Source organism: Salvia hispanica, chromosome 2 (genome assembly GCF_023119035.1).
Source record: "Salvia hispanica cultivar TCC Black 2014 chromosome 2, UniMelb_Shisp_WGS_1.0, whole genome shotgun sequence".
Taxonomy (NCBI): domain Eukaryota; kingdom Viridiplantae; phylum Streptophyta; class Magnoliopsida; order Lamiales; family Lamiaceae; genus Salvia; species Salvia hispanica.
In genome coordinates this window covers 31,570,220-31,688,650 of record NC_062966.1, presented here as the reverse complement: position 1 = coordinate 31,688,650, position 118,431 = coordinate 31,570,220, and the positions used below count along the sequence as shown (strand labels likewise).

Sequence of the window (118,431 nt, the reverse complement as noted above, 5' to 3'; positions counted from 1 at the left end):
GCGAGATAGTGGCCTTGCTCTTCCCCTCCTTTCGTGTCCTCGCCGGTGGTGCTGCTGGCTGTGTGGCTGGAGACGTCCGCGGAGATATCCCCAAATCATCAAAAGAGAACAACTCGGAGTCCGGGAACTGAGTCTCCAGGGCAGTACGAGTCTCTAGCGAAGTACGGACGAGAGAATCACTGCACAATAAATCCATATAGGGACGATAGACATTGTCCCCAGCTGGTTGTTGAGGGACACCCTACCTGCTCCCTCCCGCAACGGCAGTGGATCCCTGTTGCAGCTGGGGCATCATCCCCTCGGTTGCATTTGGGGCATCATCCTCGGCGTTTGTTGCATTTGGGGCATCATCCCCGACATCTGTTGCATCTGGGGTGTCATCATCCCGGCCATATTGTAGTACCCGGGCATCATCCCGGGCATATTTTAGTATCCAGGCATCATCCCCCCAATTTGGGGTTGCTGCATCATCGTCGACATTCCGGGCATCATCCCGGACATCGGTGCACTTCCGCTGGCATTTCCCCCAACTCGAGCTGGAATACACGGCGAGGGAATATTCTAAGTTTGTGACTCGCTCGTGACGGGGGAATCACTATCGTAATGCGCCATATTTCGTCAGAAGAGATGAATACAGAGAGAGATAGAAATTTGTTAACACAAGTGGTGCGAATGAAATGAAGCTTAACGAGTCGTATATATTGAGTTTGGAAAAAAAAATTAAATATATATCCGACGTCCGCCGCGGACGTCTGTCCGCATGCCACAGCGACGGACGTCCCGTAGCCTTCGCGACGGACGTCGCGCCAATGCTGCGGAACTCCCGTGTCCGCACGGGACGTCCGTCCGCCTACCTTCCTCTCCCAATGGCAGACGTCCGCCGCGGACGTCGGGCACGCCGGTCCGACGCCCGGCGGACGTCCGCCGGTGCTGATGCTCTAATGGGTCAATGGTGGTATAAGGTATAGGAGTAGATGATAAAGTATATGGATAATGAGTTGGAGACAAATTTCTATAAATGAAAATGCCTATATTTTATGGGACAAAATGAAATGAAAAGTGCATATATTTTTATTGGACGAAGAGAGTATATCAATTTTTATTTTTATTTTTGGGAAAATGAGATCACTATAATAGACTTCTTCTTATTTAAATAAATTTAGGTTATTTGCAATTTTTAATTATTAGACAATATTATAATAAATGATTATATACATTAAAGATTTTTTTATTTTATAATTCAAAATTTCTGTCCTATACTTAAATTACTATATATGTACACCTATAGGATTCAATAAATTTATTACTTATCTAGTTATCTTTGTAACTATAAATAATTTGGATTTAATGGTAGTAATATTAACATAAATATACGTATATGATTTGGATTTATTGCCAAAAACACTAATATGAATGTTGTTAAAGTAAAATATAATGGTCTTTTTGTAGATATCCAAAAACATTATAATCAACATATTTGTGTGCATTTTTAGATTTCAAAACTTATTTAATCTATACTCTTTTATAGGTAATAAATTGTTATTTATACATTTGTGATTGTAGACCCCATATAATGATATTGTTTCTCATTTCATAATATTATTTCAAAGTTTGAAATTTGTGCAGAGGACATAAAACGGATTGTGCATTACACAGTGTGAGACTAGTGTATAAAAAAGAAACCATATATCTAGTCTGTTTTTACGTAACACAAGCCATAACACTGCTGCAACATTGAAATGAAAATACAAAATTGAAATAACTATATATAGGCTCGGTTTATTACAAGAAAATACGTTAAAACAGGATAAATTACACCATAGCTAGTTTCCTACTTGGAAGATGCAAAATGAAATTGTAGATAAAATCATAAAAAGAATTATATGGAAACAGAGGGGAAAAAACTCTTCTTGAAACACAAATCCTTAGCCTCTCATCCTCCGACCTTCTCGAGATTCTCCAACACGGTTTTCATCCGCGGCCGGGCATCCGGGTCGCTCTCCGTGCACGCTAGGGCTACATGGAACGCTCCGAGCACTTCCTTTTTGGCATGTACCTCTTGGAGCAACACGGGATCCACCATTTCCGACAACGGGCTCTCCTCTTCGAACCCCTTCCTCACCCACCTCACCAGGTCTAGAATCTCCGTGGAGGTCGAGCTTGTGGGGGAGGAGATCTCCGGAGACTTCCCGGTAAGCAGCTCGAGTAGCACTACTCCAAACGAGTACACATCCCATTTTTGTGTAGGCCGGCCACCGGGGATCCTCGCCTCTGGTGCCCGGTAGTTGTTGACCTTTTCCTGTTGAGGCGCTTTGATATATGGGAGGGCGCCTCCGATGAAGCCACCGGAGGAGGAGGGGTTGTTCCCGGTGATGGTGATGAGTCGGTTGAGGCCAAAATCGGATACGTAGGGCTGGTAGTCGTTGTCTAGGAGGATGTTCGATGGCTTCACATCTGCGTGCACGAATTTCCTCGGGCTGCATTCGTGGAGGTAGGCAAGGCCGCGTGCTGCCCCCTTAGCGATTTTCAGCCGGATCGTCCACGATAACGAGGACGATTGCTGCCCGGCCTTCCCTGTGGTAATAAAATCACAAGACAAATTATTTGATTGGAAACATTTTATGAGTACTAAAGCATATTATAGGATGTCTGACATCAAAACGACGTCGTTCAACCAACTAGAAAGCTTCAATATGTGATGTCATGGTTATCTAATAAATTGGATCATAGTCACTATCAGTCTACCTAAGCAATCTAGGATATGTTGGTATGCAATGATCTCCAACAATAGAGAGAGACAAATAACTTTTTACCTAAATCCTAATCAAAATTATATAAGGATACAAAACATGGTTCCACAAGAATCATTGTCAAATAGCTAACAAGGTACAACAACAACATCATTAGATAAGTTAGATCAAATAATCCCAAAAACACAAAATCATTACTTGTTTTTGTTACTTGTCATTCACATTCCTCTGTCCTAGCCACCAAGCAATTATTCACACATAAAATGAACAAAAGCATATACTATCAAGTAAGGCCACAATTTCTACCTAACAGCAAGATCATGTAAACGCAACGCAGTGTACACGAAAACGAAGAATCGTAGACATTACCACGAAGAGCAGAGGCCAAGCTACCATTAGAGATGAAATCGCTGATGAGAAGCTTCTCATCCGGCGCCCAATAGTACGCCCTCAACTTCACCACATTCGGATGCTTCACCCTCCCAATCGCCTGCACTTCCGAGACAAACTCTTTATACCGTTGCTCCCCTCCTTCCCCCAACCTCCTAACCGCCACTGGAACCCCATTCCCGAGCACAACCTTATACACTATCCCTAAACCACTCTTCCCCAACACATAAGCTGAAGCCCTCAAAAGCTCGTCTAGCTCAAAGTTAAACCCCTTGTCGATGGCTACAAGATCACCCTCTCCACCACTCACCCCACCACTACCATTACCAACGCCACTCGCCCCCTTTTCTGACCCCACCTCCGAGTCATTACTAGGGAAACCCCCAAACCCGAGGCAAGGAAAAGCACAACAACCCGCCCTCTCATTCCCCCCGAGCTTCCCCTTCCCGGTGCAACTACAACCATGAGAATCCTTCCTCTTCCAATACACATACACGATAACCAACCCTACAACCGCTACTCCCACTGCATCAGCCACGGATATTAGTATGATCATTCCCGGCCTCAGCCCCTTTCGCCCCCCAACCCCGTCATTCCCATCCGAACCATACTCAACCCCTGGTGAACTATCTGAGCTAGTGTTCTTGCAAGACCTCTGCAAAGGGAAGCCACACAAACTAGGATTATCCAAGAATGCAGTAGGCCCTTGGTTCGAAAACGACCCCGTTTGAGGAATCTCACCACTCAAATCATTCCCTCTCAGATCAAAACTCACAGTTAGTGGCAAATCACCCAAACTCTTTGGAATACTCCCTCCAAAATGATTGTAAGACAAGTTCAATGTCCCTGACAATGACTTCAACTCCCCCATATCATCCGGGATCGAGCCATTGAACTCGTTCGCAGACAAATCGAGCTGCTCGAGATTAGCCAGCTCCGGAAAAATCCCCTCCGGAATCTGGCCGGAAAACTTGTTTCTAGCCAGAATCAGCCGCTGCAGCTGCCGGCAATTCTGCAAGAACTTCGGCAGCTGCCCGGAAAGCGAATTGTTCGAGAAATCAAGATTCTGCAAGCGAGGGAGGCTGCACAGAGAGGGAGGCAACGAGCCGGAGAGATTGTTTCCGTAGAGGAAAATGCTGTGGAGAGAAGAGGCATTGAACAATTGATCAGGAATTGCGCCGTAGAAATTGTTGTCGTGCAAATTGAGGCGCCGGAGATAGATCAAGCTGCCGAGCTCCGACGGAATGTAGGCGCGGAGATTCTTTCCGGCGAAGGATAATCCGACCACGCGCGGATCGTCGGAGCCGGAGACGTTCATACACGAGATTCCCGACCAGCGGCAGGGCGTGGCGTCGTTCTCGTTCCAATCGGCGAATAAGGCGGCGGCGGCGGCGTCCGCGGCGGATTTTAGAGAGAGGAGAGATAAGCCATCGGGGTTTAAGGAGGAAATGTGAAGGCAGAGATTTAGCAGCAAGAATGCCGACAAATGCAGCTTCTTCAACAACATTCTTCAATCCAAGAGAGAGAGGGATTGAAAAAGCAACGCTTTTTCTTCACTCACAAACACGAACAAAAAGCGGCCCTTTTCAAAATCAGAAAAGAAACAATTTTTTCCTTTTATCTCTGCCGCGAACTAAATGGGAGGGTTCAAGAATCGATTTTTATGGGGGGAAAAGCAGAGCCCTTTTATCACTCGGCACTCAATTCTGAGAATTGCAACTTTCAAGAAACTATTTTGAAGCGAAAGCGCAGCTTTAGCTGCTGCGGCCCTTTGCAACGGTGTAAAAAAAACTGGAATTGAAATGGAATTGGCGACGTGGGAGTTGAGGAATTTATGAGATAAAGACATGAGTAGGAGTCGGGTGGCTGTTGCCTGGGCCCACGCAGGGAGGGCTTCTTTTTCTCTCTCATCATCAAGAGGATGGAGATGACAAAATGAAGAAGGTGAAGAAGTAGAAGAAAAGCAAGATGGGCTTTTTAGTGCAAAATAAAATGTTCTTGCATAATTGATTCTAGTTTTTTTTTTGTCTCTTTTTGGATTTTCTGTTTATTTGTACCGTTTCTGTCTCAAGTTTTTTTTATTTTTTATTTCTACAATGTAAATTCACTAATTTTCGCTTCATGCTCTTGGTGTTAATTTCATAAATATAATGAAAATAGTTTGAGGAATTATACCGAGTTGATATCAATATCATCTGCTATTTAATTTATACTTTTGAGTTTTGAAGTGCATTTAATAGGAGTGGAAAATTAAAATTTCAAAACTCAAATTAAAAATTCACAAAAAGTACATTGTTTGGATATTCAATCGCTTTCTGTCCAACAAAATATGTATGCAATCACATGGAATCAAATCATTAACACTCAAAAATAAACAAATTTTGTAGTTGCAAATTTTGTGTCCAGCTTTCTTTTTTCCTTTAAAGCAGCTGCAATATTTTTAAAAAGGTTAATAGTTACAGTTTATAACTATAAATATTCGTCGCCCCATCCATTGAGTTGGAATAATTTTATAGAAATACAGTACATTTTTAATTTCAGGGTTTGTCTTTTTTTCATGGGGCATGCCATATGTGATTGCTGATTATGTTTGGTAGCTTAGTAAATGTATTTATTGATCATTTATGAATTGTTTGGTGATATGATTTTGCTTACCTATTTCTCATGCAGATAGATAACACAACAACTAAACTCATGCTGTAGTATGCGTCAGAATAGGATGATTATTTAGGTAGTTACGTTGTCTAAAATTTAGCATCAAAATTAAATTTTCTACTTGCCAAACATTCATGCCTTTGACTTCCATTTTTACTAAATCACGCAATCACGTTACTCATTCCATTTTACAATTTGTAGAAAACAAGAATTTTGAAATTTATGAGAAATATCTGTGTTCGATTTATAAATAATTTTAGTAGATCAAATAGGATATTTTTTTATAAAAAATCATGTGCGACGCTTTTCTTCAAATATGTAATAGCAAAAAAAAAAAAGATGAATATTTTCCCCTTATCCCACTTTGATTCGAAACATATGATTGTAAAATTGTGGAATCTTGATTGGGGTAGTATACATAAACAGTCGCCCCACACCACTTATAATTCACAATCATTTTTATCAGTGACACAAATTAAAATGCCAATTAATGATTATACATTTGTTTTTCACCCCAGTTTTGACCTTTTCACTGCCCATTATAAAAACAATAATACAATGATCCACTTAGTATGTTTTAGTGGAGAATGGATCATTACATCTAAATTTTAATCATGAAAAACATGCTTAGAAGCTAACAAAAGAGTGCGTGTGTGTATTTTATTCTAGTTTTATGGAGTAGTAAGTAGGAGTATTTTATTATGTAGTTTTGTCTAGTGGGTATTTGGGTAAGGTGTAAATATTTCCTATTCCAATACAATAAATAGTCTAAAATTTGTATTTAAAATCACAGTGAAGAAATAATTTAGAGAAATCTGTAGCAATTGATGAACATGACATTATTAAAGTATTTGAATTAATTATTTACTTAATTGACCACATAAATGATCCAATACACTTTCTTCATTAAGATTTGTATATATGATGATGATCATAGTTATCATTATAACAAAAATATTATTCATAGGCAATACCATTTGTGAAAAATTAAATTTATGGAAGTATTCTTGTGTTTTAATGCTGAAAACATCAAAACACCTAAAATTATTTATTAGGTAATCTCTTTTAATAACTTCTATATATCTGCATAAATTTACATATGTTCCTTTATTTCTGAGAGGAGGGAGCAGTTGGATATTGGGAATAGTACATATGTTGTTAATTCACAATTGATTAATCGAATGTACGCAGCAATTGCATGTGCCTAGTTCATTTACATACTGTTTTAATATGAACTATTATTAAATAATACTAGTGAAAATGTCACCCTCATTTAGTTATTAATTATTATCCACTATTACTATATGATAATAAAGTACTATAAACTACTATCATTTCACACCGCTCAACTCACACCGCATTTAATGTTCTTACATCTCATTCTTAAAAATATCTCAATCTAAGTGAAAACTGATTACAATTCAACTTTTTCAATGTATTTACTTAACATGGTATTTTTAGATTTAATAATATTGAATGGTGAAAATAATAGTGTCATCATCGAATTAAGAGAGGGCTGTGTGATTAGTGATAATGATTTGCGTAGTGTAGAAGATGAGTTATAAAATGTAGAAGCAACAAACAATCTTTAGCTTGATAGCAAAGATAATCAATTCTCTTTCATATTGATATATGTAAATGAATAAAATGGAGGGCCCCATTTCTTCATATAGGGGTATTGATTTGGCTTGGGCTTGAATTAGGTGACAAGCAAAGCTCCATTTTGCATTATTCTACTCCCATTATTATTAGGGCTATCATCACATCATGTATACTCCAAAATAGGAGAGAGAACAATACACCAACACAAGTGTCCAAACGCAAAGCAGCTCGTTTCATGTTTGTCATAAAATAAAATAAAATAGTTTTCCCTAAAAAAGGCAATTGGAATATTTGTTTGGCTGTGACACATATATATGAAGTTGTCGGTACATAGAGAAGTTGGGCTGGCTTGAAAGCAGTCTTGATTGGGTTTTTAGAATAAGGCCCAATATAAAGCCTCCTTCACACGTTTGGAGGGAATCGGATCCAATCTGATCCGAATAGCCCATTCCGATTTTAACCAGGTAAATTGGGATTTTTTTGGAGTACTGCTCCATCCGTTCCTTCTTAGTTGAGTCATTTTTTCATTTCAGAAAGTTTCTTCATAATTGAGTCATTTGCATATATGGTACTCCCTCCGTTTCTTCATAGTTGAGTCATTTTACCATTTCGGGAAGTTTCTTCATAGTTGAGTCATTTTACCATTTCGGAAAGTTTCTTCATAGTTGAGTCGTTTCCTTATATGATAACTTTTTCCTCTTCCTGACTTTACTATCTCTTACTTTATTCTCACTACTTTATTCACTTTATACTTTATTCTCTCTACCTTTTTTCTCTCTCTTACTTTTTATCTATTTATTTAACACACCCAACATTCATTTCTAAAAATCCGTGCCGAAAAGTTCTGTCTCGACTATGAAGAAATGGAGGGAGTAACTTTTTTTCCTTTCTTACTTTACTCTCTATTACTTTAATATCTGTACTTTATCCACTTTATAATTTATTCTCTTACATTTTCCTTTTTCTTATTTTTTTTATCTATTTATTTAACACACTCAACATTTATTTCTAAAACTTTGTGCCAAATTTTTTTGTCTTAACTATGAAGACAACGGAGAGAGTATTTATTAGTAGTAATATCAACTGTAGTCAAATTTTACCCTTGGGTAGTAGATATTCAAATATGTGTTATCTTTTGAGTCTAAAGATTTATTTGAAGAAGCACAATGTTAGTTCTTTTTTTCAAGACTAAAAAACTCTTTTTGAGGGGGAAAAAGCCAAAATCTTGTGATCTGGCTAAATTAGAAGAGTCAAATGACGAATAAACTCTGCTAAAAAATTAAGCAAACTTTATGAAGTGGATAAAGTGGTCAAATAACGAATCTCAGTTTCCGAACTCATTATCTCGTGGGGAACCCGGTGAGTCAACTCGAGGCGACCGAGTCACATCTCCTCTGCATAACGCCTGAATCGAATTTGATACCGACTGTGGTGTAAAAGGTTGAATCATCCGCTTTACAGCAGAGACATTATGCTCACTTTTGACGACGTCCTGTAGCTTTCATCGCCATCAAATATCGGGTAAGAATTTGCAAAAATGCCGTAGAATTTTGATTCTGGAAAAAAACACGAAAGAGATAAACCAATTCTATTTTACTAGTATGCCATTTCGTTGCTTGAAATCTCAATTTTCCATGCGTAGATCTGACATTTCGCTCGGTAACGATCTCCAGTCTATTTGTATGTTATCGACTTTTTTTATAAATAATTTATTGATTGTTTCATGAGAATTGATAATGAGTGATTGGTGACGCCATAGTTAGGTTGCTTGTTTGAAGCTGAGATCATCTCGGCCACGTTTTAGCTTATTCCTTTCGTCGGATTCACACTATCTATAGCGTGTTTATGATTATTAGCAGCTCGTATTTTTGGAAGTCAGCTTCAAAAGTTTTTTTCCCCAACATTTTGGGAAATTCATTGGTTTGATTTTTGAACATGGATTTAAGTTCAGGTACGTAAACATAAATTCTAGAGAGAGGAGAACTAAGCACTCTCTTAAATAAAAAATTGTTTGATTTTTATGACTCAATTTTAGCAAAATTTTATCACTGTTTTGTGGATTTTTGTGACTGTGAAAATGGTATTGTTCCATAATTGCTGCTGTATTGGTTTCTTGAATAGCTAGCTGACAACTGATAAACTTTGATGCTCCATTTTGTTGTTTTTTGTGATCATGGTAATGGTGTTGTTCCACACTAAGATTTGGCTCAAGTTTTGATTAGTTTATTGGATAGTTAGGTTGGGTGAGACAATTGATAAAAATGTGATGCAGGGATACCGGGCGATGGTAGGTGTCTGTTCCGGTCTGTAGTTCATGGTGCTTGTCTAAGGGCCGGAAAGCCCTCTCCAAATGAAAGCCACGAGAAGGAACTTGCAGACGAGCTTCGTGCAGCTGTAGAAATCTCTTCCTTTTGATGTTTTGTCTGTCACTGAGGGAATTCATGTGCTTGTTTTGCATCTTGCTTAGAAAGATGGGATCCCTCGTGTTTTTTTGCAGGTTGCTGATGAATTTATAAAAAGACGAGCTGATTCTGAATGGTATGGCTGTTCGTTATAATAAGTTTGGATTCATTCATCAATCAGTAAATGGAGCTTTTTCGGGTATTATCAGGTTCATTGAAGGTGATTTCGACTCTTATGTTGCGAAGATGCGACAGCCACACGTGTGGGGAGGGGAACCAGAGCTGCTAATGTCGTCGTATGTTCTACAGTAGGTGTTCTTCTGTTTTGTTTCATGGATCTTATCTTTTGCACTCTTGAAAGACCCCTCTTTATCCATGGAGAAATTGTCATCACCCTGTGTTTCTTCGTCTAAGTTATTTTGATGAAGAGTTTTGTAAAAAAATATGTCGAGGAATATGTTTTCAGGTTGCCAATAACAGTTCACATGTGGGATAAGAAGAAGAATTCCCTCAAGATTATAGCTGAATACGGTCAAGAATATGGGAAGGAGAATCCGATTTGTGTATTGTACCATGGCTACGGGCACTATGATGCGTTGCAGAGCCCTTCCGATGGTCTGCAGACGAAGCTGTAAGTCTCCGTTGCTCTCTCTCGTGTCAAGGTGTGGCATTTGCCATGACCCTAAGAGATGAAAATGCTTTTTCTTTTCGACTTTGCAGGAGCAAGAGATGGTGACATATGTAACAACTGATCAGCATCACATTCAAGAATGGCAGAAACATGTATACGAAAAAGGGAAGATATAACTTCCCTTTGTTACTCCAATGAAATTATCTGCCTCATTATTTAGGAAAAGTTTATGCACTTATAACTCTATTCCAACTCTGACAAATGAAGGTAGCATGATTTGACATTTAATCATACATAAGATTATGTGTGACAGTTTGACAGATGAATTCAGACAATTTAAAACTGTCCGAGTCCTCAAAATTTATACAGATAGGTGTACAAACATATAGTGTTATGAGACCCTATTCATCTTTCCATATCTCCCTCAATAGCTGATACCTGACAACACTTCTGCCTCCTTTCTCCGTTGCCATCGAGGCGAGCTTTGCCAGAGCAGAACTCTGGAAGCTATCTGGGACGATAGATGTGAAAGATGAGTCGAGCTCGTCTAGTTCATCATCACTATTGTAGGATTTCTTGAGTGATGATAGTCTGCTGCTCTGGATCACTTGGCTACCAACTTCTCCCACACAAGTTAGTAAAGCTGCTGAAGGAGGTGTATATTTTATAGGATTTGCAGTGCAAGGAAAGCTTGTGAGTATGTCTTCTGAAGCATCTGATTCCTCCTAAAAATCAAGAAATACCAGCTAAATAACATAAACAATTGTTGTTACAATGACGAATAAACCATGTATCACCCACCAACCTCAGTTTCGAGGGCATCGATGATGCTCTGTGGAATGGGATCTGGACAGAATTCGTCTGGTACGAAGCTATTCAGCACCCGCTTAATTATTGTAGGACCAAATAATGGGCAGACCTTCAGATAAAAAGGAATGAGTATGAACAAAAAATGCTTAGTGCTAATGTAGAAAAATTGTTGTTTTGAGTAGACGATTATAAGTTGATGTTGGCGTACTTCTTTTCTGGTAGAAGGGTCAGCAAGCATTCCGAAAGGTAGCATCATTAGATCACTCAAAGAGTGGAGAAGACGAAACGCCTTGAATGATTTCCCATCCCCACAAACCCCCCCATGCTCAGTTGAGTCATCTTCTAGGCCAAAGAGATCAGTAAGCCATCTTGACCAGTTCCCAATCTGCAAAAGTTCACAAGGAATAAACAATTAGCTAGCAGCATTTCCACGACATTAGTTCTTGGTTTCATTGTCCAAATATGTCGTTAAGAAAACAAGTTTAGCAAAATAGACTACACAATGAACCATGTTACTTACAGAGTTTTTTAGTTCCACGCCAGCACCAAAGCTTGACTGCCCATGTGGTATTGGCAGCACTTTAGATTCACTGATCGGATCTGAGATGGGATCGGTAGGCATTTCTTCAGCAGATTCGCGTAGAATAGCATTGAACATTGCCATATCCAGCCTATCAATCAATTGCTCCATTACCTGAACAACACAACCAAAAACATTCCAAAACTACTTAATGATCCCTGATATTACCACACAACTAACTGGGGAGGGTCCAGTGATGAGGTTTTTTCCCAAAATCTCAGAAACTGAAATATATTAAATCTAAATCAAAAGTCTTGTATGTTCACTAAATGATGAGATGCTTGAATTTTTGAACATGCTTAGCTTGTAACATACCAGTCTAACCAGCACAGACAAGCAGCCGCACTCATGTCCTCCTGCTCGCAGTGGACAAAGCCTTTCACGGGCTTCTTTGAATGCTTTCTCCCATAACTCAATAGAGAAATTCTGCTGTTCAGGGTTACCCAAACTGTTTCTTCTTCCACATGTCTTCTTTGTCCCTGAGCGTGGGCTGATATCACTAACTTTTGCAACTGTGGGTTGCATATGCGGTGTAAAAGTCTGCAGTTCAGAGGTGACCACAAATTATCTCAAAATTGTGCAGATCAGAGAAGTTATACATAATTAACAAAGCAAGGAGAAAAGAGAGCCAAAAAATCAACCTGCCACCATAAAGATTCTATTATTCGAGAGAAAAGCCAAGATTCGACTTTTTCTAATGCAATAATAAATGTTGAGACATCTTCCTTATCATCAGATTCATTAGTTGAAGTAGATTGCTCTCGCTCCAAATGGGAGGAATCCTTCGATGTTAATCCAGACCAAGAGCCAGTACTTTTGCTTTCTGATCTACTGCAATTCGATAACTCTGCAGCGGTTTGGCTGACAATGGCCCTCAACATTATCGAGTTCGATAACCAGAACGTCAACCTGTCAAGAAAATCTTCCACTTGGTGAGATGGTAGGCATGACTAAGAAGAAAAATAATGAAATTGAATTCAAACAGTTTTCATATTATAGACACAATAAAAGGAAAAAACACCTTGGAACATCATGCCCACATGATTTAGAAACCAAAACTAATCCAGAGACCGCCGCTCTTGCTGCACTTGCCCTTTTAGCTTGAGAGCCTGCTTTGCAAGCATCAATATAAAATCTGGACAGACGTCGAGCTGGGGTGTGGACCTTATTTACTGAACTTGCATGTTCGGCTACTATGGAATACAATCCAACCTCAGTAGCTGCTGCTTCCCTTAATTCCTCCCGAAGCATCTGAATTGTCGTTTTCCATTCATCTCTGCATTCTGGGGGTCCGGTCGTTGGCTCTATTGCTACACCATGTTCACTTTTCTTTTTAGAGGCATATGGTAATTCAATTCTTGTTTTTGATTCATCTATGAAGTCTGGTAGTTCCGTCTTTGGCTCTATTACTACACCAAGTCCACCTTTCTTTTGAGAGGCATATGCTATGTCTGGGTTAAGCTCATTTTCCCCGGCATAAATGTCTTCGGTTCCTTCAACCAAACTATGTTTACGGACAGATTTCACATTCTGAGCTTTCATACTGCTTGATAGTGGAACCTCTGGTGTTTTCTCACTCATCCCTGTTGCCTGTCCTCTGACAGCATCTTCTGACATGTGCTGAACTAATATATTATCCGTAGAATGTGCCATCTCTTCTATGATATGGTCATCTGTTTTCTTTTTCTCCTCAGCACTCACCATGCTAACAAGTGGATCGTGTGTTTGATTACTATCCTCAAGTAACTCAGTTGCTTGAGTAGCATGGTAGCCCAGAGAGTTGGCAGGGTCGGACACGTGCTTTTTCCCAATACGTTTATGCTCGTACTTAGAAATCACTTCATGAGAACTAGAGGAAGCACTTTCCTGCAAAAAAGATGCAACTACAGAGTTGGCTTTTGCATTTGCATCTTGTCGACTTACGGATGAGGGAAAAGTTCTAAGGAGGGTGGTCTCAGAGTTCTTCTTGACAGATGTCATGCTTCGCTCACGAAACTTCGAAGGAAAATTATTATCACTTTCTTGCTTCTGAGTCTCTGATGATGTATCAGTGGGTGGTAGTCTCCCATTCCTCTTCTTCTCTGAGTCATTTGCAGCATGTCCATATCCATTCTGCATTTAGCTACAAATTATTAGTACTACAAAGTAAATGCACAACATGCCAGAAAAAGGAAACCTCAAACTGATGGTATATTCATAACCTTTATCTATTTTCTTTCTTTACATACATAATCAGAAGAAGCAAAGAACTTTGTTAGAATGGATTTCTAAATGAAGTAAGATAAGAAAGAAAACCAAAGGAAGAACGGCAAAATAACAAAAGCCAAAGTGAAATATCCATTAATGAGTATGTTTCTTACCTTCTCACTCTGAGATGGTGAAGATGTTCCAACCTCAAAGGCAGATGACCCCGTAGTCCTTGATGATCGGGAAGAAACATCATCATCGTCATCATCCGTAATCGAAGCAATTTCCAGGTCATCATTATCATTATCCAAAGATGTTTGCTTCGATAGGCCAACGCTAGGAGATGAGTTAGAGCTCTCCTTCTCAACCGGCTCCAAACCAATCACCAGAGCCGGTTGCACCGAGCCATTGGAGCTCCTCTTCAAGTTCAACGGAACATTAATGCTTAATAAACTCTCTATCACTCCATAATCTGCAAGGTTTAGCACAGCCGTCCCAAGAAGCTGCCCTTTAGCCCTATCCTTACGCGGCACAAACAAGCTAAACTCCAAATTGTTCTTCTGAAACTTATCTTGAGACTTCTTATCAGCAAAAAGAATCAATGGAAGCTTGAAAGACTCTGTGAAGACGACTTTCGAATTCTGAGCAGCAGAAAGAAACGACCCCGAATACTGACTGCCATTTTCCCATTGAAGCAACACTTTTTGGACAGATCTTAGGGATTCTGAAGGAGGCCAAGGCCTTATCTCCTGTACATGAACAATGTACTCCACCTTTACCGAAGCCCCTCTCCGGTGCTTCGATCTAAGCCCGAGAACCATAGCTTAAGAGAGCTATCAATAGACTGCCTCTTGATCAAGCAAACCCCAACAACTGCATCAAAATTTGATATATTCCATTAACAACAACAACACTAATGCACTATGAACAGAAATACACAGTATTTTGCAGATAAATGCAATCTAGAACATAGACAGCAAATCATTGATCACACATTCTTTCAATCTAGCTTCCTAATTCTAATCAGAAACAAGCAGAGTATCAATATCAGCATGCTATGAGATTATGATTATTCACATCACCAAAATGAGCTAAGGAATTACCGATTAGTGATTAATTCGCATCACATAAAGCAAAATTCACTCATCACAAAGCATAAAAAGATGGTTGAAACCAACAACAAATCATTCCATCCACGAAAAGCGAAAACCGAGGCGAATTAAAGTGATGTACCTAGATTCGAGTGCAATGATGGAGTAGTAAATGGTAAACAGAACTCCGCTTTCTCCAATCCTTTTATCAGTATTTCTTCATCTCATTGTCTGGCAGCGGCATTTCTTTTGATTGCAGAGAAAGTAAGAGCGAGAAAATGACTAATCAAGAGAGAGAGAGTCCACTGATTTGAGCTTTCTTCACTGTAAAATGTAAATGGTGTTTACAATTACTGATTAATCAATGAATAGTTATTGTTAGATTTGGATTTGACTGATATTCGTTTATTGTAAGCTAAGTTACTTATTAATTTGGAGTTTTGCGTCGACGCTCTGTGAATCAAAATTAAAAATTAAGATCCTATTTGTTTGGTTTTTCTATTTTACTTAATATTTATTTGGTGTTGATCCGGTTTAGTATTAGTTAAAACGTAGTCCTGCATAAAATGCAACAAATGGAACTTAAACCTAATTTGAATTTAGTTTAATAAATGAAAACGAACATAATAAGTCACTCAATTTAATCAATTCTCTTTGCTGATAAAAAAATATTATGAACATCAGCTACTCCCTCCGTCCCAATTAAGTTAAATCCGAGAAGTTGTATAAATTCTAATTTTCTAATTTTAAAAGAATATTTATAATAATAGTAAGTGAATTAATTGAGGAGTAAAAAATTAGAATTAAAATGTTAATTTTGGTTAAAATTGGGATTAAACTCGTTGACCGTTAGTTTCTAACCGAATATTGACGGAGGACCAAAATGATCAAATTTCTATATGTGCAGGACCAAAAAATTCAAAAGATAGTTTATGACTAAAAATATAAAATGACCATATGTTCAGGACCAATTTTGGCCTTTAGTCTTTATTTTATTATCATTTAACTCATTTAACACATTTTTCACTCCATCACCTATTTTACTCTTTCTTAATTTTCCTAGTCTATTTTATCATTTAATACATTCAAAAGTCAAAATAATTTCTCAATGTCTGTATCCAAAATAAATAACCATTGGAATGGAAGTGCTACTAATATAGCTATAATTATAATGAAAGCAGGTAATGATCGCCGCAATTGTCGGCTAAAAGTTCATAAATGCTGACGATAATACACGTCAGATATTTTGAATTTGTTAATAGTGGTAATTATCAAATCCTTGACTTTCAAAAATTATTGCACCATGTTTTTCTAGAAAAGTATAGAAAATTATAAATATTTCGTTGAAGAGTAGGAGTATTATACATTTGCAATTGAGATGCCGAATATTTGAAAATTATTGATTAGTTAACGCGGTTAAGATTGGAATAGATCCATCCTAAATGCACGAGTCCGCGCCAATTTATTATTCACAACCATAGGAAAACTCAACTACCATTTTCTTTATTACTATTCTTTTTTTGGAATAAGTTTGAGTTATATATTCCAAAGGGAAAAAGAATTAATATGCAAATAATCTAATTATAATTCAATTAAATAAAAGCTGAGCCAGAAACATGATAAATTTTCAATTTGGATTATGATGGGAACACTATGGTAGTGTACTAGTATTTTTTTTTTCTTTGGATAGTGCATGTCAGCATGGGTTGTTTTTTCAAAGTAATACTACTAGTATAATAAAACATCAATACATACATCATAAATTGATTATTGATCATTTCGGCCCGCATAAATTCACATCCACAAAACAACCCATCATGAGACAGATCAAGCGATTTCGAATAAGACAATCATAAACATAAAAAAGTTGGCATATTTTCTACAAATATCTAAAATAATAATCTGACATAGTCATCAACAGGAATCAAATTAAACATTATGTCCGTGAGATATGAGCAATCAATAGTTTTCGGTATAAAGACATGAACATCCTTCAAAAATTATTGCCAGAATTACACACGGACAAACTGTTTGAAAGGTTCTTCAAGCAATAAAAATCCAGATAGAATGAAACTTCAGCTCACATGCTTAGCTGAATGAAGAACTTGGAACATATAAAAGTATAATTTTAATGCAAATCAAAGTTGCACATGTGGCTGGAAGAACGGATCAAATTCTGAAATCTCTCCACTTCTAAGAGCTTATTCGATGTAATCTAACAGTAAATGTGATCCCTGCAAAACCTGAAAATATGTTATGCAGAAGCTTTGAGTTTGTTTCAATATAACAGGAAACCAATCAGAGACCAGAATCAAGTTCAGGCTTATTCCTCCCTAGGCTTCAAATCAAGAGAGTAGAGTTTCTAAGAAGGATAGATCTCAATCCAGAGTAGTGCACAATAACTTATTTGCAAAATCATGAAGATCACAAGCATCAGCCTTCAGATTCAAAATAGAGTTAAGGAATGTCATTTGACAACATATCATGGTAATACAATTGCAGCATGACATAAACTATCCTAATGTTCTTCATACGATGAATTCTTCTGTCCAGCCTAAAATGGCATCAGTTAAATTAAGCAGATTAACTTACTCAAACTAAAGTAGTAGGATCAAGCAGCAGCAGCCTGTCGTAACTCTCTGTCCGCCCTCTCCCTGATCCTCCTCTCCATTTCTGGCCTAAAGTGCCTAATAAGTCCCTGAACTGGCCAAGCAGCAGCATCTCCCAATGCACAAATGGTGTGCCCTTCAATCTGCTTGGTCACTTCCTGGAGCATGTCAATCTCCTCTAGCTTTGCGTTTCCTACTTTCATTCTCTCCATAATCATCCAGAGCCATCCAGTACCTTCTCTGCAAGGTGTACACTGGCCGCAACTCTCATGCTTATAAAAGTAAGAGAGCCTAGCAATGGCATCAACAACATCAGTGGACTTATCCATCACAATGACAGCAGCAGTTCCCAACCCTGACTGGACGGCTTTAAGAGCATCGAAATCCATGAGCACATCCTCACATAAGTGCTTGGGAATCAGTGGAACAGATGAACCGCCGGGAATAACAGCAAGTAAATTGTCCCATCCACCACGAACACCACCACAGTGTCTCTCTATAAGCTCTTTCAATGGAATACTCATCTCCTCTTCAACAGTACAAGGTTTATTTACATGCCCTGATATGCAGAAAAGTTTTGTTCCAGAATTGTTTTTCCTGCCAAAACTAGCAAACCATTCCGGGCCCCGCCTCAAAATGGTGGGTGAAACAGCCACTGTTTCAACGTTCGTAACAGTTGTGGGGCAACCATATAGCCCAGCATTGGCTGGAAAAGGAGGCTTCAACCTGGGCTTTCCTTGCTTACCCTCAAGGCTCTCTAATAGAGCTGTCTCTTCGCCACATATATAAGCACCAGCACCAAAGTGGATATGCACATCAAAATCATAACCTGATCCACATGCATTCTTTCCCAACAATCCAGCTGCATAAGCTTCTTTCCTGGCCTTCTCGAGATTCAGTCTTTCATTCACATACTCACCACGAATATAAATATATGCAGCTCTAGCCCTCATCCCAACTCCCGCTATAAGACAACCTTCTAGCAGTTTATGGGGATCATGTCGCATAATTTCTCTATCTTTACATGTTCCAGGTTCACTTTCATCAGCATTAACAACAAGATAGGAAGGGCGGCCATCAGATGCCTTTGGCATAAAGGACCATTTAAGTCCAGAGGGAAAACCAGCACCACCACGGCCTCGAAGTCCCGATTTCTTCATTTCATTGACAATCCAATCAGCTCCTTTGACAACTAGATCTTTTGTCCTGTACCAGTCTCCACGTTTCATTGCACCTTTCAGGAAAGGATCATGCAAACCATATACATTAGTGAAGATACGGTCCTCATCTTTCAGGCCGCCAAAGTGGGTCTTCTCTGGAGGTGGCGGAGGGGGCGGAGGCTGTGGGGTGGCAGAAGGTGTAGCAGCCTGTGTGCTAAGTAATCTACGCACGAGGCCAAAATTCTCACTGGAGCGCTGAAACAAAGCAGTCTTTTGTAGAGACAGGATGCCCTTCATAGGAGCCTGATGAAACATTAAAATAGTAATGGAAAAATAAAAGGTTAGTTTTCAGGTTGTAATGTTGTAAGCATATGGAAATTCCTCCTCCTACAAACAACACATGCTACTTTAAAAACATTTACAATAACACAAGCAAAACCAGATACACAATGAGAAAAGTGAACCAAACAGTATCATACACACAAGAATACAGGCACTCAAAGACTTCAAGGATATCTGCTATCATCTATACTTAATTCAAGATCTGGATAATCAAATTTTTGTTGTCTCAACAAACAAGACATGTAAGGGGATAGAAGGCTTAAGGCAAAGGCTATGTGAATATAAACTCTCGTATTGTAAATGTAATAGTTACCCAATTTTTTTTAATATTTTTAAACTCAAAGTTGATAAGACCAAGAGCTCTGTAATCAGACTCCATGGTCCCAGATGCAAGCGCAATGAGTTGCCTTTATTGCAATCGAGAAGTGCAACTAACTAAGCTCATACAGATTTTGAAATCACCTCAGAACATCTACTTCATGTACAAGTAGAGTCACTCAATCTGTTTTCCAACACCAAGAGGAACCCCTCACAAGTCACACCCTCTATCAATCAACTGAATGAAACTCCACAGCACCCTAGAAATTAAGGAGCAAGCTACAAACTGCAATGTACCTCATTTTTAAGACATGAATTCGAATACTTACAAAAACTTCATTTTGTCCTAAATAGACTATAATTCGTTTTTAATTTAAATGGCATCAACGCGCGCCCAACCTAGAACCGTGCGCAAGTACGTTGTCTCAATATAAATAAAAAAACTAGGGTTCGATCTATTTGCAGTGATAGATAAATTTTATCATCCCAAATTCACTCGTCATCTGATTCCAATTAAAAAAAGGTTAGAGCTTCGTTTCTGAGCTCCTCAACGAATAAATTGATATTTTTTCATTTTTAAACAATCCAATGAACTAGATCCAAATTTCACATAAAACCAGAGAGCAATTCCGAAATAGTTGAAATAATTTATGCAAAGAAAAAAGAAAAATATGAAGTAACAGTTGGAGTCGGAAACAACGCATACCATATGGCATCAAAATTTACGAGCTGAGCTGCTGCAATTGAACAGAGACCGCGATAGACAGATGCGGGAAGATGAAGAGAGTGGGGGAGGAGGAGGGAGAAACACAAAATAGAAAGCGAGCTGAGCAGTCCTTATGTGGTCAAGTCTACGATAGTTCTGGTGAGGCTGACCATACGACGGTCTAGATGTGATTTTCTTTTTCTATTTGACTAATATGACAATCCAACGGTTCAGAAGCGAGGATCACTCTGCGATTGTCGAAATGGACACGTGGTAATATCTATGTCAACAAAATGCATAAAAACTAATTTGGGGTAAAATTCATGTTGGGCCTTAAATATAAATTGGACTGAGCTTTATTTTTGTCAATGGGCTTCTGCTTGAATTGGGATTAAATAGGGATATTTCATTTATGGACCATACGTTATAAACTTTAGGCATGATCTAAGGGGCGGGTGGTATCCTGAAAGTTTTTAGTTTCTCTAATAATCATTCTATTTTGGTATTTTCGTTCATCTACGAATAAATATCTCATTTGTCTTTTACTCTTCCTTTTAGTAAAGGGCCCATATTGATATTTCACTATTTTTATCCCATTTGCATTTTATTATAAATTTAATATATAAAAATAGGATGCAATATTTCAAATTCCTTTTTTCATTCTACTTTTTACTACTATTATATTTCTGAAAACTTATAAGTCAAACTAAGCTTTTTATTTGTAGACACTAGTGCTTATACAGTTATACGTCAATAATCTTGATTATCAGTAGAATATTACATGGTTTAGCGCTTAGCGGCAAAAAAAAAAAAGTCGATAAACCTCGTTTCTTGTAGTTATTGGACTAGAAAATGATTGTAAACTTCGTTTCATTTTATTTTATCACTATTACTAACTCTATAATATTTAGAATTTATCCTACGTTGATGATTAATGAAGTCTTGGACTCTTGAAGATTAGAAAATCAGAGTTTGAAATTAGAGATTCATGACTCATTCTCATTTGCCGTGATTTATATCGACTTGTTGTAAATAATATAACTGCTATAAATATAAATTAAGATTGATGCTTGTACACTAGTGGCTCTCTGCTTAAAAATTTTACGTCAAGACAAAGTTAATTAACTTTTTTTTACTCGATATTATTATATGGATTCGTGGCATGTGAGGAATAATGCAGGCCAAATCCGGATAAATGTCGTTGCCGAAGGAAAAAAGAAATCCGGATAAGTGTGATTAAGAAAAAAGATTAGTTAATTTGGAAGTGACTATAGTAGTGGAGAACTCTTTCATCATCGTATCTTTGCTTAGCCGGTTAATTATCCTTAATTAATACACCAAAGATGCTAATGATTTTTATGCCCCCAAGTCCCAACACACTTGTTAGATACAAAATTTCTCATTCTTTTCCTTAACTATGCTAAATTTTCGATAATAATGTAATAGAATACGAATGAATTGATTTAGTTTCCAATTTCACAGACGTCTTTCCCGACACATAAGTATAATAAATAATATTTTTATATATTAAATTTATAATAAAATATGAATGAAATAAAATAGAATGTGAGATTTTTTATTAAAATTATTAATAATAAAATGAAATATTTAATTACGAAAATTTTAAAACAATAACATGAACTAATTTAATAATAGACAACTAGATATTTCATAATATTAAGAAATCTTATTAATATTTTATAGCATTGTCGCGGAGAGAGATCACATTTCGTTAATATTCTATAATTTAATAATTCAAAAGTACCAGACTCAAAACCTAAGGGCTACTAACGAGGACATTATTTAGGTCAATATTTCCACGTGATCAAATACGGCAATCGAAAATTAAAATAAAATAAGAATAATTCTATAGAAAACATATGAATATTAATAAATCTTCAAAATATTATTACTACTATATTTTGTTTCAATTTCTTACTACAACAAAGTAACATATGGATGATAAGTAATTTAATTGAAAAAAAAAGAAAAATCGAACTTTAAATTTACGAGTTCAATAAACCCAAATAACATTTGTGTTTTGCTAATGATATGTGAGATATAAATACAATTATACAAGATCTGTGCGTGAGTATTACGTACTGACTTTCTTATGCGAACTCAATTAGGAAGTTTGATTTTGTCAAACAACGATAAATCACAATACAATAAATAGTGTCATTATGACTAAATCATTATACAATACTGTATTTAGAATTGGAATTAGATACTGATTAACGCCTAAATATTAATAATCCAAAGGCTTGTTTCATCAACTTCTGTTCTTCTACTACAAGAGCTTCTCTCTCCACAATCAACGCATTTTTCACTCAGAATCACGAAATTTGGAACTACAAATCAAAGACGAGCGATGACGGAAGTGTTCACCACCGCCGGCGGCGGAGGCCAGCACGTGATCGGAAAAAAACGACAGGTTTTTCCGGTGACGAGGCTTCGCGACGACGAGCCTATTTCTCAGCGGCTAATCGTCGCGGCTCAAGCAGACGATCTGCGCCTAGCTTCCGAGCTCGTTTCTCACCCGTACGTCGACGTTAATTTCATCGGAACAGTCTCCCTGAAATTCAGAAAAACAGAGGTCGTTTTGAACGGAGAATCGGCGAGCCAAGTTCGCGTCGAGTTCGAAGAGTTCAGGACTGACGTCACCGCTCTCTTCCTCGCCGCTCATAACGGAAACCTTGCCCTCGTCAGAAAATTACTGGTAATTATGTGTCAATTTATGTTGTTTCCTTCTGATTAATTGATTCATTTGCAGCATTAATTATTTGCTGATTAGTTTGAATTTATCATTTAAAAAATTTACGCTAATTAAAGCTGAAAATAAGTTTAATTATTTTTAAACATATTAGTCTGAAATGAATTATTGAGTGATATCTCAAATGAAAGCGTTTATCTGACGCTCTGTGAGGATGTTTGTTGTTTTATTATCAATCATCACATCATTAAGCCTTTTTGGGATGAATCCACAGAGCTCTACTTAGATTTAATAAATAATACCTTCAATTTTACCATGTCAAACAGTAGTCATATGATATTTGTCGGCACCAAATTATATCCAAAACTCTTTAACTGCATTCTAGTGTGTTCTTATTGTGATTAGTGTAGATTTAGGACTAATTTGAAATTTACCGTTATAAATTGTCTCGAAGCCAAAATCATAATATGTCTCAATTATTGGTGAGCTTAATTAAAAAAATAATTTGTTAATTGTCTTTCTTATGCACAGTAAGTAGTAGGCCTCAAAGTGTAAGTTGCTTTGGAGCGTGGTAATGAAATTGTTTTATGCAATATTTCTCGTCACAACAGGCTCCACTTGTTTCATCCTGTCTCTTGATTTAGACTAGCTAGAAAGCAACACATGATTAATTATCAAAATCAAACAGAACGATGGAGCGAATGTGAACCAAAAGCTATTCCGAGGGTATGCAACCACTGCAGCAGTCAGGGAGGGTCACCTCGAGGTGTTGGAGATACTATTGAACGGTGGAGCGGCTCAGGCGGCATGCGAGGAGGCGTTGCTGGAGGCGTGCAGCGTGGGTAGGGCCAGAGCTGCGGAGCTGCTAATGGCTTCGGACATGATCCGCCCTCACATTGCTGTACACGCCCTTGTCGTTGCTTCGAGCAGGGGATTCGTGGATTCTGTTGCAGCACTTGTTAAGGTGCATTATGAGTAATGCATCATGTAAAATACTGTTAAATTGTAAATTTTTTGTTTGATTTATTGGTGAAGATGGTTGATGCTGCAGAATGGAGTTGATGCTAATGCAAATACAAGGATATTGCTGCAGTCCTCCAAGCCTTCTCTCCATGCCAATGTAGGCTGCAATGCTCTTGTTGCAGCTGTTGTTGGCAGACAAACATCAGTTGTTCAGCTGCTGTTAAATGTAAATCACACTCTATCTCGCTTTCTATTTCAGGATATGTCTATTTAGATTTGTTGTCTGAAAAGTATGCTTGTGGTGAAAGATGGGATGCAGAAGAGATGCTAAGGTTAGGTTGGGAGCTTGGTTGTGGGACTTAGCCACGGGTGAAGAGTTCCGAGTGGGAGCTGGTTTGGCCGAGCCATATCACATCACATGGTGCGCAGTGGAGTATTTCGAAGCAAGTGGTGCTATCCTGCGCATGCTCCTCCAGCATTCCTCTCCAAACCTCCCCCATCTTGGGAGGACGATCGTCCACCACGCGATCCTATGTGGCAACGCGAGAGCTCTCGAGGTGATCTTGAGCAGCGGCACTGCTGATACAGAATCCCCAATCCAGACATCTCAGGGTGCATACACTAGGGGCATACACTTGGCTGCACGTCTCGGGTTGGCCACAATTCTCCGCCTCCTGATCAACGCCGGCTGTGATGTCAACTCCAGAACGGGGTGTGGAGAGACCGCGCTGATGATCTGTGCACGACACAAGCAGGAGGAGTGCCTCAAGATTTTGGCCTCAGCAGGGTCTGATTTTGGCTTGTGTAGTGTTACCGGTCAGTCTGCAATGTCGATTGCTGGACTAGCACGGTGGAGCCTCGTCTTCCAGCAGGCTGTTTTGGAGGTGATTCGAGCTGGGACAATAGCGCCATCAAGCAACCCCGAGGTGTTTTCCTCATTGCTGTTTGTGGCTCGAGCAAATGATGCTGATGCCATGATGAAACTGATCCAGCGTCAAGATTTGGACATTGATGAGACAGATGATGCTGGATTCTCTGCAGTGATGGTTGCTGCTGCAGGTGGTCACGTCGAGATCTTTAGGCTGCTCGTGAACGCTGGAGCTGACGTGGAGCTGCAGAATAACTACGGTGAGACAGCGGTCACATTAGCAAAAGCCAGCCAGAAAAGAGATGCATTTGCAGAGATACTAATTTCTACAAAGGGTGATATGAGCAAGTCTGATCTGCATCGTGCGGCTCGCTTCGGAAACCAAGATATGGTTCAAGAGCTAGTGAAGAAAGGCTTTGATGTGAATCTTCTAGATTGTGATGGATACACTCCATTGATGTTTGCAGCAAAATCAGGCGATGGAACTATGTGTGAGCTTCTGATCTCGTTGGGGGCGAATTGCGGTCTAAAGAACGCAAGGCACGAGACCGCGCTATCTCTAGCACGTGGGGACGAGGCCAAGAGGGCGATACTAGACAAGCTTGCTCGCGAGCTAGTGACGAGAGGGGCTCGTGTGAAGAAGCATACCAAGGCGGGGAAGGGGACCCCGCACGCGAAGACGTTGAGGATGGTGGAGGCCAGAGGGGTGTTGAGCTGGGGGAAGTCGAGCCGGAGGAATGTGATCTGTCGAGGGGCCGAGGTGGGCATGAGCTCGACGTTCCGGTGGAACCGGCGGTGGAAGAGTGATGGGGATGATCAAGGGCTGTTTAGGGTGGTGACTACGAAGAATAAAGAATTTCATTTTTCTTGCTGTGGTGGAAGTGAAGAGGCGGAGCTGTGGGTGAGGGGAATAAGGCTTGTTACTCGTGAAGCTATTTTTGGGAGGAAACAATAGAGATACAACGTATTTAGCTAACTACTTAGGAGTTTCGGTTACTAAGATTAAGTCTCATGATTAAATATGTTTTTATGTTTGATTCATAAGATTGAACTCTACAACTTAAACCTAGATATATAGTATCATGATAATTAGTCATAGCCTTCCCCTCCAATTAAAATATTCCCACAACTTAATCTTAAATGGATAGTCTTATAAAATTAGTCATGACAACCGAACGCCGCCTTAGTTTACTTTGGGATTGTATTTTAATTCTTGTATACAGTTTATACGTTTCAAATAAAATACTAGGAGTTTTCTTGATACTGCTACTTGATATACAATTTATTCAATCGAATTAAGAGAATAATTTGACTTACATAAAGAATTTAAACACTAGTAACTGAAACTTCCCTCACAAACTGTAAAATAATCCGTTTTAACTAATTAAAAAAATAAATTAAAATTGGCGTCTTAACTAAAAAGGTGCATCAGTTCAGAGGAATCGTAGCTAAGCAGATTTCAGTTTAAGATTGGTAAACGCGGCAAAATTATACAAAACCCTAGTGTTAAACCTGTTCAATTTGAAATGTCGATAATTTCAATGGCGGAACTGCCGATTCTTCAATTTGAAGACAAAATCGTGGAAACTGTGGATAAGAATCCGGTAGTAGTTGTAATCGGTGAAACTGGATCAGGGAAAAGTACTCAGCTCTCTCAAATTCTTCACAGACGAGGTTACACCAAATCGGGTTGCATCGCTGTAACTCAGCCGCGTCGAGTTGCCGCTGTTACAGTATCAAGGTGAATTTTTCGGTTAGGTTATATGATGCTGAGATAATTTGACATTTCTGTTCTTTAGAAGAAATGCATTCCCTTGCTTAGATTTATTATTTAGCAGTTTTTTTTTATTACTGTTAGAACTAAATCCGAGAAGCTAACTCATAATAGCTGAATAATTTAACAGAATTACAGCTAATTTGTCTTCATTTTCTTTCAAATTACGTTTTGTGTCTAATAGGCGTGTCTCAGAAGAATTGAATGTGCCGCTGGGTGATGAGGTAGGTTACGCGATCCGCTTTGAAGATAGAACTTCAGAGAAGACGATTATAAAGTAAGCTCTCTTTTCGAGAAAACATTCAGAGCTATGTTTACCGAAAGAACAAAGCATTCTTATTCATTTATTCTGTACACGTGCAGATACCTAACCGACGGAGTTCTCCTGCGCGAAAGTCTTTCCAACCCAGAGCTGAGTCAATATTCAGTCATCATATTAGATGAAGCTCACGAGAGGAGCTTGAATACGTAAATCTCTATTAAGTTACATAACTTGTCATTAATGCAATGCATCAGTAATTATTTGTTTGCATTTTACTCTGAAACTTTGTAACTGGGACCTCTTTTTTTCTAAGCTGTTTTACTATTTTCTCTTGGTAAAGTATTTTTTGTTTCATGTGTGTCAATGTACTATTTGGTCAGGGATGTGCTGCTTGGATTGATGAAAAGGTTAATAAAGTTGCGCGCGTCCAATTTGAAAGTTTTGATCACTTCGGCTACACTTGATGGTGAAAAAGTATCGAGATTCTTCTCGGATTGCCCAATCCTCAATGTTCCGGGGAAGTTATTCCCTGTTGAGATCCATCATAGCTCTGAAAAACCAAAAAGCTATATTGACGCTTGTTTGAACAAAGCTCTTGGTACAGTATCTTATTATTGTTTTTGGTTATTTTACTTTGTTACATTTATCTGTCAGTGAAAAATATAGTTCCCCATCATTGCTTGCCGTATTTTCTTCTTCTCTTGATTCTTCACTTCGAGAACTCATGCTTCCTCTCATCATTGCTTGCCGTATTTTCTTCTTCTCTTGATTCTTCACTTCGAGAACTCATGCTTCCTCCCATCATTGCTTGACGTATTTTCTTCTTCTCTTGATTCTTCACTTCGAGAACTCATGCTTCCTTTGCAGATATACACACTCAAGAACCTGAAGGCGACGTCTTAATATTTATGACAGGACAGGTTAGTACCATATTGTTTTGGTTATAATGTTGTGTTGTAATTCTGTTACTGTATAATATATTTGTGAACTGGCATTGTAGGATGACATTGAGAAGTTGGTCTCAAGACTGGAAGAAAGAATCCAAAGATTGGAGGAAGGGTCTTGTATGGATGCTGTAATTTACCCACTTCATGGATCTCTGCCTCCTGAATTGCAAGTTAGTGTTTTCACTTCTTAATTAGCTACTATAATTTTTTTTTCATGTACACAAATTTTTAACATAATATAGTACAGTACATCATTTTGTTTGATATGACACCACTTGTGTTCATTGTCTGCTATAAATCTTTTGTTCATTTGATTATCTTCGAGACTTAGAGCTGCACTGCTCAGCCCGTGGACTCACTTTCCCCTCGTTTTAATTGATGTGTTCTAAAGTCTGTTTGTCTATGATTATTTAATATATTTACCTCCTTAGAAAAAAAGACTAATAATTGGTTGCTTTTCTTTCTAAGTCTTTTGTCTTGTATTTTTATTATTTGTGCAGATCCGTGTATTTAGTCCTCCACCTCCCAATTGCCGTCGATTCATTATTTCTACCAACATAGCAGAGACGTCTTTGACTGTTGATGGTGTTGTGTAAGATACGCTATTGTAAATTTGAATCATTTTCTATATTGTACGGACGCTTCATGACGAACCCATTACTACTTAAATTGCTGAGACTTCGAATATACATCCAAGTTATCAAACATCTAATCCATTGAACTAGAGGATAGAGTGAAGTGTTAGTATCTGTACTCTTAGTAATTCAGTAATTGATACTCCCTCCATCCCGGAGTATTAGACTCACTTCTTTTGGGCACATGATTTAAGGAATTAATATTTAAATAGTTAAAGTGGAGAGAGTAAAGTATGAGAGAGGGAAAAAGTAGAGGAGAGAAGAGAGAAAAAAGTAGGTGGAGAATAAAATAAGATAGATGCTTTTTGCTAAAAAAGGAAACGAGTCTAATATGTTGGGACATCCCAAAAAGGAAAGTTGGTCTAATACCTTGGGACGGAGGGAGTACTACTTTGGTCATTGGTTAGAGGGAAAAACTTTCCAAATGGTTCACTTGGGCAACACATAGGAGTTTTAGATTATGAACCATACCAGTTTATGTCTTGTTGTCGTATTAGAAACCTTTTCTGTATATAAGTTTTTAAAAAACCGACTCTGACTGCAGGTATGTAATTGATCCTGGCTTCGTGAAACAACGGCAGTACAATCCATCAACTGGCATGTATTCTCTTGATGTTGTCCAAATCAGCAAGTATGGTTTTCGGATTAGTATTTTAGATGCTAGCTTGAGCTGGTCTTCATGGTCTATTTCCCCTGCTACTTGTTAACATGTATATGTTGTATGCATGATCTTTTTTATCTTTATTACATTTTAGAAACACAATATTTCCTCCAACACAAAATGAACTGGTTATGGCTTATATAAAAATAATATAGTACAGTACATCATTTTGTTTCCAGTTTCTGCACATGAGTAGATAAAGTATTTAATAATGTACTGTACTCTTTTTTTGCTCACTTACTATCAAGTTTTATTGCCCAAAAACAGTAGTGGTTTGTGAAAAAAAAAATAATGCAATGCATTTCTGTTTATGTATTCATTCTCAGACTGCAAACATATTAGAGTGCAGGCTAATCAGCGTGCAGGAAGAGCTGGAAGAACACGTCCTGGGAAGTGCTATCGTTTGTACTCTTCTGTGGCCTATAAGGATGACTTACTGGATGCTACAATCCCAGAAATACAGAGATCTTCCCTTGCAGGAAGTATCCTGTATTTGAAATCATTGGACCTATCAGACATCAATATTCTCAAATTTGACTTCCTTGACCCACCTTCTTGTAAGAAGTTTTTCTCTTTTACCTGTGTTTTATTCAGCAGTGAGGTGTTTAGGAATTTTTCTTAATAGTGAAGACTTATCTCGCCTTTGCTGCAGTTGAAGCTCTGGAAGATGCCTTAAAGCAGTTATACCTTATTGATGCCATAGATGACGAGGGTTCAATCACAAGTCTTGGACGAACTATGGCTGGTAAAAATTTTCTTCTGGATTAGAATCCCGTCTCAGGGTGATTAGCTCGCTCATTCCAACCGTTTTCTTGAATTTCATATTCGAAGTATTTTCTACCTATGATTGTGGAGTTAGTGAGTTTGAAAATTACCATCCATTGCAGAACTTCCACTGGAACCCTCACTGTCGAGGACCTTGTTAGAGGCAAACGAGTGTGGCTGTCTATCTCAGGCTTTAACAGTCGCTGCAATGTTATCTGCAGAGACTACATTGCTCATAAGCCAAAGGTGAATCTTGAACTCTTTCATTTGTGTTTCTACATGTGTATACTTGTATGTCTGTGATTGTGAGTGTTAGAACTGTTTCTCCTAGAGATTGCAGTATGGTACGTCCGTAGAGATAATGAGATCCACCACCTGATACCCGTCATTATTTGTTCAGTCAAAATTCTTATATTACTAGTGAGATCAAATTCTTTTTTACACTCCCCCCCACTAATTGTGTTTTTTCATGCAGTAAAAGTGCAGATAGGAAGCGGAAACATACTCCTTCAAATCTTCCAGATGGTTCTGGCTTGGGCGACCACATCCAGTTCCTGCAAATTTTTGAGCTTTGGCATGAAACTGACTATAATACTGGCTGGTGCAAAGAGAATAACTTACAGGTACTAGCATTTGCTTTTCTTCTCTTTATTTATTTTGCTTAATCAATTATTTTAATATCCACTGTTTCAAGTTTGCAGTCTAGAAATATTAGGAGAGATAAACAAGAAAAGTATACAGGAGATGCTGAATAAATTGTTTCATAATTATTTTAACTCACTTAGGTGAGGGGGATGAAGTTTGTCAAGGACGTCCGGAAACAGTTATGCCAAATAATTCAGAAGATTGCCAAAGGTCAGGTCACACATATATCATCTCCTTGCAATTTCTATGAAGTTATTGATTTATCGAACCTCTTCAAATTGTTGTGCATGCATCATCTGTTTCTCGTCTGAGGTTAAGACTGAAGCATGCGCAGAATACATGATTAAACTAGTAAACAAATAGTCCTTTTGCTGTATCTGCATCTAAATCACAACTAATCATTTTGCCCTTAGTATGCTTGTATGTCTGTCTTGTGATCTTGCAAAAGTTATTAACTCTCTCTCTCCTCTCTACTTGCCTTTATAAATTTCTCGCACAACAGGTCCCATGGATGTGAAAACAAGTAAAAGGCGAAGGGAAGATCAAGATTACAGATCCTTGAGGAAAGCTTTATGTTCAGGATATGGAAATCAACTAGCCGAGCGAATGCTTCGTCATAATGGCTATAAGACCCTTGGCTTCAAGTCACAATTAGTACAGGTACACCCATCATCAGTGCTGAGGACAGATGAAGAAGGCATGTTCCCCAATTATGTCATCTATCATGAACTCATTGCTACCACACGACCCTACATGCGAAATGTCTGTGCTGTTGAGATGCCTTGGGTCAGACCAGTCTTTGCTAAACTCCAGAATCTGAATGTCAGCAAACTCAGGTGTGCCAACTCTTTGCCTTTCTTAAATGCGTTTCATTTTAGAACTCTAACCTCACTCTTGACACATCACATTCCTCTGTGTAACGTGTCTTGTTCTTGTTTGCGGAGCAGTGGAGGAGCCAACCAGTCTCATGAAGAGGAGGTTCAACCAGAAAACGCAGACGTGCAGAAGGATGATGGTGGTGGCAATGCTGCTCCGGCTCAACCTGCTGAGGACCGCGACAGTAAGATTCTTGCGGCCCGTGAACGTTATCTTGCTCGTAGAGGTCAAGCCAATAAATAGCAGGACATAAATACCAGGATGCAGCAGTATAACACATCAAACAGTGAAATACTCCTTGACAAAAAGCTCTCGAGTAACCACATGATCAAGTTAAATCTTATGTGAATTTGACGTTGATGAATATAGCCATTTGCACATACAAAAATGCTTATCATTTTCTTCTTTTTTTGGTATGGAACAGATAAATTCATGAATACCTAGAAACTGATGGATCTAATTTAGGCAGTCTGTCAAATTGAGGAAATAGAATGCTTATCCCATGTACTTCTAAGCTTTCAAATTTGAGGACAAAGGTCATTAAGATTGTATAATTGCATTAGAGTTTATTATGAGTTGTTTATTTACGGTTTGAAATTTGAACTACTCCCTCCGTCCCAAGGAAGATGACCCCTTCCTTGGCCGGCACGAGAATTTATGCAGTTATATTTTGTTTGGTAAAAGGAGAGAGTAAAAGTAGGAGAGAGAGAATAAAGTAGAAATAAATGTGTTTCCATTTTAAGTAATGGATCATCTTGATTGGGGCAAATCAAAAAGAAAAGTGAGTCATATTCAATGGGACGGAGTGAGTACTTTTCAATCATCGTTATTAAAAGGTGAGACGTATTTGTGATAAAAATGGGTTGCATTTATTTATTGAGTAAAAGCAGGGAAAGAAGCAGACAACAATAAATGACATGAAATTAATGTCATTATCTACCTTTAATCTAATATAAAATCTTGAATTAATATTCCTGTTTTGTCAAAGAAAAATAAAAATCCCATTCATTTGATTGGCTCAGCTTCTATGCATTGGTTCATTTCTCTAATTAGAGTAAGGTCAAAAATGGTCCTGAATATATACTCATTTTATGATTTTGGTCATACACTTTATTTTTTAAATTTTTGCATTCTGAACATTTCAACTCGGATCACAATTGGTCATAAACTAATAATTCCGTCAAATTTTAAACGTTTTAACCCAATTTTGACCAATTTTGATGGTTTTAACAGTCCCATTCGGGTAAAATTCGTTTAAAATCGGTCAAAATCGGATGAAAACCGTTTGAAAATTGACGGAATTGTTAGTGTAGGACCAATTGTGATCCGAGTTAAAATATTCAGGATGCAAAAATTCAAAAGATGTATATGACCAAAATCATACAATGAGCATATATTCAAGATCATATTTTACCTTTTACTCCTGTAATTATGGATAATTGCTACACGAATTACTAATCTTTTCGAAATAGTTCCTTAAACAAAATCTCCAATTTACCTAAAACATATATATAAATCTTAACAATTCACTATTCGTATCAAATTTCAAATATGGTTATAGTGGTACACAATTCCATTAGCGAACAATTCGATTTAGTCACGGTAAGGATCAAATCTACAAAGTTCATTTGTTAATCGAGATTTCTATTGCCTGCTACTAAATGTTATTGTCAATCTCACAACTAACCAATTGATTACAAATGAATAATGATACAACAAGAATACAATTGAAGTTACAGATCTAAATAGATTTAAACCAAAACACTCAAGATTTGCAAACAAAAAAAACGCAAATAGCTAGGAGTAAGAAATGCAAGAACAACAAAGCTCAATCTAACAGTAAGAAATGCAAGAACAATAAAGCTCAATCTAATAGTAAGAAATACAACCGATATGCACAGAAAAGACAATCGTAAGATACCACTGCTAAAAGTGTCGCTCTCCTCACTCACACAAACGGCAACGAAACACGAAAATTCTGATCAAAGATGATCAGAGAAGACTTAGGCCATCCACAATGGGGCAGATGATGCGACGGACGATGCATCGTCCGCTACTGTGGCATCGCAGACGATGGCTTCTCCATCATCCGCGGACGATGCGCCTCCTCCGCCCCTTCGTTCGTCGCATCGTCCGCCATTGTGGGCGACGCGAACGATGCAACAGCGATAGAACGTGTCTTCTTTTTTTTTTTAATTTTTTTTCCTATTTAAACACCTCAATTCTCTACCATTTCCCATCTTCCAATTTCCCATCTTCTAATTTTTCTCTCTCATCTCTCTGATCCCTCACTTTCCAGTTTTCTCACTATAAAAATAAATCCTGACGGCTACGATTGGAGTACATCGGATGGCAGCAGACGGGCCTTGACTCGGGCCTTGTCCAATTTTCCAGTCTTCCAAATGGAGCGCGAGCGTGCAGCGGCGGAGCAAGCGGCGACGCGGGTCCCTCGGCCGATTCGACGTCGGATGTTCGTCCCCCGTGAGCACGACGTAGCTCACCGCCTGTTCAACGATTATTTTGCCGAGCAACCACGGTGGGGTCCGACGGTTTTTCACCGCCGTTTTAGAATGAGGCGAGATCTTTTTCTCCGCATTGTCCGGATGTTGGAGGGACGTGATGAATACTTCCAGTATCGGGTAGACGGCATCGGTAGACCCGGACTTACGCCGTTACAGAATTGCACGGTTGCGATCCGGCAATTGGCCTACGGCACCATAGCGGATATATTCGACGAGTACCTTCACGTCGGGGAGACAATTGGCCGCGATTGTCTGAAGAATTTTTGAAGGGGAGTTGTGGAGGCTTTTGGCGACATATATTTGCGACGCCCGACTGCTGATGATTATCAGAGCGTGATGTGGATGCACGAGACGGTGCACGACTTCCCTGGAATGTTAGGAAGCATCGACCGTATGCACTGACAGTGGAAGAATTGCCCGACGGCGTGGAGAGGCCAATTTACTAATGGCTACAAGGGCAGCCACCCGGCGATGATCCTCGAAGCGACGTGACCACCGCCTCTGGATTTGGCATGCATACTTCGGTGTAGCCGGGTCGAACAACGACATCAACGTCCTCAACTTGTCCACCTTCTTCGCTGATCAATGCAGGGGTCGCGGCCCGACCATCGAGTTCACTGCCAACGGCCGTAGATATCATATGGGGTACTACTTGGCCGATGACATATACCTAAGGTGGTCTGTTTTTGTGAAGACGATCAGCTGCCCAATGGGTGACAAGAGAGTCTTGTTTGCGGCAAAGCAGGAGTCTGCGTGGAAGGATGTGGAGCGGGCTTTTGGTGGCTCCAATCGCGGTGGACAATAGTGAAAGGTCCGACGCGTTTCTGGTTCAAGGAGGTCATCGCCGATGTCATGTATGTGTGCATCATCATGCATAACATGATAGTCGAACAAAAAGCTGGACATATATTCGATTGGGTCGATGATGAAGGTGGATCTAGCTCTAGCACGGCGACCCCGTCTGTCGCTCGAGGATTACCGATGGGCTTCAGTGAGGTTATAAAGAGACAGACCTTAATGCGCAGCCAACAAGACCATGCGGCGCTGATGAACGACATGATTGAAGAAGTTTGGTCGCGCCACGACCATTGAGAATTTGTAGTTTTTTAATTTCGTAATGAAAATTTTGAATATTCAATAGAACGAAGTTGTTTTCTCCAATTTTTGAAGTATTTAAATATTAAAAAAAAATGCTTAGGGTGGGGCTTAGAGCAGGCTATAGTCCGCTCCATTGCAGGTGGAAGGGACAGAGGATAAAATGCTGATGTGGCGGTGCATAGGGCGGACTATAGTCCGCCCTATTTTGGATGTCCTTACATAGAAAAAGCTCAAGGAAAAATAAGAAAATCCTATTCGAGAGAAAGAAAGATCGAGAAAGTGTAATGTGTGCATAATGAATGAATTAGACCTTAAAAGATCAATCCATCTTTCAACCTACGTAATAAAGGCATGGAGCCTCATCAGAGATTGCAATGGCAAATCAAAGCGTCCAAGGTCACATAAGTAAAAGATTAAAATTTAATGAACAAAAGTAAAAGATTAAAATTTAATGAACTTTGAACGATGAATCTCAATAATAAAAGAAATGTGACACAATAATGTAAGTCATAATATTATAAGCATCATGATTTTATCGAAAAAACTACAATGACATAGTTTTCTACTAATACACAAGACTTTGAGTCTTTTAGGACAATAAAATGAAGATTGGCATCTAAATTTAGGACAATAATAATTTGATTTTCCGAGGCAAAATATAGGAATCCCAAAGCCTCGCGGGAAGATTGGCATCACGTGTATGATTCAAAGCGCAAACAACACTAGGCATCCATGGAAATCCAACACATGGACGCAGTTGAGCAGCCTCACCTCTCTCGTTTTCATTTCTTAATTATCTGCTTTTCCAACTTTCCATGGCTGCTTCATTAATTCCGTGAAGCTTATGTTATGATGTGGAATCGTGGACCACCGCCACTGGGAAAAAACCCCTCTTTCAAACCTAACCTAATTCACTAAAAAAAATTAATATATTTACTTTCTATAAATTGATTAGCAGTAGTTACAGCTGACATAAACTCCCAAATCCTAACTCAAAAGCCCTCAGCTCCGCTGGGAAAGAATCTCGGCGGCTAATTCGTAGTTGCGATTGTCCACATTTTATTTGATTTGGAGAATCAAACAGCGGTCTTCAATATTAAATTCGTTTGTTCAGTTCCCACATGCAAATCTTGCTTGTTTATAAGTTTATTGTTGTGAAACGTGCGTGCGAAGACGAGCTGATCAATGATTGTGATCTGTCATTTGTGTTGGATCTTCATTTCCCCCCTTTTTAAACTTCTACAAAGCTGAGCCTCTTTTTCTCCCTTTTCCTTTCCCAGATTATCTGAATTGTCCCCCCTTTTTTAAATTTTCTCCGTCGATGGCTGAGGCTCATATTCAAATAGAAGTGGAAGATTCGAGAATTTCACATGAAAACGCCCCTTTGCTGAAAAATTCTGATGAAAACCAGCAATCAGAGCCGTCAGGTGTTCGAGAAAATGACAAAGAGACTCTTCTGGACAAGACCCTTCAAAGATTGGATCTTTTTATCACTCTTTTGGGGTATAATCAGTCTTCTGTGGGGAGGTTTCTGGTTTCATGGGGGGTATTCTTGGTATTTGGGGTTGTGCTTCCGGTGGTGATGCTTGAGCTCTCGAATTGCCCCGGGTGTGAGAAGGGTCAGATCAAGAGCTTTGAGATTGGTATAGTGGTTTCTCAGGCTTCTTTGGCTGCTTCATCTATGTTGTGCTTTTCGCATAATTTGCGGAAATATGGTGTTAGGAAATTTCTGTTTGTTGATCGATACAGCGGGTATGTGGAGAGGTTCAGTGCGCAGTATGTGCAGAAGATCTCAGTGAGTAATGCTTCAACTGACTTGTTCTTATTGAATACATGTGTTTTTTAATTTTCATGTGAAGGAGAACTGAGAGAGTAATGATTCTTTTTATGATTGTTTCTATTCTTCTTTGAATTAGTTTGTTGCTTCGAAGAATGATGAATGATTTGTGGAATATCCGCCCGTAGTTGCAGAAATTATCTCTGTGTTTTCAAGTTTGAAGTAGCCATGGTTTTATCTCATTGATTTGAGATCTGTGTATTGTTGGTATTGTTAGTTACTCTTTTCCTTTTCTTGAGTTTAAAGATGAATTTAGGAGTACATGGAGGTGCTCTAATGAAGGAATTCATGTGATGCCCGGGTTCTCCATTATGTGTTATAACATTATTTTGCATCTTTCTTCCCTAAGTGTGTGCTTACAGTGCGTGATATGATAGATAGATCATCTAATTCTTCGAATACTCAATCACATGAAAACAGCCCCTAAATGTTGTTGAGCGTTGATTATTTGGTGGATGAGTAATATACAGTTGTTGGTTGTTTGGGGGAAGCTTGATAGATATTATTATTCTGTGCAGGGTTCTCTACGCTTGCTAGTAGTATGGGTGATCCCGTGTTGCCTCTTGAAAACTGCACGTGAAATCATCAGAATTATGTATGTTCATCATGAGTCGCAGTGGCAGTCTGTTGCGATTTTAATTGCTTTCGTATTGTCATGGACATACGTGACCATTATCATTCTTTCAGCCTGTGTCTTGTTCCACCTGGTGTGCAACTTGCAAATTATACATTTTGAAGATTATGGGAAACTTTTGGAAAGAGAATCTGACGTAGTAGCCTTACTGCAAGAGCATGCTCGCCTACGCTATTATCTATCCAAAATAAGCCATAGATTTAGAATATATCTTCTCCTGCAATTTGTGATTGTAACTGCAAGCCACTTTATGTTTCTATTCCAGACCACTGGATACAGTGGGATAATCACTTTCATCAATGGGGGTGATTTTGCAGTAAGTTCTTAATTTTGTGCCACATATTCTTCCATATTCCATTTCATATTTTCTGCAGAAATTATTTTTTGGATAGTTTAGAATGGCTAAATTTCTCACTCACGTCTTTGTTTCTCGTTTCTCGTCTTAATTTTGTGCCTCATATTCTTCCATATTCCATTCCATTTCATATTAATCTTTCTCGTTTCTTGAATCATCTAGGTGACATCAATCGTTCAGGTGGCTGTGATAATTCTTTGCTTGAATGCTGCTGCAAAAATATCCCACAGAGCCCAAGGCATCGGGGGACTCGCAAGTAGATGGCATGCTTTAGTAACTTGCAGTGTTGATGATTCATCTCAGTTCCGTAATTCAAATTACTCGGGAAATTATGAGGCTACTGCAGAGAAGTTGGTTTCACTCCATGTAGACTACTCAGAAAGTGATTTGGAATCACTGGATTTTATGTCAACACCAACTAATATACAGCTGGCTTCGTATATGTCTTCTTACCACAAGCGACTGGCACTAGGTACAGTTACCATCTTCATCAGTGTGGCGTTTTTCATATAAGCAGACTTAAACATACTTTTTCACAAAATGCTGTCATAATCACCTGCTTAATTTGAACTCTTTTTTTATTTCTGATGGTGGAATTTTTGTCCTTGTATGGTTTTCTTCTTGTGTCTTGGCAACAGTTAAATATTCCAAGTTTCTAGCTTGCTGAGAATCGAAATAAAGTATAAGAATACCGAATGATTGCCAGAAAGTAAAGGAAGTAAGCTAACACAAGATAATGAAGAAGAAAATCTCTTTATGTGAAAAAGCAACTAGCAGTCTCTTTTATGTGGAAAAGCTTTCATTTTTCCACTTTGTCTATCTCTGTATACATTTCCCGATTTATGCAAAAACTAAGCATTTTGAAGAAAAATCTTTCTATGCAGTGATGTATTTGCAGTCCAACCCCGGAGGAATCACAATTTTCGGATGGACAGTTGATCGTGGCATGATCAACACGATCTTCTTCATCGAGCTATCACTAGTCACATTTGTGTTAGGCAAGACCATAGTCATCACATGAGAGTAGCTAGGGCACGGTAATTGTCTTTTTGCAGCAGCAGTGTCGCCCGATTCCACAGTTTGCAGTTCTCACCTCATCTCCAGCCTATTTTAGGCTGTGAGCAGGCAAGCAACGACCAAGCGTTCGTTTCCAGACTTGCTTCTTTTTCCAACATTACAGAAAAATTCCTATATATAGCCCTGGTGAGTCTCATGCGCTTCTCGCCCTCGATTTTCTTCGAGTTTTTTGGCCAGTTTGTGCACTCCTTTGCAGCTGGGAGAAATTGAGGCCAAAAGAGACCTGAAATTCATCAGAAGCTATTCCTTGTTTGTACAAATTGTTTCATTTTTGCAGAGAAGAATTACAGAAAAAGGTTTGCTTACATCTCCACTCATTTAGATTGCTCATTGTCATTACTAAAAGGTCTATATAATCTTTCTATTTTTTCATTTTTTTTTCAATATGGATGACAGGCTTCATATTCCTCGTATTTTATATCACAGTATACGGATTTAAAGTTTGGAATTTTTGATACATATATAATACAGTAGTAATTGATTGATGTCTTATTTTAGACAGAGTAGAAAATGCAACTAGCACTATAAATTAACTGGTTAAAACCCACTTGTTACCGTTCAATTTGGCACTATGTGACTAATTTTTAAAATAGCACTTGAATTTCTTTAATAATCAATTAAGTAAATAATATTGACGAAGACAAGTGAAGTAGGATGAGCTGATCAATCATTTTTATGGTTTTCTTTTGTTGCTTAAGCTTTTTTTAACTATTTAAAGCTCAAGCTGCAAGCTACCTCTAAGTTGGGTGTTTTAGCCACATACCAAATATTATATTGCTTTGAATTTTTTATGATGTGTATAATAATCTTTCTTATATTACAACAAGCTGTTTTTTATTTGCAATTTGCTCCCTCGTTGAATTGCATTTGTTAATAGCGTCGACAATAATCCAAATTAGAATTTCCAAACATTGAAACTTAGACGTATCAAAATGTCCACCAAACTACACGATCAGCAAGACTTTGTATAGGTTGAAATATTCCCAAAAAGTTTGAAATATTTAATGAAATAAGGAAAAAAGACATTGAAAATGTTGCGAAATAGGCAAGCTCAGAAATGACCACGAAATTTCACTTCCCCTCTCTTTAATTTTTTTTTTTTTTTTCATTTTAAATCTAGACAATATAGTCGCTTCTCGTGCCATTCTTGCTAAATTCTTGGAAATTTCCCACACTACTATTTTCGGACAAATTATTGATTTATTCCCAAAATTCTGGTTTAAATAATTAAATAATCCATCCCGCGTCAAATAAATCATTCAACAAATACCTATAAAAACCACCTCACAAACACCATACTATAACATAAAAAATCTCAAAATTCTTTGATCTACATAATAATCACATTTGTTTCTATTTCATTACGATGAAAACATGCACAACATATTGCAAGAGAGTTTTCAACTCATTCGACGAGGACAAGGATGGCAAGATAACTCCCTTGCAGCTGCAGAGCTGCCTAGCGATGATGGGCGGCGGGCTGTCGGCCGAGGAAGCAGAGATGGTAGCTCAGCCTCTCCTCTCGGCCGGGCTGGTAGGGCTGGCCGAGTTTGCCAGCTTAGTGGAGGCCGACGACGAAGAGGAGAAGAGGGAAGACTTGAGAAAGGCGTTTGAGATGTATAAGAATGAAGGGGAAGAATGCATCACCCCAAGAAGCTTGAAAAATATGTTGGGGAGATTGGGAGATTGGAGTGTAGATGAGTGTGTTGTGATGATCAACAAATTTGATGTTAATGGAGATGGGGTGCTTTGTTTCCAAGAATTTCAATTGATGATGATGATCAACTAGCAATTTGTAAATTTTAACTTATTCTTTTAATTACTAGGGAAACTTATTACCAACTGAGTTTTACTTTTTTTCTTATATATATGAATTCGAGTGATTTATAATTGAGTAGTTTATTTGATTGTGTATAGGTCTTTATAAGGTAACAACATCAAATCCGAAAACAAACCCATAAAAATGGTTATATAAACAGATTAACTAATGACTAAATTTTGAACGAATACAAGTATAGAGAAACAGAACATGCTCTATAGATTGAGATTGAGATTGAGATTGAGATTGAGATATGAGATGGACTTTTAATATGAGAGAAAGGTTAAATTAAGAATCTAAATTCCAATTTCAGGCTGGGAATTTGAACTTCACAACTGTGTATTAATACAACATGAAAATGATGCCTATTGACCAAAGAGACCAGCAGTGCCCAGTTCTCCTTGTTGCAACTCTTTTCTCCGTTGCTCTTCCAATGGGTCGGGGCTCTTCATTACTCTTCGCATACGCCTAAAATCACATTCCAAAACATGGAACTGAGTAAAATGCAAAAAATTCAAACTTCCAAGCAAGTACTTACATGATGAGGATGCAAATACCTGTCTTGTGCATGGTGAGCAGGAAAAGTAGGCATAAACTCCTTTGACTTTGGAAGAGGAACTTCGCGGAACCATTCATGATTGAGAGCTTCTTCAGCACTGATACGCTGCACAGTTTTCAAATTCATGTTAATATACCTATTCAATCTTCTGGGGAACAAATCCAAAAATTAATATAATATAGGAAATACCTTATCAGGATCGTATGTCAGAAGCCTGTTCAAGAGGTCGAATCCAGCATCAGAGAGAACAGGTGACCCGGTGAAAGAAGTTGCTGGGAACTTCCTCCTTAATAGGTTATACCTGAAATAAATGTTAGTGGTTAGAAGCAACAGCAAATCTAAATCAAGAACGATGGAGGTATGAAGGCCAAACCAGAATCACCCAAAGCTGGAAGCCTGGGAAACAGTGGCAAAAGAAAAAAACACATAAATTTTTGAGATCAACTACGTAAGAATTGAATAAACAAGATATTGACACTTACTGATGCTTGACGAAGTTCACCTTGACTCCCGGAAGTTTTGAAAACCCAGGCCAGATTGTCTCATTTGGAGTGCCAAGGATCCTGAATATCTGCAGTTTCACCCCAAAAACAATACAGTTAGACCTGATTGGATTGATTATCCAGCAGTTAAGAAAAGGCAACCATGAAACATGAAGATAGATTACCTTGTCCAGTTGCTCAACCTCTGTCTTCCCATTGAATAGTGGTTCCTTTGATAATAGCTCAGCCATAATACACCCCAGAGACCACATATCTATTGCCGTGGAATATAGTTTGGCTCCCAAAAGAAGTTCTGGCGCCCTGAAAATGAAGATATGATTTAGTTTTCTTATCGAATCAGACCTACAAGATAGAGACATGGAATGCTAACAAAAAACAGAGCAACAAAACATAGTAGGGTAAACAGCCCCTCCTCCCCACCCCCCACCTCCATGTTCAAATGTGACATAAATCAATTGCATGAGATGAGTCTAACCTGTACCAAAGGGTGACTACCAAATGGGTATATGGTTTCAATGGACTGCCATACTGACGAGCTAGACCAAAGTCACAAATCTTCAACTCACCACGATTGTTTAAGAGCAAATTGGATGTCTTTAGATCCCGGTGAAGCACCCAGTTATCGTGGAGATACTTGACACCTTCTAAAAGCTGAATCATCAGACATTTAACTTCACTTTGACTAAAAGGTTGCTTCATAGTCTCCATCAATGCCTTAAGATCATGTTCCATGTACTCCATTACCATAAATATGCTGTCAAGGTTGCTGCCCACAACCACTTCTTTCACATCCACAATCGAGGGGTAATCAAAAGATAGAAGAATGTTTATTTCCCGGAGTGACGTTAAGGGAAACCCTTCTCTCTCTTTCTCCATCTTCACCTTCTTCAAAGCAACAATTTCTCCAGTCTTCTTATCCCTGGCCCTAAACACGACCCCATAAGTACCTTCGTCTATCTTGTTGAGTCTCTCAAACTCATCAACACTTCTGCATCCTTGAAGCATATTCACACTCCTTTGCGGGGGTTGTGCTGGATCCGGTGTAATAGGAGAATCAGGATAGTCCTCAGACTCAGTTTCAGACTCATTGATGCTAGCACCATCATGATTGTGATTATCATCAGTCTCCATGTAGTCATTGATGTCATCGTTTTCTTGGTAACTATCTCTACTGGAAGACCTAATGTGTTCCACCGACCCTGAGGACCTCCCTCTAGTCGTTTCAGAACCTTCTCTTCTGACCTGCCTGATTTCTGGACTTATTGATTTACTATGTTCCCTTGTATCACCTAACTCTGAACTGGACTTGCTCCTCAGTTTAGGCATCTTTTCATAGTCAGAAATCTCACCTTCATCAGCTGGAGACTCAGCATCACTAGCCCAACGAGAAGATACTATGGTTCGTGTGGGTGGATAATCATCTTCATCAACTGTCCCCGTTTCCACGCTATTAACCCGCTGATCTCCTTCAGATTGCTGTGAATATGTTTCCGAAGGGACTTCAGCTGTTCCAGATCTCAAGTCAACAATAGAAGGTGATTCTTCTAAATTAACCCCACCATCATTAATCTCATCATCATCTGTGGCTGAAGCCTTCTCATTTGCACTAGGTTTAAGCTGAGGCGAGTCGTGATTAGACTTAACCAATTCTGGCGATTCATTGATAGGATCAGTATCCAAAGTACTCCTACTTTTGATAGCTCTACTTGTCTCCCTATCATCTCTATCCCAAATAATAGGCGAGAACTTCCGCTTCCTGGTCTGGAGAGTAGATAAATGGCTAGAAGTCTCCATAGTTTTAGAATCAGTTTCTCTACTAGCTTGAGCTCCTGAATCAACTGCCTCATCAGACCCATCGCTATAAAGCTCCCCAGGCTCTCGATCCACAGCTAATACTGCAGCCTCACATTTCCTTGGTTCACCACCACTATTTCCAGAATCACTTCGACTGGAAGTGGAGTGGCATCCACCATTCATTTCTTTGGCATCCTTTTGTCTGAGCTTGCCCCTGGCTTCCCAGCCAGCTCGACCCCGAGCCCGTAGCTGACCTCTTTCATAGTCCCGAGCTCCATTCCTAACCCGTTCAAAATCCCCTCTTCTATACCCATTTTCCATCTTCGACATCTCAACTTCACTCTCGCGGCCCCTATATTCATTTTCTCTGTAACCACCACGTTTTCCAGCAGCCATAAATGTATAATTATTTGAATTCGTGGACAAATAGCAAGTACCCAAACCCTAACCACCCAAACAAACTCCCCCAATATTATAGTTTTCTCAACAACAAGAACAAGACCTAAATCCCCATATTCAATACACCAGCAAACAAATACAGAAAATTGAAAAACAAAATCAAGCAAAGCAACTATATCTCCTTTTATAAACCCAAAACTCAACACAGATCTGAAAAAACATGAAAAACCATACCACATACACCCAGCGTCTGACGAATCAATAATCTTCAAATTTCCCCTCTTTTATTTCTTTCCTTAACCAAACCAAACCAAATAAAATAAAAATAAAGATAAAAACCCCAGGCGTGTAGCGAGAATTGCCGAACGAAACAGAAAGCCCTAGAAATAGAAACGCTAAGAATCCTCGTCAGTCCGTCCACTCTCCACGTCCAAAATCAGAGACTTACCGATCAAATAATCGGAGAGAAGAACAGCAAGGCGAAGGTCAGGGCGGCGGTCGGTGAATTCTCTTGCGATGAGCTCTGGGGGCGGCAGGGAAACAGCCAATGTAGAAGGAAAGAGTGAAATAGTTCTAATTATTGCTTTTATTTTGGTAATTAATTAATGTTTTTTTGTGAGCGGTGGATCGACTGGGCTTCGGCTTTCGCTTTCAAATCTACACCGTTCATACAGCCCGCGCAATTTCTTGTGTTAAAAACCTAAATTATACTCTAATTACCATATTTAAATTTTACTACTACTACTACTAGTATTTTTACTAATAAAGACATGAAAGTGTATCTTTGCCTCCTTACAAAAATTTAATTTGTTATGGCAATTTTAAGATTGCATATTTATAAATCCCAACATACACAGAGAGAGAGAGAGAGATTGGGTAAATACTAATGTAGGGACTAGGGATAATCAAGTTCATTTTGTTAAAATAGAAAAAATATGGTACATTGCATGAATTTAGTATATACTTTGACAAAAGTGTGACAATGATCATGCTTTTACATCAGGTCCTTATACAAATTATTGTTTCATTAAATTCGTATACTAATGCGTTTTGTTTCGCTTAATTCTTATATTAATGAATTCTAATTTAAAAGGTTTTTTAGCTGTATTATTTCATAATTTAATCAACTTTTTCTTTTTTCTTAGTTCAGTTGCAATATCAACTAACAATTAGTGAAAAAAATGAACAATTGTAAAATCAAAAGTGTGACAATGATCATACTTTGAATAAATCGAATTGAGTGCATTACTGATATTAAATATATAAACAAGTATAATTACAAGTGAAAATTGGTTGCTACCAACCACAAGAGGAGAAGTAAAATGAGAAAGAAGAGGGAAGATGGCCATTTCTTCTTATATAATCTCCTCTCTCCGAAGTCTTCATCGCATTCTCATTGAGTTTAGCTTCTGCGGCTGCGCGTCTCTCCTCGGCTACTCTTCGCGTACTTGCTATTTTCTGATTCAACTTTTCTTTTGCACGGCTTTTCAGCTGCTCCGCTTTAACCTATGTAATTAAGAGTTGCGTTAGTGTACTAACTAATTTACAGTAATAACTAATAACTTTCAATTTTGTGTATTAAAATTATCAACACAATTCTAGTACTACCTCTGCTTTCCGATTCTCCACCTCAGCCTTCTTTTTCTGATGATTTTCCCATGCTTCAATCCTCATCTCTTCACGTTTGTACCTATACATGTCTCATCTTCTATAACTATTAAAAATGATTATCAGTAATCAATTGAAGTAAAGGTAGAGTAATCAATCACCTTGCCGTGTACTTGGCCCGTTCGGCCTCCTCCCAAGCCGCAGCCCGAGCTTCCAAGGGATTCAACGCCCTAGAATTGTCATCGACCTTAATCTCATCTACCTTCACACCATTACTCAAATGACCGGTCGAGCCACTGTCCCTGACCGGTTCCTCTATCCTCGGAGCCGGGCTGGGACCAGTATCTCGACCAGTGTTACGAATCACAGGGCTAGATGAGCCCGACACAGTTGGACTACTAGCCCTAATAGGAGTAGCCGCCCGAGAGGGCTCTTTACTCCCAATTGGGGTCATCTCAGTCCCCATATCCCTCAAACATATAGCTCTCACCACTGATTTAGGGCTACTCTCTCCCTTACCCCCTTCTCTCCACACTGACTCATCACACTCAACATTCTTATACTTATCCCCTCCATCCCCGGCCCCGTCTTCGGCCTCGGCCGCCCACTCCTTCCGAGACGCGGAGGCGATCAAATGCCGGTCATCGGCATTCGAGTCGCGGGGCGAGGCCTTGGCTTGATTCCTCTCACCTCTAGACAGATTGACAAGCCATTTTTGAGCATCGTCCCATTTCGAAGGCGTCGGCTTCCCCAATGAAGAGCGGTGGTGCGGCGATGGCCGGCTCACCGCGCCGCCGCCCTTCTTGAAATCAAAGATCATACAACTGCTGCCACCTGCATTATCTTCTATGGGGCAGCTGTTCACACACCCTTTTTCCTCTATGGATCTCATTTTTTTTCTCAATTCTTGACAAACACAACTTCAGATTTGAGAATGTAAGCACCAATTAAGCTATTTCACATCAATCAACTCAACAAAATCTCACAAACATAAAACCAAGAAAAAAGCCAATCAAGACCAAGTGTGTGTGTGAGAGAGAGAGACCTTAAAACCAACAAACTCTTGAAAATGGCAGTGTCAGAGTGAGTGAAATTCAGATCTACAAAGAAGTGCACTACTTATAACATGCATGCCATAAAAATTAGTGTATGTGTGTGTGTGCAGAAGCAGCATAAGAATATGGGCAGCTCACAGCTGCAGTAAAATACAAATAATTGCAGCCTATAAAATAGTGTCTAAACATATAGACACTGCAGCATTTTGTCACCTAAAACAGAAAAAAATTACTCTGTGATTAGAGCCAAAAGCCATCAAACCTTGTATTGAAAAAAATAGATTATCTTTGTCAACAAGCAAAAATGTGAAAAAACAATTTTCCAACCTTTGCTACTAAAAGAGTGATATAAAGGGCTCAAATTATCGACTAAATAATTCAGAGATTAATCTGTTTCGAACACATACCAATCTGTGTACATATTATATGGTGTAATAAGTCAAAAGAGCAAGATTATTTTATTGAAAAATTACACTAAATTACCACTAAACAGAGCATCCAATGGAGAGACATGTGAGAGGAATATGGAAAACTAAATTTATGTATAAATTATAATCAAAATTTGGTTGAAAGTGATGTTATTTTACTGTTTTTTGCACATGGCATGGATGGGCAAGAAACTGTGATGTTCCTTCTACTGTAATATTAACCTCCTAGATAAATAATGTTTCATCTTTGCAAAAAATTACAATGTCTACATCAAATGCATACTTAAAAGTTAAAATGGCATCGTCTGGCTACTAATTTTTGCAGCCCAATCCATGATCTGGCATATGATAGGAATAATTATCTTATTTTCCCAATAATGAACCAATCAGAAAAGTTTAATTTTTTTTTGTCGAATTTGAGTCTTAGCATCAAACATGAAAAAGGGGCCCTTTAGATATGCTAGAAATGGCAGCCAAAATCGACCAACAAATGAATGTTCACTAAAATCTGACTTGTCGCCCCAAATTGCAGTCCAATAATGAAATGTATTATTATTGTGATTAATGCAGTGGGAAAAAAAGAAAATCATGTGTAGCAAAAGGTTGGACGCATCTTTTTGGCTAAAAATCTTCAAGAAACTTGTGACTTATGGGGGGACCATGTGCATTCTGTGAATGCCTCCAAATCTTGCAAGAATTTTGTGTTTGTTTTGTTTTTGGTTAATCCTATTATTGTGTCTACCTAATTATCAATGTTTTTCAAAAAATGGTAGGATTCTTAGTTGGATAATGGGCTAAGCTAAAGTGATCGACCACCTAGATGTTCACATGTCGCCGGATTATGTCAACGGGAACATGAATTGGAGTTTTGCAAAGTCATGTTTTCAAAGAAAAAAGCTCAAATTTTGTTTAGAAAAATGTTGAAAGTTGAGGATACAAAACATGATAGGTTGTGTTGTTTTATTTGAGAGAGAGGGAAAATGATAGTACTCAAGAATGACCTGTTTTTTAGTATAAAAAATATGATCCACAATGTGCTATTTTCAATCACTGGATTATGGCATGTTCTGTAACAATGGTAGCTTTCTCCCTACAGCCAACTCTGATATTCACATTTCTTCATAAATTGGAAATCAAGAAAATGCACTTTTAAAACCTAATAGTACTATAATCGTCGTTCAGAGAAATAGCAGATGAGTCTGATGCACCACGCCTTCGTTGGTTGAGGCAGTGTCGTCGTCTTGAAAGGGTTCCTAGCCCCTAGGGCTTGACCAGATGAGATTGCATTCAAGAATCATCAAGCTCGGGTGCCATAGTTGAAGAGGAAATGGCCTGTAGCTGCTGTCACCAATCCCAGCGCCGCACCAGCAACAACCTGCAGCAAAAAAATAAAAACTAAAGCGATTATTGGATGGAATATTTGTATTTAATGTTTTGTAGTAACTAAGTATCAACTATGCACATTTGCCAGCAAAGGTTGGAATTTTTTTTCATGGTAGTTTGTGAAATGTAACTATGATGAATGGATAGGAACAATGTGGTGTCTTGCATTGCTCAAAATTAATGAGGAAGGAGTAGAGTCGAACTTGAGGAGGAGTGTGGCCAAGAAGCTCGCGTAAGGGCCTGCTCTCAGCAAGAGGGTGTTCAGATGGAAGCTCGTATATAATTTGATTCAAAACCTAATGTTTCCCAAAAATACAAAGGCATTAAATCATATACGTTTAATTTTAGGAAAGATGCGAAGACAGTGGAGACGAAGCTAGGAACAAACCTCTGCTTGGCGCCCAGCGTGCAATCTTACTCCAGTGGCGTCGTACATCACCTACCACAGGCCTCACCACGTGAGAATACGTATAAAACAATAAGTAAATTGATGCAAAGTGTAAGGTATGACAAGTACTAAGATTCGTGATCTTAATTTATGCTGAATATATATTTGTAGAAGGAAAAAAGATGACAAAAGCACAATAATGGATCCTAAATCATACAGCATCTTTTGTACTGATTAACAGAACAGGATAATGGTGTTTATGAGATTAAAGAAAAGTAGGGATCAAACTCATACCACAAGTGCCAAGATAAGTGCAAGGCCAAATTGTGATCCTCCATAACCCTGTTGAAAACCGACGGCCACTGCAAGAGCAGCAACGGTGGCTGAATGAGACGAGGGCATGCCCCCAGAGCCAACAAGTTGCTTGAGATCCCAATTGTTTTCCTTGTACCTGGAGGACTACTACGGTCGTAAGACTATTATAGCTAGAACGTGTCTCGTAGGCTATGTGCCCGATCCTTCCTAGTTCTAGCATCTTATTCATACACATTCATGCATATAATCACCCAATAATACAAGTGAAATTAGGGCACAATCTTATTCAGCAAATATGATCACTGAATGCTCTAACAGTTGAGCACTAGTATGTATTCCCCCCTAAATTCTGGTAATTAAACAAACAATTTCAACGAATTCTGTCAATTTTTATTTGAATTAACATTTTCCCCCATATCATTTCCATTAGCACCAAATTCCTAATCATTTCATTTAACATAAATTCAACAATTTATGAAAAATAGAATCGGAGGTTTGATCGGAAAACGGTAAGAACAGCAGTAAAATTGGGGAATGGGGAAGTTAGTATACCATGTGGAGAAAAGCTTCAATGACTGCGCAATCGCGAAGGCGAAAAGAGCTGATAACAATGGATAGTTGGAAAAAATGGAATTCGAAGGATACGACGGCTCCGTTCCTGTGGGCGTCGCAGTTGAATTAACTGATCCCCCTCCTTCGTCCATACTAAAATCTCCGTTTCTTCTGCTTTCGATGTTTGGAGAGGGAAGCTCACTAAGTGAAGAAAAGGTCGGAGCGTCAGCGTTATGTCGCTAACATGTGAAACGGTCAACTAAACAATTTCTTTTCCATACTTTTCTTATAGAGATGAACTTGCAATAATTAGATACTCCATAGACTAATTTATGTAGATACACTAAAATAGAAAACTATGATTATTTTTCATGACCGATGTAGGAGTACTATTTTACATTTTTACTAGTCCTATAAAAGAGATGCATTTTTAAAAAACAAGAGAGTAAATTTTTACTTCTCTGTCCTACCGTCACTCTTATCTTATCGTGAATATGAATTTAAAAAAATGTAAAAAAGTTGGAAAAGTTAAAAAAACGTGAGACCTATTTTTTTATATTGATCTTTTAATAAAATGAGAATGAAGATTGAAATGAAAAAGTGTGACAATTATTGTGGGACGGGGGAGTATTTTTTTTTTAAAAAAGAAATAGTATGCTATTCGAATGAGTTATAGTACTTCCTATTATTGAATAAGTTTGACAGTCTAAACTCAGCTCACGTTCCCTATTGGTGGGTGAACAATCCAACACTTGGTGAATTCTGCTTCACAATGATAGGAAGAGCCGACATCGAAGGATCAAAAAGCAAATCTTTCCTATGATCCTTTATAAGTGATCCTTTTCGTTTTAGGACATCGCACCTGAATTGAGCTATTTTCCAAAACAAAAATAATATATTTATCTTTTCTTATTTCTCTATTTTATTTTTTGTCCATTTAACTTTTTAAATATTATTTTCTTAAATCTCAGGTAAAAAAAACATATTTTATGGTCCAATTTTTCCAAGGAAATGCTACTATTTTTTTTTTTTTTAATTTTTTAAAATTTTATAAATCGAATCTAGTGTTATTTAAATAACTGTAACTTTCCATTCCAATGCCGAATTCTGAATTATGTGACAATTGAAACTTGCTGCAAAGATTGAAGTTTTTGAAAACTATAGAACGACCATCGAGTTTTAAGAAAATGCTTCAAAATTTTGACAATAAACTATACTCCTACAATTTCATCATATGAAAACCGTCTTAAAAAATATGAGACTGTAACAATGGCAATTTATTTCTAACAGAAACTGGGAGATTCATACAATTTAAGTACTTGCTTTCAAATCAAAGAAATAGCAAAGAAACCAATAGACCTTACAAAACTATGGTAATGGCAGCAGTATTAACAGTCAATGAGCACAAATTGCTTCAACAGCAATTAACTCAAAGAAGAATTACAACTTTACAAGGATTCTATAACATCATGTATTTCTTACTGTACTACAAAACAAATGGTTACCAACAAAATACTATGCAAGCACAATCATATATTTTCCTGCGAGAACTCAAATTGCTACACAGAACTACCCACGCAAGTCGATCATCGTAAGTGCCCGAGAAAACTTACATGATCAAGCAATTGCACTTGGATTCTAGCTTCGGAGGAGGCTTCATGCTGTCGCCATTATAAGGAGCTCCATCGTCAGAAACGCCAACGGTGCATGGACTAGACTTCTCGTCAGATTCAGCGTTGCAGGATGAAGGTGCCGTTTCCGCCTCCAGGCTCTGTTTTCGAGCTTTCTGAGACCTGAAACCACGTTTTATAGGACGTGCATCCCTTCTTTCAAAGTTGGATTTTCCAAGCAGCATTACTGCTGGTCGCGGAGCTTCCCCAGATAAAGCCTCTCTATCTATTGCGATATTTGCAGCTTCGTAAGCCAGATTGTGGATTATGGAACTGCAAAAGAGGATAGCGTCTGCTGCTTCTTCCAGAGTCAGGGTTTTAGCCTTTGCCTGACTTGTGTCTTCCAAGATAGAATGTGATTCTTCTGCGATTACAAACGAAGTTTATAGGTCAAAACCATGAGTGTACAGAAAGAAGTCAGGTCGATTCATACTACTTAAGAACGACTTGACAACGTTCTAATGGGATGAGGAAATGAAGAAAGCGAGATACATGTGAAGCTAAGATCATAAAGTGTTCCTGATTAAACGAATAATAAGAAGCATTGAGGAATATGAATCTGATTATTTGTTCATTTCCAAGAAATCTCTATTAAATGCTTGAGAGGAATCAGTCGATCCTAGATAATTAGGGATGGATCGACCGAAACAAAATATTTACCACCTAACCACATAAAATTATAAATTTGAATACATAATGCATCAACTGCATGTTTTTCACTTTGGATGCACAAACATGTAAGAAAGCAGACATATCCACATGGAAAAATTCCACCTGCTCAATTTTATCAGGAAAGCAGCTGAGAATCAATAAAATTTGCACATTACGGTTCTACGTTCGCCACAGTGATTGAATAAAGAGGAACGAACACATAAAAAATAAAGGAACCAGCTGGTAAGTACGTACCCAGAGCAATGTGTGCTTGATGTGAAATTTCAAATTCCTTGGAAGATACTTTTACAGCACTAGCATCTTGGACACCAGTGCAGCCTTTTGATTTAGGGGAATCAACATTGGAATGTGAACCGTAATATGCAGAATCACCGTTCCCTATTTCATTTTCCGATATTGCGTTAAAAGAATTTGGATTGAGAAATTCTGCAGCACCCACCATATCTGCACATGAAATTGGTGAGGCATCATCCACTTGATTAGAGGTCCGCAACTGTGCGGATGAAGTTTCCGTAATTGACAGGTAATGGGAATTACCCATAGAGTTGTCCCTGTTCTCATGTGGCCTTGGCTCTTGAGAAGTTAATGCTGAATTGACTGAAGTTTCTCCTGAATGGTCATCCATCAAACAGCTTGGCAGTTCTGTGGCGGCTTCTAAGACAATGTTGCTTTCAATATTACTGCAAGTGCTTTCTGCTTCTGTGAATTCAGAAGCCACTGACTGTTCACGGGGATCTAAGCGTGTTTCCTCAAAATTATCTTGATGACAACCTGGTGTTGAACTTCGGACCTGAGATATATGGCCCGAAGCACTTGATGCGGATGAGACAGACCTTTTGAACTTGGAAGGCAACTCATATCGAAAATTTTCAGTATCTGATTTATGACCACTTGATTGCCAAGAATTACGAAATTCTGCCTGCCTAGAGGACCCCAGATCAATTGACGATGATACTGAAACACTGGTGACCCCAGTGGAGCTCCTCATGCTATTTAAACTCTCTGGTACATAGGAGAAATCATCGCAGCTGATGGTACTTGCAGTGAAGCTCCTGCTTTGGACAACATGCCTTTCAGCACTGCTTGATCTCTTCAGCAACAAAGATATTCCTGCACCATCTGAAACATTAAGCCTTGAGCTTGAGTTAACCTCATAACCCTTGTGGCCACTTATCAGCTGCTCTATCACTTTCTCGCTAGCTAAAGTAGGCTCCCCTTCCTCAAACAGCTCTACACAAAAACTCTGACTTGAGCCACTGTACGAAATTTGAGTGTCAAGATTATATTTCTTTGTCAGACCATTGCACATAAGTTGGTCTAAAACCTCTTGTGATCCATGTTCTATAATTTGAACATCTTCCCAAGTATTGTTCTGACCAACCATCACCATGTTTGATGGATCCAGATCCATAATAGTTGAACGCACTTCCAAACATTTGCACTCCAGACAAAGTTGCCGATCTTCTTCCTTCACTTCAGCTGAGCGGAACACGTGACCACACTTTGAGCATCTTACAGTATCTGGGGCGCTGTTAGCATCCAAACAATCAAATTCATTGCTGCTTCCAACATTCAATGTAGAAACGCCTAAAGGTGGGGCATCATTTTCACGATGCTGACTTCTAGGTGAGTCATCCATGATTCTATTCTCAATATCTTCATTTATATCATCAGCATGCTCCATGACAAATAATTCATCATCCATAACTGGGTGGTTTCCCCTCACACAGTCACTCGTTACATCGTCCCGATTTAGCTCAATACCTTCAGGGTCATGGGCACCACTTGCAGCTTGATCATAACTAGCACTGCTGCTAGTTGTCATGGAAGAATTTCTGGACATCAGACAACGTTGATGTGCAATTACTTTTCCTGCATGGAATGTCGAACTGGGAACACTGGACAACAGAGGCCTGAACATATTGTGAGGGCCCTTGCGATCCTGCACATGGTAATGGATAAGCAAGGATACATCAAAACACTACTAATGCAGTTTCAGCAGCACTTTCTGGAACCTAACAGATAATACTGCAGTGGCCAGAACAGAACTAGTTATTCTTCCATTTGCTTAACCCCAATTATCAAACTCAAAGGCACACTGTTTTCTCATATATCTACTCCAGAGTATTATCAAAAGCTAAGTCGAGATTTTATTGGTTCAACTAAAAGTGACAGGGTTACTAAAAATTTGAGTGGCGTCACATAGAAAGTGGGAAATCAAATACCAACTTGTAGAAAATAATAGATGCTCAAGATAAACCATTTAAAAAATAATCAAAGCATGAACACATGCAAGACCAATGATAGAAGTGCAGAAATAGTTTCCACATATAAAGAAATAACTTAATAGAACTAAAATGAGAAAGGTGCCTACCAGTTGGCTGACCAAATCAAAGGATCTTTTAGGAGCAGAACTTGCTAAATTTTGTGACGGTTTTCTGGAAAAGTTGGTGGCATTGTCACCAGACGATGCAACTGAATCTTTGCTGTAGCGACTAAATTGATCCTGGTCATGGCTGTGCGATGAAGCAACACTCCTGGAGGCAACCGGAGACATTGATTGCCTGCCATACCTGGAGCTATTTCTAGATGCTGGCGAGGAACTTCTGACATGAGAAGCTGGCCTATCTGCCAGTGAGGTACAAAGATTAGGAGGCACCTCTGAGGAAAATCCAGGAATGTTAGCCTGCCACGCCTTTATTTTTGGTGAAACAGAGTTCCCCTGACTCGTCTTGATTGGGGAGGAACCTCTCACTCTTGATGGGGAAGAAGCACCAGTAGAACCAGTACTTATTCTCCTAGGTGTTGGCGAACTAGACCTTGGACCAGATGTTTGTTTAGTTGGTGAAGGAGATGATCTCCTAGCTGGTGAAGGATGCTGCATGGTAGGAGGTGGGCTTGAACAAGAGGCAGAAAATGGCCTGCCTCGAGATTGCAATGTACTATTTCCAGACCGTGGTGATGGGCTGAGGCGATGAGGACTTGCTTTGCCTCTACCACTTCTGTAATCTTTTTCCATCTAAACATCAAAGACAATTTAAAATCATTTTAAGACAAATACAGATTAGGACTAGGAGAACATGAATCATGAGACTGGTTGTAAAGTTACCGTAGGTGATCGTGAGACTGAAACAGGTTGACTCCTTGGCCTGCCCCTAGGTGCAGGTTTAACTGGTTGCACCTCATCATTCAGAGAACGAAAGAGAGGTGTTTCTGGAGGGGTTATCAACCTATTATCAATGACAGCATATTAAGAACAAATAAGTCCAATATACTAAATCCAGCAAGTTATTAAATCACAATCAACCTCCACAGTCACACAGGAAGAAAAAGTTTTGTTTCAGATGCTGGATTAATGAGAAAATATAGCTATGGTTGCACATCTATTCATTCCTGATATCACCAAAACTATAACCAGTTCCAAAAATACATTAAAGAAACTGAACATAAGTCATAAAGGACTACTTCCTAAGGATAGCAAAACGACTGACCAATCATAGTCATTTTTATCTCGCTCTGCACTGAGCAGGTCACTACTCTCTCCTCGAGCAGGAGTGGATCCTTCAAGCTTATGAACTGATATGTCTCTCAACTTTGTTGCTGCCAATTCCATAAACAAACGCAAACTGTAAGTGAAACAGCATAAAAACTTAAAGGAGACATGCCAAAAGCATAACTAATGTATCTCAAGTAAATCTACTAGCACATAATGGGGGTGTCAAGAATTTACTAAAGAAGTCGTCAAAGTTGTCATTCGACTGAAGCAAGAAACAGTCTCTTTCTTTGTTCCGCACATCATTGAACAGAGCAAGATCATCTTCCTTGTGTCGATAAACAATCCCACTCTCGAGGCTACGCCCTCTCCTGTGATTCTCAGCCTTCAGCCCCCTCCCAGGTGAAACTCTCATCACCGGAGAAGGAGGCATTTTTTAAAACCTCAACCAATAAATTCAATCAAACACCTCCACTAAACCACCCGAGCTGAAAATCATGAAAAAATTACACCAGATGATCCTGATTTCTTATGCATATTACACAATCTCCCTCCCTTACTCAATAAACAACCGAAAACCTCTCCACTTTTGCATTGCAGCCAAGGAAATGAATCAAATTCACTCTTCACACAAACCACCCAAAATTCTGTGACAATGCTAAATCCCTAACTCCGAACTATCACCTTAGTTCAAAACAATGTACTCAAATATCCACAGCTCTCAAACAGCACCTAAAACAATTACGTAACCTTCAACTCCTGCACAAAATTCGAGCAACTCCTAAGTGTAAACAAACTCATTTACACGTAAACAAATGTCATTCACAATTATCTACCTCAAAACCCCCAAAACCCTCGAACCTCTCAAAATTACGCTCAGCAAAATGAACTAGATCTGCGGAGAACTGTCTGGATCAAAATACTTCCAAAATCAGTTGCGATTAAAGTGCAACCCAAAAGCAGAACCCTAGAACCTTCAGCTAAAAGTTAAAACTAAGGGAAAAAATAGGTGCAACTAATTTTCACGTGAAGAGAAAAGTGAAATATGGAGCAGCAACACCGCCGCCGCCGCCGCCAACTTCACCGCAGCAGCAAGGTGGAAGAGTAGAATGCGAAGAAGGAAGACGAAATTATTTTACTTTCCGTTATTATTAACTGGAAACCACATTTATAGATTACAATGGCGATGCTCTTTAGCTTCGTTTACTGCACCACTGTGCTAGCTTCTCTTCTTTTTGTTTCTTTCTTACTGTAAAAACTCATTTTCTTATTTTTTCACTCTTCTTTACTTTGTTTTGTTTTTCTTATCTCTTGTCCTACTCAAGAAATTATGTTGATATACCTATAAATTTTAGATTGTACTAGTAATATTTTAATAGAACACATAGTGCACCAATTGCACGTTTAAAATGAAAATTTTAATTCTTCGTCCCATCATAATTAATTAAGTAGTAATTACTAGTAGTATTTCATTTTTAGTAAAAAATTTACTACTCGTATTTTATTCTTTTGCTATCCTTACTTTCTTCTATTTTCTCCTCTCTTTTTTTCTTTCCATTTTGCTTCTAAACACTCAATTTTAATCATAAAGTTTTAATTGAGTTTGTTAAAAATTAAAAAAAAATGGATGTAATAGTGATTTAACACATCATAAAATAATTACAGGAGATGCATAGCCATGTCATAATTGGTAGGTAATGAGATGCATAAATGTAAATTAATATCCGATCGTAATGGATAAACCAGTAGACTTTCTCCTTCATAAGTGGTAAATGGTAATTATTGCTTTTTGATGGGATTTTGCTATCAGCAAAATAAAGTTTAATTAGCTAAGTGTTCCACTCAAGTTTAATTTGGTGATAAATGAACAAACTAAAAGATTGATGATCACTATTAATTGAAGAATAACTACCTCCACAATTCATTAGTTTATGGAGATAGTAGTATTTGACACACCACACATGAAATAATTAAATAAATTACTTGTTCAGAAATAAACTATCTCGAATATAGGTTTTATATTTCAGTTTGATTTGCTTAATGAAATCAATATAGGTTTTATATTTCAGTTTTCTCTATAAATTATTTAATCAAGTTGTCTTAATACCAAACTCCAAAAAATTTAAAATCATCAACTAAGCTCATGTTTGTCATTCATGCTCAAATGATGAACTCGTTAAATCTGTGTGAAGTGTGACGTAAATTTAGAATTATAGTATTAAAAATATTATTAAAATTAATAAAAGGTGTTAAAAAAGTTACGCAACTTTCATTTTTTGGTAAATAATCAGAATTATTTTTAACTTTATTTAGAATATTAATGTTCAAGGACAGGTTCAGGAGGAAAGGATAATTATTTTACTAATAAATCACAAATTCACAATTATCCAAACCGGAACAATTATTCCACCTAACAAAGAAGCGTTGAATTCAGCGGCCACTCGACTCTGAGTCTCTGAAACTGACACTGCCACCGCAAAATCACTCCGACGTCTCATTTCGCCGGTGGCGAATATCTCTCCGTCTTCTCCATTTCCAGCTTCCTCGGAGCTCTCCGGAGATGGATGCTGCTGCCGTGGCTGGATCGGCCGTCGCCGTTTTCAAGTCCGCCGGAGTTTCACTGAAGAAACTAGCCAATTTCCGGGATGTATCGTCGCCGTCTCCAGTGAAGTTCCCCGATTCTCTCAAATTTCAGCACCGATCCGCTAGATCCTTCTCGTCGGGTATTATGAAATGTCGAATAGCTTTTTTTCAGGCTTTGTTATGCTAATCAATCTTACGAGGCACATGATCCGATGTCTATTGCACATATATCGACGTGTTACTATTATAATATGCTCTCGATTTCGGAGATGTAGACTTAACTTAACTCGTAGTAACATTGACAGAACTCTGTTTCTTCTGTGTATGTATGTAAGTTCGTAACCATGGATTTTGTTTGTATGTTGTATCGTTCAGGGAGCACTATTCATTTTGTTGTAGACAGACTAATTGGATTTTCAAACCTATGTGTTTACGGATAGCGACTTCACAGTATGTAATTTAATGCATCACTAGACAACAGCGTAAAGAGGAGGTATCATTTTAATGGACTGCGTGTTGCAGGCATAAGGGCAGCAGCTTCAACAATTGAAAATATTGGAACTGAAGCAGCACAGAATGTGGAATCTCCTGTTGTAGTTGTCACGGGAGCATCCAGAGGCATTGGCAAGGCAATTGCTCTGGCTTTGGGGAAATCTGGTTGCAAGGTTGCTTTCTTTGAGTTATTTTTTGGTTTAGGTTGGCTGTTTTTATTATTGGATTAATGGTTAATGAATTCGCAAACTGTATGTTGCAAGTGAAATTAAATAAACTGGAATTAAGGCAAACTTAATCATAATGATAAATGATATTGATTATCAAGCACGAAAGTTGGGATGTCATCTTTCAAATGACAATGCTGTATGCTAGCTTAAACTTTGGTTGAAAGACGTGGGGTGTGATTGATATCTGTTTTTAATGTCCATCAAATGGTTGCTGGAATGATGCTTGTAGTATTAATCACACGTTGTAATGACTAGAGGATCAAACCTGCTTAACCAATGCTAAAACACTAATTGTTGATGGTAACTAGAACAAAACAAAGTCATGTGTGTTGACTGTTGAGTCACCGGTGCCCTCAAATTGACTGTCGATTAATTGCTGCAGGTTCTGGTTAATTATGCGAGGTCATCCAAGGAGGCAGAAGAAGTTTGCAAAGAGGTAATGGTAAAAATAAGGCATTCTGTATATTTAAATGATGAAAACCTGTGAACAATGTTCAGATGTAAACTGTCAGGATTATGATTATCTCCTTCCTGAAACCCTTAAATCTCCGAGAAATTGATATTAGCTTATTTGGACTCTGTATTTTGTTTGAGCTATTGCTGGAAAGAACTAAGACATTACCATGATTTAAAACTATTTCCATGTATGATATATTTATTGCTTTTTACTATCATCTCAACTTTTTAGATCGAGTTTGGGTTGTTGATATACCATAAGAACTTTATTTCCACCCCTTTTGTTCACATGCTTTGAAACCTGCTGATATCCTTTGGTCTGCGTAATACTAGAATTTTATATTAGTTTATTTCTTGCAGATAGAAGCATCTGGTGGGCAGGCTCTTACTTTTGGTGGAGATGTTTCAAAAGAAGCAGATGTGGAGTCTATGATTAAAACTGTGAGAGATTTGTCTAGTCGCGCTGGTTGTTTTCTTATGAGCATATAGCATTGCCTCAGTTATGTGATATTGGCAATTTGCAGGCAATTGATACATGGGGAACAATAGATGTTATGATCAATAATGCAGGTAGAAAAAATACTTATTATGTCTTCAAATCTACCATTAGATTTATTTTCAAGGTTTCAGGTATAACGAGAGACACATTATTGATGAGAATGAAGAAATCTCAGTGGCAGGAGGTCATTGATCTAAATCTCACTGGAGTTTTCCTCTGCACGCAGGTTGGCTTCTTAAATACTCCGTATACCACAAGGATTAACTCCAAAATCCATGCAATTAATTCCTAGGATTTTAATTTTATGCAGGCTGCTGCTAAAGTAATGATGAGGAAGAGAAAAGTAAGCATATTTCTTCTCCTTGTTCCTCTCACTTTGTTTGCTAATCAGCCCTGGCCATAGTTCACTAAACATGTGGAGCGTTAGACCTTCTCCTTACTTTCCTACTCTGCAGGGAAGAATTATTAATATCTCGTCTGTTGTTGGTCTTGTTGGAAATGTTGGGCAAGCCAATTATAGCGCGGCTAAAGCAGGAGTAATTGGATTCACAAAGACAGTCGCCAAAGAGTACTCTAGCAGAAACATCACTGTGAGTTTGCAGGACTTACTTACATAGCCAACTTTCCGAATTCCTAAACTTTCAAAAATTTTATAGATGCTTCCCACTTCAGGTAAATGCAGTTGCTCCCGGATTCATAGCCTCCGACATGACTTCTAAGCTTGCAGAAGATTTCGAGAAGAAGATACAAGAGGCCATCCCATTGGGTAAGCGAGCACTCTTCTGATCATAATTGAGATCATTCATCTCTCTGGCCATATTTTGGCACAGAAATGAAAGCTCACCATGCTCCTGAATCTAGGACGCTACGGCCAACCAGAAGAAGTTGCTGGGCTAGTGGAGTTCTTGGCACTTAACCCCGCAGCAGCTTACATCACCGGACAGGTAACTTAACATGTCTGCTTACTAATCTCTATTAAACATACAAATTTTCAGCCCTTTGCCCCAGGCCGCGAGTTTGACAACTTTATTATTGAACGAAGCTTTATACATATGATTTGAATTCGAGCACTCTCTCTTTTAACTTTCAATTATATCTTACAGGTACTATCCATTAATGGAGGAGTGGCCATGTGATGTTGAACTTCATTTCTCCCACAGCAGGTTTGGATACTGTTTGTTGTGCTCTGAGTAGTTCTATTAATAAATTATTGGTTGCTAATACGCTCTTCATTCTCCTCCCTTTTTAAACAAATTGATGATGATTATGAACACGTCTTTTTAGCTTATGCAGGAGAAGCTCACTGCTTTTGAACTAAACCGATTTGAAAGATATAGGCAAAGTTTCGAATCGTCATGTTTGATTTTTGCTATTGAAGTTAGTAGTCGAAATAACGTCTTATTATACTATTCGTCGAATATAATGCAACTCAAACGAAAAATAACTTGGGAAATCATTAAGAATAATTTGAAATATTCATCATCAACAACAAAGCTATACCAAAGAAATGCAAAAAATGATAAGTTAAGCTTAACAAATGCTGTTCTAGTCAATAAAATGCTAGGGCTGGAAGCTCAACCTAACTATGAGCAAAACTAAATAAAGTATCTGAAAAATTCTTAAGTTCAAGAAACTATTTTCGATCTTGAAAAATCATTGGTAGAATTTGTAAGTTTTGGCAGAGAGAATTATGTTCCTCAGCCCTCCAATTGGTGCCAAAATCATCAGTGTAACTCCAATCACAATGAATATCTGAAACAGTCAACAAAAGTGAGACCAATTAACCATCAATAAGTGAGAAATCATCATAATATTCAATTTAAAACTTACCCAATTGATCAACCAAGAGAAGCTAAACCTCGTGGGCTTCTTCAAAATGAGCCAGATGATGCAAGGAAGCTGCAAACAGAAAAAACAGTATGGTGTGAACTTGAATGCCTTGTATTTCAATTTTATTTTCTCAAAATGTATGGTGTCTTATACTCACAAAGTATGTTGTTGGGGCCAAAGCAAATCCACCAAAGAATCCAAGCAAACCACCAAAGAAGGGGAACGTCATGCCTATGAACATGGTTATGCCTGCAAAAATTCACCAATATTAAAATACAAACAAATAAAAATACAAATACAAAAATCTCTTAGATTGAAGCCTTACCAACATATAGCATACGAGTGGTGAAACGTAGTACCCCCGAAGGCTTAAACTTCAATTGCTTCACCAACAAAGTCTCCATCATATCAAAAACAGGCATTGCATATATCTACACATATAAAACATCAATCAAATTTCAAGAGTCCCATTAAGGAGTATAAATAAATACAATAGTTGGTAATTTTTAAGGAGATGTAACCTGGTAGCCTCCGACAACATGGATGAAAACAAACATGTTGGCAGATGCAATGAGCCACGCAGGCTTCTCGAGTGTTATCAAAATGTTGTCATCGACTGTGTCTCCAAATACGTAATACCCTAAAAATGCAACCGGGAAATAGCATAAGAACACCACGAAATAGGCCAGGATCACCCCCTTCCACATTGGCTTCTTGGACGGTTTCTCCGGCGTGGATGGGATGGTCGCCTGAATCTCTAGCACCACGTTGTGGCCAGCAAAGGCGAAGGCGATGTCACCTAGCGCATTGAAGAAGTTAAAAGTATTCTCCATTGGGTTCTTCCCCCTCAACGCGTACGACACATGCTGTGGCGCCCCCTTCGCCAGAGACGTGGTCCAAGCGATTGTGGAATAACTGAGATGATAAAAGTGAAATGAGACAATTTATGGAAGACGGAGAAAGTGTTTTGCAGACAAGTTAACTTACACAAGGGACATGACAGCGGCAGCTAGGGAGACTGCGGAGATGGAGTTGAAGTTGGGGAGAAAGGAGAGGACAAACTGGACGGAGGCGAACATCATGATGAAGTAGGTGAGTTTGATGTCGTGGCAGTTCGGACAAACGGTGTTGTGGAATTTCTGCAGAGACTTGCCGCCGGTGACCATGTAGATGATGCACGTGCTAACTTCCACTACTATTTGTTGAGGTAGCACGATGTAGAGCCCCAGCTTCTCGCCGAAGGCGTGTTGCCCTAACTCATGGTACCGGTCGAATCGTTTGCCCGGAACCATCTCGTGCATCTGCACCATTTGCCATAGCGTGTACAAAGTGATGATCCACGATAGCACCATGATCACACTACCCGGTCCCCTATATAAATAAAACCGAACGTGAAACTCGACCCTTAACTAACAAAACCCTAGAAAACGGACAAGTTTAGAAAAACGATGAAGCGAAACTAAGTTGGTGCGTGTAAAAATCATAACTATGAAAAAGTTATTATAGTGTGATGAATTGTTATTAGAATTTTTTTTATCAAAATTTGAACCTTAAAAGCGTTATATTCCGATATATGAAACATTCAACTGGAACAATAAACAAAATTTCACAAACTAAATGTTAAAAATAATTATACACCCAAAAATTGACAACAAAGTTAAATTGAAACACGATGAACTAGATTTAAGAAGAAAGAGTTACAAAAATTAAACAAAAGTAATGTGAAAGTGAAAAAGTACCATCCCATGTTGGACATGGCATAGGGCAGGCTAAGGACGCCGGCACCGACCATGGCGGTGACGTTGTGGAAGGTGGAGTACCACCACTTGGCCGTCCGGCTAGAGGTGATCGGAAGCCACGCATCGATCTTCTCCTCCTCCGTCATCTCTCTTTCCACTCCCGGACCCTCCATATTTTCTACGTAACCACCAACAAAATCTAGGATTTTTTTCTTTTCTACGTAACCAACAAACAATCTAGGAAATCTAGGATTTTCGAACTAGCTACCTCTGCGTATTTATATTATAGTTATGATCAAAGATTTAATATATTTATAGACAACAAAAAGATATCTATGAAAGATATGGAGGGGGAGTGAATTTAATATATTTATAGACAACAAAAAGATATCTATGAAAGATATGGAGGGGGAGTGAATATCTTTTTAGATTAAGTTCAAATTTTAAAAAATTTATTAGAAGTTTACCTACACAAATTATTCAAACTGGGCTCTAATTAGTCTACATATATATTGATTTAATATATTTATAGACGACAACAAAAAGATATCTATGAAAGATATAGAGGGGAGTGAATATCTTTTTAGATTAAGTTCAAACAAAATTCGGTAATTTTAAAAAATTTATTAGAAGTTTAGTTACCTACCCAAATTATTCAAACTCGGCTATAATTAATCTATATACATATATTGTATCCATATTTTTAGATTAAGTTCAAACATAATTCGGCAATTTTAAAAATTTTATTAGAAGTTTAGTTACCTACACAAATTATTCAAACTCGGCTCTAATTACTCTACATATATACTGTATGATAAAAGATTTTATATATTTATAGACGACGACATATCTACGAAAGATATGGATACCTTCAAATAAAATTTGGTACTTTAAAAAATTATAAAAAAAATAGAAAAAATATGAAAAGTTAATTTGTAAATCTAATATCTGTAAATTGATAGATTAGATTAGAATATTTAATTAATGTTGATTTGTATAATTTGATTTCTCACTGTGCGAATAACTTATCATATGAATATAGTATTTGTTAAAATATAAAGTATACTCCTCCCATCCGAATAGGAGTCTCAATTTTTCATTTTAATCCATCCGCGAACATAAGAACTATAAATGGTAATAGGGTCCTATTTTCACTAACTCATCTCACAATATGATTTATATGTGTAGATATAAGGAACACTTTATTTTTCAAATGTGCAAAATAATAACAACTCACCCATATTTATAGTCATTCGTTAATTATTCTAGAATTCTCTACTAAAGCATTTCTAGTTAATTCTACTAAAGTATCTAATGTTTTCATACCTAATTCTTGATAATTCTATTACTACATAATATCAAGATATTTGTATTATATAATATCTAAATATTTCCTTTGCAAAAGTCAAGTTTATTTATTTATATATCGAAGTAGTCCGTGTACAGCCGTTGGGTAGCCTCGACATGGTCACGGTTGACCAAGGACGCCGGATTGGCCTAGGGACCGTCTCCTTCTCCTCCCGCTCTCACCGACGACGTTCTTCTACTCGCATTGCGTATTCTAACATGGTTCGATCCAAATATTCCAAGATTTAATAATACATATAAACATATTTGACAAATTTTATAGGGCATTTTAGAATTCAACATGTTTTGACTTCAATAAAAATCTAGCACACGTGTATATGAATTAGAAGGTTATATTTTGTACACTCCATACATTATAAATATTAGATTATTAAAATGTAACACCCCGTGACTTATGGACTTACCAAAAATAAATTTAAAATTTAAAATAAACAATCCACATGTCAAGTAAATAAAACACACATATTATATAAGCTCAAAAACCAACATTTATCAAATACATATTTCAAAACATTCTAAATCATGGTGGGACCCTTTCACCACTCTATATATTATACATTTATCTACATGCAAAAAATGATGAGGAGGAAAAGGTTGCCAAAATGCGTCAGCCGCTGACCTTGATAACATGTGGAGTTCTTACGACCCATGTCAACGAATAATTTCACTGATATCTTATTCCTGAAAAATTTTAGTGGTTTATATGAGCCACATCTCAGTGTATATAAATCTTACCCTTAATTCCGCACCCCAGATATCAATATATTCTTTAACTAATATATGTAAGAATAACCAACAAATGTTAGAATCAATTTCATGTACATATGCATATACCACTTTGTTCAGTTTATTATTCTGTGACAAGTCAAGCCTGACATCTGCCCGGAATTCCATTGTATCATGACCCGAAGGTCTCATTGTCATTGTACATATATATGACCCGTAGGTCTCATTGCCATTGTATATATGACCCGTAGGTCTCATTGCCATTGTATACATATATATGACCCGAAGGTCCATTGCCATTGTATATATGACCCGTAGGTCCATTGTCATTGTATATGACCCGTAGGTCCATTGCCATTAACATCAGACCCAGGACATGACTGTCACAGATCCTCTTTAATGCAATGATTCAAATAATTCCAAAATCATGTGCAAACATATCAATTGCACTAATCACATATTTCTATCATATAATTCATTTCACATATCCATACCATATTCCACCATTTATATCAAATAACACATAATTATATCAGAGTCACATCATATAATCAAATTATTCACTTTATATAACACCTAGCAAAGAAGCACATAAAACATGTAAAATTAAAAGTGTGATTTATACACACCTGATTAAAATAGATAATCTGGTAGAGCACTTATTCCTGTTTTTCGATCTATAACACTTGATCTTGTTTAACATTGATCCTGTAACTTACCCAAGTACTTGTTTCTTTTTTCCATTCTACTTATGTGCGCATGTATAAGGAGGAGACTAAGACTATTTTATATCAGAAATTCCATTTTCTTTCCTCTCATTTCTTTTCTTTCTATATTCCTCCCCCTTCCTCTCTTTTTTTTTTCATTAACAATTGTAACACTTATACATACTAGCATTAGATAAACCGACTTACGCAAGTAGCACTTCAAAAATTATACACGTGGCCTACATGTGTCTTTGTGAGAAAGAAAGTAACTTAATATACATATTTGTATAAATAATAGCTTATGAAAGTATCGACTATTCTCATTCTTTTATTTAATTTCTTTCTAATACCACTAAATTATATCATGACTATTTTTATATTTAATACTTATTAAATCTATTTATATTTTATATCTACTTGAATCACTATACGTGTACATATATCTTATTCCAATTGCATTTAAACAATTTATTCTACCAACTACACATGTTCATATATGATCCTACAAATTCCTTAAGACTAACTTATATACTTCCACAATAATTATTTAAGACTAAGAGTGTCAATCACCTTCAAAATTTTAGCTTGCTAACCTTGAGAAGAATTTTATCCCTCGTTTTCTTTTCATCCTTCTCTTTTTTTTTTCTAAAGAAACTCTACTATTTTAAATTAATTCACCATCTACCTTAATAGTAAAATATTTAATACCCTAAACTTTCTTATAAGATACACTAATCACTAAGCGAAGCAACTATGAGACACGTTTCTAACCACATGTCATTACTAGGAAATTCCCTTTTTATTTTCTTTCACATTTGTCAAGGTATATGACTAGTTTTATATTTATCTGCATTATACCTATATTCATACACTTTCTAATGAAATTAGATGATTGCATACTGCATAATTCATTTTTCTCAAAACTAACATGTAATATATATACATATTACTATATTTCATCTAACATATTTATATCATTTGTACTACAAAGCTCGGTAATAAATGACCTTGTCCCAAAATAGTAGCACAAATATACAGTTATGCAAAATGATGCATGCTTTGGGGCGGGGATATCACATAAAATATCAAAGAGGTTATCAAACAAGACCAAAGAATAGATAATTGTATGCTTAGGTCCAATCCTTGGGTTAGGCTATTTGGTTTCAGCTTAGCTCTATTTAGATTGTGGACTAATTAGATACGCGTTAGTCAAATTATATATTGGATCAAAAATTTTAACCTTAATCCATTAAAATTAACGGATTATTCAAATTACCATGCAAATTTTAGATTGAACTGACATCCCTTCTCATGATACTTCCCTGTAAGTATTTGAAAAATCAAAGTATTTGAAGATCAAAGAGTTAGACTTCTACTCAACTTGAGTCACCAATGCTATCCTATCACAATAAAAAATCTCTTCAAAATTTTATAATGGAAAATGCAATTAAATACTAATCCCTCCATAAAAATACCATAAAAATACGTACTCCCCCTTTATAATCCCTCAAAATTTTACAATGGAAAATGCCATAAAAATACGTGCACTCCCCCTTTTTTCTTCCAAAAATATGTGCATTCTATTTTTGTAAAGTTATCCCAATTTAGTATCTTTATACATCAACTTATTTACAACTTATACAACTATTAAATAGCTAACAACGTGAGTCTCACTATATAGTAAACACCACTTTAACTAGTCTTCTCCCCTCTCTCTACCAATTTTGTCTTAATTCCCGTGTCATATCAATTGCCCACATTTTTATGAGACGGATGAAGTACTTCATTCGTGCCTAAAAAGTGTTGTATAAATTTTTAGTTAGATACAAATTTTAACGCACAATAAGTAAAGCAAGAGAAAAAAAGAGAAGATAGTTGAAGTAGTATTTGTCAAGAGTGCAGTCTCCATTATTAATAGTATTATATTTCTAAAATTAGAAAAATCATAATTGAAATGACTAAAAATGAAATAGTACATCCACTGGATGGAGGAATAACATTTATGATTAATTTATCAAGCATTTATTCATTAAATAACACATGGTATGGGTATTTGAAAACAAGATATATTGGTGTTTGGATGGCATAACAACTATAGTCGGTGTGACATATATGACGATTTCATGACTGAATAATCTCGAGTTCATGCCCAAGTAACAATTACTACAAAACACCAGCTAAACTATGTCCTTCGCCTAATAGGAGAGACCCTTATTAACTATAGTTGGTGACGTGACGACCTCATGATTGAAATAACCCTCATGATTGAAATAACCCTCGAGTTTAAGCCCTGACTTTCCAATGAGACCAATTAAATTATGCCGTAGGATGCGGACGACCTCTTGACTGAAATGACCCTCGAGTTTTGACTACACCACATCAACTAAACTTCGCTGTTTCTCCATTCTTCGTCCTTGCGCTTTGATCGAGTTCTCGATCGCGAGGCCATGACCACCAAAGCAGAAGTAGTTGTTCATCAACCCCAAGTTGAACGAGCTACGCTTCTTCAGCTTCATCTTGACCGGTTCTTCGTTGAAGTAGGGGGACTCGTTCAAGCTCGAGGGCCCTGCGCTACCAAAATCGACACTCACGACCGGAGACGACCACGACGAATGGGACAAGGCACTGCATGGCGAACCGAGGTTCGATTTCGGAAGCACCTGCCGAGCATTGTGTGGCAACCCTACACCAAATTTCTTCTTCGAGGAAGGACTAAGAACACTCTCCTGCACAGACAGAATCCTCTTGTTACTTGGCGTTGAAAACTGCTCTCTGAGCGAAACAGGGCAGTTTTTCGTGCTCCGTTGGATTCCGCGTGACTCGGTGGAACAGCCACTGTCGATGCTCGGAGACGAGACACCGACACTTCTCCGCCGGCCTCGGCGGAGCATGATCTTGAGACGGCTCGTTGCACTAGTCATAGAACTCGATTTCTTGAGCTTGGACGAGCTAGGTCGAGGCGTGGACAAATTCTCGTCCGAGTAGCCACAATCAGCGCTCACGAGCTCGGAGCTATAGTACGCTCCGTGCTCGAACCCGGTGTACAACACGATCTCCGCATCCGGGATCCGGAAGGAAGTCCCGGGACTTCCTCCGATCCCACGCATCCTCAAGTGAGCACTCCTCACCGCGCCATCCTCACGCCCGCACACCCCTCCGGCCGAGACCAGCCTCCTGATCAAGATCTCAGACGAGGCCGATCTCGGCCGTTGCTTGAGAAGATCAAGAGGAGTGTTCCCATCACCATCAGCAAGGTTCACATCTATGTACCTAACCGAAAGCAACATCTCAACAACATCAGATTGAATGTTCTCAACCACAGCCATGTGCAGAGCAGTTCGGCCATCGTTGTTTTGGACATTGACGATCTCTTCGATTCGTACGAGGTCTCCACCAACTATCTCCCTCATCAGCTCCATCTGCCGGTCCACACGCCTAAAGCTCGGCGTGTGGAAGCCCGCGACCGCCATGTGAAGGAAGGTGTCGCCGCAGTTGTTGGTGCGCATTGCAGACGAAGGCGAGGCCGAGACGAGCACCTTCATCACGGCTAGATGGCCGCGATAGGCCGCGACGTTCAACGCCGTGTTGCCTCGATCATCCTCGGAGTCGATGATGTCGTAGGAGGATATCAAGTTTTTTACTATCTGCATTTTTACCAGCAAAACATATGCATTCAAGATTGAGAATTTTATAGATCACAAAATCTAAGCAATTCTATAATTATTAATTACTCAAATTGTTTGATAAAACTATGTAAAAACAGTAATTTTTCAACAAATTAATTTAGTCAACATTGATAATTTTATGATACTATAACACAAAATTTGACAAAGATTTCACCTGAATTTGGCCTCGGCCGGCGGCGGCGTGGAGCACGGTGGAGCCCAGCGAATCCCTAAATCCCAAAACATCCTCACCATCACCCAAAAGCTCCTCCAGCACCGCGGCGGCGCCGCCTCTCGCCGCCGCGTGGACGGCCCGATTCATCATCTCCCACTTGAAAACCGGCGAGACCTCCCCGCGCCTCCCCTTCTCCGCCATCGCGGAATCGAAAATCAGCCGGAAAACCTCCGCGGCGCCGCCGCGCGCGGCGGCGTAGAAGATATCCGTGATCCCATACTCCCCTTCCCCGAAGACCAAGAGGCTGTCCCTCTCCAAGAGCTCCTTCACAAATTCCAAATCCCCCGCCGCGGCAGCGGAGTAGAGGAGCCAGCCGCCGTAGCCGGCTCGGATTAGGGAATTGTGGGCCCCGTTCTCGCAGTCGCGGAGGAGTTCTCTCGCGACGGCCGACCGGCATTTGGAGACGCCGGAGAACTCGTCGTCCCAGACGGATTCGAGGCGGCGGATTCGGGGGAGCGAGGTGAGCTTGATGAGGAGATTGGGGTCGAGGTGGAGGAGCTCACGGACGAGGTCGTAGTGGCCGTTGGCGGCGGCGCAGTCGATGGGGGAAGCGAACCACCATTGATCGCCGGTGCTCTCCCATCTCAGAGGGAGGAATTTCGGTGCCATTTTGAAATTCGATGATCAAGATTTGATTTTTATTTCGATTTTATAGGGAAATTGGATCGAAAGAATGGGATTTTTGAGATTTGGAAGAGAATGTAAACAAGATTTGATTTTTATTTGTATGAGTTGAGACAGAGAAATACAGAGCTATTTTCTGCAAATGTAGATTCTTTGCAGGTGAAGTGAGAAATCATAACTTAAATTCCAGCTTCTCTCTTTTGGTGGGATTGTACATTTGTACTGTAATATTAAATGATTTGGATTTTGTTGAATTTGTGAAACGTAGGAATTATTATTATTGCACTGCTGTTTCTCCACTGAATTTATTAACATCTGTTTCTCTCTCTTGAAACAGAACAATAATTCCAATCGCAAATCGGCGCTTTCTTGGAAAAAATGTCTTTGCATGCCTCAACAACTAGTACTGATATTATTTTAATACGATTGATCTAATAATTATAAATTCGATCTGTCTTAGTAGCATAATATTAATGCACATTTGTCAGATATTTATGATTTATACAATAGGATTTACTTTTTAAAAATGGGATAGTGGAAAAATGATGTTCTTTTAGGTAGTTAGTAGATAGTCGATGGAGAGTGAATCAAATTAATAGAATTGACTTTGGAATTAGAAAATTGGTTGACAGAGGAGAGCATAGGTATAGTATTCAGTATTCACCGACGGTCTAAGAGGATTATTTTTATTTGTCACAACGGCGATCCATTCTCCTCGTCCTTTCGTGTTCACCTAAATTAGGTGCATATTATTTATTAAATATATATATGTGCGTGTTCAATTATTTTAGGATAATATAAATGACAATATGAATTATAGAATATGTTGGTAAAGAATCTATCTTGCATCCAACTGTAATCAATACTTTGGAAAACGGAAGAGAAAAGGAAAGTATTGATTTAGGAGAGACATAAATATGCTATTAGTGAATACTACTGTACATTACTACTATAATTGATTAGTCGATTGTCTATGCATGATTTTGAGGTTATCTAGTTGGATAGATTTTGTGAGGATATAGGAGATGAGAACAAATATATAAAGATGGCAAGAAAATGTTTAATAGACTTTTTCAGATTTTGGAAGCAAATAATTTGGATTTATGAATTTCATTAAGTTGTGACTGAATAATCCGTCAACGATAGGTAACTTATTGTTGAACATTCCATGTGAATTTCATATTTTAGTCTTTGGGGTTATAGGCATGATCTTGAGTGATGTGATATTTCGTTTTCCCATTTATTTGTTGACTTGTGCAATGGCAATATCCATTCCATTATCACTTTATGGTTAGAAAATTGACTATTAATGGGAGTAGATGCAATTGGACTAAAACCTCTAGGCCCATAGGTTGGACTCAACTCTAAGTTCTTATAGGCTTAATAATAAGCCCACATAGGCCCAATTACAAGGGAAAAAAACACTTTTTTATGTTGAAAATCTTGTTAAGTGTCCAATTTTTTACGTTTTTTGCACATTAACAACTCGTATATACATTTAAGCGACAAAAAATTCAAAATGCTTTTTAAGTTTATCAAAAATTACATTTCAATAATTCAATCCCTAGTTGTACGGGGATATATCCAAGATTGGCGTTTCTCAATCGACAATTCAAAAAAATTTACATGTAAATAGAAGAAAATACTCCCTCCGTCCCCTATTAGGAGTCACTCTTTGACCGGGCACGAGTTTTAAGAAATGTAAAGAAAAGTTGGTTGAAAAAGTTTGTGGAATGTGGGACCCATTTTTTTATATTGGTTTTATAATAAAATGTGAGTGAATTAAGTTAGTGGAATGTGAGACCTACTTACTATTTATGGTAAAAATGAAGGGTGACTCTTAATTGGGGACGGACCGAAATGGAAAAGTGTGACTCTTAATGGAGGACGGAGGGAGTAAATTTTAAGGTGGAATGCAAATTAGCAAGTAACACATTTGAAATAAAGTGATTTCTAAGTATGCTTGTAGGGATAAAAGAAATATACACTTTTATATTATTCTTTTACTTATTTTCTTTTCACTATCATTTTTGCAAAACAACAATTAAAAAAAATGCCTCCTTTATATAATATAGTGTGATAGAGGAAATAGTATCTTATCCATATAGACAAAGATTTGCAACTCCGGTGATTCCACTTTGTGGCAATGTGCTTTAGTATTGAACACCCGTGTGGCCGTGTTCATGTGTTCATGCCTCCGAGCACGGCTTTGCCAATGCTCTGATAACGCGACCCAACTATGACCGGGTGGGTCAACAACACTTCAAATAGTTATTATATTTTCGTGTATTATGTGAGACCCTAAATTTACAAGAATAAAGTGAACTCCGAAATAGAATAGCATGAGATCATTATTCATTAGTAGTAATAAAGTATCAACAATGGCAGGCAATGGCGTGATACAAAAGATCAAGACAAGCTAAGCTTGCTGCTCCCACTAAGCAGCTTATTGTACAAGCTCGACACGATAAAAGCTCGTAAGAAAGGTAAGAAGCAATGCCCGCCACGTAGACTTCCACGCTGGCATATCCATCATGCCACTGACGCCATGTGGACGATCAAATCGACCACCCGAGAACTGCAATAACATTTTGTCAACCAAAATTTCAATAACAAGTTTTTACTGCCTATGTCCACCAAAATTAATCTCTATTTATTTATTGTAAGTTTTTTTCTTTAATAAAGTGATTTTCATTTTCTACTAAAAATACTTCAACCATATTTACTTACCGTCGTCTACTTTTTACCAATTTTACATTTAACACGTGGATGAAAGTAGTATTTATTTTACGAGTAGGAGCTCAAAAAAGATTGGATTTTTACCTGTAACCCCATTCGTTGTCGTACCAGGACACAAGTTTGACGAAATTGTTGTTCAAAGCAATGCCAGCATTGGCATCGAAGATGCTCGACCTGCTATCACCGATGAAGTCCGTCGACACCACATCGTCTTCCACGTATCCCAATATGCCCTTCAGCTTGCTCTCTGATGCTTCCCTGTCAAGTCCACACACAAGCAAACCACATCAATATTCGAGTCAATTGCTTCCTCCCAAACCAAACCAACCAAACTCACTTGATGGCAGCTTTGATCTCATCATAGGTGGCCGCCTTCTCTAGCCTCACAGTCAGGTCCACGACCGAAACATCAACAGTTGGGACCCGGAACGACATTCCCGTTAGCTTCCCATTCAGTGCTGGAAGCACCTTCCCAACAGCCTTGGCAGCACCCGTGCTGCTTGGGATGATGTTGAACGACGCTGCCCTTCCGCCTCTCCAGTCCTTGCTCGATGGACCATCAACCGTCTTCTGTGTGGCTGAACAAATCGCACGAGGAAAATTAGAGGAACTGCAAATCATGATCAAGAACATAATAACAATAAGACGAAAAGTTGCTGCTTATTACCCGTTATAGAGTGGATGGTGGACATTAGGCCCTCGACTATACCAAACTTGTCGTTGATAACCTGCAAGAAGCCACAACCGTAATTAGCTAAGCTTGTTGGGATGATCTCGGAGAGATCAAGTACTAGTTGTCACTAACCTTGGCCAACGGGGCAAGGCAGTTAGTCGTGCAGCTAGCATTCGAGACAATGTTTAGCTCAGGCTTGTATTCTTTCTCATTCACTCCGACAACAAACATGGGAGCATCTTTGCTTGGAGCAGAGATCACCACTTTCTTAGCACCACCCTGGTTTCAATCCATCAACCAAAGGCGCCCGTTAAGAACATAATACGAAACTAAACTGAACCATTGAACCAACCAGCTGAATCGAAGGCCAAGAATTCAAGGAAGCTAGACTATACTATACACAATCAAATCAACTAATTTCACCCAAATATAGCAAGAATGGACATGAAGAATCCATAGAAATTAGATCATTCATTATGCACAAACCAATCAACCAATGCACCTAAAATATGGCAAGAGTGGGAATGATGAATACTCATCTTGCAGAATTACTACAGGAATGATACTTATAATCCAAATCCGAAAACCGAACACTAAAATAGAAAGAAGATAAACCTTCAAGTGAGCAGCAGCCTTATCTTTGTCTGTGAAGACTCCAGTAGATTCAACAACAAACTCAGCACCAGCTTCAGCCCATGGAATCTCCTCAGGATTCCTAGTTAATAGCAACAAACATAAAATCTCTTACTACCAAATAAGTAAAGCAATGTTACACATAGGTATGATTGAGTGTAACTACACAACAACACATACAAAACCAAAACCTTTTCTTTTTCTCATTGCTACATGGCACATATAGTATAATCCAAATATATCAACAGCTAAGATGATAAAAAAACATAACATAATTTATAAAGAAAAAAAATTGAGAAAAAAAGACTACCTGCACTGGAATACTTTGACAGAATTTTCACCAAAAAGAAGGGTTTTTTCATCCTTCACCTTAACTTCATGATGCTTCCATTGACCATGCACACTATCATACTTGAACATGTAAGTCTGCACACACAAATAAAATATACAAACAATCACAATCATTTCAATAAGTTAAATAAATCCCAGCAAAAAAAAAATCATGTAAAATTACCATGTAATCAGTGTTGATAAATGGATCATTGACAGCAACGAGCTCAACATCATCCCTTTGCAGAGCAACTCTTGCAACCAAACGCCCAATCCTCCCAAACCCTGATGAAAAAATTGAAAAAGATTCATTTTTTATTGTATATTAGCAAAGCCCTTTTCAGATTAATCAGCAAAATGGTAGAGCAAGAGAATAAAAGCTCATGTAGAAACCATCTAACAAATGGAAAGATACCAACTTGAGCTAGAAAATCTTACCATTAATCCCAATCTTGATCTTTCCCATATTCTAAAATAAGAAAATGATAAAAGCAGAGTCTTGAAATGAGTTTGTCTGTGTGAAAGAAAAGCGGAGAAGAAGAAAGTTATGGAGAGTTGTAGCGAAGGAAGGAAGAGTTTATTAAGGTGCTGAAAACCGCCTTTTTTGTTATTTCTTTTTAAAAATGAAACGAAAATTCGAGCACTTCTTTTAGACTTAGATTCGACGTAATAAATTACGATTATCCAATTTAATTCTTGGAAAACAAGTCAGAATTTTCCATTTACAACAAATGTTTGTAAGAATGCATCCAATTTACAACATCTAATTTTAGATGTACTTTTCCAAATGAGGAATTTTATAATGAGTAATATATTGTTAAAACGGTGGAGAAAAAAAGAAGATTAAAGAAAAAATGAAGAGAAATTTGACCCGGAAATAAAATTTCGTGACAGCTATAACATAGAGGTTAGGACACATGTTTTGTGACATGTTTTAATGAGCTTCTACAACCTTCTTTATCAAACTTTTAGACTATATCATGTGACCATTTCCCCTCTAAATACGATATTTGTTAATATAATTTCGAGGTGGTAAGTGTAAATTTAAAATCTATTAATATTTCAGTAATCGAATCTGTAGCATAGAGTTTTTTATGCAAGAAAATACATGGTTATTTATTTAACTAACCAGATAGAATATTTACAGTGAGATTATCTAATTTCAAAGGAGAATGATAGAAATAAAATATTATATCTTCTCAATATTTTTAATTATTTGTTAGCATGACATTTGACATCACTTTATACGTTATACTCCTACCTATATTCCACATGTTGTAAAAAAAACTAAAAATGCTCTTTTAAAAAGATAAGCTTTCTTTATATATTGTACTTATATTATTGGTCTTTTATCATAATTTAATAATGTTAATTCGGTCCACTGCTAAGTGAATTTTTTTTTTTAAAAAAGAAAAACACTACTACGATTTGGACAATTTTTTTTTAGGGTGACCACCCACTTTTTTTTCCCTCCATTTTCCCGACTTTCCTTTATTTACCCAACTTCAATTAACAATACCCAAATTATATTTTCTCTCTAATATTTTATTAATCTATACCAGATTCGAACTTGAAACAAAATAGCAAAAATTTAAAAAAATTTCGACCTGTACCCAAAACATCACTATAATTTATTTGACATGAGCATAACAAAACCGAAAAAGGACATTTTTTATGGATGAAAGTAGTACTATGTCATATGTTCCATATAGAATGCGCACAATTTATAGAGCATAACAATCACCTAAAGATTCATAGTGACACACTAATGAAGTAACAAGCATCAATTATAGAATAGACATTAATAACTGATATACATCATACAACAATTCAACAAAATCCCACATTTACACTAGAGTTTCAAGGGTAAAGCAATGCTAAATTCCATTTTTGTACTTAAGAATTATTTCCACATTTCCCTTGCAAATCATGCTTACCCTAATTGTTGCAAATGCCAGAAACAAACCGCGGTCAATTGGCCCCACGGTAGATAGCTCCGGGCAACAGCTCGTCCATGCTATCGACGTTCCTATATCCATTGTACTCTCTCAGATAAGTCCACCCACGGCGTGAGAGGAAGTCGCGAAAATCATCCTCCGTGTAGAAGGTTTTGTCCTCAGTGTGCGGCATCGGCCCAGATTCCTCGTAGACGCACACTTTTATTGTCAGCCCTGCATCCAGCAACATGAATCCATCATCAAGATTCAAGAAATCTCACAAGGTTTAACGTTATGCAAAGGTCTCCTTCTCTCTACCTTCATCAACGTGGAGAGTGTAGTTTCCAAGAGGCATGTCTCTGTCGAGTGACCTGACCACATTATCTTCGTCTTCCAACCAAAATGCACGTTTAGTCCTTAACCTGAAAGCAGATTTGATGGCTTCCTTGATGGCATCTGCACTGCCATCAATCCCTATTCTCTTCGTATACTCTCCAAGTTTAACTATTATCACCCTTCCATCATACGTATTAGTCTGTTCGCCTGCGTAAGAACTCAAAACATAAATTACATAATTGGTTAAAGTTTGTGTTTTCAAGCACAACGTTAGACTAACCACTTCCGGGCGTCTCCCTCCAATTCCACGGAGAAACTCCACTCGCTCCAACAGCATCAGCAGCAGTTATAGCAAGAGGGTGCCCCTCTTGATCCAAACGTCGCTCTAAGTTGAGAGTCGACCTGCCATTAGCTGTATCAAAATAGCATTTATGTCATCAACATTATTAGGAAAGCTAAAACAATTCAATTTCTCACTCATATCTACGACACACGAATAATCAAAATCGCAGTAAAGGAGCATGTAATGACCCAAAAATACCCCCATTTTTCGGAACTTAACCAAATCACCTCTACCCTAAAAGGTAGTATTTTAGTTTACTGAGTTTCTTTGTTATATGTAACTAGGCATGAAACATATCGATAATGAGACAAATACATCTTCATACTTTTCACCATTTCAGCTTAAAAATCAGTCGTGACTACAAAACTACAAAATCAGATGGTAGCGGCCTTGAAAAGACGACAAAACTTCAACTGAGATTTACCAAATCCGAAAGCAAGTGAAACCTACTGAGACTTTTAACATACCTTCTACCGGCCCAAAAGTAAGACTGGCGTCATCAATACCTGTAGACGCCAAATAACATAAATGTATGCTAGTTAATGAGATTCATATAAATCAGGAATCTTTAATGCATTTAGATTGAAGGGAATTTATCGGTGAAATGTAGCACGTGGAAAGTGAAAAAAACATAATACTCATAAATAATCTAGATCAGATATGGTAGTAGAATCACGAGCAGATAGAAGAACCCCAAGGTAATAACCACCTCAGTGCTAAACTATACAAGAATCATCTCAAAAATTAAATATAGATACTATAAAAGAAGATTTGAATTTCTTTCATTCATAATACCAAGAATGAACACGACATATGGACCAATTTCTTTAAATAGGGTTTCTTTATCGTTGAATTCATATTCCAGCAACAAAGTAGGCCATAAAAGGATGAGAAAATTTATTTGCTAACTCATTCATGTCAAACAAATGGAGCTAACAACCAAACCATAAAATTCATCCATGATAAAGTTAGTATTCCAAACTTCAAAGTTTTCCCAAAGAATGGTGTGGCTTCTGTGTACGAAAGAATACGATATACATGACAAACGAGTTCAATTGGTATCCTACTTCTACTGCCACTGTTGAATTGGAAACAATCATGAATCTTGATCATCCACAGAGAAACTTAAAAAAGCAAAGAGGATAGACGTGGCAAGTGCATGCTCCTTTGCCAGTAAAAAAAGAAAATGAAAAAACACATACGACCAACAACTTACCATATCCATTTGACACAAGACTTATACCTAAAAAGCATCCATGATAAATTCAGTAATCAAACACTAAGTTCCTTTTTTATGTCCTTAACTGATAAAATACTGTAGAAAAGGGTAAAAACACCAGGGGGAAAACAACACACGAAGCGGCTAAGGATATAAACACCATGCTACATTTCACATACAAAGTTAAACAAGACCCAAGTTCTGCAGCACTCCAATCATCAAACAAACACATAAAATTAGCAAACATAGAAAACCAAAACACCTCAAAATCACACATCTCAAATAAAACACCGACGCCATGAACTCCTCCCTTTTTCACTAGACACAATCATGAATTCATCAACATCCAAAACACAAAACACGCCTATCCACCAACTGCAACGTAATGCATAAAAAACTCCACTTCGAATAGAATAACATACACCAAAAATCAAATAAAACCAACTTCCACATCTCTACATCCCTACACACTGCCATATAAAAACAACAGAAATACTAAACAACCATCCAAGCAACACATACCAAATACATCAAACAAAACCAAATTCCACATCTCTACACTCCAAAACCAACCATACTAAACAATGTTAGCAGAACCTCAAAAGATCAAACCTTTATCAGAAAACTGCATAAAGGAATCAACTTTGGGAGCCCCAGCACCGTTCCCGCCTTCAGAACTCTTCCAATTAGGCGGCCCATCTCTGCCCCTCTCCCTCAAAATCTCCTCAATCTCCTTATAATAGTTCATCTTAGCCGACCCATTCCCACTCCCATCCCGATTATTCTGCTTCACCTTCTTGAATTCCTTCAACAGATTCCTCCATTTATCAGTACACATAGTCGGAGACCTATCAAACCCTTTCTCCCTCATCTTCAAAGAAATGTTATCCCACAAGTGCTTGTTCGATTTCGAGGTGTTGAACAGCATATCTATCTCTTTCCGGAACGAAATGAGAGACCTCGTCTCCTCCTGCACCCACGTCTCGGCCCTTCTCTTCGGCGCGGCGGGGTGGCTGGAAGGAGCCACGCTGGGGGCCGGGATGGCGTCCTCGGCCGCGAGGGGCGGCGATCCGTCGTCGGGGAGGTGGTGGGGCGGGAGCTGGATGATCATGGCGGTGTTTTGGAGAGGCCCGGCTTCTGGTTTGTAGAAATCTACGGCGGATTCTTGCTGCCGTTGGGGTTTCTCGGACATGTACATGTTTTTCTTGATTTCTTAGTGGATTTTATGATTTGGGGATTTTTCCTTCAAATTGAATTTGCGATGAATCAATTCGATTTTGGATTATACATTATGACGATACGTACCTCAATTTCTAGGTTTTGCTCTATTTTTTTGACATGGACCTGAGTAGGATTTAGCTAAACTAATTAATTACAACGTGCTATTGTAGTAACTACTCCTAATACTCTGACTATGGATAAACATACCAAAAATACAGGAGTTAATTCAGTAGCAAATTTACTACTAATAAGATACTACTAGGATCTCATACTCATCTCGATTTAATCTCGTAGATGAAAATGACGAGAGTGAATTACTTTTTGAGAAATTAAGCGATTGTTCGCGATTAGTGTAGAGTGTAAAACGATTCCTTTTGATTGAATCATTTTGAAAGTAATTTAATTATGAGAACTATATTCATCAAAAATAAAATTTGAAAAATCATTTACTATGAGTTAGATAATCAAGAAAAAACATCATGATTTTAAATTTCTATTGATTAGTAAAATTTAATTGACAAATAGATGAAATGGTTTGTTTACTGAATAATAGTAGGAGTAATATTTAAATAAATTTGTTTGGTAAAATTCATGAAATTTCACGTATTAATTAATTTCTCAAAGCCTGCACAATCACTCGGTTTGATGATGGAACTAAATAAACAAATGTCGCTTCTATGGCAAATGGTTAAAAATACAACCATTTAAAATAAACTTTCATAAGTGGACTACTAATTCTTTAGCTATTAACGGCACACAAAAAATAACAAGACAAACATCTTTATCGCCAACTATTAATCTCTACGCTACGCTACGCCAAATGCAAGTATCAAGAATAGATAAACTTCAGCAGACTAAACCACAAAATAGGCTGAGTTTGTCATAAACATGCATCAAACCCAGGAATCATAAATCAACTTAAATCTAAGCAACAAATAAAGCAAATAAGAAATAACGCAGTAGCCAATGAAACTTAGTTAAGTGTGCCATGAAACATCATGGCAAACTTTTATTGATAAAAACTATCCACCATTCCTGAGGCAAATAGCAGCACAAGAAAATAACAAATAGAAATCAAGAAACACTCAGTTCCACAAGAGAGGCTGTTGATAACAAGAAGAAATAAAAATGACGTCGTCGATGTCGCCATAACCTATGTGACGATCCCTGCAAGAGCACAGACCCCACCAAGTATATATCTCCAATCTACCAAGAGCTAGGAGCATAAGCACGACCAGAAAGCAGGACACACATCCAGCTTTCCAAAGCAAAGCACGATCAGCTGAATAGAGGCGAGGCAAGCTCCCGCCTTTAGTTGACATGTCAACTAATATCTAAAATCTTCACAAGGTCAGATCTCCATTTTGCTAGAACTACCAACTGCCTTCAAGGACAAGTATTTTTTATGATGCCTTTTCCTCTTTTTCCCCTTCTTTTTTGCTCTTTTTATTTTTTTATTTTTTTTATATTTTTTCCTCCTTTTTTCCCTTTTTTGTGGGCGAATAGCCCTTTTTCGAACATAACAATAGACATATCAAAGCAAGAAGAAAATGAGTAACCAAGAGTGGAAGCTCACAGGGTGACCTGGATCATGTTGGTTCTGCACCAAAGGCGGAGACTACAACAGCAACAAATACAGCCTCATAAGCGTGGTCAGTCAAGCAACCATGCTCATGTGGTCTCCACATGGGTCAGCCTTCTCATTAAGCCCGTCCTGGTACTTGAACCAGCTGCTTGAAACAATCTGAGCATACCAAATCTAAACAGAAAGTCTCCTCATACTCATTGTCGTTAATGCAGGTGCCGCACTGTGAGCACCTTGTTATACACAGCGTGCATGCTCTGCAGACTTGGGATCCATTATCTTTCACCTGACATCCCTCTGACGGACAATCATAAACCAACTTGAATTTCTCACATCTTGGGCACATTTCAATATCTATTGCGCGGTCATCATCATATGGAAGGTAATAGTTTCCTCGATGATAGATATGCGGCTTGTGATGACTCTTGAGGGTGTTGTCATCAGTACCCAAAAGAGACTTCAACTCCTCGAAGTGTTCATGCGTGACACCATAAAGGCCACCGATTCTCAGGAACTTTATACCTGGGGCATCTTTATTAGAGTTATGGGTCCATACATTTTTCAACATCCCTTCAACAGTGAGCCTTGTACATCCAGGAACAAATAGCTGCATTGCACTCACAAGAATTAGCACACAACATCAATGGAACACATGATATAAACATAATTTTGAGGGAAAGCAGAAACAAGCATGAAGATACAGCTCCACTGGAATTGGAACAGACATCCATTGATTATCACAACATGAGAAGAAGTTTAAATGTGTTGATTGTCTATCTTCAATCTTCATTACAACAAAAACCTGATGATCTCATGTAAATTAGAAGACTCGTAAGTAGCATGACCCAATTCATGGCATACTAACACCCCCACCAACTCAAACTATTTACTGTGTAAAAACTTTTACTACCTCCGTCCCTGAAAATTTGACACAGTTTACCATTTCGGTCCGTCCCTGAAAATTTGATGCACTTCACTTTTACCATTTTTGGTAGTGGACCCCATATTCCACTATCTCATTCCTACTCACATTTTATTATAAAACTAATACTTTAAAAGTAGGACCCACATCCCACCAACTTTTTCAACTCACTTTCCATTACATTTCTTAAAACCCGTGTCGGGTCAAAGTGTAGCAAATTTTGGGGGACGGAGGTAGTATAAGATTATAGTACTTGATAATATCACAATATGGTCCAAAAGAATCAAGAGTTAAATATTCTTGCAATTACAATTCAGTTCCAATACAATAATAAAAACTACAAAATAGTCTACAACTGAAAATGCTTCCCAATTTTCCAGTACGAAAGTTGCATATCAGTACTTATCTTGCAGCAAAAAGGAGAAGATCATATTTACGGAAGTTCCATTAGCTCCAGCATTTAAAAAATTTAAGAATACAAAATACCATTGCTCATCACGCATGATCCAAGAAAGCAAGTTCATACACACACTAGCATTCAAAACCCTACATAATACCACTAACCTTTGTTAACCGTGGATTGGTTTCAAGTACACGCTTTATGCCATCATCTGTGATTTTCAGGCACTCCACCAAGCTCAGGCTTTGAAGGGTACCATCAGCCCTACAAGCCAATTCAAAAAGAATGTCATCCGTGATCTTTTCATTCAGAGGCGGGTCAATGTGGATACTCTTCCACAACAAAGGTTCACCTCGAACCTCAGATCGAAAGTAACTACAAACTGTTTCCATTGACAAGAGGTCTTTCACCCCCAGATACATTAGACAAAATTTAAAAGCATCATGGGGTGCTTCATCAGATTTGGCAGCACCCTCCACTTTTTCTCCAAACTGCAACTCAGAACTGTAGCTAGTGCCCTCGTTGCTGAAATCCATCATCCAACTTTCTTCGCAGGCTGGAGGAAATTCATTGTTGTATGAATCCAATGAATTCTCCATCTCTGTATCGACATTATTGATAGCATCTAATGTCTCATCAGGTTTCACATAAACCTGAGGACTGCTTGAAAGGGGCAGGATACTATAATTGACATCCTCATTGGACTGAACACCGCTGGAAAAGGGCTGGGGCTGGGAATTTAGAGCATTGTTATATAACATACAACACCCAGCAAACAAATTATAATTCTCTTGGTCGGATCGTTGACTATTGCTCCTAGTATACGCACCATAATCGACCTCCAAGTCCTCAAGCCATCCCGTAAGAGCTGTGAAGGTAGTCTGTATATCCATCCCAAATGGATCAGAAGGTAAACGATCAGCAATGTCCCTCGAGTTCGACTCTGGTGAACAGCAGCGACCAACTGCATCCTGGCTAATGAAATCCCACTCCCCCATCTCTTCTTGGCTCGGATGCCAAGGCCTTAGATAACATTCACCATAAACTTCAGGAGAACCCTCAGCAAGACAGCCGTTCACAGTCCTCAAAGGTGACCACAAAGTTTTTGCAGAAGTGTGAGCCGGGAACACAGGCCGATGTGAATAGTTCAAGGCCATTTCAATATCTCTACCTCAAAACCTCTCCCCTTCAACCACTCCCTCTCCTCCAATCTAAAGTACAACCAAAAGATAGCGGATTTTTCACTTGCAGAGGTATATGGAATACCTCCTATTTTCCTTTTTTTTTTTTCTTTTTTTTTTTTCTTTTTCTCTTTTTTTTCTTTTTTTTTCTTTTATCACAACCTCTATTAGGGGTTAGACGAATTTCTTACAAAGATTCAAACAAGAAATCCCTCGATTTTCAATGACAAACTAAAACGGAGCACCAAAAACTTCACTGAGCCTTTCTTGTAACGAACCCAAACCTTTTTCAGTTTTTTATCAGCTAAACCTATGAAACCAATCAAAAAAAACGCTACCTGCTATTATATACACAAAAGAATCAAAGAATTCCTAAAAAAAACTACCCAAAAATGGAAAGAAAGAAAGCACAATCAAGATTAACCAAACCTAGGTTATCTGACAATCAATCTCTCACATACCCTACCCGGTCAATTTTTCAAATAGAAATACAGATAACGAAAAAAAAACAAGAAAATAAAAAAAATAAAAGCGATAAAAAAAAATCAGATACAATGAATACAACACAACCTTATCCCTTTCTTCAAAACCCAAACCCTAATATTTCCGCCGCAAGATATCGAGGGAGATATAGATATGGAGTCCTTGAATCATTCAAGGGGCTCGAAATCGCCTGCCCTAGGGGCGATCCGATCAGGAAAGCACGCCGAAATCGGGGGAAGGAACAGTATCTGCAGATCGAAGATTCAACGGCCGGAACGGTAAAAGGAAAAAAATTTGAAGAGAAATTGGGGAAGGAAAATATATTTATGTCGGGGAGGGGCAAAATGGGATAAGCGCCCAAAACGGGTGGGAAGCTTTGACACGTGTGCGGAGGGAAAATATTTTCCCGGTATTTTCCGGTGGATTAGGATAGGAAATTGTCCTTCCTATTTTTGAGCTTTTTCTCTTATTTTTTAGTATATTATTAATCCACTTTTTATTTTCACCCATAAAAAATGTACTCTCTTCATCATACAAATATATAGTACTTGTACCAATTTGAAGTAACGTATCCTAGATTTGGGTTGAATCGACAAAGGATGTCACTAAATAACTACTTACGTGTCTAACTATATTATTTAATCTTCTATTACATAAAGTTGAAATATAAAATGAGGGGAGTATTTAAGATTTTATGGGCCGTTGTAAGCCCATTTTAAGCAGCCCATTACTGAAAAGGAATAATGGGCCTAATGTATTGAGGCCCCACTCCGTTCTGTGTCTTTGAATAAATAGCGGTAGCAAACAATTTGGGAAGAGATCTATACATTATTTTGTCGTTGAATTCTAGGAATAGATTCCTGACAAAAAATTCCAGGACATAGAATGGAGTTTGTGTTTGGTATAGTACAATTTTAGCAAAAGTTTCAATATTATACTATAGAATAAGAATATGTATCACATGTGTGTTGGCAAGATGTGTGCGTCATTCATAAGGCAAGTTAGCTAGTTGGGTGATGTAGTCGATGAAATTAGCTGCTAAATAGGTAGTAGTTCACTAAGTTAGCAACGAGGATCACCTCCAACTTTTCCTTTCCTAATATATCTCCTAATTCACCCTTTACATACGTGGTAATAAGCTCCATTATCATATTTTATGTATGTGAGGGATGGATTAGGATATGTATTAGGAAAAGTTGTAGATGATCCTTTCCTCTAAGCTAGTCGAAAAAGATGCAATTGTCCATCAAAGTTAAATTGTTATAGAATAAAACCGTCAATACATTATACATATAAATTACTATATAATAGGGGAGCACTATGGTCCAAATGACCCTTTAGTGTTAAGTTCCAATCTAATTATAGCCTTAGGATTAACTAAATGGACGGATTAGATTTGTTGTTTAGATGATTCTCCGTGTTACATTATTATGGTATCCGATTTACATTATAGGGGTATATTTGGAACATCTACAATAAGAATAGGTTTACAAAATAGAAGTTCCGAAATGAGCGCGATTTAATTTCAACCGACCTCCCACATCTCCTCACTCTCGATTTCTCTCCCCTTTTCAGCCCATTCACTCCAAAACCTAGTTCGACTTCTCCACACATTCAACGCTTTTCTCTACACATTCAACCCCAGATGATTTCATTTCCACTTTTCACGGCGACGGTGAAATTGAAGCGGCCATTCTTCGATTTTTTTTGAGGTAATTTACAGACTGCGTTTCTTTAATTAAATGGCTCTTTTGAGTATTGAATCGGTTGAATCCACTCTTTTAGAACAAAGGTTGTATTGTTTGGTTACATTATGATTTCAGTAAAGTATTTTTTTAGGTTGTATTTTTTGGTTACATTATGATTTCAATAAAGTATGATTTCTGTTGTTAAAGATTGTACTTACAGTGTGTATTAGCACACATTTCGGTTTTGAAAAGTGATTACATTGTTTAGTATAACTTTGGATAGGTTGTTTGCTTGTTTGTTTGATTTGGGTTATTTTGAATTCTACTAATCCGGGTTGTAATGTTGTGGTCATTCAGTAATATCCGATGGATAAGGTAGAACGTGGTAAAAAGAGGGCGACCATTCAAGGCCATTTCGAAACCCATAGAAGGTAACATGTAGCTATGTTTTTGTTTACATTATTGACGAGTTCCTGTAACATTATCCACATGTATAACAAAATAATGTATTCTAGATTTATCAACAATGTAACTTAATATGTAATTTAGTATGCGATCATTTAAGGCCATTTCGAAAACCCACAGATGTGGTAAGGGTTGTAACTCTTCTTGCTGTTACTAACATATAGTCATGATACATTATCAAATTTATTTACATTATTGATAAATACTTGTTACATTATCTGAATGTAGAATGAAAATTGTAGTCTTGATTACGTTACATTATAGACCCAATCAATACATTAAAACAGTCTTTATACACAAATCTATATACATTATTCAATTGGTGATGCAAAATTATGTGTTATAAGCTAATTATATTGTAATACATATTGTAATCGTCCATGTTTTATGTACTTATATATAGGGTCTAAGAGGGCAAGAGTAGTTGACATTGATGATGATTCTTGGGATGATTTCATTCCCATAGCAGCCGCTAAACAATACCGAAACGAGATGAAAGAGTAGGAAGCGAAGATGGAGGAAGATGATGCAGGGGACGGGGTTCACCCAAAAAAGAGAGAGAAGATGTATTGTATTTCCAAAGAACATCAAAGGAATACGTGGACATGATTACAAAGCTAAATCCCCCGACAGATTGAAGTTGTCCATGAGCTCGGGTTTGGAGGTATTTTGGACTACAAAATACTAGAGATACCAAGAGAAATGGCCCAATGGATACTTTCTGTGTTCAACAGGGAGCGGTTTTAGAAGATGAGTTTGTTCGTATCACATAGGATGACGTGCATCTTACTTTCGGCTTTCCAAAGGGCAATGGCCTGATGGACCAAAGAACTAAATAGATAGATTTCGCATTCCAGGAAGAAATAGCGAGGCAGCTAATAACATATTAAGTTGTTTGCTGGCATTATTTGCATATCCTTTGTTTCATTATGTACCATTTAGTGATACATTATCCAGTAGGCAACTGAGAATAATGTATAGCATGTTTGTTAACATTGTTGTCATGCGAATGAGCTTTGGAATGCGTGTTTGTGATATACGTTACATTATTAAGCCAAATCAGTACATTACAACAATTTTAATACAATAATGTATGCTAATAAAAACAATAATGTAAACAAGATGCGTCTTCATGTTGTTAATTTTAATACAATAATGTATGATAATAAAAGCAATAATGTAAACAGGATACATCTTCGTGTTGTTGTTATATACATTATTCAGTTGGTGCTGCAACATTATGCGCTTTCAACATAATTATATTTTAATACGTTTGTGAAATATAGTACTCTGAAGAAACATTATGCACTCTCTCTCTCTCTCTCTTCCGTTAAATTTATCTTTCGCTCCATCTCTTTCTCCCCCAATTTTACTTATTTTTCCTCAGTTTCTGTAAAAATGGTAAACATATAGCTAGCTTGCATAGACCTCATCAATAATAATTTCTACAAGTATAAGCTCATTTCTATTAGCCGAATTTCACTCGAAAGAAACAATATAGCCTTCAACTTCTTCTTCTTCGGAGCGACGCCGGCGTGACGGAGGGAGTGACCATGGTGGATTTCTGTCGGAGGCATAAAATATACTTACAATCTTCTATTGTTGATAATAGCAAATTAGAGTTCGGGAAATTTTTTTGATTAAGTTCTAAAAATTGATTGTATTATGACTAAAATACAATCTTCCTATTGTGATTCATAAAAAATTGATTAATCTTCCATGGCCTCCGAGACGTTCTAAACATTTCATAATCAACTATCATGACTAAAATACAATCTTCCATTGATGAATCACGGCGCAAAGATTCTTACTAGATGATGAAGGACGGCGTGGAGATTAAGTTAACGAAAAAAACAAATCTCAAGACAAAAATTATTTTTCCCAAAATGATTTGCTTTCAATTAAAGGGGAGAGAATAAAATCATGAAGTGGCGTGAATCATGGAATGGTAGTAACCGAATCAAATATCATATGCCATTCTTACCCTTTTTTGATTTTAATACCTATTTAAAAACAAATAAAAGAGAGCCATATGATCCGTTGGATTGATAAAATAAATGGACAAGATCAACGTGGATATTTGACATTAATTGGGTTATGAATTTGAGCACTCCCAAAAGGACCAATTTCGAGATAAACCCTTAGTACAGGGACTATGGACGAGATAAACCCATAGTCTAGGAACTATTTTTGTAGTTCACTCCAAACTATAAAGTCTATGGGCCCATTACTCTCTAAATAGTATAATGTATGAATGGACCCATAACTCCAATAGAATTTATAATTGCATTCACTTTATAAGGATTTCAATTTCTCAAGCTGTTTTAATTTCTTGGTGATAGAAATTTGGGTTTAATAGGTAGTACAATCGATTTGCTATGCTTGTAACCAACTAAGATATCGCCGGCATAATTTCATAACGGATCCAATTCTTTTTCATAAACTTGACATATGTAGGCATCTGGTATAGAGCTTCTATTAAGGAAATATTAATATGCATTTTTTTCAAAAATCCAAAAACTTGAGAATCGTGCATCATTTTCCAGTTTATCTTATTCGGCAATAGGGCATGGAAAGGAACCTTTACCGTACGTGAGATGAAATAGACGTGTTTTACCGATTAAATTGCGCTTTATTATTTGTGCATTAATTTTCTTAGTAATAGAATCAATGATTTAGACTTTATCATCTGTAATTCTGTATATTGTTTAATTAGACCGGATAAAGTATTAATTAACTATAGTATTTTACTAAAAATATACTTGAAATAAGGAAAAATTATCATTTAAATAATTAATTTTGGTTGATTTTTGGTCACTTTTTTAACTTTCAAAAGTAAAAACTAATTAAACCTACCTTTCACAATTATCTCATATTATTAAAAATTCTAATGAAATTTTTTATGACTTTGTACCTTTCACAATTATCTCGTATAATTAAAAATTTTAATGAAATTTGTTATGACTTTGTATCTCTTTTCATTATACCTTCACCAGTCACCACATGCACCATAGTAATTAATTTCATTTTTTTTGTCAATCCAAATTACTCGTCAGCATTAAATGAACAGCCCACAGGCCAATATCTTTGACATAATCCATATCTCGTCGGGCAGAAATGGACAGCCAACTAGGCAACTACAGTAGTACATATTTATGAACGATTTTTAATATTAATATATAAATGTCGGTTGATTGGAGAAGAAATAAAAGTTTAGAACTATACTAATTTTATGACTTTAAGAAAGAACAAACAAAATATTTGTATTCTTGAAATGGTCAAAAGTCAACAACTATACTAATTTTTTGACATTAATAAAAGAAATTGTGATGCAATGATTCGATCGAATTTGGACTTGAGACATTCAAAATCGTAATAATTCAATCCATTGGCATTAACTCATCCCCAAACAAATACTGAAATATAGTTAGATTTTGGATAAGAAAAATAGATCTCACGACGTAGATAGCCATCATGCAACTTTAATTAATTAGAAATTATTGGCTTTGTGGAGGAGTTGGAGTGAAGAGTTGGTAAAGCTATTTTCGTCAAAATTAATTAATATTTCGTGGTTTGAAAAATCAACATGCTAGTTATAGAAAGGATTATATAATATATAATTAAAAATTGTCAACCAATGGTTGTTTTCATGCCATAATCATACCAGCGAATAATTTGCCATAAAAAAAAGATAAACGTATAGGATAATTAATGCATGGTGTTACTCCTATAATAGATGGATAGCTAGTCAAATAGAAAAATATGATAGTATAATGTAAAAAAAGAGAAAAACACAAACCTGATGCGGGCGTAAAAACAATTCGTAACCTAAAACACGCTATGATTAAGAGAGTAGATTGTTTTGAAATACCAAAAAAAAAAAAAAAAGTGGATTCAAGGAGTTATTTTTGTTGTTCTAGTTTTAACATGCATCATTTCTAAAGATAAAAGGGCATATCGTAATGTGAATCTTCTAGATTGAAGACTCATGAATTTGCCCCGAACTTATTCTTGTAAATAAATCCAACAAATAAACAAGATAAACCAAGAAATGGAACAAGAAAAATAGATAAAAGGATAGATGATGGATTAGTGTTATGATTTAGGTGAAGAACAAGAAAGAAATCCCAAAGGCACTTTCACATACAAACACCTAATGGCTCCACAAACTAGCAACACAAGAACTAGCAAGCATACCTTTACAATCAACCTTAGCCCGGCAAAAGATCGAATGCAACCCGAAGGAATTTGATAAGTCTTCAAAAGATGAAGAAGGTGAGCTCTCAAATATGGAGAAATAGTCTCTTACAAATATTCAAAAGCTGAGAATGAAAACCCTACAAAAGAGTATTTATACTAAAACAAAAGTAATAGGGAAAATAGTCTTTAAAATCTTAAAAAATGGCATTTTCGGGCAAAACGCCCGGCCCGGGCGTTTTGGGGCCTTTCCCGGGCGTTTTCTCTGTGGCCGGGCATTTTTGGCAGTTCTGCGCGACTTTCGTCAAACGGCCATAACTTCCTCATCCGAGCTCCGATTGAGGCGTGTAAGGTACTCACGCGAAGCTCTTTTGACGATATTTGGACATCATTTTGATAGGAAAATTCTGGTTTGAGTCAGACCTCCGAATCCGGCTTGGCTCCTTGTCATATCTCCACCTTCTTTTCGGACCCCAATCAACCCATGGCCCTCGATGTCGTTGCATCCTATGATTGTGAATACCCGGATTCACATCATCCTCTCCTTCTTTGTGAAAGGATTTGTCCTCAAATCCGGTTCTTCGATTATTCTCTAGGACACCCGAATTCACATCATCCCCTCCTTCTTTTGAAGGATTTGTCCTCAAATCCCGATCAAGTTCACCTTGGGAAAGAGGTGATTCAACTTGACCTTGCGTCCATGAGTTCATCACCGGTAAGAAGTCACTCGGTGCATCCACGACTCGAGGTTCACATTCCAATCCTTCCAATTCCTGTCTCAAAATGTCATCCAAGAGAAAAGACAAGTAATAAGAGTTAGTGAAATAAAAGTCATTCTCCCCACCAAGGGCAAAAATGATAGGGTGGTTTAGAGCCCTCCCATGGGTGATCTTAGAATCTAAAAAGCAACCTTTTTTTCTCACATGCTTGTGGTTTTTCTCTCTTGAAAGTGTTGATTCACACTCACCCCACCACTCTCTCTTGACTTTTGCATCTCACATTTTCGCCTTTTCTCACGCTCTATTTGCTTTTGAAGCATGCTCTCATTTTCTAGCTTTTGCTCTTTCTCTCGATTCCCTCTCAAGTGCTTATTCCCATTATCAACCTCATGTGGCTTTGGTTCGTTGTTCAAGATTTAAAGGGCATTTAATGGCTCACTTCCGTCCCCGGCTTCCACTATGCTAGACATTCCATCATTGAAAGTTGGGCGAGCGTTTTCTCCATGTACGGCCGTGGAAGACTCTTCATCATCATCGGCAACAAAATCCACTCTATGCTTGACATGCTCTTTAACAAAGTGGTTAACATCGCCACACTTATTTTGATACAAGCTCTTTGAAGTAGTGAAGTTAGATAACAACCACGATGAAACCTTCGTGTGATGGCTAGGATGAGATCGGTCCACCTTCTTTGGTGGGATGCTTATTCGGCTTGTGTCATCACCATAATTTCGAGGGCTTGAGCTCTCCCTTGATTTACTTGAGACTCCCTCTCCTATTAACCACTCATGCACCTTAAGATGACCATGATCATTCATCCTCTTAGAGTTAGACTCTTCATGGAACTTTGGTACTTGTTCCCTTCTACTCCCTCTATCAAGTCCATCATCGTGATACCTTGACTTGTAGTCACTCCTATCATGTCTCTCTCGGTCACTAGGTGCTATGGAATGGTTATGCCTAACTCGATCTCTTATGAGAGATATATTCTCATGGTATGCCGTAAATCCCTCTTGCATAGAATTCATGATTCCCCGCGCATCGCGCATCTCCTTCATGATTGAGGAAAACATCTCTTTGAGGGTGTCGTCGGATGTGGACGCGATGTCGTCCCCATCCTCCCTTCTAGGCGAATTGTGCTTAGAAATCCTCGTACGTGGTGGCATTTTCGGTACCTACAAAGAAGATAAAGAGGACTAGGGACACATCCCTTTTGTTAATAACACAAACAACGCACACACCCAAGAATGGAGACTTTAGTTAGGAGCTCACTTCCCAACCCACAAAGTATGTCCCCAATTCCGCAAACTCACACCCAATGTCTCTCGGAAGGTTTAGAGATTTAGTGGCTAGATACTCTCCCTCACTTGCTCTCGATGATGTAATCCCAAGGGTTGCACAAATAGCACAAACAAGATACACAACTAGGCAAGTGAAAACTAGTCCAAGAAGCCATAAGATTAGTGAAAGTAGGGAGCTAAGCCAATGGGACAAATTAACAAACACTTTGTGTGCACAATTTCACCCAACAACAATAGACCCAACAATTGATGTAATTTCGGCCTACAACTTTCCAACAATCAAATTGACATACCCAAGAACACATATATCAATTTATAGCTAAAGCCCATGGATAGGATTTGAGATCTCTCTTTTTTTTTTTTTTTGACAATTTTCTAACAATTTTACTCTTTGAAGAATTTTTTTTTTTCTCTTTTTTATTTTTTTGCTTACAAGAACAAGAACCAATGGCTCTTGATACCAAATAATGTGAATCTTCTAGATTGAAGACTCATGAATTTGCCCCGAACTTATTCTTGTAAATAAACCCAACAAATAAACAAGATAAACCAAGAAATGGAACAAGAAAAATGGATAAAAGGATAGAGGATGGATTAGTGTTATGATTTAGGTGAAGAACAAGAAAGAAATCCCAAAGGCACTTTCACATACAAACACCTAATGGCTCCACAAACTAGCAACACAAGAACTAGCAAGCATACCTTTACAATCAACCTTAGCCCGGCAAAAAATCGAATGCAACCCGAAGGAATTTGATAAGTCTTCAAAAGATGAAGAAGGTGAGCTCTCAAATATGGAGACATGGTCTCTTACAAATATTCAAAAGCTGAGAATGAAAACCCTACAAAACAGTATTTATACTAAAACAAAAGTAATAGGGAAAATAGTCTTTAAAATCTTAAAAAATGGCATTTTCGGGCAAAACGCCCGGCCCGGGCGTTTTGGGGCCTTGCCCGGGCGTTTTCTCTGTGGCCGGGCATTTTTGGCAGTTCTGCGCGACTTTCGTCAAACGGCCATAACTTCCTCATCCGAGCTCCGATTGAGGCGTGTAAGGTACTCACGCGAAGCTCTTTCGACGATGAAGATAATGGTGGTCTTAGAACAGAATTTGGACATCATTTTGATAGGCAAATTCTGGTTTGAGTCAGACCTCTGAATCCGGCTTGGCTCCTTGTCATATCTCCACCTTCTTTTCGGACCCCAATCAACCCATGGCCCTCGATGTCGTTGCATCCTATGATTGTGAATACCCGGATTCACATCATCCTCTCCTTCTTTGTGAAAGGATTTGTCCTCAAATCCGGTTCTTCGATTATTCTCTAGGACACCCGAATTCACATCATATCGTCTCGAAAGTAGCAGCAACGCAAATGGAGCTTTGGCAAACTAGTTGAATAGGATGCGAGAGCTTGAGCTCGACGTGACTAGTCAGAGCCCCCCACGAGGCTCACCCCGTTGTAGAGCCACGCAGTACTGTGATGTCTTGAATTTTTCTAAGAAAGGATTACAAACAATTTTCCATTTATTTTTGTGATGCTTTGACCCCCCATTCTATTGGATGCAATTTCTTGATTTAGCTTACGTGATTTTAGCGTAGCACGCGTATTGTTGGCTCTTCCTATTTATTAATTATACCGCTATATATTATTAATATTATTATTATATTTTTTTTAGTTACTAACAAGTGTTAAATTGTAAAAATGACAACAAAATGTATGATTGTTGATACTTAGAAAAAAATACAGTTACACCAAGCATTTACAATAACATTATTATTGAATCTTATACCAACCAGACAACTAGTATAGAATCATCCGATTATATGTTACTAAAAGGAAATAAATATTATATAGACATTTTGATTACAGTTTACTAGTAGTACTAATCATTAGTGAGGCTTGCAATTGTCCATATCATGTTAGTTCAATATGATCATCGCCTCAATTCCATTTCCACCACACTTGGAATCCATGAAATAAACCGTATTCATGAGCGGAAACCAGCCCAGTCCGATCCAAACCGGTTTTCCCAACCCGAAATCCACCTCATAACCCGGAAACCCAACCAAACTCGAAAAACCCAACGAAACCACCTCGTTACCAATCAAATCCGCATTCTCTTCCAAAAAATTCCTACCCCCTCCGTCGACGGCCTTCACGGCTTCCCGCATTTTCCGGACAACCTCAGCGCCGTCGTCTCCCGCCCCCGGATTCACCCTCGACATCCCTAATATGTTCCCGAAGCTATATTCCGACATTGGCGGGTCGACCCGGCCCCGTAGGTTTACCATATGCGTGAACGCGCATGTTTTACCCAGGTCGGATCTCACCGTTATGAACCGGGTCCATATAAAAGCCGTTAAGGCCTCGGACCGGCTCGGCCTCCGCCCTCCGCCGGCTGAGTACGCGATCTCCGACTCCGGGAAAGTGAAGATTCTCACGACGTGCTCTTCTTTCGCCAGCGCCGAGGCGGTCACGTCCACGGGAATATCCCGTGGCGGGAAATAGGTGGCCGCCTCGAACTTAGGCGGCGGCGTTGCGCCGCCGGTGGAGGAGGAGGACCAGGCCTTGGCTAGCATGAAGGCGGATAAAGCGTCTCCCACCTTGTGGGACATCGAGATTGCGACGGCGACGCCGCCGCAGCAGAAGTAGGTGGCTTGAACGGCCATGCAAAGGCCTAGGGTTTTTGGGGGGATTGCGAATTTGTAGGTGTTTTGGGGGTGTGGATTGGTGACGGCTTGAGAGCGGGTGCAGTTGGCTTCGGCTTCGGCGAAGGGGACGCCGGCGTCGTTGCAGTCGACGTAGAGGATGCCGACGAGGCGGCCGGCGAGGGGGTAGTAGAGGGAGAGGGTTTTGGAAAGGGATGTTTTGAGGTGGTTTGAAAATTGGGATTGGGAGATTTTGGGGTTTGATGAGTAAAAGTAGACGATGGGCATCAAGATGGGTGCAAACATTTGATCAAGAAAGGAAAGGTGGTGTTTTTGGAGAGATTTTGGGGTTGGGGAAGATGGTTTGATGGTTTCAATCGATGTTACTTTTGTTTCAATCTCCATTGTAAAACGGATTTTGATGGCTTTTGATTTTCTTCTCACAACAATGTTAGAAGTAGGAGTATTATATAGTGGCAACCTCCAAACGTCTGACTATTTAAATTGAAAATGTTGACGTCTTGATCATTAAAATATAAAAGGTGCTTGAACTTGCTCTGTGAAGGCAACTCTAGTAATATAATACTCCCTCGTACGTATCCCTATTAATTGTACAATAGTGGAAATATTGTGGATTTTGATAAACTATTTGACATTTTAAAGAAAAGTGTGAGGAATTCTATTTTTTATATATATACTACTCCCTCCATCCATGAAATATTGTCCAAAGTTTGGCTCGACAAGGGTTTTAAAAAATGTGAAAAAAAATGAGTTGAAAAAGTTAGTGGAATAAGGATCTCACATTTATATATTAGTTTCATAGTAATATGCGAGTGTAAAGAGTTAGTGGAAAGTAGGGTCGAATTACTTATAATAGAAAAAAATAAAGTGGGCAATTTTTGATGGACGAACTAAAATGCCAAAATTGAATAACATTTCACGAACAGAGGGAATATTAGTTTTATATTATGAATGAAATGAATTAGTGAAATAGGAAGTCTTATGAAAATAGTTTTATATTATGAAGTCTTGTGACACAAAAGTTTAAAATATACTCCCTCTATCCCATTAGAAATGAAACGTTTGCTTTTTCACACATGTTTTGAAAAAATAATAATAAATAGTTAAAGTGGAGAAAAAATAAAGTAAAAAAGAGAATAATATAAAGGGAACTCTCCTCTACATTATTCTCTCTCTTACTTTATTTTTTCACCACTTTAGTTATTTATTATAATTTTTCCAAAACAAGTGCGCAAAAGTAAACGTTGCATTTTTAATGGGACGGAGGGAGTATTATTTTATGTGTTAAGTGGAGAGAAAAAATATTTTTTTTAATATTAATATAAGAATTTTTTCTATAAAAGAAAATGTGATATTTTTTCAAACTAAAAAACATCCAAGATTAAAGTGTGGTTATTAATTGGGAGTCAACTTGTGATTTTAAATATTTATATGAGCTACAAGATATATTTTGCTGAAAATAGAATTTTTAGTTATAGTCCATATTTTGGTAATAAAATAGGTGGACATAAATGAAGTAGTGCACGTGTGGAAGTGTAAGAAGAACAACAAGTGTATACGTGTCTAGCTAATAGAGAATTAAACATACATTTGTAGTATGACATGGTCAAAAATTTCATTGGAATATATAATTTAGTGTAATTATAATACATAAGGGGAGTGGTCATCTAAAACCGACGGAAGGAGACACATGAGTTTATGTATATGCATGTATACGAATTTCTTAAAAAAAATAAAATGAGAGAAGTGGAGAGAGAAAATAAATTGTTGGAGAGGATATTTGTTTTAAAGATATTTTTCAGAATTAGAGTCATAAATCGGGAAGCAGGAATTTGTGTTCGGTAAAATTATTTATTTAAGTAAGGTTTGTATAAATCTTATTTTAAATTTTATAGTGTTGATTTAGAGTGAATATAGAGATTATATGAGGTGAACTTGATATAGCTATATCTTATTGGACAATGGTGGTATAATATGATATGAGTATATGATTGGTGCAATGGATGTATTTATATATTTTATTAGAATTATTTGGTGGGATATGATATGGATATGAGATTAGTACAATGAATATGTTTTACATATGATATTGAAAGTACGTGAATCATGTGAATTAAAGAGGATCTGTGACGATCTTGCTCTGGATCTGAAATTTTAGAAGTAAAATACAGAGGGACCTTCGGTTCAAATATAGAGGGACCTATGAGTCTAATCGAAGGGTCATAGAGGAATCCTGGACAGATACCAGACTTAATTTGTCACAGAATAATAAATGGAATATGCATATGGATATTAGTTTGTTAATGATATTTATTGCTCCTGGTTATATATACTGCTTAATAAATATATTTGATATTTGTGTGGTCTGAAATTAAATGTGAAGTTTACATACACTGAGTTGTGGTTCATTTAAATCACTAGTATTTTTTAGATAAGATATCAATGATGTTTAGTTAACATGAGTTATGCGAACTCAACGTGTTATCAGAGTCGGCAGCGGACACATTATGTCAACCTTCTCCTTTTGTCATTTTTCATGTAGATAAACATATACTCCCTCCGTCCCGCTTTAGCAGTCCCATTGACTTTTCTGCACTCGTTTTGTAAAAATGATAATAAATAGTTAAAGTGGAGAAATAATAAAGTAAAAAAGAGAATAATGTAGATAAGACTCTTCTCTATATTATTCTCTTTTTTACTTTATTATTTCTCCACTTTAACTATTTATTATCATTTTTACAAAACGAGTGCAGAAAAGTCAATGGGACTGCTAAAGCGGGACGGAGGGAGTATCATATAGAGTGATGAGAGAGTCCCACTATAGTTCAAAATATTTTGAAATACGTATCTGATAAATTATGGTTTATGAAATTATTATGATATATGGTGTTTTGTGTTCTTAATATTTGGTTTAATTGTTCCAAAGTTGGGAGTTTATCATTATAAGAGAATACATAATATAATGAGGTTTGGGTGTGACAACTCCCTCTGTATTAAAAAAAATAGAAATATTTGAAACGACACGGATTTTAATGCACAATTGGTAAAGATAATGAGAAGAGAATTGATAAAGTAAGAGAGAGGAAAGGAAAAATGAGTAAAGTAAGAGAGAGGAACAGAAAAAGTAGTGAGAGCAGAATTAGTGGATTGTGGGGTCCATGTCCTAAAATAGAAAGATTCTGCAATTTCTATTTTTATGAAACGGCCCAAAATGGAAATAGTTACTATTTGTAAAAAACTGAGGGAGTAAAATATAACATCTGCGTATCAATGAAGGGAGAATTGTCCATTTTATTTTATTCTCTCAGTAAAATAGACAATGCTTGATCTTCTCTCTTGTTGGATTCAACATAAGACCAAACCAAGAAAACATGTACTACCTCTATCTAAAAAAAAACGGACTAGTATTACCATTTTAGGCTGTCCACCAAAATTAGACCAATTTTTAAATATAGAAAGTTTTAAACAATTAAATACTAGTATTAATAATATAGACTCCTCAATCCACTAACATTAGTACTTCCACCACTTCTCTTCTCTTTTTTATTTTACCAATTGCATATTAAAACTTGTGTCATTCACAATCTACTCTGACTTTTGTGGACGAAGGTAGTAGTATGATTGATGCTTAATATAAAATTGCGAGACAAAAAATTTACGTGGAGAAACAAAAATCGAGAAAGACGATGAGACCAGAGTCTAGATATCTTCCACCATGCATATAACATACGAAATTCTCCCTACACTCTAGAGGAGAAACACAAATCTCAAGTTTTAGTAACTTGAAAAACACAAAAGGATTGAGCTACAATTTTAAGGGAATTAGGAAAAAAAATCCATATGATATTTTCTGACCCTTTCTTCTCTCAGAAATTTATAATGCATGCATTCACCAAACTCTCCCGTTTTCTATCCCACTAGTTGCTAGTGAAAATGAGCTCTGTTATAAGAGAGTTGAGCTTTTCCTTTTATTCTCGTACAGCCGCCCTAGTAGTAGAAGAAGAAAACTCATATAGGTGGCTTAAAAACCCATAGAATACTTTAGTGCTAATATATACTGCAATTTGCTACTGCCATTTTTCTTTCCTGCATTAATTGCAATAGGACTTCACCAACTTGATATATAGTCAAAGATGGTGTAAGGACTTGGTAAGCATATGAAGTCTAACTCATGTAGAGTGTCGATTCAAGGAGCCCTTTTTGTTGCTCTAATTTGACCTCTGATTCAAACATATATAGGTAAACTTGATAGTTTGGCTTTTCTATAATGTATGCATCAAATTTGTACAATCTATATATCTAGAGAGTAAGATCATAAAATACAGTCATGAAATTAATTCACATAAATTACATTCAATCAATTTAAGGAACTGATATTTTGTTAATGTTCCAATTTCCTTGCAGTGTGTTGGCATTTGCCTCATATCTCTGTTTTGATCAAAAGCATATGGCTCGAGATGGACCTTTATTAACCAATTGAAAATTGTGTTTTTTGTCGATCTAGGATATAAATGCTTCTTTCAAAATTTTATATGCATCAGATGTATAGAATGCCGCAAAAGACTAACCTATTAGGAGAGAGAGCTCATTTGGTCTATATTCCCCACACCAGTTGTTCTCACAACCGATGTGGGAATTGAGCCGTAACAACTGCCTTCCCCGGAAAACTCCTCCCAACGCCCCCCCGCCCCCACAGCGTCTTACACTCTGACCTGTGATTCATTTATCCTCAAGCAGGACAGCTTTTCAACCATATGTTATGTTATTCCTTTCTTACTACATGGAGTATTAAATTTTGGCCTAAGAGCATCCGCAATGGTGCTTAGGCCAGCCATAGGCCAGCCATTCTCTCCCCTGCCACGTCAGCAACACTAAAAAAATCACCTGTCACATCAGATTTAGGCCAGCCATAGGCCAGCCGCAATAAAAATAATTCAAAATATACTACATTTACGGAATTAAAATTACGATTAAAATACGGAATTAAATTTACGACACATATACGGGAAAATTCATTAATTGCATTTAAAAATGTTACATAGATAAAAAAAAATTACATGCATAATAAAGAAAAAAAACTATCGCCGTGCAATCCTCCGTGCCCACAACTCTTCAATTATATCCTTTTGGAGTTGAATATGAGCATCCACTTGGCGCATGTTGGCAAATTCCTTGAGTCGGTCGGCTTCATCGAGAGGTACCCCCTGTCGTACACTAGGGGTGGCCGTTCCGTGGCTTGGACCGGCTTCATCGTCACCGACCCAACTAGTCGGGTTGCACGCCTTCGTCTTCGACGATCATGTTGTGCGGGGATAATGCAGGCGTACATTATCTCGGAAACGCATCCGACATCCCACAAACGCGTTGGACCCTTAATTGCCGCCCATCGAGACCGGAGCACACCAAATGCGCGCTCCACGTCCTTGCGCGCCGACTCCTGTCGTTGCGCAAAGTAGGCCTTCTTTTCATCACTTGTTTGTCGGATCGTCTTCACAAAGACCGGCCACCGAGGGTATATCCCATCCGCCAAGTAGTAGCCCATATCATGCCGGTTGCCGTTGGCCACAAAAGAGACGGCTGGACCGACGCCCTGGCACTTTCGTTGAAGAGGGGAGACGAGTTCAGGACGTTGAGGTCGTTGTTCGACCCGGCTACCCCAAAATACGCATGCCAGATCCACAGCCGGTAATCAGCTACGGCCTCGAGGATTATCGTGGGGTTCTTTGACTTGTAGCCGGTCGTGTAGGCCCCCTTCCAGGCAGTCGGACAGTTCTTCCACTCCCAATGCATACGGTCTATGCTGCCTAACATCCCCGGGAACCCATGCTTCTCCCCGTGTTCAGACATTTCAGGGCTGACGACTCACCGATGTGGAGGTACTCATCCCACATGTCCGCCGCGCCTCCGTAGGCCAACTCCCTGCCCGATTGCCGCCGTGCACTTTTGGATAGGGGTGTGGCCGGGTCTGCTAGCCGCATCGTGCCTGGTGGAAACACAGATATTGACGCTCCAATGGCCCAACGATGCGCATAAACAACTCCCCGGCGCATTCTAAAACGCCGGAACATCATTGGCGGGAAACCGCGGGTACTCTGCAAAGTAGTCCTCGTACGAGCCGCGATGCAGCTACGTTGATCCCGATCAATCAGCGCGCTCGGTGGTGGACGCAACTCGTGGAGGGCGAGGTATCGCCGGCTGTTCCACCATACGCATATACCGCTCCATCCCGCGGTTCATGTAGTCCTCCATGGCCTCGTTCATCCTCCGTTCGTATTCCTCGGGATCCGCACCACTACCACTGCCTGCTTGCCAACTCCACTGCGTTACTCATCGTTCGATGATGCTCTTGTACGAGAAAGTTAGAGAGATAGAAAACTTCGTTTTAACAAGTGGTGCAAATGAAAATGAAAGCGAAAATCGCGTTTATATATGATTAAAAAAAAAAAAAAAAATGAAAATCGCGCGCTGGCCGATCCCAGGCCTCCACAATGGCGGCTAGCCGATCGGCTAGCTCCACCTCATGACCCGGAAACCCAACCAGGCTCGAGAAACCCAAGCAAACAACATTCTCATTATCAATCAGATCCGCATTCTCTTCCATGAAATTCCTACCAACGCCGTCCACCGCCCTCACCGCCTCCCGCATTTTCCGGACAACCTCAGCGCCGTCGTCTCCCGGCCCCGGACTCGCCCTCGCTTGCCCCAATATGTTCCCGAAGCTATATTTGGACATTGGCGGGTTGACCCGGCCCCTTAGGTTTACTAAATGCAACAGCTCATAAGTTTTATTCAGGTCGAATCTCGCGCCCGTGGCCGCTATGAACCGGGTCCATATAAAAGCCGTCAAGGCCTCGGACCGGCTCGGCCTCCGCCCTCCACCGGTTGAGTACCTTTCCCGAAGAGCGGATATCTCTGACTCCGGGAAAGTGAAAATCCTCGCCACGTGCTCTTCTTTCGTCAGGTCCGAGGCGGCGGCCCTGTCCACGGGAATATCCCGTGGCGGGAAATATGCTGCAGCCTCGAACCTGGGGATCAGCGTGGCCGAGGAGGAGGACCAGGCCTTGGCGAACATGAAGGCGGATAAAGCGTCTCCCGCTTTGTGGGATATCGAGATTGCGACGGCGACGCCGCCGCAGCGGAAGTAGGTGGCTTGAACGGCCATGCAAAGGCCTAGGGTTTTGGGGGGGATTGCGAATTTGTAGGTGTTTTGGGGGTGTGGATTGGTGACGGCTTGAGAGAGGGTGCAGTTGGCTTCGGCTTCGGCGAAGGGGACGCCGGCGTCGTTGCAGTGGACGTAGAGGTTGCCGACGAGGCGGCCGGCGAGGGGGTAGTAGAGGGAGAGGGTTTTGGAGAGGGATTGTTTGAGGTGGTTTGAAAATTGGGATTGGGAGATTTTGGGGTTTGATGAGTAGAAGTAGATGATGGGCATCAAGACTGGAGCAAAGATTTGATCAAGAAAGGAAAGGTAGTGTTTTTGGAGTGATTTTGGGGTTGGAGAAGATGGTTTGATGGTTTCAATTGAAATTACTCTTGTTTCAATCTCCATAACTCAAAAACTTATTTTGATGGTTATTGGTTTTCTTCTCACCACAACACAAGAATTATATAGGTGCGAACGCAGCCTCCTCACATCTAAATAATTGAGTTCAAAATGTGTGTGCGCGTGCATTGGTCTATTGGTAGAATGATAATGTTTGAAGCTGCCAGAAGTTTCGGACTTGAATCCATTATGATACGGTTTGTGAAAGTTTCTATTTATATATCCATTGAAAAAAAAAAGTGATGTTCAAAATGTTAGCGTCTCAATCTCAATCAATATAGAATATACACTTGGAGGATAGATAGTATTAGAGTGAGGGGTATAAGCACAGAAATTAGACCTATTTATTACCCATAAGATCTAATAATTGTCATAAAGATTTTGCATTATCATCTTAAAGGTATTATTGTATGCGCAGGGAAATAAGAGTGCGTTAAATCATTTTTTTGAGATAAATATGTGTTTGTTGACTGATATGTTCGGTTTATTATATTTATAACTGTTCGATAAAGATGTTTATTTTTAGTTAAAAAAATATTGTTTGGGCATGCTATGATATTTTATCCAGTGATATCCTAATTAGTAGGATAACATTGATTGTTTTTTGTGATACTTTTTTGAAACTAATGCATTTATATGTTATGATGATATTAGTTTATTGATGCTATGGTATAGGGGTGGCAAAATGGGTAGCGGGTAATGGGTAATTCCCATCTCGACCCGCTACCCGCCTGGGTATTGGGTACCCACTACCCGACGATAACGGGAAACGGGGCGGGATCGGGTAATGCGTTTTAGAGTTTTACGGGTAGCGGGTATACCCACTACCCGCGCGGGTTACCCCTTAGTCCCGATAATACCCGTTATTATTAGTATTAGCCATATTCCATCTTTTAATACTCCCTCCGTTCCATATTAATAGACGTGTTTCAAATAGTTAAAGTAGAAAAAAAAACAAGTAAATAGTTAAATAATAATAGCCTTATACGCACTCATTTTGAAAAATTAAAAATATATAGTTAGAATGGAGGAAAAATAAAGTAAGAGAGATAATAATGTAGAGAAGAGTATTTCTATTATTATTTTTCCAAAATGAGTCAGAAAATGAAATGTCTCTATTAAGGTGGAACAATGGAAGTACTTTATCTAAGAATTCTTTTGAAACATTTATATATTCCAACGAACATACAATTGAAAACTCACCGAACTAGCTATAGAGTGTTCCCTACCTTTTATTCCCAATATATTCAACGTTTACCATTGATATTAATAAAGTAAATTAGGGAACATAGACGGTTGTTATGGTTTTCAAATTTTTTATTAGGATTTCGGGTCGGGTACGGGTACCCGCAATGTCGGGTACGGGATACCCGACACGGGTATCGGGTAATCCCGGTACGTCGCGGGGCGGGTATCGGGACAACAATTTAGCTAAAATCGGGTACGGGTACCCGACTTGTCGGGTGCGGATACCCGCGGGTAACCCGTTTCGCGAGATTATTATTGTTTACAGAAATTAAATCAAATGGTTATTAAATTCTTTACTTATTTACTTTTTGTGTATATATACTTTGTGAATTGAGGGGGACCACCATATTATAATTGGGCAAGACACGATCATAAATTGATTAAAAAATATCTATCCTCTTCCTCTATGAATCTTCTTCACATTCTCAATTATTCAATCAAATTAATTTAACAAACATTATAAAAATAATTGGGTCCACTACTATATGTAAAGAAAAAAATTGTTGTTTATTCATGTATCCGGGACTTGATATTGCTCGTTGAATATATGCTCTTTGAAAATCCAAATTTATTCCCATCTATTTTAATTCATAGTAGTATAATTATAATTTGGCTAGCTAAAACAATTTTCTCTGTAATACTGACATTTCAAAACTCAACGTTTGATTATACTAAGTAATTATCCCTCCGTCCTATTTAAGATTATCCATCTTTCTTTTTAATTTGTCTAAGGTTCATATTAAAATATTCAATTATTTTTTTTCTCTATTAAAATTCTGTAGACATTTTGAGTGGGACGGAAGGTGTAGAAGGTGTCTACAATTAAATCTAATCCATCGATGGCTAAATTGTTTCATTTTCACACTCTGGCAGGTCACAGGTGCATGCATCGACGTTTTACGACGCAAACCGAAATGCAAAATCTTGAATGTATCATTGATTTGCCCCTAACTAAAATCCGCTTCACACAACTGGTACCAGCAAAGTAGAAGCTAATCTTCATCACTTGTGAAATCTAATCATCCTTCGTTCATACCACTTTAACGACTTTCACGAGGAGGGATAAGAAGAAATTAGTGGAATTTAAGACAAATTCCAAAGTTTGTGTATTTACGTGTACAATTATTCGTATTTAAGTATTTTTTTTTTTACTTTATTAATGAAACTATTTATTTCCTATTATCTGTACTATAACCAAAAGCTAATCATATCATATGTGATCCGAATTGAAAATCTCAAAATCCTAACATGCTACATGGTCTAAGACAAGCTCCGTCTCATATTCACACATATGGAATAATCCTTATAACATTTGACACGGATGGAGTCCTAATTCATGGGAATATGTCAGATGATCAGAAGTTGATAACAAGATAATTCTTCAACAAAAGCAAACAAGCGTCTGATTTTGGAGATTGTACAAATTATATTCCATTTTAACAAACTGTGGATCTATAGAATATTATGCGTACTGCGTAGGTATAATTCTAAGAAAGCAATTAAATGCATAATATATGTATGAATAATATGCTTAAATAATACTAATACATTACCATAAATCTTGATTTAATAATAGATCGAGCGTTAGAAAAAAATTCTTCAGACAATATGTTTAGTTCCCTGTCATCAGGCCCATATGTTTACTAAATTAATGCACCACAACAGTCATTGCATCGATTTCTTAGTTTAATTAACATGAGATGGAATCAACGATAGAATTCAATATTTGAAAGGAGTAATTCACATTGTTATGCATCAAATTAATACAAAGCATATACAACAAAGAAATTTTTCAAGACAACATAAGCTAGCTAGGGATGCAAACTTTGCAAGATCAAAACAAAAGAAAGATAATGTAACTACGAATTACTATGTGAATCGAAATTTGAAATACGTTTATGACGTAAAAAGAAGCTTCTGCAACTCCAAATCAGCCTCGAATTTCTCCATATCATCTCTCTTCAAACTAACCCACGCCTCGATTCCATCTCCATTTCTTGTATCCTTAAAAATAACCGAATTTTTGTAAGAGAGCCCGGGCGATCCAACCCAGACCGGTTTGCCCCACCCGAAATCCGCCTCATAAACGGGAAGCCTACACAAACTCGTGAAGCTGAAGCTAACCAGCTCGCCCTTGTCGACTTGACCCATTTTCTCCTTCAACGAACCCAAATGCTCCCCGCCCTCCACAGCTTCAATGGCTTCCCGCACTCTCCGCACCAGCTCCACGCCGCTGCCCCCAACCGCCGGCTTAGCTATCGCCATCCGGAATATGTTCCCGAAATGGTATTCGGGCAGGGGCGGGTCGGTCCGGGTCCGAAGGTTAATCGCGTGCTGAACCGTGTAGATCTTACCCGCCTCAGCTTTTAAACCGCTTGCGGATATGAATCTGGTCCATATAAACGTCGACAGGGCTTCAACCCGAGTCGGCCGCCGCTGCTGCAAGTCATCTCCGGCGCCGGCGTATCGTTCCCGGAGAATCTCGATTTTCTTCGCCGGAAATGTGAAAATTTTGGTGGCGATCTCTTCCTTCATCATTCCGGCGGTGGGTTTGTAAACGGAAATGTCTTGCGGCGGGAAATAGGCGGCTGCGTCGAATTTTGGGGGCGGAGAGGCAGCGGCGGCCGCCCAGGAATTGGCGAAGGAGAAGAAGGAGATCGCGTCGGCGATTTTGTGGGAGACTAAGAGGCCGACGGCGACGCCGCCGCACCGGAAAAAGGTGGCTTGAACGGCCATGCAGAGATCAAGGAATTGGTTGAGTGCGAAAGGGAGAAATTTGGTCATGTGTTCAGGGTTTGGATTGGTGATGACGTGTGAGAGGTCGCAGTCGGCTTCGGCCTCGGAGAAGGGGGCGCCGGCGTCGTTGCAGTGGACGTAGAGGTTGCCGACGAGGCGGCCGGCGAGGGGGTAGAAGGTGGAGAGGGTTTTGGATAGGGATTGCTTGAGGTGGTTTGATTTTTGGGAATTGGGGATTTTGGGGTTTGAAGAGTAGAAGTAGACGAGAGGCATGAAGAAGGGTGGAGCTAGTTGGTCTAGGAATGAGAGGTGGTGTTTTTCTAGTGATTTAGGAGTTAAAGTAGATGGCTTGATGGTCTCTGTGGAGATTATGTTTGTTTCAATCTCCATTTTTGTGGGAAAATTGAAGTGATCAAGTGGTTTTGGTTTCTTTTATCCACGCGTAGATGACACTTTTATAAGTGTCACCGTGTGAGTAACAATTTCGTGACTGGAAAGTTACAAGTATTATTAATCTGTCTTATGATTAAGATGTAGCTAGTTTATTGTAATCAAGTCAATGTAAGCATGTTTGAATGGGATTTATTTAATTAAGAGTGATTCAAATTTAATTATGATCACTAGCCTCGAAAGTTTTTTTTAGATTTTTTTTTTATTTTTGAGTAACGATTTCATGACTGAAAAGTTATAAAATTGGATAGTATTTTAATTTGTTTTTATCATGATTAAAATGTAGCTAGTTTAATGCAATCAAGTCAATTTAAGCAAGTTTGGATCCATTTCCATGGGCTTTATTTAATTAAATAGTAATTTTATAAGAGTGATTCAAATTTAATTATGAACACTAGCCTCGAAATTTCTTTTAGAATTTTATTTTTGAGATGGAAGAAGTTTTTTCTCTCCTAAAGGAGAAAAAGGCATATATAGGTTAAATAAATTATTTTCCAATATTTCGTTACATATATAACTCATTCTAGTTGGTGAATTTTGAACTCAGTAGTATTCTCTCTTTCTCATTTAAGATGATTAAGTTTTTTTTTTATTTGTCTCAACAAAAATAATCCATTACTAAAACTAAAATCGTCTTTTTTTAAAAAAATTATTCACTTTCTCATACATTACTTTCTCCACTTTAACACATACTCTCTGTGTCACTGAAATTTGTCGATTATATCCATTTTCATTCATCCTAAAAATTTGTCACCTTTTACTTTTATCATTTTTTATAGTGGATTTCACATTCCAATAATTCATTTTCATGCACATTTTTTTGTAAAACTAATAGTATATAAAAGTACGACTTATGTGCCACTAACTTTTTCAATCCAATTTTTATTATTTTTATAAAACATTATCGAATTAAATGGTGACAAAGTATAAGATAAAATTGCAAAAAATTTTGTACCACCTAAAAAGAATATCTTCCTAGCTTGGAGTGACAGAGGGAGTAACTCTTAATATTGCTAAATGGACAAGAACAATGCCTCACGTGTAATAATAATGTAACAAGTATCTTTACTTTAGTGATATAGTATAGTCTTTCCTTTCTGGAAATCGGAAACCATGATCTAGACATGTGGAAGGTATATATCATAGTGCAACATCACATTCATAATAAAAAAATAGTGTGGCATATTAACATTTTCTTCACTTATCCGGTTATCCCAATAGTGCGGTTTGGTTTTTCCATTAATTAATTTATTCATTAATTCAAATAAAACTTGCAACTTTCAATTTACAATTCCCCTAAATTGAATTCCTTCCAACTGTATATTTTTATATAGGATTATTTGATTAAAATATATTAGTAAGATTTTAATAAAAATAAGAATTGATTTTAATACAAAACCAAGTTTAAAATCATGAGATTTGTCGATGTGATGCTAGCATATTATGTGAAGTAGTATTTTCTATAATTGTCACAGTTAGTTACTCCGTTTTTAGGTCTTTTTTAAAAAATTCGGATTTGAGGTTATTTTTAGATTATTTTAGATTATCTTTTTAGAATGATCTAAAAATACATTATTTCTTCCTTTCTCTAATAATTGTCCGTTTTGATTCGAGTTTTAAAAAATATAAAAGAACGCGGGTTGAAATATAGGTTCCATTTTTATATATTAGATTTATAATAAAATACGAATAGAATGAATTAGTGGAATGTGTGGTCTACTATCATTTATAGTAAAAAGTGAAAGCAAACAATTAATTGAGAACGATGAAAATTTAAAAAAAAAGAACAATTAATAAGAGACATAAGAAATAACAATGACCACAATTATATCTAAAATTGATCTCAATATTTTTAGTTTTGTGTTCTATATTAAGATTAAATTTTACGTACATATCACGAGTTTATATTAATATACGTATTTATCCCGATAGTGATGATTGAAATATTCAACAAATTAGGTAGCTTAATGCACAAGTCACGCGGTTTTTCCTTGGTTGAAATTCATACAACAAACTAATTTATTTATAATTAGCATTATTATATAACATTTATGAAAGTCAGCCACGCAAAAGTATAAATAATTAATTGACCTAAAAAAAATAAGTGATATTTAAATTGGGGATGTCACAAAATAGCAAATTGCGATATTATTTCTAGTGGATGGAAACTGTATATTCACCTATGCTATATCTATCTATAAAATTAGACCAATTCTAAATATTAAAATTTTTAAATAAATACTATCCTCAGCGGCATATCCAGTATAGAACAAGGAGTACAACTGTACTCCCAAAACTTTGTCTTTAATACTATATATGTCGTTCTATATTAACAAAATCCATTAGTAGTCTAGTGGAATATGGGCTTTTACTGCAGACTAGAGGCCTGTGTTGGTCCTCTTGAGCACATTTCCCTCGTTTTCCTTTTTACTGTAGCCTACCTTTCTCTAAATTAACCAATAGCTTGCTCTTTTTTCATTTAATAGTTTAGTCTTTCATATTTTTTTTCATTAATTATTTTTAATAAATACTTATATGACTAGTATAAACTATAAAGTAATAGTAGTATATTTTTGCAACAGTGTACAAAAAAGACTCAACATAAATTACTAAATTAAAATAAGTAGTATTATAAAGTAATATTTATAAAACTAACCTCCTCGTAACATTCATATCTATATAATTATATTTCTAAGTAACAAAATATGGATACTTATATTTCAAATGTAAGTATAATTTTTGTGATACTATATACTATCTCCATTCCTGAAAACTTGTCCCATTTTTCTATTTCCGTCCATTTCCTAAAATTTGTCTCATTTAATTTTTTTTTTATCATTTTTGATAGTAGACTCCATATTCCACTAACTCATTCCTACTTACATTCCTACAAAAGTAAGACCCACAATCCACTAATTTTTTCAACTCATTTTTCATTACATTTCTTAAAACCCGTGCCGAGTCAAAGTGGGATAAATTTTGGAGGACGGAGGTAGAATAATTTATTTTTATTTAAAATAAAACTTTTAGATAAAAAAAATAAAGAGAAAGATTTTATTTTATAAAATAGAATAATTGAAATAACATAACAAAGAAAATATAAAAGATTAGTTAAATTTGAAAATTTTATGTCTGTAATTATTTTTTGCACCCCATATCAAAAATTCTGGATACGCTACTGACTATCCTTACAGATCATTCTAAATTTAACCCCACAATTCACTAACACTACTTCCACCATCTTCTCTCTCTACCATTTGCGCTTTAAAACCCACCATTTATAACTTTGTCTAATTTTTTTGGACTCAGGTTAATAATATACTCCCTCCGTTCCGCAGTCATGGAGACATTTTGCCATTTTGGTATGTTCTATAATAGTGGAGTCATTTTATTTTTAAGCAAACGTCAACACATTTTTTCTTTCTTGCTTTATTCTCTGTTATTTTATTCTCTCTTTATCTTTCTATAATTTTCATTTCTTGCTTCATTCTACTTTTACGTAACTCACTTAACACAATTTTTCTTAACTAGTGCTGAAAAAAATAACCCCACTACTGTAGAACAGAGGAAATATTATTATATTATGCTTGATGGGTTGGGACCAGGTCATCCCATGCCGCGCTGGATTGGGACCTAATTGATAATTCTAACCACACATTAAACTGATGACGTAAGTTTCATTATCCACTATAAGTATTTCAATTATTTTTCTTTTTTACTTTTAATACTTGCCAATGCATTTGTGTTGTCACCAAAATCTCCTATTTTAAGGAACATAAAAAGTATTTTAAAATAAATATATACTGTACTATTCCCTTCGTCCTATGATTTTTTTTTTCTTTTTTGTTCGTCCCATAAAAATATTACATTTCCATTTATAAAAAATTAACTAAACTCATTACTCATAAATATCAATCCAAAAACTTGGTGCACTAATTATTAGTGCTAAAAATACTTGCAAATATACAATGTAGATCTAGTATAGCTAAAGGTCAGTACCGAGATATCGAACACAGGGAATAAGATTGCAACTGTCTATTACACAGGAATAAGATTGCAACTGTCTATTATGTACTAAGCGTCATATACTATTTAGAGACACGAGATTTTTGGGTTGATTAATTAAACTAGGCAAAAAGAAAGAAAGAAATAATAATAAATAAAAACAAATAATACAAAACAAACTCAGGAATGCAGAATTTTAGGAACCACAATCAAAAGCTAATATCCAAAGGACTTTCTTGAATTACGGTCTCTAGAGTTACTAAGCTATCACATACATAAAACTATATCTTCTCCCAAAGCACATAATTTGTAGATTGCTACCTATAACCAGTGGCGAAGCCAGGAATTCGGAGCTGGGGGCCCCAAGAATTTTTTTAAAAAATAAAACATAAATATTATTATAAAAAAATTCAATGTTCAAAAATTGAAACTACATCATAACATTTGTCTTCTATTCTTCATTTTCTGAAATCGCTGCATAATAGCTTCATTAGTAACATTAAGAAGCACTTCTCTTTCAATATATGGAACTAAGCAATCATTTAATAATTGGTCTCCCATACTATTGCGTAGAGAAGTCTTGATGAACTTCATTGCTGAAAAAACTCTTTCTACCGAAGCGGTGGCAACTGGTAAGATCAATGATAACTTAATCAACAAATAAACCAATGGAAAAACTTCATGTTTCCTGGTAGAAACCATCTTTTGTGAAAGACCTCATATCCCTGATATCTGTGAAAAATTTTCATCTATGCGCACATCGATGATAAATGTTTCAAGTTTCCTTTCAAGCTCATACAAAGTAACTTCCGAAAATTCTGATGGATAATACCTTGCAAGATGAAGCAGCTTCTCCGAATCAAATGCAGAAAATGAATCTCTAGGATCGAAACATGTCATGCATAAAAGTAAATATGTGTTGACTTCATCAAAACGTTGATTCAACTCTTGAGATTGCATGTCAATCACTGAATAGAATAGCTCAACTCGATAATGGTGGAGATTCTTCGTTTTCTCAGCTCCCCGTCTTACTCTTCTTTGAGGTACAAACTCATCTTCCATGTCAAGCAGAGCTATGTTATGTTCGCTACAAAACTTTGAAACATCAGTAAGCAAAAGCTCCCAACCTTTTTCTCTCATTGTTTGCAAACGTAATTTTGTCACCTTAACAAGATTCATTGCATTAACAATTCATGTGTGATTCCCAAGATTTGTTTCATAAGATGTAACACAAAGACAAACTCAAAACGAGTTATAATTTCTGACACATCAACAGCTTCAGCCCTCGTTGAATCATCAGTACCATTCTCCTCAACATACTCAATAACATCAACAACAGAAGAAAATAAATTTATCAAGTTTATGAGAGTACCATAATGTGAACTCCACCGAGTATCTCCAGGCCGCTTCAATGACATTTCTTGATTCAATCCTCTTCTAGTGTTAACTTCATCACTTGCAATCCTTTCAATAATCTTTTCTCTTTGTCTCTCCCGAAGTATATCTCTGCGCTTACAAGAACCTCCAGCAGTGTTACATAAATGAGCGATAGTATTATAAAAAGACCCAATACTTGTATGTTTTTTAGCAACAACAATTGTGAGTTGAAGCTGGTGAGCAAAACAATGTACATAATAAGCACTTGCGTTCCTCTTTAGTATCAAAGTTTTCAGTCCTTTGAGCTCACCTCTCATGTTGCTTGCACCATCATATCCTTGACCTCTCAAACTAGATACACTTAAATCATAAGTAGATAATAAGGAATCAAGTGCTCTCTCAAGTGAGGTCGTTGTTGTGTCACTAACATGCACAAGACCAAGAAAGCATTCCAGAACACATCCACTCTTGTACACATATCGTACGACAACACTCATTTGCTCTTTGATAGATACATCTCGACATTCATCAACTAGTATGGAGAAGAAATCATTTCCCATATCCTGCACAATAAGTTTTGTTGTCTCAACAGCAATTGCATTTACGATATCTTTCTGAATATCTGATGAAGTTAATTTGAGGTTTGCAGGAGCATTTTTTAGTACAACATTAAATATCTCTTCACTGCAAGAAGCAATAACTTTCAAAAGCTCAAGAAAGTTGCCTTGATTCAAGGATTCTTCAGACTCATCATGTCCACGAAAAGTCATGCCTTGCGTGATAAGATAACGAATAGCCATAATTGTTGCATTTAATCTGCAACGGTAATCAAGCTAAGATTGTGTTGATTGTTTTACTAAAGCAACCTCAATGTGTTGGGCTTGATTCATCAAATCTTGACTTGCTAATCTACACCTATTATGAGCACTAGTATGATCTCCAACATGATCTCTCAATCTTTCTTTTTTGCACTATGTTTTAAATCCTCCAGACACAAAAGCATCTTGTCCATTTCCATATACTCTCGAAAAAAGATAGCAATACAAGCAAAAAGCTGCTTCTTTGGTAGTACTATACTCGAGCCAACCCTTAAATTCATCAAACCAATGTGACACAAATTTACGTTTTCGATTTCCATTTATTGTAGGACGAAAATCATGCTCACGTGGTCGACATGGCCCTTTAAGTAAGTAAGCTCTACAAACTTGTTCTATCAAGTTTGGTGGATAACTCATTATATCCGGTCGTTGCCCTGGATCACTTGGAAGATTGTCTAGATCGACTTCACTTTTCTCTTCATTCTATAATTCTTGTGGTTCAGTATGTGGAGGTCTACTAACCGGCGAAGATGAAACTTCAAGACTAGGAGAAACTTTCTTGAAATAACGTTCCATTTACCTAATTATAATTCAACATATAATAAACTTTATTAATCTAAAACAATAGATAAATTATCTAATAATTACTGCAGTTAGCCAGTTAATATTCTTGATAAATTAAAGTATAAAACTAAAACGCATTAAGTGTCGAATCTAATATAATCTCTATTTCGTATGATCATATTCAACAATTCAAAAACTTTGGTGTTTGAAGTGAATCTCACAGCACAAGACAGAAATCAGTAAATCAAATTATTTGTTATTTAGTAGTTTTTTTTCACATCACAAAATCAAACAAATGTATAAGCACAAGAGAAATTGAATTAACTACAAGAGCTAACAAGGAAAAAAATTGAATAAATAACTCAAAATCAAAGCGTGTTACCAAAAATTGCACAAAAGATGTTTACTACTCATAGACAAGTAAAAACAACAAAAAGTACTAGACATGAAGAAAAACAAAATAAAACCCAAGGTTGAATTATGCAGTCTTCAGTTTTCTCTTGTCTGGATCTACAGAACTCCGCTCCAATGGATGATGGAAGAATAATATGTGGAATATATGGGATGGAAGAAGAAGTATAGGGATGGAGAGGGTTGGAGGCTCCGAGATGAATATTATAAATTAGGTTAAAGGGTATATATAGGATTTTAAAAGGTTTATAATAGGTAAAAAGTATAATACCCCAACTTTTTCTACCTTTTTATTTGCTCTTGAAATGACGTCGTTGTGCACCTGAAAATTTTTCGCTTTGTTTCTTTTGTCGAGAGAAGGATTTTACAAACTTGGGCTTAAACAATTATTATTTTCTAGCCAATTTAAAACCCACTTATTATGAGCCCAAAACTTTTTTATTTAGTGTTTCCTTCTTTGAGCCCATCTTAGATCAATAACCTAGTCAGCAAGAATTTTAAACGTGAAATCACCACTCATTTTTCTGTTCCACAAAATCCGACTTTGACAAGCTGAAAAAGATTTCTTGAAATCAGTTTTCTATGTATATATATCTATCTCCCCATGAGTGCACGTTTCATCACAATCAATTCCAAGAAAATCCAAAGAGTTAGAAATTAGAGAATGAGAGATGATATGCACTATGTTTTGAGAAGAGTTGGGCCAAGGGAGTAGAGATGATGTGAGAGGATGACGGAGAATTTCGCTGAGGAAGCGACGGCAGAGGCGGCGCTGCACCGCTGTGGAAAGTACAACTGCGATTGATCATCGTGGAATAGCCGGTGCATACGGAGCCGAAGGCGGCGGCGTGATTTCGAGTGGATGAGTGCAGCGGTGGTGCGAAGCTGATCGGGACAACGATGGCACTGCTTGTACGCTCGATGAATCCCGAACAACAGCAGCAACGATTGAGGTGGGCTTTCTTTTTAAATAAGGGCAATGCCCTAAGTATATTTTTATGTGAAAATGAATATTTGTCATGCCGTGTTTTGTTTTATCTATGGAACCTATCTGCTGTGGCTTTTGCCATCTATGGATAATCGATTTCGGGTCTGACTAGGGAGTGAGTCCCTACTCAGGCTAGTGTACACCAATGGGGATCGTGAGCCGTCTTTTGGGGACCGGTCTAGTGACTTGGAATGTGGCCACATTCCTTGTCATCAATGGATCAGATATGGTAGACATCTATGAGAAAATGACTGCAGTCGAATTTTACAATGGAAATGATTTTAGTGTCTCGGCATTTTTAAAGTTAAACCCCGATTGCACTCAATGGTGGCATGATAAATACTTATTATAAAAATGTTTTCGGCATGAGTCCACTGAGTGCATCTCAGCCCTGCATTTCTTTTGAAAAATGTGCAGGTTGAGCTGTGACGAGCGCGGTGGGTGTTGAGCATAAAAGTGAAGAAAATAACAAATAAAAGATATCGAATATATTATGTCTTCATACATAGTATTATTCTTCTCTCGAATGCTTCCGCTGAATGTTGTTTCTTTTATTCCAAGTATTGTTGATAATATTCGTTTCGAGTTGTTGATTGTTGAATTGATACTCTGATTTTATTCGAGCTATTCCATTTATGTTGAGCTATGGTCGAGTTTTGTTGTTTTCCCCTTTCTTCCCCGCTTCTTTAACCCACCCCTAGTCGCGATTCACCGTGTTTTCTATCCTTAGAAAATGCGGGCGTGACAAGTGTCCTCCAAGTAATAAGAAATATGGTAATATCGAATCCTTCAATTAATTGGAGAGATTTGGTATCACAAGGCAACAATTTCTTTCCTTCCTTAATTTCCACCTAATTTTGATTGCACTGCGCAATGTTCGTAGAATTTCCATAACTTTCCCCACAGAACTCCGATTTAGATGTTCAAGGTACCCACAAAAAGCTATTTTGAAGACAAAGAGAATGGTATGTAGTAGGAACTGATTGGACTTCAAACTCATTAGCAGAATGGGATCGAACAGAGGCTGCTGCACTTTAACCTTTTTTGCACCTTTTTTCTATCTTTTTCTATCATTTATCAACAAACACATCAAAATACCAAAATATACAATATATGTATTTTAAGAACATAGTTTGCATGATTGACATTTAAAACGAGCCAACTCTAGGCCTTAAAAACATGCAAATCCCGTGTTTATCAATATATTTATTTACAACTTATACTGCTAGGATCTACCATTAAACACTATTAATAATGTGGGTAACTGACATGGAATCCAACGTACATACACCAATAGCTACGGCAGAGACGGCGATCAATTGGCTTGGACACAATGCTGAGACATTTGCAACTACGGCGATCAGTTTGGTTTGAGCACCTCCTGTAACCAAAAGCTAATCATATGTGATCATAAAATCCTAACATGCTATATGGTCTGTTGGGTCTCAGTGGTGCACACCCGAACTCCACATTAGTATGATATTGTTCGCTTTGGGAAAAGTCCTTACGGTTTTGCTCTTGGGGTACTCCCCAAAAGGCCTCATACAAATGGAGTTGGGGAAAGCTAATTTATATGCTTACAACTCTTGTCCATTCTCCATTGTGGGATATGGTTTGCATTACCACAATCCTCCCCTCAAACCAAGACCACCAGACAACATATCACATGTCTACCCCATGTTACAGGTCCCTAGGTCACCGCGGGTCTTGGTCGAGCTCACTCAGAGACATTGGAGAACTTGCAAGCTCAATCCACCGAACCCCGAGCCACACAGGCCTAGCCCTTGAACCAGGGCTCTGATACCATTGTTGGGGATCAGTGGCGCACACCCGAACTCCACATTAGTATGATATTGTCCGCTTTGGGCAAAGACTTCACGGTTTTGCTCTAGGGGTACTCCCCAAAAGGCCTCATACTAATGGAGTTGGGGAAGCCCATTTATATGCTTGAAACTCTTATTCATTCTCTGATGTGGGAATTGTTTACCCTCACATGGTCGAAGACTACTCTGCATCATATTCGCACATAAAGAACATGTCAGATGATCAGAGGTTGATAACATGAGAACTCTTTACATGGAGAAAAGCAAATTATATTCAATTTTAATAAATTGTTAGATCTTATGCAACAATGCTTTTCTTGGTTTTCTAATTCTATTGATGGTGTTAGATCTTTTAGGGTGTATTTAAATTGGTAGATCGGAATAGTTAAAGGGTATTTACTTGTCCAATCTAGTGTTTGAATTGCCATATAAATATTATGTGTGACCCATTCATAGGGTAAGAGCCAATTGTAATAGGGCAAGAAAAGAGAGTATTACTATCAACAAAAATTCAGTAATAGCAATAAATGCCAATTTTAAATTAACTGAAATTAGTCAATTACTAATATAGCCTTCAGATTCAATACACTATAAAAACTTAGAGGATAGTTTTGAAATTTCACACTATATAGTGGTAGTATATAGCATATCAAACATATGTTATTAAAGACAATAAATAATATACCTTCAATTCAAACACCATAAATAGAATTAGAAAACCAAGAAAAGCATTGTTACAAAATGATTGTGCTCTTATCTAATCTAAATGAAAT

General features: G+C 37.7%; 20 protein-coding genes, 1 long non-coding RNA gene and 1 pseudogene across 31 annotated transcripts; 6 read left to right on the top strand and 16 right to left on the bottom strand.

The window, feature by feature from the left end:
- Positions 1 to 1,740: 1,740 nt before the first annotated feature.
- LOC125205329 (receptor protein kinase-like protein ZAR1) lies at positions 1,741 to 5,082 on the bottom strand. Its single transcript, XM_048104195.1, has 2 exons — positions 3,120 to 5,082; positions 1,741 to 2,574 (listed from the first exon to the last, which is right to left on the bottom strand). Exons 1-2 carry the CDS (start codon positions 4,645 to 4,647, stop codon positions 1,934 to 1,936), a joined length of 2,169 nt encoding a protein of 722 aa, XP_047960152.1. The 5' UTR covers positions 4,648 to 5,082; the 3' UTR covers positions 1,741 to 1,933.
- Positions 5,083 to 8,951: 3,869 nt separating this feature from the next.
- On the top strand, positions 8,952 to 10,718 carry LOC125205717 (OVARIAN TUMOR DOMAIN-containing deubiquitinating enzyme 4-like). Of its 3 annotated transcripts, none has more exons than XM_048104790.1 (6): positions 8,952 to 9,056; positions 9,670 to 9,791; positions 9,895 to 9,935; positions 10,009 to 10,107; positions 10,266 to 10,430; positions 10,520 to 10,718. In XM_048104790.1, the coding sequence occupies exons 1-6, from the start codon at positions 8,999 to 9,001 to the stop codon at positions 10,533 to 10,535; spliced, it is 501 nt and encodes a 166-aa protein (XP_047960747.1). In that variant the 5' UTR covers positions 8,952 to 8,998; the 3' UTR covers positions 10,536 to 10,718. The 3 variants fall into 3 exon arrangements, with proteins under 3 accessions (XP_047960747.1, XP_047960746.1, XP_047960748.1); XM_048104789.1 differs by having other exon boundaries at positions 8,952 to 9,077; XM_048104791.1 differs by lacking the exon at positions 8,952 to 9,056 and adding an exon at positions 9,205 to 9,348.
- On the bottom strand, positions 10,686 to 15,407 carry LOC125205716. The gene is made up of 9 exons (XM_048104788.1): positions 15,241 to 15,407; positions 14,181 to 14,880; positions 12,842 to 13,932; positions 12,462 to 12,729; positions 12,136 to 12,360; positions 11,761 to 11,934; positions 11,449 to 11,625; positions 11,236 to 11,349; positions 10,686 to 11,155 (listed from the first exon to the last, which is right to left on the bottom strand). Exons 2-9 carry the CDS (start codon positions 14,826 to 14,828, stop codon positions 10,832 to 10,834), a joined length of 3,021 nt encoding a protein of 1,006 aa, XP_047960745.1. The 5' UTR covers positions 14,829 to 14,880; positions 15,241 to 15,407; the 3' UTR covers positions 10,686 to 10,831.
- Positions 15,408 to 17,006: 1,599 nt separating this feature from the next.
- LOC125205821 (NADH dehydrogenase [ubiquinone] flavoprotein 1, mitochondrial) lies at positions 17,007 to 20,371 on the bottom strand. Its single transcript, XM_048104969.1, has 3 exons — positions 20,234 to 20,371; positions 17,702 to 19,170; positions 17,007 to 17,337 (listed from the first exon to the last, which is right to left on the bottom strand). Exons 1-2 carry the CDS (start codon positions 20,234 to 20,236, stop codon positions 17,710 to 17,712), a joined length of 1,464 nt encoding a protein of 487 aa, XP_047960926.1. The 5' UTR covers positions 20,237 to 20,371; the 3' UTR covers positions 17,007 to 17,337; positions 17,702 to 17,709.
- Positions 20,372 to 22,502: 2,131 nt separating this feature from the next.
- Positions 22,503 to 25,969, top strand: LOC125204994 (ankyrin-2-like). The gene is made up of 4 exons (XM_048103772.1): positions 22,503 to 22,952; positions 23,635 to 23,910; positions 23,998 to 24,135; positions 24,218 to 25,969. The coding sequence occupies exons 1-4, from the start codon at positions 22,605 to 22,607 to the stop codon at positions 25,730 to 25,732; spliced, it is 2,277 nt and encodes a 758-aa protein (XP_047959729.1). The 5' UTR covers positions 22,503 to 22,604; the 3' UTR covers positions 25,733 to 25,969.
- Positions 25,970 to 26,219: 250 nt separating this feature from the next.
- On the top strand, positions 26,220 to 31,934 carry LOC125203577 (probable pre-mRNA-splicing factor ATP-dependent RNA helicase DEAH4). Its single transcript, XM_048101957.1, has 15 exons — positions 26,220 to 26,518; positions 26,736 to 26,828; positions 26,915 to 27,019; positions 27,194 to 27,411; positions 27,681 to 27,733; positions 27,814 to 27,930; positions 28,261 to 28,352; positions 28,940 to 29,026; positions 29,399 to 29,613; positions 29,709 to 29,801; positions 29,944 to 30,067; positions 30,297 to 30,444; positions 30,607 to 30,676; positions 30,969 to 31,302; positions 31,414 to 31,934. The coding sequence occupies exons 1-15, from the start codon at positions 26,304 to 26,306 to the stop codon at positions 31,583 to 31,585; spliced, it is 2,136 nt and encodes a 711-aa protein (XP_047957914.1). The 5' UTR covers positions 26,220 to 26,303; the 3' UTR covers positions 31,586 to 31,934.
- A 3,951-nt stretch (positions 31,935 to 35,885) lies between these two features.
- Positions 35,886 to 39,237, top strand: LOC125206003. 2 transcript variants are annotated; one of them, XR_007173875.1, is made up of 5 exons: positions 35,886 to 36,757; positions 37,318 to 37,749; positions 37,951 to 38,260; positions 38,673 to 38,991; positions 39,062 to 39,237. XR_007173875.1 is itself a non-coding variant. In XM_048105256.1 (4 exons), the coding sequence occupies exons 1-4, from the start codon at positions 36,284 to 36,286 to the stop codon at positions 38,807 to 38,809; spliced, it is 1,353 nt and encodes a 450-aa protein (XP_047961213.1). In that variant the 5' UTR covers positions 35,886 to 36,283; the 3' UTR covers positions 38,810 to 39,237. The 2 variants fall into 2 exon arrangements, 1 of the variants encoding a protein (XP_047961213.1); XM_048105256.1 differs by having other exon boundaries at positions 38,673 to 39,237.
- A 738-nt stretch (positions 39,238 to 39,975) lies between these two features.
- LOC125206004 (calcium-binding protein CML38-like) lies at positions 39,976 to 40,707 on the top strand. The gene has a single exon (XM_048105257.1). It carries the CDS (start codon positions 40,232 to 40,234, stop codon positions 40,652 to 40,654), a length of 423 nt encoding a protein of 140 aa, XP_047961214.1. The 5' UTR covers positions 39,976 to 40,231; the 3' UTR covers positions 40,655 to 40,707.
- Positions 40,708 to 40,967: 260 nt separating this feature from the next.
- LOC125206002 (cyclin-dependent kinase G-2-like) lies at positions 40,968 to 44,516 on the bottom strand. Of its 5 annotated transcripts, none has more exons than XM_048105253.1 (7): positions 44,388 to 44,516; positions 42,222 to 43,907; positions 41,911 to 42,046; positions 41,726 to 41,814; positions 41,433 to 41,544; positions 41,242 to 41,348; positions 40,968 to 41,152 (listed from the first exon to the last, which is right to left on the bottom strand). In XM_048105253.1, the coding sequence occupies exons 2-7, from the start codon at positions 43,868 to 43,870 to the stop codon at positions 41,050 to 41,052; spliced, it is 2,196 nt and encodes a 731-aa protein (XP_047961210.1). In that variant the 5' UTR covers positions 43,871 to 43,907; positions 44,388 to 44,516; the 3' UTR covers positions 40,968 to 41,049. The 5 variants fall into 5 exon arrangements, with proteins under 5 accessions (XP_047961210.1, XP_047961211.1, XP_047961209.1 ...); XM_048105254.1 differs by having other exon boundaries at positions 42,222 to 43,892; positions 44,388 to 44,476; XM_048105252.1 differs by lacking the exon at positions 44,388 to 44,516 and adding an exon at positions 44,174 to 44,381 and having other exon boundaries at positions 42,222 to 43,892.
- Positions 44,517 to 45,143: 627 nt separating this feature from the next.
- LOC125204844 (uncharacterized protein At3g61260-like) lies at positions 45,144 to 46,982 on the bottom strand. Its single transcript, XM_048103589.1, has 3 exons — positions 45,709 to 46,982; positions 45,548 to 45,629; positions 45,144 to 45,445 (listed from the first exon to the last, which is right to left on the bottom strand). The coding sequence occupies exons 1-3, from the start codon at positions 46,437 to 46,439 to the stop codon at positions 45,236 to 45,238; spliced, it is 1,023 nt and encodes a 340-aa protein (XP_047959546.1). The 5' UTR covers positions 46,440 to 46,982; the 3' UTR covers positions 45,144 to 45,235.
- Positions 46,983 to 48,011: 1,029 nt separating this feature from the next.
- LOC125207488 (uncharacterized membrane protein YuiD-like) lies at positions 48,012 to 49,939 on the bottom strand. The gene is made up of 5 exons (XM_048106858.1): positions 49,669 to 49,939; positions 49,096 to 49,252; positions 48,802 to 48,852; positions 48,617 to 48,709; positions 48,012 to 48,405 (listed from the first exon to the last, which is right to left on the bottom strand). The coding sequence occupies exons 1-5, from the start codon at positions 49,818 to 49,820 to the stop codon at positions 48,328 to 48,330; spliced, it is 531 nt and encodes a 176-aa protein (XP_047962815.1). The 5' UTR covers positions 49,821 to 49,939; the 3' UTR covers positions 48,012 to 48,327.
- A 991-nt stretch (positions 49,940 to 50,930) lies between these two features.
- LOC125207351 lies at positions 50,931 to 56,658 on the bottom strand. Of its 2 annotated transcripts, XM_048106647.1 has the most exons (7): positions 55,741 to 56,658; positions 55,502 to 55,610; positions 55,120 to 55,240; positions 54,385 to 55,029; positions 52,548 to 53,952; positions 52,245 to 52,454; positions 50,931 to 51,702 (listed from the first exon to the last, which is right to left on the bottom strand). In XM_048106647.1, exons 1-7 carry the CDS (start codon positions 55,934 to 55,936, stop codon positions 51,278 to 51,280), a joined length of 3,111 nt encoding a protein of 1,036 aa, XP_047962604.1. In that variant the 5' UTR covers positions 55,937 to 56,658; the 3' UTR covers positions 50,931 to 51,277. The 2 variants fall into 2 exon arrangements, with proteins under 2 accessions (XP_047962604.1, XP_047962603.1); XM_048106646.1 differs by having other exon boundaries at positions 52,245 to 53,952.
- A 1,228-nt stretch (positions 56,659 to 57,886) lies between these two features.
- On the top strand, positions 57,887 to 61,135 carry LOC125205729 (3-oxoacyl-[acyl-carrier-protein] reductase 4-like). 2 transcript variants are annotated; one of them, XM_048104819.1, is made up of 12 exons: positions 57,887 to 58,226; positions 58,609 to 58,751; positions 59,191 to 59,244; positions 59,625 to 59,705; positions 59,789 to 59,834; positions 59,895 to 59,989; positions 60,074 to 60,106; positions 60,219 to 60,353; positions 60,436 to 60,529; positions 60,625 to 60,707; positions 60,867 to 60,926; positions 61,057 to 61,135. In XM_048104819.1, exons 1-11 carry the CDS (start codon positions 58,064 to 58,066, stop codon positions 60,897 to 60,899), a joined length of 960 nt encoding a protein of 319 aa, XP_047960776.1. In that variant the 5' UTR covers positions 57,887 to 58,063; the 3' UTR covers positions 60,900 to 60,926; positions 61,057 to 61,135. The 2 variants fall into 2 exon arrangements, with proteins under 2 accessions (XP_047960776.1, XP_047960775.1); XM_048104818.1 differs by having other exon boundaries at positions 61,048 to 61,135.
- A 63-nt stretch (positions 61,136 to 61,198) lies between these two features.
- Positions 61,199 to 63,651, bottom strand: LOC125205728 (lysine histidine transporter 1-like). The gene is made up of 7 exons (XM_048104817.1): positions 63,333 to 63,651; positions 62,581 to 62,964; positions 62,115 to 62,508; positions 61,919 to 62,024; positions 61,751 to 61,842; positions 61,594 to 61,662; positions 61,199 to 61,515 (listed from the first exon to the last, which is right to left on the bottom strand). The coding sequence occupies exons 1-7, from the start codon at positions 63,503 to 63,505 to the stop codon at positions 61,417 to 61,419; spliced, it is 1,317 nt and encodes a 438-aa protein (XP_047960774.1). The 5' UTR covers positions 63,506 to 63,651; the 3' UTR covers positions 61,199 to 61,416.
- A 1,590-nt stretch (positions 63,652 to 65,241) lies between these two features.
- LOC125205731 lies at positions 65,242 to 66,277 on the bottom strand. The gene is made up of 2 exons (XR_007173830.1): positions 66,056 to 66,277; positions 65,242 to 65,381 (listed from the first exon to the last, which is right to left on the bottom strand). It is a non-coding gene; the product is annotated as an uncharacterized LOC125205731 (long non-coding RNA).
- Positions 66,278 to 68,179: 1,902 nt separating this feature from the next.
- Positions 68,180 to 70,929, bottom strand: LOC125208659. Its single transcript, XM_048108312.1, has 2 exons — positions 69,974 to 70,929; positions 68,180 to 69,777 (listed from the first exon to the last, which is right to left on the bottom strand). The coding sequence occupies exons 1-2, from the start codon at positions 70,640 to 70,642 to the stop codon at positions 68,503 to 68,505; spliced, it is 1,944 nt and encodes a 647-aa protein (XP_047964269.1). The 5' UTR covers positions 70,643 to 70,929; the 3' UTR covers positions 68,180 to 68,502.
- A 2,061-nt stretch (positions 70,930 to 72,990) lies between these two features.
- On the bottom strand, positions 72,991 to 75,629 carry LOC125207086 (glyceraldehyde-3-phosphate dehydrogenase, cytosolic-like). The gene is made up of 9 exons (XM_048106295.1): positions 75,471 to 75,629; positions 75,217 to 75,317; positions 75,013 to 75,128; positions 74,685 to 74,784; positions 74,202 to 74,348; positions 74,064 to 74,124; positions 73,734 to 73,974; positions 73,481 to 73,654; positions 72,991 to 73,235 (listed from the first exon to the last, which is right to left on the bottom strand). Exons 1-9 carry the CDS (start codon positions 75,496 to 75,498, stop codon positions 73,190 to 73,192), a joined length of 1,014 nt encoding a protein of 337 aa, XP_047962252.1. The 5' UTR covers positions 75,499 to 75,629; the 3' UTR covers positions 72,991 to 73,189.
- A 1,172-nt stretch (positions 75,630 to 76,801) lies between these two features.
- On the bottom strand, positions 76,802 to 80,245 carry LOC125207028 (trihelix transcription factor GT-4-like). 2 transcript variants are annotated; one of them, XM_048106235.1, is made up of 5 exons: positions 79,480 to 80,232; positions 78,116 to 78,154; positions 77,586 to 77,717; positions 77,288 to 77,512; positions 76,802 to 77,203 (listed from the first exon to the last, which is right to left on the bottom strand). In XM_048106235.1, the coding sequence occupies exons 1-5, from the start codon at positions 80,063 to 80,065 to the stop codon at positions 77,004 to 77,006; spliced, it is 1,182 nt and encodes a 393-aa protein (XP_047962192.1). In that variant the 5' UTR covers positions 80,066 to 80,232; the 3' UTR covers positions 76,802 to 77,003. The 2 variants fall into 2 exon arrangements, with proteins under 2 accessions (XP_047962192.1, XP_047962193.1); XM_048106236.1 differs by lacking the exon at positions 78,116 to 78,154 and having other exon boundaries at positions 79,480 to 80,245.
- Positions 80,246 to 81,061: 816 nt separating this feature from the next.
- LOC125207027 lies at positions 81,062 to 84,951 on the bottom strand (annotated as a pseudogene).
- A 9,833-nt stretch (positions 84,952 to 94,784) lies between these two features.
- On the bottom strand, positions 94,785 to 103,305 carry LOC125204871 (vinorine synthase-like). Its single transcript, XM_048103628.1, has 2 exons — positions 102,216 to 103,305; positions 94,785 to 95,074 (listed from the first exon to the last, which is right to left on the bottom strand). The coding sequence occupies exons 1-2, from the start codon at positions 103,242 to 103,244 to the stop codon at positions 94,949 to 94,951; spliced, it is 1,155 nt and encodes a 384-aa protein (XP_047959585.1). The 5' UTR covers positions 103,245 to 103,305; the 3' UTR covers positions 94,785 to 94,948.
- A 2,956-nt stretch (positions 103,306 to 106,261) lies between these two features.
- LOC125208061 (stemmadenine O-acetyltransferase-like) lies at positions 106,262 to 107,625 on the bottom strand. Its single transcript, XM_048107610.1, has one exon. The coding sequence runs from the start codon at positions 107,610 to 107,612 to the stop codon at positions 106,383 to 106,385; it is 1,230 nt and encodes a 409-aa protein (XP_047963567.1). The 5' UTR covers positions 107,613 to 107,625; the 3' UTR covers positions 106,262 to 106,382.
- Positions 107,626 to 112,852: 5,227 nt separating this feature from the next.
- Positions 112,853 to 113,854, bottom strand: LOC125206804 (zinc finger MYM-type protein 1-like). The gene has a single exon (XM_048106026.1). The coding sequence runs from the start codon at positions 113,852 to 113,854 to the stop codon at positions 112,853 to 112,855; it is 1,002 nt and encodes a 333-aa protein (XP_047961983.1).
- Positions 113,855 to 118,431: the final 4,577 nt, after the last annotated feature.

What these genes read in the sequence shown, in the direction of transcription:
- LOC125205329 (XM_048104195.1), bottom strand. Translation starts at nt 4,647, where the DNA reads ATGTTGTTGAAGAAGCTGCATTTGTCGGCATTCTTGCTGCTAAATCTC. An exon ending in CTTGGCCTCTGCTCTTCGTG is followed by an intron (nt 2,575 to 3,119) that starts GTAATGTCTACG and finishes TTATTACCACAG; the next exon opens with GGAAGGCCGGGCAGCAATCG.
- LOC125205717 (XM_048104789.1), top strand. Translation starts at nt 8,999, where the DNA reads ATGCCATTTCGTTGCTTGAAATCTCAATTTTCCATGCGTAGATCTGAC. An exon ending in TAACGATCTCCAGTCTATTT is followed by an intron (nt 9,078 to 9,669) that starts GTATGTTATCGA and finishes AATGTGATGCAG; the next exon opens with GGATACCGGGCGATGGTAGG. An exon ending in AGACGAGCTGATTCTGAATG is followed by an intron (nt 9,936 to 10,008) that starts GTATGGCTGTTC and finishes GGGTATTATCAG; the next exon opens with GTTCATTGAAGGTGATTTCG.
- LOC125205716 (XM_048104788.1), bottom strand. Translation starts at nt 14,828, where the DNA reads ATGGTTCTCGGGCTTAGATCGAAGCACCGGAGAGGGGCTTCGGTAAAG. An exon ending in GCGTGGAACTAAAAAACTCT is followed by an intron (nt 11,626 to 11,760) that starts GTAAGTAACATG and finishes GAACTTTTGCAG; the next exon opens with ATTGGGAACTGGTCAAGATG. An exon ending in ACCCTTCTACCAGAAAAGAA is followed by an intron (nt 11,350 to 11,448) that starts GTACGCCAACAT and finishes TTTTATCTGAAG; the next exon opens with GTCTGCCCATTATTTGGTCC.
- LOC125204994 (XM_048103772.1), top strand. Translation starts at nt 22,605, where the DNA reads ATGACGGAAGTGTTCACCACCGCCGGCGGCGGAGGCCAGCACGTGATC. An exon ending in CCCTCGTCAGAAAATTACTG is followed by an intron (nt 22,953 to 23,634) that starts GTAATTATGTGT and finishes AAAATCAAACAG; the next exon opens with AACGATGGAGCGAATGTGAA. An exon ending in CTGTTGCAGCACTTGTTAAG is followed by an intron (nt 23,911 to 23,997) that starts GTGCATTATGAG and finishes TTGATGCTGCAG; the next exon opens with AATGGAGTTGATGCTAATGC.
- LOC125203577 (XM_048101957.1), top strand. Translation starts at nt 26,304, where the DNA reads ATGTCGATAATTTCAATGGCGGAACTGCCGATTCTTCAATTTGAAGAC. An exon ending in GATGTTGTCCAAATCAGCAA is followed by an intron (nt 29,027 to 29,398) that starts GTATGGTTTTCG and finishes CAAACATATTAG; the next exon opens with AGTGCAGGCTAATCAGCGTG. An exon ending in TCTTGGACGAACTATGGCTG is followed by an intron (nt 29,802 to 29,943) that starts GTAAAAATTTTC and finishes CATCCATTGCAG; the next exon opens with AACTTCCACTGGAACCCTCA.
- LOC125206003 (XM_048105256.1), top strand. Translation starts at nt 36,284, where the DNA reads ATGGCTGAGGCTCATATTCAAATAGAAGTGGAAGATTCGAGAATTTCA. An exon ending in AGTATGTGCAGAAGATCTCA is followed by an intron (nt 36,758 to 37,317) that starts GTGAGTAATGCT and finishes TATTCTGTGCAG; the next exon opens with GGTTCTCTACGCTTGCTAGT. An exon ending in CCACAAGCGACTGGCACTAG is followed by an intron (nt 38,261 to 38,672) that starts GTACAGTTACCA and finishes CTTTCTATGCAG; the next exon opens with TGATGTATTTGCAGTCCAAC.
- LOC125206004 (XM_048105257.1), top strand. Translation starts at nt 40,232, where the DNA reads ATGAAAACATGCACAACATATTGCAAGAGAGTTTTCAACTCATTCGAC.
- LOC125206002 (XM_048105250.1), bottom strand. Translation starts at nt 43,936, where the DNA reads ATGGCTGCTGGAAAACGTGGTGGTTACAGAGAAAATGAATATAGGGGC. An exon ending in AGGTTGAGCAACTGGACAAG is followed by an intron (nt 41,815 to 41,910) that starts GTAATCTATCTT and finishes GTGAAACTGCAG; the next exon opens with ATATTCAGGATCCTTGGCAC. An exon ending in GCTCACCATGCACAAGACAG is followed by an intron (nt 41,153 to 41,241) that starts GTATTTGCATCC and finishes ATGTGATTTTAG; the next exon opens with GCGTATGCGAAGAGTAATGA.
- LOC125204844 (XM_048103589.1), bottom strand. Translation starts at nt 46,439, where the DNA reads ATGAGATCCATAGAGGAAAAAGGGTGTGTGAACAGCTGCCCCATAGAA. An exon ending in CGGGCCAAGTACACGGCAAG is followed by an intron (nt 45,630 to 45,708) that starts GTGATTGATTAC and finishes AGACATGTATAG; the next exon opens with GTACAAACGTGAAGAGATGA. An exon ending in TGGAGAATCGGAAAGCAGAG is followed by an intron (nt 45,446 to 45,547) that starts GTAGTACTAGAA and finishes TTAATTACATAG; the next exon opens with GTTAAAGCGGAGCAGCTGAA.
- LOC125207488 (XM_048106858.1), bottom strand. Translation starts at nt 49,820, where the DNA reads ATGGACGAAGGAGGGGGATCAGTTAATTCAACTGCGACGCCCACAGGA. An exon ending in TTGAAGCTTTTCTCCACATG is followed by an intron (nt 49,253 to 49,668) that starts GTATACTAACTT and finishes GTAGTCCTCCAG; the next exon opens with GTACAAGGAAAACAATTGGG. An exon ending in CACTTATCTTGGCACTTGTG is followed by an intron (nt 48,853 to 49,095) that starts GTATGAGTTTGA and finishes GGCCTGTGGTAG; the next exon opens with GTGATGTACGACGCCACTGG.
- LOC125207351 (XM_048106646.1), bottom strand. Translation starts at nt 55,936, where the DNA reads ATGCCTCCTTCTCCGGTGATGAGAGTTTCACCTGGGAGGGGGCTGAAG. An exon ending in TTGATTTGGTCAGCCAACTG is followed by an intron (nt 53,953 to 54,384) that starts GTAGGCACCTTT and finishes TACCATGTGCAG; the next exon opens with GATCGCAAGGGCCCTCACAA. An exon ending in TCAAGCACACATTGCTCTGG is followed by an intron (nt 51,703 to 52,244) that starts GTACGTACTTAC and finishes TTGTAATCGCAG; the next exon opens with AAGAATCACATTCTATCTTG.
- LOC125205729 (XM_048104819.1), top strand. Translation starts at nt 58,064, where the DNA reads ATGGATGCTGCTGCCGTGGCTGGATCGGCCGTCGCCGTTTTCAAGTCC. An exon ending in TGGAGTCTATGATTAAAACT is followed by an intron (nt 59,706 to 59,788) that starts GTGAGAGATTTG and finishes GGCAATTTGCAG; the next exon opens with GCAATTGATACATGGGGAAC. An exon ending in TGTTATGATCAATAATGCAG is followed by an intron (nt 59,835 to 59,894) that starts GTAGAAAAAATA and finishes TCAAGGTTTCAG; the next exon opens with GTATAACGAGAGACACATTA.
- LOC125205728 (XM_048104817.1), bottom strand. Translation starts at nt 63,505, where the DNA reads ATGGAGGGTCCGGGAGTGGAAAGAGAGATGACGGAGGAGGAGAAGATC. An exon ending in CACTCGTATGCTATATGTTG is followed by an intron (nt 61,843 to 61,918) that starts GTAAGGCTTCAA and finishes GAATTTTTGCAG; the next exon opens with GCATAACCATGTTCATAGGC. An exon ending in TGGCCCCAACAACATACTTT is followed by an intron (nt 61,663 to 61,750) that starts GTGAGTATAAGA and finishes TTCTGTTTGCAG; the next exon opens with CTTCCTTGCATCATCTGGCT.
- LOC125208659 (XM_048108312.1), bottom strand. Translation starts at nt 70,642, where the DNA reads ATGGCACCGAAATTCCTCCCTCTGAGATGGGAGAGCACCGGCGATCAA. An exon ending in CCGGCCGAGGCCAAATTCAG is followed by an intron (nt 69,778 to 69,973) that starts GTGAAATCTTTG and finishes GTAAAAATGCAG; the next exon opens with ATAGTAAAAAACTTGATATC.
- LOC125207086 (XM_048106295.1), bottom strand. Translation starts at nt 75,498, where the DNA reads ATGGGAAAGATCAAGATTGGGATTAATG. An exon ending in GATCAAGATTGGGATTAATG is followed by an intron (nt 75,318 to 75,470) that starts GTAAGATTTTCT and finishes TTTTTTCATCAG; the next exon opens with GGTTTGGGAGGATTGGGCGT. An exon ending in GTCAAAGTATTCCAGTGCAG is followed by an intron (nt 74,785 to 75,012) that starts GTAGTCTTTTTT and finishes GCTATTAACTAG; the next exon opens with GAATCCTGAGGAGATTCCAT.
- LOC125207028 (XM_048106235.1), bottom strand. Translation starts at nt 80,065, where the DNA reads ATGTACATGTCCGAGAAACCCCAACGGCAGCAAGAATCCGCCGTAGAT. An exon ending in GAGGGAGACGCCCGGAAGTG is followed by an intron (nt 77,513 to 77,585) that starts GTTAGTCTAACG and finishes GTTCTTACGCAG; the next exon opens with GCGAACAGACTAATACGTAT. An exon ending in CACTCTCCACGTTGATGAAG is followed by an intron (nt 77,204 to 77,287) that starts GTAGAGAGAAGG and finishes TGCTGGATGCAG; the next exon opens with GGCTGACAATAAAAGTGTGC.
- LOC125204871 (XM_048103628.1), bottom strand. Translation starts at nt 103,244, where the DNA reads ATGGAGATTGAAACAAGAGTAATTTCAATTGAAACCATCAAACCATCT. An exon ending in TTGGGTTTCCGGGTCATGAG is followed by an intron (nt 95,075 to 102,215) that starts GTGGAGCTAGCC and finishes CCGGGTTATGAG; the next exon opens with GTGGATTTCGGGTTGGGAAA.
- LOC125208061 (XM_048107610.1), bottom strand. Translation starts at nt 107,612, where the DNA reads ATGGAGATTGAAACAAACATAATCTCCACAGAGACCATCAAGCCATCT.
- LOC125206804 (XM_048106026.1), bottom strand. Translation starts at nt 113,854, where the DNA reads ATGGCTATTCGTTATCTTATCACGCAAGGCATGACTTTTCGTGGACAT.